General features: G+C 31.4%; 4 protein-coding genes, 2 long non-coding RNA genes and 3 pseudogenes across 6 annotated transcripts; 8 read left to right on the forward strand and 1 right to left on the reverse strand.

Moving 5' to 3' along the window:
- The first annotated feature begins 14,183 nt into the window (after window positions 1-14,183).
- Window positions 14,184-14,721, forward strand: LOC140670677 (uncharacterized). Its single transcript, XM_072901395.1, has 2 exons — window positions 14,184-14,414; window positions 14,545-14,721. The coding sequence occupies exons 1-2, from the start codon at window positions 14,184-14,186 to the stop codon at window positions 14,719-14,721; spliced, it is 408 nt and encodes a 135-aa protein (XP_072757496.1).
- A 20,978-nt stretch (window positions 14,722-35,699) lies between these two features.
- LOC140670251 (uncharacterized) lies at window positions 35,700-99,977 on the reverse strand. Its single transcript, XR_012047515.1, has 3 exons — window positions 99,642-99,977; window positions 99,261-99,307; window positions 35,700-37,902 (listed from the first exon to the last, which is right to left on the reverse strand). It is a non-coding gene; the product is annotated as an uncharacterized lncRNA (long non-coding RNA).
- LOC140670224 (uncharacterized) lies at window positions 77,308-78,216 on the forward strand (annotated as a pseudogene).
- Window positions 80,457-81,470, forward strand: LOC140670295 (uncharacterized). Its single transcript, XM_072900859.1, has one exon. It carries the CDS (start codon window positions 80,466-80,468, stop codon window positions 81,468-81,470), a length of 1,005 nt encoding a protein of 334 aa, XP_072756960.1. The 5' UTR covers window positions 80,457-80,465.
- Window positions 85,541-86,334, forward strand: LOC140670296 (uncharacterized; annotated as a pseudogene).
- On the forward strand, window positions 87,340-88,026 carry LOC140670297 (uncharacterized). The gene is made up of 3 exons (XM_072900860.1): window positions 87,340-87,409; window positions 87,480-87,575; window positions 87,824-88,026. The coding sequence occupies exons 1-3, from the start codon at window positions 87,340-87,342 to the stop codon at window positions 88,024-88,026; spliced, it is 369 nt and encodes a 122-aa protein (XP_072756961.1).
- On the forward strand, window positions 88,241-89,232 carry LOC140670298 (uncharacterized; annotated as a pseudogene).
- LOC140670459 (uncharacterized) lies at window positions 94,257-94,614 on the forward strand. Its single transcript, XR_012047563.1, has 2 exons — window positions 94,257-94,441; window positions 94,532-94,614. It is a non-coding gene; the product is annotated as an uncharacterized lncRNA (long non-coding RNA).
- On the forward strand, window positions 94,735-95,711 carry LOC140670458 (uncharacterized). The gene is made up of 4 exons (XM_072901063.1): window positions 94,735-94,797; window positions 94,955-95,101; window positions 95,246-95,532; window positions 95,628-95,711. Exons 1-3 carry the CDS (start codon window positions 94,773-94,775, stop codon window positions 95,395-95,397), a joined length of 324 nt encoding a protein of 107 aa, XP_072757164.1. The 5' UTR covers window positions 94,735-94,772; the 3' UTR covers window positions 95,398-95,532; window positions 95,628-95,711.
- Window positions 99,978-103,649: the final 3,672 nt, after the last annotated feature.

The raw sequence follows: 103,649 nt of genomic DNA on the forward strand, positions 1-103,649 counted from the left end.
ATACATGTATTGGCAATATATAATAAAACGTATACTAACGTATGCACACAAATATATACTGACCACATATACGTTTGTGTCAGTAACTTAAAATAATGAATGGTGATTTTCTTCACCATCCATGGGATATCACCAATGGCGCGTTAGGTTTTTTTTACAGTGGACCTTCGCCCAGAGCCATATTGTACCACATTTTATATTATATTATATAGATGAAGGAAACTTTATATATGATGTCTGTTCGTTACAGACAAAATATTTTTTACATACTTGTCCTTAACAAGTATAATGTCTGTTTATCACAGACAATACATTCTGTTAGAAAAACAGTTGAATCTTCATTAGCATTCTCACAAAAATTGTGTAATATCATGCAAACTTTTATAATTTTTCTGATATTGTTTAAAGTAATGTCAGGTTTTGATTGAAGAATTCTCCATCTACTTTTCATACGACCAAAATCATTTTCAATAGACATTCTAGCTCTACTTAATCTGTAATTGAAGTTTTCTTGTGATATTGGCATATTATTGATAATTCTATACGGCTTCATTCCAATTTAAAAGAGAAAATGCTATATCAGAGATTGAATGAAAATTTGTTTTCATTTTTGGATCTTCATCATTACTGTCATCAAAATTTTCAAATAATTTACTTCGACGAAAAATAGAAGCATCATTGCCTCTTCCTAGAGCTCTAATAAATGCATATCTGTAAAATAAAAGTTATTATTATTTACTAGTTTTTATTAAATATTTTTCTCAATAATATTTGAAAATATTACGTAAAACGATATTTGTGGTCCACTACTGCTAAAACTTTTATAGAGTAAAATGACTTGTAATTATAATAGTCTTGTGCAGAAGCTCTTGGACACAATATTGGTATGTGAGTATCATCCATAGCCTCAAAACAATTATAAAGTTGCCATCGATTCCAGAATTCTGTAGCAGTTTCTGCCTTTTCCTCTTCTGTTGATGGAAATTTGATGAGATGATTGTAATGCATAATCACTGCATCACAAAACTCATACAATATGTATGGCACGGTGCTTTTGCCTATATGGAAAAGGTCTGCTACAGTCCAAAAATCACTTCGACCTTTTAAAACTGTCAATGCTATAGCAATACGTTTGGGTACAGGTATAACTGTTCTAAATTGTGTGTCCAATTTAAAAAGATAAGGATGTAAATCCTCACACAGCTTATTAAATGAATTCCTTGACATTCGGAATTTATTATAGAAACGTTCATCTGCAGTATATAATAATTATATTTAGAATAAGTTATCAAAATAAAATGTATTAAATTTAATTTCAATTAGCTATATTATATGAATATCACCTGTATAAAGAGGAACTTGCTGTTCCCAATATTTTCCAATAATATCTAATGCGAGTTCAGGTTAAATCCAACATGATCTCCGAAACATTCGTCGTCGCCTATTTCTTAATATTTGTGCTGCAAGTAATTTCCTTGCTCTAATTCTTCTTTCGATTTTCTCTCATTTGATTAAATAAAAGTTGTTTCTTTGTTTCTTTGTTTGCAGCATTTTTTACTACTACTGTTATTGATAATGCTTTTTGTAAATTATTTTGTATAATATCCATAATAATCACCAATATCATAAAAATATCCAAGAACTGTTTGTTTTATATGTTAAGAACTGCAATTATTACCGGATGTATTTAAAGTCAGTAACGGATATTCATAGTCCCTTCTTATATTTAAGATGGTCGTAAATAATATCTTAAGATTCCATTCGACCATCTGATTGGCTGAACGAAGTCTTAAGATAACCTAAACCTAGACTTAAGATAATCTTAAATATGCATATAATTCATAGCTTTATCTCTATCTTGATTCATAAAAGTTATATAATTTTAGTATATATTTTTGTCCGAGTGGATCTAAATGCTCAAAATATGTTTACACCTTCGGACGTTTGCAGTTCAGGTTGAACCGTTGTAACCAACGAATCGGGTGTAGTTTCAAAAATTTTTTCGGCGGATGGTTGCTCGTACGATACTTGATGCGGTTGTATAATTTCTATCTGAGTAGATGTGTCCGGTATTGTTCGCCTTTGATTCAGCGTAGAAATTATCGGCAAATCATTTAATGAGACATTTAATCGTTTTTACTTTGAGCTCAAATCGTTCAATGAGATCCTTGATCGTTTTTTCGCTTTAATAATTTTCTTTTCCACATGATCTTTTCCGAGTATATCAAACGACTCGATTTTCGATACGTCAGATTCTACATCGACGGTATTTTGGTATCAAACTGTTTTAGAGGCTCGATAATTGGCTTAAAATGTTTCTCCAACGTTACATCTTCTTCAATTTTGCCAGTTTTTAACACGCAATATTTTTTGCGAATTGACTCGCTTATTTTTACAATTTCTCGCGCAATCTTTTCGCGATCACTATTATCACTCATGTTTTTTTTTATGTAGACGTTGTTCTATCGACTTTTCGATAGCAACTAACCACTTTACCGCAAATTTATTAAAACCTGTTCTGTAGCGTCCATTGGTCATTGAACTGTCTTTGTCAATTACTAGAAATCCATACTTGTGCTGCCAACATTTTTTACATAACGCGTTAAAATCATCGTAAGACATGTCGGTATTTACATAATCGTTGTACACATATCGTAAGTTTGTACCATCTTGTTTAAATAAAATTAACAGATTAGCATTGTCGCGTATAAAATGCTTGGGTATCTTAGCATACGTTTGACAGAGATAGAAACAATCGACGCTTGAATGTCGACCCATTGAGAAGTACTCTCTTATCTTGCTTGTCGCACGCCACGTCATCAAAGATAAAAATAGAATTCGGAAGCGCCTCTCTTGGCGGAATGACATCGCTGTTATTAGAGAACGTAAAGTAAGCAATTTCATCTATCGATGATAGTAAATTTTTCAAATATTGATATTTTGTTGAAGCGATTTCGAATATATGTATAAATTTCCAAAGCATACACCGTTTGGACATTCTATCAAGCTTATCAACAAGTTAATTTTACCGCAATTCGAAAGGCCGCAAATGAGACTGCGTATTGTATTCGGTAACATTTTGCAATGTTGCGTATTTCTTTTTCAGGCATTAGCCTATTATCAAAATTTGATACTTTAATTACCGTTGGTTGTCGTACGAATCGCATGACTTGTCTAATCAGACTTAACAATACTTTGTGAGGAGAAGAAGGAGGAGGAGAGCCTATTTATAAATGTGCATCAAATCGAAACCGCTCAGTATCAAACATGTTTCTTTTCGTGTCGGATGACAGTGATATTCTCAACCTTACCTCAGAACAGATACGATATATACCAAAGATTATTTTATTGCAACAGTTTCGTCGCTATGTGGAGCGTCTGTGGGACAAACTTCCCGAACATATAAAAGTTGATTCTGAGGTACGACAGTATCATAGGTGTTTGCGACATTATAATTTACGGCAGCAAACGCATATCGACGGTCCGGCGTCATTTATAAAAGATTATTACGAATGTTATATGTTACGAATGTAACGAGAACTGTAAGAGGCAGTGGTCTGTTGAATCGTGCGATAAACGCACTTTCTATCGAATTACATATTCCTGGATATCAGTTTTGCGGACCGGGAACTCGTTTAAAAGAACGATTGGCTAGAGGTGATCGAGGCATCAATCCATTGGACGCCGCGTATCGCGAACATGATTTAGCTTACTCGCAACGACCTCGGTGAACGACACGTAGCGGATCGTATACTAGCTGCGAGGGCGCGAGAACGTATTACCGCGAAAGATTCCAATTTTGGTAAAAGAGCAGCCGCCACAGCTGTTTAGACGGCCATGAAAGCAAAGACGAAAATGGGTATAGGGATGAAAAAGTCGTCGACGAAGAAAAAGATTACGAAAAAACGAATACTTCCGGTAGCGAAGCGTGGTAGCTTTTTACCACTTTTACCATTATTGGGAGTAGTCGGTTCTTTGGCTGGCGGAGCGGCGGGAATCGCAAAGGCTGTAAACGATAGCAAGGCTGCGAAACTGGAAAAAATGTAACGTCATAATCGTGGAAGAAATGCAACGTTACAATTGCGCTATGAAAGGTCGCGGACTTTATCTCGCTCCGTACAAGCGTGGACAAGGGTGATGGTTAATAGAAAAAAAAACGTCGAAAGAAAATAAAAACGCCTGCGGGTGCAACCACTAACATACAATTGCAACAACTGGCTAGACATATGCGCATACTATTCTTTAGAGGCGTTTTCATGCGCGATAATTTACCGATAAACGGCGTACAACGAAACGAGAACGGTATCGTCAATTTGGATAACACTCTGTGACGGCCAAGTAGAAAATATAAAAATTTTTAAATTTAATCATTACCGAGTGAGGAGATTTGCATAAATCTATCTATCAGAGCAAGCTTGAAGCGGTTACGTTATTAATACTGTAGATATAAGTATACATATATATATAAGTCAAAAGAATTTTAATATTAGTAACGAATAATGTAAGGAATAAGCAGATTTTATTTCAAATAATTACGACTCACACCGATCAGCAACCGACTCACTAATAACTTTGTTCATTAAACTCGAAGAGAAGAAAAATCTATCCGACAAAATTGTACTCCGAATACTATATGAAATTATAAGACGCTCTTAAGACGAGCAGGAACGCTCGTCTTATCAACCAACGGCCGAATCTTCTATAAACAAAATTGGAGAGCCCCATACCGGACCATCAGAACAAACGGTATTACACGAGCGAGAGAGAGAGCGACAACATTCCATAGGCCAGAATCCCCACCTCATTAGGCAAAGGAAGAGCAGTCTCATTCCGACAGTCATCTAATTAACACCGACTTACTACTAATTTCGCTGCATTCATTACATTACTCAAGTATTTTGTACTCGTTAGTTTAGCGCGCATTTTTTTTTATAAATATATTCGTGTATCTTTATAATCAATACACGGGCATTTAACATACCATAATAAGGGAGAAGATTTTTACTCCATCAAGATACCTATATCATATATATATATATATATATATATATATATATATATATACGCATATAATTTCTTCGGCCATCTCAAGAGGAAGATTAAAGATATGAAGTTCGTATTTTATTAAAATTTGGGTGAGTAATGAATTATTAGATTTATAGAAATTTATTTATAGAAATTACCACGATAGATCACTAACTCCTGGATCCCAGTAAACCCGGTGACCCTGCGATGACAAAAAACAGGAGAAAATATATATTTATATGTGTTACGCATCAGAGACTCTTTAAGGAGAAATTCTCATTGCTTTTATTATAGAACCTCTTATAATCATTGTTAACATACGAATTTAAATATAATAATCAAACATAAGTATAAATAATAAAATATAAATAATATCTATTAGAAAAGTACTAAGAATATCTAAAATAAGTTTTTTTTTATTTTACATTATCCAATCTTAGACTTATAGAGAATTTTACAGATTTCTGTTCTAAAGTTATCATCAGACGTAACAGCTCATCGGCCCGGAACTCATTGGGTAGCGTATGCAAAGAGGAGAGATTGTGTCGCGTACTTTGACAGTTTTGGAAATCTTCGACCGCCCAAGGAACTAGTGCGATATTTCGGACAGAATGTATTGAAAATTGAATATAATCACACGTCTTATCAAAATTATAATCAGAGTATTTGCGGACAATCGTGTATACGATTTCTTCGGATTTGATCTTCACAATTGATTTAAAGCCTGACAATATACCATCGGCTCAGTATTCGATCGACATGTCACTGACACTAACATTGACTGGTAAGAGAGCATACCTTCTGTAAGCTACTTTCCAGCTATAGATTTGACCGATGACAATTACGAGCTGTGTTGTGTAGAAATGAGCGCTCATATACGAAACATGCGGCACACATACATACATACACGCGCACACATAGTGATGTATCGAAGCCGAGCTGCAGCCAAAAGATTACGGAGAGATTAACGACGCGGCGAATATCGGCGCGTCTTCTGATCATATTACAAAGGGACATGCGACAATTTTATGACTACGCGACTCCTACGACACGAGACAAAGAATATTCGCCTATCAAGATATACGTAGCCACGACTCAGCACAGTCCAGAGCAGCGTCGAACAACTAAACATCGTACGAAAGTAATTTCCCGACTTCGGTATATCGTTGGTCGTGTGCGTGAACAATACAGAGTGATTACACTCCCAAACGTACAGTAAGAAACAGTGTGCATAATACGCGACTCAGGGTGATCACACCCCCAGGCGGTGTCAAAAAACACACAAACTCGTGTGTCGACTCAGGGTATTCATACCCCCAGGCGGTGTCGAACACACACATACCATTCAATTCAAGACCAATAAACTGAATTAAAGAAAACCACGGTGTGAAGATTCATTTATTTACATCGCCCACAAACAAGCTGGGTTTAATGGATTTTGAAACCTATAATACGATAACGTGATTTCATCTAATAATATATTATACTTTGACAAAAATGACAAGGAAATTACAATTCCCGAAGTATCGTATGAATTGAGCGCTATCAATTATCTCACACGATTATCTCACACGTACAATATTACAGCTCAGTTCCCGTAAAGTTAACACAGAGGAAAACGATGAATACCCAATAGTGCTTCGCGTTAATCATAATACGTTGAAAAGTGAAATTAAATGTGCTTACAGAATAAACTTTAGTAAGCTTCACAATATAGGATCGTTACTGGGAATTTCCTCGAGTTGTATTTTAGAACCACAAAAACGGTATGAATCGGATGTGCCGGTAAATATTAACAAGATAAATATTATTCGTATCGAATGTAACGCGACCACTGGTGTGTACAACAATGGTATGCGCGTGCACACGATACATGAATTGTTCACCAAAGTTTCCGCCAGGATATAAAATATCGGAAAAGTCCGCGCAACTCATTTATCTGCCGATCGTCGCACGGAGCATTACTGATTTAACGGTACGCAAAGTCTGTGCATTATGTGTTCGTGTAAATTTGTGCTTTGTCTATGATATTTATTGAATATGGCTGAAAAGGATGATAATATTGTGATTGAGAATGATGGTTTTGGGGTGATATCGGAGATAATGATGATGATAATTTAATGAATGTTTCTGACGAAGAGGGATCGGACATTAAAGTACCACCCTTAGAAGACAGCGATTATAATTAGTAATGACAGTGATTTTACGGAAAGAATCGACCGTGATCTGGACTTAGCCGAAATTAATACGTACGATGAACTAAAACGAATGTGTTGTATATATTTTTATTATAAATCCTTTGCATCAAATATTACCTTGTAATATGTGCCCGGTTTGTATAAAATAAGACTTATGTCTGAAAACAAACTATTATTGTGTAAGTGTAGTGATAGGATGAGGGAGAGAGGACGCTTCGATGCCTTCGGTAGTGCTATGACTTCTGTAGTGCAGTTTTTACGAAATCGTGAAATTGGTTTGCCAAAGATTTATACGAGATCGCTAAAACTGTTTTTCGAGATTCGTGATGATATTGACTTTTTATGTGATGTAATCAATAAAGATATCGAAGTAGAACAATTTGAAGATCCTGTTGTTGCGGAAATAAAGCATCTTCGAAAAGAGAGGCTGTTACAGATGAAAAGAGGAAGAAGGATAGACTTTTTAGAAGAGAGAAGAAAGCGACTAGTCCCTAACTAATTTAATATACACATGTGTTAAAAAATCAAAAAAGATCTTTTGTCTCTTGACCTCGCTGCGTTTATGGAGAGTGGTGTAAACACACTTGACACATACTGTGAACGAGTAAGCTGGAACTGTCATACAGTGTCTGACTGTGGTCCAGTGAGTGTATTTTGTGAAAAGTTTTAAAAAATGTCGAAAATAATATCGTTTCTGGACGCTATCTTTGAAACGGGATACCGTTGCATGAGACTTTCTCGGGAGATCGACAGACGATACCATCGCCTAGGACTTCGTCGGGCAAAGTATTTGGCTCCCGCTCTGTTCCAGGCGTTACTGGATGTACTATTCGGAGATGTAAGTAGTTTTTATTATATTTATACGCTTTTATTTATAATATATTTATATTTATATTGATACGCTCAAAATATATTTATGTTTGTAAATTTTTATAGATTTTTCAAAACAGTAAACCGCCCAATCCCTGCATATATAAATATAGCGCAGATGAAGGGTGTGGGCTTACCGCCAGGAGTGTGAGGAATGGGAGGATTTGTGGGGCGAAAGCGTGAGTGCCCGCGCTGTGGATGAATTGTACCCGCACCGAGATGTTTTTTACCTCCATCAGTTATTCAGAAAGCAGCCCTTTTATTCTAAGTATCTCTATATAATATGTCCAAATTTTTATAAATTATATTTTTAAAATGCTAATAAAGATGTTTTTTTCTGTTTCAGAGCTGCTGCGCGCTCTTCCTCTCTTCTTCCCCCTCATGTTTTAACTTTATTAGATTTTTATTAGATTTGTAGATTTAGTATCTTTTATATTTTGTATTAGATTTTAGATTTATGTTATATTATATTTTATATTTTATATTTCGTATTTTTATATTTTATATTTTGTATTTTTATATTTTATATTATATTTTACATTATATTTTATATTTTTAATTTTAGAACACGCACACATACACACACATTATGTGTATACAAACACATTTTTAAATAAAAATTATATATGTTAAACATGTATATTGCTTTGCACCTTCTTTATCAATCCTATCCTTTTCCCCATATATTATATAATAAATTAATATTTAATATATAAAAAAAATTTAATATACAAAAATTTATTTCTTCATGTGCCTTAGTCTCCATCTTAACGCGCTTCCGCTATCCTTTCCCCTCCTTCATTCTCTCTCAACCCATATCTCCTTTTCCTACCATCATGCTTTCCTTTTCTTATCATCATGCTCTCCTTGTCCTACACATACAGCGCCTTCCTTCTTACACCACATCATACTCTCCTTGTCCTACACCATATAGAACGTCTATCGCGCCGCCTCTCTCTACCGCGTTGCGAACGCTTATCGCGCCGTTACCGTAGGGATATTATAAAAAATTTATATATATATTTATTATAATTAACGTAATTATTTACTGCAAATATAAATTATGGGTAAACAGAGGAGGGATAAATCTACCTATAAAAGTTGACAATTCTCTCTCTCACCACCAGACCTCCGGAATCTGCCGGAGAGGACACTTCTTCCACTACCCTCCACCTGCAAAACCATCTCTACCCCCCTTCCCCCTCCACCCGCGGACACTTCGGTACCTCTCCCCCCTCCACCCGCGGACACATCGGTACCGCGGGCGGTTCCCGTTAACCTCATCCCCCTCAGATCCTGGAGTTAGAACTCTCTGTAGCTATACACAGCATGACACATGCATGTATATATACGACATACACACGTATACACATATGCGTGCGTTTATATATATACGTACACAAATCGAACATAAAAGTCACCGCGGACTATGCGGCGTATAACAAGAGTATCCGTAGTCATTGTGATCCAAAATTGTATAGATCTCTTGTCTCTTATGGCGACTCGTTTAATGTAACGTGCGCCAATAACGGACCAATTTTATGGGCGAATCAGCGAGCAAGGATCACGACTGTACCGGAAGATTTCTCTTCACATGAGCATTCTCGTCCGCGACACAGAACAGTTAACATATTCTTAAGCGAGCGAGTCATACGAGTGATATTAATTAGAAAGAGTGATATTAATTGAATAAAGAAATACTTATTAGACCAAAAACGAAGACGCAGTGTGTGAATTTCCTTCATACGCATACTAGTATTACGGAACGAATGGTATTACAAAATACAAAATTTAACTCTGTTCACAACGTACATTTTGAAATTTGCATTAAGCAATTTCTATACCGACAAGTTATCAATGAACTTGCAAGTTGGCGAGGATATAATACTAAAAACTAACCCTACCAAGCCTAATACGCCGGAAAATGTAACGGTTCAAATTCTAACGCCTACTTTGGCGATAGTCTATTGGATGCCACCCGAGAACATAAACTGCATGGAAGTGAATTACGAAGTACATTGGCTCTCAATCTCTTTTACAAATGGCACACAAAAAGGAATTACTCTAGATAAATACGACATTATCAATAAATTTGAACGTACGGCAGATGGCAAGTTTTTCATGACAAGGCGTCAGCTGATGGCAGAGCAGGAATACTTGGTATATGTACGAGTGTATCCAGTTAATTTTAGTCATTTCTTCAATGACAGTTTGAAGAAAAGTGTTTACATGTATCTGGAACCGAATAATTTGATCTTGAGCGGGTCCAGTATAAATAGTATAAATAACTCGTGGAATCTCAGCGATAATATCACCTATTACACATTAAAGTACAAACAAGTTGGAACACAAGTATGGCAAATCGCAAACAATACCGAGACATATAATTATACAGTAGAATACTATATAGAAAATTTGCTTTCGGGAACGCTATATAAATTTTGTTTGATCCTGAGATATTGCAATTACGAGGAAGAATTTATGTCGTCTCTTGATGGAGAATTTACTTTTGAAACTCATGGCAAAGGAGATGAGTATATTATGATATCATGCATTTACTTTTTAGAAACATTTTAATAAATTTTTTAAATTAAATAATAAAGTTTATAAATAAGTAAAAATATATTTGTAAAACAAAGAACTTTAAATTGTAATTTTGTGTAACAAAGGTGATATTCCAAATGCTCCTGGGATGCCTACTCTAATGAAACTTCAAAATTTCATGTACCAGTTAAATTGGGAACCTGCGCGAGTTCAGGTTTCACACATAAATGTGTATTGATTGGAAGGTTTAATTATCGAAATAATTACAAAAATTAATTACAAAAAAAGCAATCAGACTGATAAAAACAAAAATTGGAGTTTATATTATAATGGAACAAAAAATTACTGATTACAAAAGACATGAATCAGAAATATCAATTTCGCATGCGGGCTGAAAACGCTTATGATTTTGGAGAATGGAGTAAATTAAGTAAAGTCATTGATTTAACAGAATCTATTCAAACATCTATTATGCAATATAATCTGCTAATAATATCGACGATCGTTAGTCTTGTCATTGCTATATTTTATACTTGTTACATGTATTATTGTAAGTATACTTGATAAATTTCAGATTTTAATTGCAAATTATTTTAGATTTATATATGCATAGAGAGTCCTGTAAAATTAGTTTACTTATTGAAAATAATTTTAATTTTTTAATATATAATATTAATAATAAGTATATTATAAATTTAAGAAATTAAACAATAGGCTTATACTACCATAGTATGGATATTCATTGATTTATTATTTTAAATATATGCTTATCTTAGACATTGTCTTATCTTATTGTCAATCTCACATTGTTTCTAGTGGTATTGTAAATACAAATGTATAACATCATCTATAGTTTGTTAACCAATTTTCGAGACAACATGAAATTTAGCAAAAGAATTTGACAAACATCAAATTCAAAAATTCATGCACTCTACGATTGACTTAAAGAAGAAACAAAAACGGTCTACAAAAAACAGCACGACATTGGCGAACGATGTAACATTTTCGACATTACTTTGGGTTTTGTTTTATGTAAGTTTGACTAAGAATTGTAATTTTTAATCTAATTTATTATTAGCTGAAAAGACAAAAGTAATTGTCAAAACGTCCCATTATTTTTTATTATGTACTTGACCAAGTTATTTAAAATAATAAATCAAAAACACTCATATTATACTCGTATAAGCCTATTGTTTAATTACATAAATTTGTTTCAACAAATCGAGTTTATTAATAATTGTTAAATTGGTTATTATTTATAAATATATTATAATGCTATCTAATAGCATACCTAAAATAGAAAGAAAATAACAACAAATCGCCTTCAACAATGACCAATATAGAATTAGCACGTCTATACAAAATGCCTTTCGGAAACGTAGTTAATGCGTTGTACACTCCTAGAATACAATATAATTGGAACTTTGCACTGACTCTAGTTGAAGAACAGCAAATTTTTCTAACAAAGTTTGTAGGCAGCGGTGCGTTTGGAAAGGTAAAGCGTAATTTTTTATTACTTAAATATATCCTTGAGAATATTTGTTAATTTCTTAATCGGATAATTTTGAGATAAAGGCACATTTTTTAAATAAAAATAATACACAAATCCAAATTGTTTATAATTAATTAATAATTTTAACTATAAAAGTTAAATAATTTAAACTTATTTTTAACATGCATTTCATCAATTTGTATTAATTATGAAATATTTCGCAGATATTTGAAGGAACCATCAAAAATTTGGAAGGGTCAGATAAGAAGCCTATCGCCATAAAGATGCTACGAAAAAATGCTTCGTCACAACAGACAACGGAATTTTTTCGAGAAGTCAAACTTATGAGCCACTTTCGCCACACAAATGTTCTAAGATTGTTGGGCATCTGTATAGATGTGGATTCACTATGGCTCATTTTAGAATTAATGGAAACTGACTTACTGAAATATTTGAGAGAGAGCCGGACATTGCTTCTGTTAGACTCGCACGTTTTGCGACTACAAGATTTACTCGCTATTTGCGAAGATGTTGCGCGAAGAGGTTGTTCTTATTTAGAAAAACTGCATTTTGTACATAGAGATCTCGCTTGTCGAAATTGCTTAATATCTTTAAGAAATCGTGAAATTCGTATTGTGAAAATCGGTGATTTCGGCCTAGCCAGAGATATTTACAAGAATCAGTATTACCGCATGGTAAAAATATAATTATTTAATAAATAAAAATAGATAAGATATTATAATTATATTTGTATATAAAATAAAATAAATCTTTGTTTTCTATTTTTACATTGTAATAACATTATACATTTCTAATATAATAAGCGGATTAGAATATAAAAAACCTATTTCTTTTGTATATAGGATTGCATATAAAGAAAGAAAGATATACTACATATAATTCTTGCTTTACAAATATGTAGATAATTTCAGCAGAAGATATATTGCGCTAAAATTCTGTTTTAGAGAGGAGAAGGTTTGCTTCCTATTCGCTGGATGACACCAGAATCTTTGGTGGATGGAATATTTACTTCACAGAGCGATGTTTGGGCATTCGGAGTGCTAATGTGGGAAATTATGTCATTGGATGAACAGTCTTAGCCTGCCAAAAATAATGACCAAGTATTAGCGTATGTGCGTTCGGGAGGCAAGTTGCCACAACCTCTCAACTGTCCACCGACATTGTACGAGTTGATGCAGCATTGCTGGAATGTGGCGAACCTTAGACCGAATTTTGAATTTTGTCTCAACAATATTGTATCTCTGAGAAATAGCACAGACGATGTAAATTAAATCGTAATTCTTTTATATGCATATTATTGCATAGTAATACATTTTTGCAAATCGATAATGTGTGTAATTGATTAAAGATATTGCAAAATAATAAAATTATTGTTTTCTACTATTGTCTTCTACTAATTATTGTTTTCTATGTGGCTTGTAGCAATAGGAAAGTTTTTAACCATAATGTTGTGTAGGAATGAAGCAAAATTATGTAAAGTGCAGTATTTGTTGAAGAAAATATTATTCTGAATGGATAGTTTTCTTTATGGATTTTTCGAAGTCCATAAGCTCTTGGTAACAGCCCGTCGCTGTTGTAAATGTATTTATATTTCTCTGGTGAAATGTATCCTTTTTCTTTCTATTTTTTTAAAAAAGTGATTAGTTCAGTTCTTAATTTTTTAGACGGGTCTTTATTAACAATCGAATATGTTTCTTTATTGCTAAGAATTTCCTCAATTTTGCAACTCGCAACAAAGAATCGAAATCGAAAAGTTTGCATTTTGTAATTTCGTTAATAGTCTTATGATACAAAAAATCTACGTAGGTACTAGATCCTTCGGCTGACTTTTAGGTCTAATTTTTATTATTTTTTCAAGTGTTAAGGATATTATATCGGTATGAATATATATAAAGTATTATTGCATGTATATTATATTGCCATGTTGCTGCAATGTTATTTTGTAATATTTCTACAAACGGACATTTTACTGTTGCTGCAATATCACAGGAACATTACAGCAAGAAAAGGGCCTCCGGCGAAATAAATCGACAATGGACGCAATTTTTATCCTACGACAATTAATCGAAAAATCTATCGAGTTCGATAAACCAATGTATCTGCGCTTCGTCGATTTGAAACAGGATTTCGACAGAGTTCGTCTTAAAGACGTGATAACCATTTCACAAAAACATAATATTAACACCAAAATGTTAGGAATTATTAAGGAACTGAACCGGAACAATTTAACCAAAATCAAGACAGCCTACAGCTTAATGGAGGCAGTAATTAACACAATCGGCAAATAATCAACATAATTGATATCAAACAAGAAGATAGCCTAAGTCCAACGCTTTTTAATATCATAATTGATGAAATCATCAAAAACGTCAAACAAGTGGACGCCGAATACAGGATAGGAAACAGGTGGAACCAAATAAAAATTTACGCTATGCTGACGATGCCATATTGATGGCGGAAAATAAGGACGATTTGCAAGGGCTCTTTCAAAAGTACACAACATCCAGAGAGCTCAATATGGTGATCTCGCAATTCCGGTCTCAATTGTTTTCTAATTCAAATGTTGAGTAATAAATTCAGTACTCTTAATATATCTTAATATATCTTAAGAGCAATAAATTAAGGAAATATTTTGAAACCAAAATCATAACAGCAATTAATTTTGTTAATGTACTTTATTCTTATAAGCAAGCTGGCACACCTCCACTAGTTGAAGTCGAATTTTCTAAGTCAAACGTTGAGCAATAATTTTGGTACTATTTATCTTGAGAAATCATAGCTTGTTTTCTAAAATATATAATAATGAATGCACGAAAATGATAAACGTAAAAAAATTATAACTCATAATAATTAATTATTAGTTAGCACGTGATAATCATAAAATGTTATAGTTTTAATTATAGATATCACAATAAGAAACTTATGGAAAAAAAGAAGAGAAAGAAAAGCCAATAGAAAAAGAATATATAATTACTCTATATTGCTGTAATAAAACGGAATGTAACAGGTAATATAACGTGTATACATATATTACATGTTACATCTGCGTTAGTTGTAATTTCCCACTCAACGGATATTGTAGGTATATGATAAATATAACGTGTAGTACATAAGTTATATAAGTTATATATAAATATAACATATACTAACCTAAAGATTATAACAGTTATATAAATTGTTGAAATGTTAATTGTTATAATTGTAATATAAATTATTTTATTGTTATGTAATTGTTATTAAAATAATTACAGTATAGTTATATAAGAATTATATTTATATATTTTAGCACATATACAATTCGCAGAAATATCAAGTCCTTAAATTAATTTTAAATAAAACTAAAAGAAACTGTACTGTGAAAAGACATTTTGTTTAGTATTATTTAAAATTAATTCAGACTTATTATATTATTTATTAATATTCCTAAAAATTGTATTAAAGCGATAGTGAAAAAATAGTAGTAAAAAATAAGCGCAAATAAGAAAGCAAATAACAATATTCAAGTATACCTATATAATGATGAAAATATACCTCTTTTAATGATATAAAATTATTTACATATGTATATGTATGTACCTATTTGTTTAAGTATATATACATAATATATTATATTAATTCAAATTATATGAATTAAATAATGCAAACCTTAATATATGAACTTAATATTCCAACGTTTTAAATCGAAACATATTTACAAAATGCTAATTGATAAACGATATATTTTAAGATCTCGCAATTAAAGAATAAATATTTTAATATAATTATAGAATTAAAAAAAATAGCACAGATGTAAATTAAATCGTAATTCTTTTATAAGCATATTATTGCATAGTAATACATTTTTGCAAATCGATAATGTGTGTAATCGATTAAAGATATTGCAAAATAATAAAATTATTGTTTTCTACTATTGTCTTCTACTAATTATTGTTTTCTATGTGGCTTGTAGCAATAGGAAAGTTTTTAATCATAATGTTGTGTAGGAATGAAGCAAAATTATGTAAAGTGCTATTTGTTGAAGAAAATATTCAATAGTATATGTATATAGAAAATGTTGACAAGTACAGAAGAGGCTGTGACACTAAGTTCAGTGATCATAAAGTTTTTAAATTTATTAATAATCCATATATATATATATATATATATATATATATATATATATATATATATATGTATATATAAAGTTTATTTTATAAAAACATCGGTGCGGATTTTGCCACTCAAAGATGATAATTACAACACCCACCTATTTGTTTTATAGAAATATCGCCGATGCGGACTTTGTCACTCAAGGGTAATAATTTCAATACTCATCTACTTGTTTTATAAAAACATTGCCGGTGCGAACTTTGTCACTCAAGGGTGATACTCTTAACACCCATCTGCTTGTTTTATAAAAACATCGCCAGTGCAAACTCTGCTATCCAAAGATGACAATCCCAGCACCCACCAGCTTGTTTTATAAAAACATCGGCAGTGCGGACTTTGTCATCTAAGGGAAACAGTCCCAACACTCACCGACTTGTTTCATATAAATTTCTCCGATACGGACTCTGTCACTTAAAGATGACAATCCCAGCACCCACCAGTTTGCTTCATAAAAACATCGCTAGTGCGGACTTTGTCATCTAAGGGAGACAGTCCCAGCAGCCACCGACTTGTTTCATAAAAATTTCTCCGATACGGACTGTGCTATCCAAAAGTGACAATCCCAGCACCCACCAGCTTATTTCATAAAAACATCGTCAGTGCGGACTTTATCATCTAAGGGAGACAGTCCCAGCAGCTACCGACTTGTTTCATAAAAATTTATCCGATACAGACTCTGTCACTTAAAGATGACAGTCCCAGCACTCATCTGCTTGTTTTATAAAAACATCGCCAGTGCGAACTCTGCAATCCAAAGATAACAATCCCAGCACTCACCAGCTTGTTTTATAAAAACATCGCCAGAGCGGACTTTGTCATCTAAGGGAAACAGTCCCAACACTCACCGACTTGTTTCATAAAAATTTCTCCGATATGAACTGTATCACTTAAAGATGACAGTCCCAGCACCCACCAGCTTGTTTCATAAAAACATCGCCGGTGCGGACTCTGCTATCCAAAGGTGACAATCTCAGCACCCACCAGCTTATTTCATAGAAACATCGCCAGTGCGGACTTTATCATCTAAGGGAGACAGCAGCCACCGACTTGTTTCATAAAAATTTATCCGATATGAATTACGAATACAATTTTTAGGAATATTAATAAGTAATATAATAAGTCTTTGAATTAATTTTAAATAAAACTAAACGAAATGTTTTCCTAATACAATTTCGTTTAGTTTTATTTAAAATTAATTTAAGGACTTGATATTCCTGGAATTATATGTGTTAAAATATATAATTATGTAACTATATACTATTTTTCACTATCAATGCTAAATGTTTGCGAGGAGAAATCAAAATCAGTCTTTAGAATCGTGACCGAAACACAAAGTCGCTTTTAAAAGTTAAATTTATAAATTAAAGTGTATAAAATAATTTAAAAATTTTTTAAATTTTTTACAGAGATGCAGCGAACAATTAAGTAATCACTTAAAGATGACAGTCCCAGCACCCACCAGCTTGTTTCATAAAAACATCGCCAGTGCGAACTCTGCAATCCAAAGATAACAATCCCAGCACTCACCAGCTTGTTTTATAAAAACATCGCCAGAGCGGACTTTGTCATCTAAGGGAAACAGTCCCAACACTCACCGACTTGTTTCATAAAAATTTCTCCGATATGAACTGTATCACTTAAAGATGACAGTCCCAGCACCCACCAGCTTGTTTTATAAAAACATCGCCGGTGCGGACTTTGTCACTCAAGAGTGATAATCTCAACACCTATCTAGTTGTTTTATAAAAACATTGCCGGTGCGGACTCTGCTATCCAAAGATGACAATCCCAGCACCCACCGACTTGTTTCATAAAAATTTCTCCGATACGGACTCTGTTACTTAAAGATGACAGTCCCAGCACCCATCTGCTTATTTCATGAAAACATCGCCGATGCGGACTCTGCTATCCAAAGGTGACAATCCCAGCACTCACAAGCTTATTTCATAAAAACGTCGCCAGTGCGGACTTTATCATCTAAGGGAGACAGTCCCAGCAGCCACCGACCTGTTTCATAAAAATTTCTCCGATACGGTCTTTGTCACTTAAAGATGACAATCCCAGCATCTACCAGCTTGCTTCGTAAAAACATCGCCAGTGCGGACTTTGTCATCTAAGGGAGACAATCCCAGCACCCACCAGCTTGTTTCATAAAAACATCGCCAGTGCGGACTTTGTCATCTAAGGGAGACAGTCCCAGCACCTACCGACTTGTTTCATAAAAATTTCTCCGATACGGACTCTATCACTTAAAGATGACAGGCCCAGCACCCACCAACTTGTTTCATAAAAACATCGCCGGTGCGGACTCTGCTATCCAAAGGTGACAATCCCAGCACCCACCAGCTTGCTTCATAAAAACATCGCCAGTGCGGACTTTGTCATCTAAGGGAGACAGTCCCAGCAGCCACCGACCTGTTTCATAAAAATTTCTCCGATACGCTCTTTGTCACTTAAAGATGACAATCCCAGCATCTACCAGCTTGCTTCGTAAAAACATCGCCAGTGCGGACTTTGTCATCTAAGGGAGACAATCCCAGCACCCACCAGCTTGTTTCATAAAAACATCGCCAGTGCGGACTTTGTCATCTAAGGGAGACAGTCCCAGCACCTACCGACTTGTTTCATAAAAATTTTTCCGATACGGACTCTATCACTTAAAGATGACAGGCCCAGCACCCACCAACTTGTTTCATAAAAACATCGCCGGTGCGGACTCTGCTATCCAAAGATGACAATCCCAGCACCCACCAGCTTGCTTCATAAAAACATCGCCAGTGCGGACTTTGTCATCTAAGGGAGACAGTTCCAGCACCCACCGACTTGTTTCATAAAAATTTCTCCGCTACGGACTCTGTCACTTAAAGATGACATATTTCGTGATGAATATGTTTCGATTTAAAACGTTGGAATATTAAGTTCATATATTAATGTTTGCATTATTTAATTCATATAATTTGAATTAATATAATATATTATGTATACATACTTAAACAAATAGGTACATACATATACGTATGTAAATAATTTTATATCATTAAAAGAGGTATATGCGCGATTCTGGCACGGTGAGTTGTGCGTCTGCTCTCTGTGCCTAAGATCCCGAGTTCAAATCCGATCAGAAACATCGAATTTGTTCGATTTTATTTGATCATCACCTCTCGGAAGGCAATGGCAACCCACCGAGAGTATCTTGCCACAAACTTCTTCTATCAAGGCTGTTCGGAACCGGCATTAAAATGTAGGTTCCGGAAATGTTTTCTCAGTACAATTTCGTTTAGTTTTATTTAAAATTAATTTAACAACTTGATATTACTGGAATTATATATGCTAAAATATATAATTATATAACTATATATTATTTTTCACTATCAATGCTAGAGATTTGCGAGGAGAAATCTAAGTCAGTCCGCTTTAGAATCGTGACCGAAACACAAAGTCGCTTTTAAAAGTTAAATTTATAAATTAAAGTGTATAAAATAATTTAAAAATTTTTTTAATTTTTTACAGAGATGCAGCGAACAAATAAGGAAAAGAGAAATTGAAAATAGTACGTTAAAGAAAAATACCTCAAATGAAATATAAACATCAAATGTGGAATAACAAAATATTAAAGAAAAACAAAATAACGGAAAAGAAAATTTAAAGGAGAATCATAATAAAAAATCTGAAGAGAAAAAGCAAATTTATTGTTTATTATAAAAGCTAATTTATTGCTCAAAAGATATATAGTATAGAATTAATTGCTTCACGTTTGATTTAAATAAAGAAATTAGAAAACTGTGCCGGTAAGAACTTTAGGTGTTGAAGTGAATTTGGTTTCAAAATGATGTTATTGTATTAGAAAGTCGAATAGGAATGAGAAAAAGAATTTAAAAACCTTATTGAGAAAACAGGTTTAATATTTTCTTCTCAATTAACTATAATCGAATCACATTCGAGACCAATCAATAGTTATTTAGCTCTGTGAATTCTTTTGAGGCCTAATTTATAATTAATGTTCGATGGAGAAGATTTCTTCGAAGGACCAATTGGAAACGGAAATATAAGATATATAACAAATAACGGAAACAAACGTACATCGGCCGATCTATGTCTGTATATATTTGGTGAAGGTCGATCGAATCATGTTAATCTATGTCGATGATCTGATATAAGCATCGAAGAAAATTGAAAAATTAGAAGCTATAAAATCTAAGCTAAAGTCAACATTTAAAATAGTAGACCTAGGACCAGTACACAGTATTCTTGACATAAGTGTTGAACGACAAGGTTTAACAGGAAGCATGGGTTTCCTGTTTTTCTATTTTAAGCTAATTCTGGACATATAACAATGATACACTCCCAGAAAAAATCCTGATAGAGTGAAATGGATTGGATATCGTGACTATTATTAGTCTTTAATTAGACCACATTCAATCGGTCTGATTTTCATATACAATTTACAATTTTTATATAAATAAATCAATAAAGACACTAATAAAATTGTATTATCCAGGGAACCCTTATTGAAATCTTAAAAAATTATATATATATATGTATATATATATATATATATATATATGTACATATAATTTTAGATTTAAAAGTATTCAATCAAGGATTGCACAACGTTACTTTTGTACATGATAATGAAGGATGAGTTTTAATGTAAATAAAAACTTTTTTGATGTCAAATAGATCAATAGGACGTAAACAAACTTCACTGGTCGTATAAAACCTAAGGAACAGCATTAAATCTATGAAGCTTTAATTAGTTATATCTCCTAAACCAGTGTCGTCCTCCACTTATTTCTTGCAGGAAATTACTCAGACAACCTTTTCCTACAATATATCTAAGTAGAAATAAAAGCGATGATGTGTAACCTTTTATGTATATTTACCAAAATAAGAGCGTACTAAGTGCAATTATGATAGATGAGTTTCGACCGATTTCAATCTCGTTTCGCTCCGAATTGAAACCAGGTTAAGCACACGGTGGAAACCTTATCTCTGTCTATGATATGCAACTTATGTAATTTGTGTGTAATAGCCTAATAAACGGCAACGCACAAGCTTGTGCATGGGACATAAGGTTTTAGCCTCAAAGTTACGACACGGAAAGTAAAAAGTTGCGTGAAAAGTGAACTGTGTGGCGTATAAAGAGTAAAATATTTTGCTGCTAGAATTACATTTAAAGGTAAATATTTTTTAATAAAGCAATTAAATTTACTTTAATAAAAAACAATATAAATATGTTCCATTAAATATGTTCTACTAAATATATATTTACATTGTAATGTAATTAAATATATTTAATTATTTTTTATTTTTAGGTCTGCAACTCTCTCACTCGTAAAAATTTCAGTTATTTGTATAAAATACAGAAAGTAAAAATTGAGAATTGTATTATGTGGCATAAAAGGAACAAAATATATTTAGAGGTAAATATTTTTTTTTATTAAAGCGATCAAACTTACTTCTATCAAAAACGCTATAAATGTGTTTCATTAAATACATATTTAGTAGAACATTTAATGGATATACTATGTTTGTTTCATTCTTATATTTAATTCTGCATGACAAAATAAGTAAGTACCTTAAAGTAATGGTCAACCGTTGTTCTGGACTAAAAGTTCATTGGTTTACTTTTGTCAAAAAAGGCTGTGTCATATTTAATAAAAGGTGGAAAGTTTTTTTTCCAGCTTTCATTCGTATGTATCGAAAAAATATATCAGGTTCATCATATTTAGTTTAATGTTTTCTTACTAATGTGTATCTTAAATGTTTTTTAAAATCTACATTTTCTTAATTTTTTTTCTATTTAATAGTATTAATATTTTTAGATGATTTAAATCGAGCCAACAAAAATTGCAACAAATTGAAAATAATAATAATACCGATGTGCCAACTTTATCCGAAATAGAACGTACTAAAAAATGAAAAAGAAAGCCAAATAAGCGTTATCAAAGTACAGCGACATCGAGTGATGATGAAGATGAGTTTTCTTCTTCAAATTTGATTCGACCGAAAAAATTACCTAAACCTAATGATCTAACAACATCAAACGAAATATCGTCAAGTCCTGCGACATCTCCAAATTTATTAACAAGAAGTACAAGAATGAGAGTTCTTTCTCATTCAAATATTGAAAGAGGTTTGTATGCATATTGTACATTTTAGTCCCTAAAATAAAATGTAATGTATCAATTATGATAAGTCAACATCAAAATTTGTTTATGTTGCAACATCAAAATTTGTCATGTTGCATTGTCATAATTTTTAGATTAAAAAAAAATTTTTTTATAAGTGGTTCTATTGTAAATAAAGAGGCCAACATTCCTACCTTAGGTTTGTATAAATATTTTTTTTTATGAGAGATATTATTTTAATTATTTTAATTATTTTAAATTATTCTGATTTTTTAGGTAAAATTTACTTCGAGATATTTAAACTTCAAAAGCACGTAAAAGAAATTATTGGTCTATTAAAACAGAAAACTTTCAAAACGTTTACTTTTCCTGATGATATTCCGGTAGAATTTCCCTTAAAAAGAACCAATGAACTTCAAATATTAGAAAATTATTTGAACGTTTGTAATAATACAATCCCCTTGGTATGGATTATTATTTGTTAATATTTATATAAATGGAATTAGAAAAATACTTTATACTGTTTATATTGATATATTGTACATTGTTTGTTAGGCTTCTTTTCTATCTACGTTGGGTGGAAATAACACATCACAAACTAACAAAATTTTACTTTATATTTTAACAAATGAACTGACACGCAATTACAATTTCGCCGGTCAGAGGCAAAATGATAAAAAAGCTTTTTCTAATCTTATTTTAATGTTACGTCCTGTCGGCTCCACGTTTTTCCTCCCACGAAATGAACACTAATCGTCCGATCGGTCACAAAAAACGGGTCGCGCAATAGAAAAGAACCGTTATTATCAAATAATGTTTAGACCTACTAAAAACGATATCTAAACAAATACCGGAAGGGATCAATAACGAAATCCTCTAAACAACGAAACAGACAAACACAGCTGCATAATCTTAAGAAAGAAACAAATAATGCCGCTACGCACTGTCGGCTCCACGTTTTTCCTCCCACGAAAATGAAGCAATAATCACCCAACTAATCATAAAAAGGATCGCGCGACAAAAAATATTTTAAAACATTGAAAACGATGTCAAAAGAAACGACCGGAAAGGATCGATAGTGAGATCCTCTAAATGAATAAATCGACAAACACAGCTGCATAATCTTAAGAAAGAAACAAATAACGCCGCTACGCACTGTCGGTTCCACGTCTTTACCTCCTATAAAGATAAAGCAATAATTACCCGACCAGTCATAAGAGGGCCGCGGAACGAAAAAATGTTTTAAACATTGAAATCGATGTTCAAAGAAATGACCGAAAAGGATCGATAGCGAGATCCCCTAAACAAATAAATGGATAAAAACAGCTGCATAATCCTAGGAGATAACCAAATGAAGAATCTCCAAATTTCCTAAGAGGCCGTACAGAGCCCACCAATCAGCAACAATCAAAAATAAGGAGGAGAAGGATCTCACCGAACGACAGCTTTTTACACGTCAAAATCTCAAAAATACTCCCGCCCAAATTGTTAACACGTCCTCAAGATTTAATATAAAAAGGGAAGATTCGCGCATTACCGACACCAAAAAATTCAAATCAGTCGATAGTACAACGTTAGATTCATTCGGCACAGTTACTCCCGCTCATTCCTATTTTCGGTCGTTCGCTGACAAGGAATTTGTTTCACATATCGGGAGTTCTGATTAAGTTTTGAAAACTATTAGAGTCTGTGCCCAACAACGACCACCTGCTGAGCAAGAGCCACAACTGGGCCACGACCTGACCAGCAGCTAAAAACGCAACAACTCTGCCTAAATAGTAAGTCCATTTTCCTTCTCTTTCACCACCGTTCTTTCCCCTTTATTCAACCCTGTTCTTTATTTAAAGTGCCTAAAATCGCGCCGACCCACCGATTCTCGCGTGCAAATCGAGACCATAGATCGGACGATACGACCGTGAGCGAAACCAACAGTTTAGATTCTCCCCTTTCTTCACCGCAGTACCCGCACTGTTCCACCCCGTTGAAGACGCTTTTCCCATTTACCCATAGTTACCCTGAAATAGATTTTCCTTCCCCATCATATTCCCCCGTAACCCTTTCACCTTCGGTCATCGATATAGCCGATGATTCACCGCCGTCGTCTCCCCCAACCTTTTCCGATTCCTCGTCCGTAATCCTCTCGGATAATTCGTCGAACCACACGATAGAATTACCCGACTTCTCTTTGGAGTACTCTCCAACAGATCCTGACACCTTCGCGCTCCTCTCTTTAGAATCGAAGCTTGCATCCATGTCCGATTCCGCTCTCCTCAACCTTATAGATAGCGTCTTCGAAGACGTCGACATCGCGCCGTAACATACATAACACTTTTCGCAAATCTTTATTATTATTATTTTTTTTTCTTATTATAAACTATTGTAACAAATATCAACCAGAATAAAATCTTTAGAATCGCACTCGTTCCCCTTCTTTTCTGGTTGATGACCTCCGTACTTATGTAACACCCGTGACCCACACACACAAACACACACACACACTCATACAAATAATTTGAAGGCCGATATCAATAAGATTATATGTATAACGTTAGGAATTAATTGAATAAATGTTAAATTAAATATTAAATGATCGGTAAATTTATTTAACTCCCTCACTCTCTCCACGCGAAAGATCACACTTGGTCCCGTCCCGTGTAAAAGAGATTCGATTCTTTTACCAAAAAGGGACCACCGAGAAAGCGTTCGCATAATAGAGTAACAACAACACCCGTCGTTTACTTGTTGCCAACCTGCAGCTCGCTCGACCGAGTCACTCGTCGATAAGACTTTTGACATCGGAACAGTTCCTGTTACGCCCTTCCTCTGACCTATCCTTTCTACGGGCCTGGACGTAACATTAAAGTCTGTGATAATTCGTAAGTTATTTAAAGGACAATTATTTACAAATTATATATGACTATATATATATTAGTTTAATATTTTATAAGTGCAGTATAAATAAGATTAACGACCGCTATGGAAACTGATATAGAGAACGCAATAAAAGTGTGGTTCAAGCATGCAAAGCAACGCTTGGAACATGAAAGAAGAAGACGCATTCGCCAAAACAAGTTTTTAAAATTTTTAATATTATTTTTACTATTAAAAAATAAAGATTAAAATCGCTAATATTTAATAATAAATAACAGGTTAATTAGAACGACCAAACTAGCCAAAATCATTTATTAAGTTAGTAACACAACGTTTCGACCATCTAGTTGTGGTCCTTTTCAAGTGTCACTAGAATAACAAAATATAATACAAAGGATCAAAAAATTAATAAAAATTAATAACCAATTTTACGCAAAACCAAAAAATGTAAAACAATCGAAAAAGATAAATCTACTCACACGTAAATCAGGAACAAAAAATACAATAAGACGTTTATAAAGGTGGAGCAAATTAAACATTTCACTTGTTAAAATCAGCAAATAATAAGACAAAATTAACACAAAAAGAGACACGTCATGTCAGGATGAGTTTTCAAACAAAACTATGAATTTTTAAAAACATATCAAACGACCTTTATAATCTTGTCGTAAATATTGTTTAGATTTTCAGTGTCTCTCTGTAGGTTAATTGTGGAATTAAATTTCTTGATGAAAAACATTTCAGCTATTTCCCTCTTCTTAATAAATTTTTCGTTATGTAAAATAGACGGTTTATTTTACTCTAAATTTATGTCCTAATTCAGTTCTATGTTTGCTAATCACCGAGTGACTAGTTGGATGCAATTTTATATTGTTAAAATTTTCCCTAATACGTGTGCGTAAATGTCATTTTGTTTGACCTATATAACAAGCATTGCAATCCTTACATTGTAATTTATAAACAACATTGGTAAACGGAGAATTTTTTCTTTCGGTTTAAGGATGAAAAACAATTTAATTAAAAAGATTGAAAAATTAAAACTGAAATATTGTTTCAAAGATGATCCGTTCTCAAATATTGATAAATCAAAATGATTCTTAAACATTAGTGATAAGACCGTTCCTGAGTCTGTTTCTACGCTTTTAAGTTTAGGTGACAATTTTGCGCTACCTATAAATTCGTCACTTAGTAAAGATCGCGCTAATTATATACTAGACGTAGTTAAGAATTTTGAGACTTGTTCTGATAAGATTTCCACGGATCTTTTAGAGACAACTAGGATTTCAGTGGCTAACACACTGCATAGGGTCGAGGGGGCGCGTGAGTTATGTTGACAGACATATTCTACGGCCTTCTCGGCTTCAAAAAAGTTTTTATCTGACAATAAGGATATTTTAGTCACCAAAGCTGACAAGGGGCAGTCCACAGTCGTAATAAACAAGAATGATTATTTGTTAAAAATGGAATCATTATTAAGTGATGAGTCTACTTATAAGAAAATTAATAAAGATTCGATTAAACCACTCACTAACAAAATTAATTCATTGTTAAAATCTTGGCTTACTAACGAACTGATAGATGAAAGAACTTATAAACATCTTAGGTGTACTAATGGTAATTTGCCTCGTTGCTATGGGTTGCCTAAGATCCATAAGGATTTCCATTAAGAATTATTGTTTCGACTGTCGGCAGCCGTTTGTATAATGTCTCTACTTACATACAGGATATTTTGCAAAGGTCAATTGTAAAACCAGTCTCGCATATTAGTGACGGATGGTTTTTTTCAAAAATGATCAGGGATAGTATTATCGGGAGCAGTGAAGTGATGATATCATTAGATGTAAGCTTGTTATTTACTAATGTCCCTAAAGAATTAGTTTTGAACGCCATTAAAAAACGTTGGAATAACATTACTTCCGTTACTAGTTTGAGTCTCTCTCAATTTATATATGTAGTCGAATTGATTTTGGATTCGACTAATTTCGGCTTTAACGGCCACTTTTACGAGCAAATCTTTGGTAGCCCCATGGGCTCACCTTTATCTCTGATACTTGCGGACATTGTCATGGATGATTTGGAGTCGTATTGTTTAAATTTAGTTGTTAATTAAATTAAGTTGTTAAGTTTTAAGGTCCCAGTTTATTATAGATATGTGGACGACATTTTTGCAATAGTACCACGCACAGGCATTGATGAGATGCTAGAGACCTTTAATAATTTCCACCCTCGCTTAAAATTTACGTTTAAATTGGAACTGAATGATTCCATTAGTTTTCTTAACACCACTGTTTTGCGGGTTTACAATAGACTTGTAACTAATTGGTTTAGAAAACCTACATGGTCGGGTAGATATATCAACTTTCACTCTAACCATCTCATGAAATATAAAATTATTACTACATACAATCTCGTCGATCATGCTTTACTGCTCTCTGATAGTAGATTCCACAATGAGAATTTAAATATCGTTTATGAAACGCTGCGTAATAATTGTTTTCCTGAACAACTTATCGGACGACACATCCAAAAACGGATTAATATTCTAAAAAACTGTAAGAATTTGGACCGTGAACCCACGAAAAAATTAAATCTAAAAACTTTTTTATTTCATTGTCTTACGTCAAAGATTTTAGTTATTGTTTGTGTCGTCTGATGCGTGATATGGGTTTAAACGTTGCTATGACTGTAACTAATAAGCTTAATACATTGATTAAGCGTGGCAAGGATATACTACATAATGACAATAGAACCAATGTTGTTTATAAATTACAATGTAAGGATTGCAATGCTCGTTATATAGGTCAAATAAAACGACATTTACGCACACGTATTAGGGAAAATTTTAACAATATAAAATTGCATCCAACTAGTCACTCGGTGATTAGCAAACATAGAACTGAATTAGGATATGAATTTGAGTGGGATAAATTGTCTATTTTACATAACGAAAAATTTATTAAGAAGAGGGAAATAGCTGAAATGTTTTTCATCAAGAAATTTAATTTCACAATTAACCTACAGAGAGACACTGAAAATCTAAACAATATTTACGACAAGATTATAAAGGTCGTTTGATGTTTTTAAAAATTGACAGTTTTGTTTGAAAACTCATCCTGACATGACGTGTCTCTTTTTGTTACTTTTGTCTTATTATTTGCTGACTTTAACAAGTGAAATGTTTAATTTGCTCCACCTTTTTATACACGTCTTATTGTATTTTTTGTTCCTGATTTACGTGTGAGTAGATTTGTCTTTTTCAATTGTTTTACATTTTTTGGTTTTGCGTAAAATTCGTTATTAATTTTTTGATCCTTTATATTATTTTTTGTTTTTCTAGTGACACTTGAAAAAGACTACAACCAGATGGTCGAAACGTTGTATTACTAACTTAATAAATGATTTTGGCTAGTTTGGTCGTTCTAATTAACCTGTTATTTATTATTTTCACTTTTATAACTTTAACAATATGTCAAAGTTTTGTAAAAGAATTTGTTGGTCGTCGGCAACAGTATAGAAGAATTAAACATACATTTGCTAAAAAAATATTTACACAGTTTGAATGTAATCCTTTAAAAGTATGTAATAGTAATAATGACAATAATGTTTCTATTTTGGAAATGTAGGTTTGCAGTCATCTTTCTTTAAAAGAAGTTTAGACGACGAAAACATTCATGAATCATGGAGAAATGAGTACGATTTAAGACACAATAATAATGACAATAGAAATGATAGTAATGATAATAATATTAATAGCGATAACAATAATATTAATGATAATATTAATAGTGATAATAGCAATAATGATGATTATCTGAAATCAAAATTAATATTGGACTACTGTTAAACATAATATAAGTCGATCAGCTTTTACAGATTTGCTTCATATATTAAAACCGTATCAACTTCCATTTGATAGTCGCATATTATTACATACTCCATCTTTTACTAAAATAATTTCTTTAAATCCAGGCGATCTTTACTACCTAGGCTTAGAAAATGCATTACAAAATGTCTTAATACATATGAACTGCCAATTATTTGAAAAATTGGAAATTTGCTTTAATGTAGACGGAATTCTATTATTCAAAAGCTCTAACATACAATTGTGGCCTATTTTAGGTCAAATTATAAACTTTAGATGTAGACCTTTTGTTGTAGCTCTATTTTGTGGAAAATCAAAGCCAAAACCAATTAATCAATATTTAAATAGTTTTGTAACTGAATTAAATAACTTATTACAAAATGGATTCGTTTTCAATGGAAAAGTTTTTGAAATTAAATTACATAGTTTTGTCTATGATGCACCGGCATGTGCGTTTTTAAAATGTATAAAATCACATACAGAATATTCGTGTTGTGATAAATGTATTGAAGTTGGTCAATATTATAAAAACAAAATAATTTTATGTAACATCAAAAGCACACTGATGAATCGTTTCGTAAACAAGACAACGATAAACATCATTTAGGTGAAACACTTTTATTAAAATTACCTATTGATTTAATTAAATGTTTCCCTATTGACACATGCATAACATTTGTTTAGGTATTATTAGAAAACTACTAAATACATGGCTTCGAGGTCCTTTACACGTTAGATTATCACAACGTGTTGTAGATATTATTTCTGATCGAATGATTAATTTAAAAATTAATATCCCTGTTGAGTTCAATCGTAAACCACGTTCATTACACGAACTAACAAATTGGAAAGCTATGGAATTTACGACATTTTTGCTTTATATTGAACCTTATGTATTACAAAATACACTTGATATTGTTGTTTATGAAAATTTTTTGTTACTTCACTTTTTCGTTTCTATATTAGTATCAGATAAGCATATAAAATATTTCGGAACTTATTTTGCACAAAATATTATAAACATTTTTATTGAACACTGTAAAAATTTATATGGTTTAAAATTTTTCGTTTATAATGTGCATATGTAATATCTCATTTATGTGACGATGTTAATATGTTTGGTCCTTTAGATAATTTTTCAGCATTTGTTTTTGAGTCACATTTAGGTTATCTGAAACAACTTGTAAAATTTCCGAATAACGTTCTTGAACAAATTCATCGTCGTCTTGCTGAACAGATTCTTTTATTACAAATTTAATACAAATTAATATAGAAAAATTAGAGTATGAACACACATTTGGTCCTTTGATAAACACAAATGTTTATAATTGGAAAAAACAATTTTAAAAAATTTACTTTAATAATATAATTTTAACAATTTACTCATATAATAATGCAGATTGTTATTGTAGCTTTGCAAATGGAGATATAGTCATTCAAATACATAATATAGTTGTTACAACAACAGGTCAAATTTATATCATTGCAAAGCAATTTCTTGAATATTTAGACTTGTACTCCTATCCATATAAATCATCCGAATTAAAAATTTTTATCATTAAAAACTTATCTTAAAAGTTTGGCCAATTAATAATTTTTTTAGCAAATGTATTGTTTATCCTTATAACGATATATCTTCGTTTCGTTGCCAATTATTCATAATTTAACAAATAATATTTGAGAAGATACATTACCCAAATCTGAATTTAACATCTTATATGTTTCAGTACTTATTATTTTCGAATTTTTTAATTAACATATAAGATTATCAATTTTTATTTGCTTTTGGTTTGTTTGTCTACTTAATAATTTAATTATTTTCTTTTCTTTTCTTTCAATATAAGCTTTTCTTTCGAAATAACTTTTTCTTTTTTTATTAAAGTTTTGAACATGTCTGCTTGATTGTTTAATTGTTTTTCATAACTTTGTGTTAAAGTACTGACTATTTCTTTCAGTTTTGCATTTTCTTCTTTCCATTTATGACACTTTATGTTTGTTTTTTATAATGTATCTATAGATTTACATTATTTTAGAAGATTCTGTTAGGTCTAAAATAAAAAAAGACATAATACTACATTTCTTTGACCAAAGTTGATTTTTCAACAATGATATTACATTCATTTACATCTCTATGAATACATAATTATTAAACAACTCTCTGAATTTTATATAATAAATTTTTTATTATTTTTTTTTATCTAGTTGTATTATATGGTGCATCGTATCAGTATTAGTGACTTTCATAGTGATTTTCATATAATGCAAAGGTGTGTGTATATATATATATATTTATTTATTTATAATTCATGTACTTACATGTATCTTTATTCATGTATTTAAAACTTTTTATTTATCAAAACTTTAACTATGTAAATTTACACTAGGTATAATATCTGTTTTTAATCCTTTTATTTTTGAAGAGTTAGAAAAATCTGTATTATTAAAATGAAATTGACAAATGCAACTTGATGAAGTTGGTCTAATTTTTTTATTAACTGCTGCTATCCATTGCTCCAGTAAGATAGGTATAGTCGTAGGAAATTTAAATTATTTATTTAAATTTTCTACGACTATACTATATCATACATATTCTTATTCAAAATTTTATCAAGAAGAAATTTTAAAACCCTGTTCGAAAACGTCATGAACTAACCAAACAAATTTTATTTTTAAGAGAATAACAATGACAAAAAGTTTATATAATATAATCCTAAATTAATAAAATTTCTTTATTTTATAATAATTTTATAAAAATGTGGAAAACTCGGAGATAAAGGTCAGATATATATCAAGATTAAAAATAGCACCTGGAATTCATTTAGGAGATATTATCTGGACCGACAAAAAGATCAAGTCGTGCACGACATGCGAACATACATACATACATACGCACATACATACGCGTGCACATACACATACGTACGAAACGGACAATGCGAGTCTAAATCTAGCGGTATATACAAAGGGCCACATGCGATACTAATGCGTAAACAACGGCCTCGAAACCGCGTTATCAATTGGCGACGCTTAAGATCTGAGCCAAGCCAATACGCTATCTTCCCAAACCGATTGACCAAGGAAGTCGTCGTTAGACAATCTTAGTACGAACGGCATAACTGTAAGAGTTAAAGGTTATAAACTATAGAATCCAAGTTCCTGTATACAGTACCGGCCAAAAATATATCACCTTTAGTATTTTTGAGTATAATTTTATTCAAAGTGCATGGATATTTATAATATCATAAAATATATTTTGATAATAAATACAACTTACTAAATAAAATATTTTTCATAAAATAATATAAAAACTTAATTTTAATAATATAAAAAATTAATTTTGTAAGTAAATTAAATTAAATTTATGCTCAAAAATCCTAAAGGTGATATATTTTTGACCGGTACTGTACAATTCGTGAAATATAACAGAGTTTACCACAAGTGCACACAGTGTTCTTTAATCACATCATACGAAGACGTCGAGCCCACGAGCCGGCACATCAGATACAATAAACACTATCGTTGAAAACATCGATGGAAAGGCTTACTTAAACATCATAAGCACACTGGACAAAGAAATGGAAGTTCAAGTTCCTATATTGCGCTTAAAATCATTAAACGATTTATTCGACGATCAAGACCAAAAGCAATTTTAAGCAATCAAGTAGAGGATGAAAAATTCACAAATGATGAAACGAAAATCGAAGATAATAATAAAAATGAAAATCAATAGGGACTTATAATCGAAAACAAAGAAGAAAAAATTAATCAAAAAGAAATTGAAAATAATAATGAAAGTAATAAAAACAAAATTGAGAGGGAAATTTAAAATATTGATAACTCAAAAATTTCCGGAGAAAGAAGTTACCAAATCTCTCCTAAAAATTTCAACTATCCAACCATTCCTAGAGGGGGAAGTTACCAAATCTCTCCTGAAGAATTAATTAACTCAAAAATCTCCGGAAGAGATTACCAGACCTCCCAAGAAGGAGATGATTTTAAGGTTTCGGAAGGAAGTTTTCAAACCTCGAGAAGACTAGAAAACTCTAGCTCCGTCGATTATGAGGAGGGAAGTTACCAAACCTCACTACGTAATTCGACAAAATTTTATTCAAATAAGGAAGGGAATCTCTTATCCCTTCTCGACCTCAAATTTCCTCAAGTTGAATTATCTATAAATAAAAATGATAACACATCAAAAAACTCTCACGTTACTATTAAAGAACTCTTAAAAAAGGCTCAAAGATATAACGTAAATAATGTTAAAAGTCCTTCAAATATTAAATGCAAAATAAACCGTCTTCGAAAGCTTCTTCTTTCTTATTGAATCAATCTAAAAAAATTATAGAAAACTCAAAGCCAAGCGCAAACCAAAACAAAGAGAAACTCAACTAACCGGAGTTGAAAAATGTTTAATAATCTCTGAAGAAAAGAGAGGAGATCGACTCACTGAAATTATAGAATCACTAAGATTAGAACATTTGACCAAAACCGAAAAGGCCAGCGTAACAAAATTAATAACGGACAGTCAGAATCAATTTCATATTCCGGGAGAAAAATTAACTGCAACTCACGTGTTACAGCATAAAATACCAACCAAAGACAATCAACCTATAAATACTCGACAATACCGCTTTCCTCAGACGCATAAAGAAGAAATAAATAAGCAGGTAGAGGAACTCGTTGAAGGAGGAATTGTAAAACACTCTCCATACAATACTCCCATATGGATAGTATCAAAGAAAGAAGATTCTAAGGGAAATAAGCGATGGAGAATGGTCCTAGATTTCCGTGCCTTAAACGACAAAACCATTGGAGATCCGCTACCAAATATTGTCGACATAATAGATCAACTAGGAAGAGCACGATTTTTTTAGTATGCGATTTAGCATCCGGATTTCATCAAATTAAATCCTAAGGATTGCCATAAAACAGTCTTTACGACTCTTTTCGGACATTACGAATTTGACCGGATGCCTTTTGGCTTAAAAAAGGCCTGCTACTTTCCAACGCTTAATGGATCTAGTACTAACTGGATTACAAGGCCAAGAATTATCGTTTACATGGATAATATCGTTATTTACGCTACCTCCTGAGAAAAACATGAAAGAAAATATAGTGCTCTAATAGAATGAGTTCGTAAAGCTAATCTAAAATTGCAGCCAGATAAATGTGAATTCTTGAAAACAGAAGTAACGTATTTAGGACACGTAATTAGCAAAGATGGAGTAAAACCAGATCCTAAAAAATTAGAAGCAGTACAACAATTTCCAAGACCCAAGACACAGGAGAACATTAAACAATTCTTAGGACTTGCGGGATATTATAGACGTTTTATACCAAATTTTTCCAAATTTGCCAAACCATTAATAATATTATTGAAAAACGATACTCACTTTGAATGGACACCTGTACAAGAAGAATCTTTCCAATTTTTAAAACAAAAATTATGTGAAGAGCCAGTATTGCAATATCCAGATTTCTCTAGACCATTTATTTTAACCACTGACGCTTCTGGAATAGGTGTAGGCGGAATACTATCACAAGAAGAAATAAACAAAGACAGACTAATAGCATGTATGCCTCACGAACTTTAACGGACAACGAGTTAAAATATGACACTTTTGAGAAGGAAGCACTATCTATCGTTTACTGCGTTAAACACTTTCGACCTTATTTATATGGAAGGAAATTTACTCTAGTTACAGACCATAAACCATTAATGTGATTTAAGAACGCGCAAGATGCAAACATGTGAATACTGCGCTGGAGACTAAAATTAGCAGAATATGATTATGACGTTATATACAAAGCAGGAAAAACTAACGTAAACGCCGCGCCGACGCTCCATTGAAAAACCCAATAGATTTCAGGGAAGAAGATTGTAAAATCATGAAAAATAATGCAGTGTTAATAACCTAAAAGACACAGAAATAATTTCTAGAATGTTAGAGGAATCAGATAACAAAGAAAAAGAAGGCGACGATTTTCAATTACATTTCTCGGATACCGAGGAAGATTATGAAACTAGTAGTCTATACGACACCCCACCACATACTCCTGACCCACAGTACAAGTAATAGCAAACCGAATAATAGAAGAAGACACAATAAGTAACCCTCCTCAACCAAATAGGGTTGAAGAAGAAATATATCTAATAATTATTGCATAATTTTATATGTGTAATAAATAATAATTAATAAATGTAATAATATTAAATATAATTAAATAAAGACATATACATATGTAAGGCAAAATATAAATTATATGCATGTAGATATATATGTACGTATATGCATTAAACTAGCCAACTGATTAGAGCCAACTTATTAGAATGTAATAAAACTTATGAAAATTATTTGCTATTTTCCGCTATTTTTAGTTTAAAAATGAACTTTTTTGCTCGAACCATTAAAAAGTTACAAGAAGCTAAATACCTTTACATTAAGCTTTACTTAGAAAACAAATTTTGATACAAAAACAAAGCGAAAACTGCAGTACAAACATTAATTTTTAAAACAAGAAACAGTAAAAAATTATGTACTAATTTTTGTTCTTATTCTAAAAATTAATGTTTGTATGCATAGTAATAAGTTGTGACCTTATATCCAGACAAATAATTTATATATAAGTTTTATTGTGTTCTGATAAGTTGGCTTAGATAGCTTAATATACCTTATACATAAGTTTTGCTCCGTAAATATTATATATGTGAGAATGTTAAATTTATTTATTTTTTTATTTATTTATATTTTATAATTTCATTTGTCATTAATATAATAAGTAAACATATTTTTATTATTAATAAGATATAATAACTATGGATATGTATTAATGTACTGTACAAACATTTAGTTAAATGTTTTTAATTGTATTATTTATAAACAGATTCATATGAGAGTGGAATAGCAAAAGTAAAACTGGCTGAGCAATTTTTAGACATCAATTCGTCTGATGTTGACAATATTTCCAAAAAAAGTCGTCGTATTAAGGCAAGAAAATTTTCCGTTTCCGAAGACAACAATGATTGCCAAAGTACATTACCTCTTCCACCAAAAAACCAGTTTTAAAAACGTTATTTATAATAAATCCACAGAATAACAAAATTAAGCAAATGGAAACTTCATCATCTTTGCAAAATAAAATCCTTCGGAACCGCAATATCACTGCTAATACTGTACAGTCTGTGCAAGATAGTCCGGAAAAACATTCCACCAAAGCAAGCGTATCAAAAGACGGTAATAGTGCAATTATTTTAGTAGATATTGGTATCTAAAATGTATTTGTCTATATGAATTTGATTTTTTCATACTTCATCACATTATACAACTTTAATTTTATTAATAGTATATTTTTTATTAATATTTTAGAATTCAAAAAAGAATTATTACGAAGATGTAATAAAATAGACGCGAAGTTAGATCGTGTTGATGGGAGGCTAAAAAGTCTTGAAGGAAAACTAGAAAATGGACTCAAAGATTAAACAAAAGAGTACTTCGACATTGAAAATTATGTATCTTTTCCTTTAAAAACCAAGGAGGCTCTAGTCAAATTGGACCTAGATCTTTAAGATGCTGATTTTTTAAAAGATATAGTAAAATATAGTATATTTATTATTGCAACATTTACCTTAGATAATACTGAATAAAAAATCTGTCATTTATTATCATAAATAAAATGTGTTTTTATTATTTTATATTTATACATCTTTTTAGATACATTTTATGAAACATTTAGGTGGCAAAACTTATGACAAAATAACAGTTATTATTCTGAAATTTAGTAATTTTCTTTCTACTCTCTACTGCTGGAATGAAAAAAATGAAAAAAAGAAGCATTCAAAGATTTATTATCAGCTAAATGCATAAAAAGTAAGTTAAATTATATAAGGATAAATTTTTTTGTGAAATTGCATGATTATTTATAAAAAACTATGAATTTCTATAAAGTCCATTTTATATACACGGTGATTCAGAACAACCCAGGTGTTCTTGCAAAGTATTCCTGCGTTAATTCTGAGACGATTTTTCGTTTACGAAAATTTTGTCCGAAACTTACTTTTTAAATAAATAAATAAATAAATAACTACCGCTCGTATTCTAATCTATAAATAAATTACTGTCTATTCGGCCAATGAACGAGCAAATTAAATTGGACAGTATAACGTGAAGTTTGTTGGAGGTGAGATGTCTCTTTTTTAACAAGGAAACGTTTACATAATGCATTTGACACACAAAATTTACAATTTTACGCAACCAAATAGACTTAGACTGTGGTTGAAGAATGAATTTAATTTTTTGCCCTCAACCAACGAGGGAATGGCCATTCACTAATAACTTGCGATGTCTGTAGAAAGATTATAGTTCTTGCGTAGGAATTGCGGGGTTTTAGACAATTGACGTTTAGATCTATAGTTTTATAAATTCTTTTTGAAATTGATTCCCGTCACACGGAATATCAGCATTTGGTATTATGTTTATAATATTATTGAAAAAGACTGCGTACAGTCGAAATGTTTACTCGGATGTAATTTATTACAATAAAATTTTACTATTTTTTTGACGAACATCTAATTTAATTTGCTCGTTCATTGGCCGAATAGACAGTAACTTACTTTTTAAATTATAAAAGAAAATAGTTACCGAATCACGAGACGAGTACGGAAGGTAGGGGCGGCGCAATTCACCATCCGACATGTGTGTATGAGAGAGAAGAAGAGAGAAAGAAAAAGTTGTGTGTGATCTACAACAAATGCAATAAAATTATTTTTAAATAAATTATTTTAAGTTTGTTTTAATGGTTTTGTAATATTCCTGCAATATTCCATAATAATTTCAGAAATATTTTAATAACTTTTCTGTAATATTTCTGGCATATTCCAAAAAAGTTTTAAATTTATTTCAGTAACTTTTTAGAGTACATTCAGAAAGGTTTCAAGTGCAAGAACCACGGACATTTTGCTATTCCAGAGCTATCTCAGAGCTATTGCAGAAACATTTTGCAATGTTTATAAAATGTTTCAATTTTCAGATTAAACATTTCTTAGATATCTTTGAAAGATTTTTGTGCTGTATGGGTATCCGCGAATGCCGGTTTCTCGCAAGCCGTAATTTATTTGCCCGAGCTAAAAGTTTAGAGACTCCCGCTGCCTATTGCACGCTGCTGGGAATACCAACCGGTGTATTCTATGTATTTGTGTCCTCTCGTATTCTCATCTATCAATTCGACAACGCGTGAGTGTCGCCGATCCGCGGTGATTTGCACGTTTCGCCGCCGGAGAAACAATTCCCTACACTGTAAAAAAAGTATGTAAAGTTACACAAATAATAAGTGTAACAATTACTCTATTAATAATGGAAATGTACAAATTCATGTACTTTTACAAAAAATAGTACTTTTACTTCTTGTTATGTAAATAACTCTTTATATTTAACGAAAAATTACAAGATTAAAAGTATAATTTCTAGATTTTATGTAAATATATACTTTTTTGTAACATTTATATAGCATATAATATTACATGTAATATTACATAACAAATGAAAATTTTACACATTGTAGCTTGTATTTTTATGTAAATATATGATAATAATTTACAGCATATTGTAATTTTTCGTCAAATATAAAGAATTATTTACATAACAAAAAATAAAAGTACTAATTTTTGTAAAAGTATGAATTTTTACATTTCCATTATTATAGTAGAATAATTGTTACACTCATTATTTGTGTAACTTTATATATCTTTTTATAGTGTATATATGGTTTTTTTCTTATAATACAAATAATTATACAACAAGAAGTAAAAAAAACTAATTCTTTTAAGTGCATAAATTTATACATTTCCAAAAAGTAAAAGTATTAACTAATTTTTGTAAATATACATGAATTTGGACATTAATTTTACATACATTTATACGTTTATCCATTATTTAATAGTGAAAGACCCAATGTGCAGTATTAAGAATAAGAATAAATATTAAATAAGAGAGAAGGGAAAATTTTCTCTTTCTTTTGTTCTTTTAATTTTAAAATTTAATTCTTATTCTAATATCTTTATTGTATATTAGACCTAATTGTTATATTTATTATTTGTGTAGCTTTATATATGCTGTGCAGCATATGTACGCGTCGCCCCTTTGTCGTACGTTACTAAGTATGACATTGACGCCATCACTGGATCATTGCTTTGTAATGCGTGCGATAAGCCTGTACGGACAGGTTCAGTTGTTAGGCTTGTGCTACGTGCTATATGTGCTACAGTGATCAATGTGCTTTCTTTCACTTAGTAAATACGGAATTATTAACTTTTTTAACTAGATATAAAGATATTACGGAAAAGATTAAGAGAATTCGAGAGAAAGAAAGATAAAGAGAAGAAATTTCAAAGAAGAAAGACGCAGTAACTCGTCTGCCCGTCTTATGCAAAGAAAATAAAAAAGGATGGTTTAGTTATAAGTTTTTAAATTCTCGATTGCAAAAAATTAAATTTAAAGATGAAAATGAATATAACAGTATTCCATTCATAAAAGATTCGTGCAAAATTGCAGGTACTGCAGTCAAATTGGAAGATTATTATTAATACTTCCTTTAGCTATCTTTGATTCAATTAAGAATATTAAAAATGATGCTTGGCTATTAATACTACATCTTCGAGAAATCTGTTCTTTAATTTTTGCTTGTGCATTATCCTTTGGCCAGGTTGCACTATTGTAAGAAAAAATCAATGAATACTTATTGCTAAGATCAGAATGTTTTCCAGACATAAAATTAAGATTAAAACATCATTATATTTGTCATTATTTTTCTCTAATTGTATCGTTTGGACCGCTTAAACATTTATGGACTTTACGATTTGAAAGCAAGCATAGATATTTCAAAAATATTATTAAATACTCGCAAAATTACAAAAACGTAACGTAAAATCACGTAAGGCAGTAACCAAATATAAAGTACTTTCACTTTTTAACAAATTAAAAGACATTGAAGACATAAATGCTGACAAGGAAAATTAAAACTCATCAAAAACTTAAATATGCCAACTGTTACGCCCTGTAGACTTCACAATTCTTCCTTTTCGAAAGGAATGCATAAACATTTAGAGATAGTGATTCAGAGAACGCTCTACGGCGAAATATCAAACCGTGAGAGTTGTCACTTTAGTCACACTCCACGAATCTTACGTGTACAATAAAATTTTAACAAACCTCCGTAAGGCGAGACCAACTCTAAATAAGATAATTAAAGAAATCTTAGAAATTGAATTGAGCATAAACACTAGAACGGCTCTCTAAACACTAAAGGAATTTTAAATAAAACAAAGTCACCGTAACTCGAAGCAGTTGCTTAGAACTGCAATCGTAAATTTGAAACGACGACGAAAATTTAAGAAGCATTTGATAAGAGAGCTCGCCTGACGGACTACTTAAAGTGACAACTGTTTATAATAAATTTCTAAATAGCAATAAGCGACTCTGACCAAACTCCTCATTGGCCAAACGGAAAAATCTCTTGAATCAATAGAGAAAAACTTTTTGAGACTCGATGTCGAAAGAAACACCCCTCTAAGCATATGGAGGCATTAATTAAAATTCTAATTCGTCCAATTATCCAATGGAGAGGAGATACGAATTCTAGTTAATTAAAATTATTATTAAAATTAACATCATAATTTATTATAAAAATTTTAAGGAAATAAAGAAGAATAAACATACAGAATTTAACATTACTAGAACACCACAAGCGCGCGCTATTCATTGACATATGCGCTATAAATTTGAATATATATACCTCTTTCTCTTCCTCTCTCTCTCTCTTTTTCTGCCTCCCCCCCCCCCCTCTCTCTCTCTCTCTCTCTCTCTCTCTCTCTCTCTCTCTCTCTCTCTCTCTCTCTCCCTCCCCTTTCTCTCTCTCTCTCTCTCTCTCTCTCTCCCCCTCACATACACACAGACAACATATAAACACACACACATGAGATTCTAAAGTAAGGATACACAATAGTATATATATCAATAAAAATAAATAATTAAAAAATATATGTATTCAGAAATGAAAAAAGGATTAAAAAAAGTTTGAAAGAAGAGGAAAAAACTTTTGAGAAAAAACATGAAGAAGAAAGAGATAAAGAATTACAAGAATTAGAAGAAAACGCCGCAAATTTGTTAACTCCAAATGAAATTATAGGTAATATACAAGTTTACGATCAACCGTGTAAGTAAATAATAAATTCATTTTTATTAAAAAACTTAATAAATATTTAAAATTTTTAATAAAATATTAAGTATTTTTTAATTTTAATATTAATATGTGACGTTTTTATAAATAATAAAATATATTTACATACTGTGTGTGTGCGTGTGTGCGTGCGTGCGTGCGTGCGTGCGTGCGTGCGTGCGGGCGTGCGTGCGGGCGTGCGGGCGGGCGTGCGGGCGGGCGTGCGGGCGGGCGGGCGGGCGTGCGGGCGTGCGTGCGTGCGTGCGTGCGTGCGTGCGTGCGTGCGTGCGTGCGTGCGTGCGTGTGTGTGTGTGTGTATTCGTAAAAGCAAAAATAATTCATTATTATATTAAAGAATATGTTATTCTAAAACAAAAAATACATAACGTTTTATTATTATTAAATATAATGTGTTTTTTAATTTGTTTTATCATTAATTTCTTTTTATTATTTAAACGTTTTATAATTATATTATTTTTATACTTTTGCTTATTATTTATCTTCTTTAACTATAAATGAAATATTTATATATTTATATATATTAATTATATATATTATTTATATAATTATATGTATATAATATATGTATATAATTAACATATAAATTTAACAATATAATTGTATGTAATATTAAAAACATTAAGATTAAATATTATTAATAAGATTAAATATCATTAATTTCATTTTAAATAATATTTTAATTATTACTTTATTAACTAATTAATTAATTAATATTGTATCTTTCTATCTTCTCTGACTCCTTTTCTATCTATTCTTTGTTTTCTTTTTTTTCCTTTTTTGTTATTGTATTATTCGTAATATATATATCATAACACGCACGCACGCACGCACGCACGCACACACACAAATATAATTAACTTTATTAACTCTAACGTTAAATATAATAGTCAGCATTCATATTATTTTTAAAACGCAAAGAGTATATAGTGTACAAAGATAAATATAATATCACAAACTATAACTTTCTTATTATTTTATTTCTTATTATTTCTTAGTAAAAAAATATTTCTTTTCTAATTTTCTAATGATAAGAATGACATAACTTTCATAATTTTTATAAGTTTTATATGTATACATGCAGAGATCTGTAATTTACTTTAAGTTAATGAAATATTGAGTTCACAATATTTTTATATATTTTTATTTCTCTTTCTCAAAACAAATTTTGTTTGTGATATTACTATTATTACGTTACGAAAAAAAATTGGTTTTCTTCTGTAATTTAGAATATTTAAATATTATTAAATATTAATTTTAAAAAATGTAAGATTAGTATATGATATACTATAAAATACGTAAGATTACTTATATTATTAACATTGTACAAATTATTAATACATATATAGTAGTAATACAAAATATAGAAACGTATATTCTTTAAAATTAATAAATTATTAATCAAGAAACTAAACTATTTATTATTTATTGTTTTTTTATATACATGATCTTATATCAATAAGGTTTAGTGTATTTCAATATAATGTTATCAAAATTTTTAATCTTACACATATTAAAAATATTTTATATTTACAGAACATTTTCTAATAATTGCATTATCGCATTATAGCACTATTACTCCTGCAGACTTAAACAAAAAAGTCTAATAATAAAATGTAAAACTTACTTTTTGAATAAAAGAATTATGTATTATATTTATTTTATTTTGTTTGATTTAAGTTTGCAAAAGTGCTAGTGTTAAACTCTGATAATACAATAGTTATCAAAAGATGTTCGGCAAATGTAAAATATTTTTAATATCTGTATGATTAATTTTAATAAGTATATTATTATATACTACGATATTATTATATAGTGAGTAATATTGGAACTATTTATTTTAAAAGTGTATATTTACATACATTAGTAAATTTATAGCGTTTATATTATAGATAAAATTACAATACAATTTATGTAAATTTAAAAATACAAAGTGTATTTTTAATAATATAAAACGTAATTTTGAAAATATGCATAAATACTATTACAAAACTATTTTGTAGATTTACGTTATAATTGTGAATTCCATATTTTATTTTGTATTGTTACAAGTTATAATTGTAAATTCCACATTTTACTTTGTATTGTTACAAGTATATAAATTATTATTACACAAGGGTTTCTATACATTTACAAACTATTGTAAATTTTATACATAAAGTTGCACAAATATATATTCAAAATGTATTATTAGAAAACAATCCTAGAAATTTACTTTAATATGTATTTATGCAAGTTGTTTATTTACCATATAAGATAATAATTTTACTTATGAGTTATAAATTTACTAATGTATGTAAATATACACCTTTAATAGTTGGTCCCAATATTACCCACTATAATAGTTGTAATTTTACATGAAAATTTTTTAGTGTACGATTTTGTCGTGAGGATACTCGAGAGACAGTTCGTCACCAGAAACATAAAACTGACTTTAAAAATTCTTGCAAAATTTTCGAAAATTTTATAGAGAAGGAGAAAACTTTCTTTGAAGGTTCTTTGATGTGATAACCGCGCGGCGACAAACAAAAGTACCTTGAAAGAAGATCACTCGGTTGAAAGTGTCGCGGGATCTTTCGCGCGTTGTTGCGCGTTAAAGGAGGCATTATCCTCGCAGGTGTATCCTCCGTTGTAGTGTATTCTCGAGAAGCGGAACATATATAGAGTGCGTTCGGGGAGACACTGCCTAGCGTTATTTAATGCTATCACTGTTCAGGGAGTTAGCTAGTAGCACTACCAATACTACCGTGACGTCACTGATGATAGTATTTTATGTCATCATTTTGCGCAACCAACGCTATTCCTTCCAAGGTAGTGTGTCAATAGCGTTTGCGTTGGTAGTGCGATAGCGAATTCCCCGAATTCACTAGTAGTGTTCAGCATAACTAATTATTATAACTGACCAGCATAATGCGTAATAAAGAAAAATTCAGCGATATACATACATCAATATTTAGATAAATAAGACAATATTGACAATATTTATAAAATATTTACAAGATATTTATAACAATTATTTAAATATTTTATAAATATTTATATCAAAATATAACTTTTTTTCTTCCAAAAAGAAACATCATTAATATTAGTAAATCATACCTAAAATGTGAAATAGTATTTGATTAGATTTGAAATTGGTAATATGCTACGCTATTGCTGTTCATAGAACTTGCTACCGCTATCACGCTATTGGCTCCGCGAACATTTTTGGTAGCGTTTGCGTTGGTAGTGTAATAGCGAGTTCCCCGAACGCACCCATAGTAGACTGTAAGAAAGAAATCCCGGATAATCTCCGAATTCGGGATTCGCGTGCCAGAATCCCTCCTTACAACGGATACCAATCACGGCCGACACAAAGCATACAAGTAGAGGCTCTTATTTAGCCGCAGGATGATTTCGGCACAATTTAACAAACAATCATATTGAACGGGGCCCTTTTGTAGGTGCAAATTCGCATGTAAGTAGATGGCGGGAGGAATCCTGTCCCGTTCCTGAAACGCTTTTAAAGAGCTTACCGCTAGCATTAGCCGGACATTAGCTCTTCTCTCTCTCTCTATCATTTTCTGACTCCTGTTCAGTTTTATTCCATCGTCTAGTTCTAGTACACGGTAAAAAATTTTGTGTTAAATTTAACACATTTCTCGTGTCCCAATTTATCCACTCTAATTTCAATGTTAATTTAACAGAAGGCAAATATGTAAACAAATAACACAAATAATATGTAAAAATTTAACACAAAAATGTGAATTAGTGTAAGATTTACTTGTTAATTATGTTGTTTTAACTCTTAGAAACGATGAATATTAACTCAATGAAAAGTTAAAATAACATAACGACAGTATGTTATATTAACATAAGAATATGTTAAAAATTTAACACAAAAATTTCTACACAAGAAAATTTCAACAAAAATACAAAATGTTTTTTACCGTGTAGGACATGCAAAGTGGTGATTATTTTTTTGTCAGAGTAATTTTGATTATCCGATTGAAGTAAAAGTAATGCGCTAAAATTTACAATAATATTTTCTTACTTTACTCTATTCGTAATACTTTATTCTATTCGTGGTGCAACATTCATTTTTAACATTGCATTTAACAGCGGCTTTTTTATTAAAGTTCTGGATAGTAGAAGCTCTGGATACTGTAAAAATTAATATTGTAAAGTGTAAAGCATATCAAGTTTTCATATGATACTTTGCAAAAACCTAATACATATATTATATACATTTCTTTCACCGGCCGATCATTTAAATGTGAAAAAATTAATTATAGCTACTAATGAATAAACTCTTTAGGTATATCGAAAAATACGATAAAATTTAAAAAAATAAAAAAGTGTAACAATTATAATAAACCTCCGTTACAAATTTTTCGTACACCTAAAATATTGTATTCTCTTAACTTTATACTTCAATAAGTCTTATAATAGATTTTTTTTTAATAAATGAGAATATTTTCCTTTTTACGTGATATTTTTTAAATACCTTATTTATAAAATAAGTAAATATTGTATTTTAACCTGTCAAAGTTTTAATAAATAGCAAATGTTTGTAAAATTGCTTTTTGTTATCAGTGGGATTAATAATCTCAAATATTAAATAATAAAATAATCCCATTCAGTATATATTCTTACATATTAAAAATATCTGAAAGTACTCTAGAGAATTTTAAACTAATTGTAAGAGGATTCTTTTGAAATGCTTATTTTAGGAAAAGATATTATAAAGGTGATAAAGTAAAATATTTTTAATTTATGGTACACTTATATATCTTTCTTTTTTTTCACTGGCGGAGGAGGTGGAAAAGTATATCGATTTTTCGTATGACATTTTGAAAATTGGACATTATCTGTACCGGACGATCATAGACATTCTCGGAAATAATCCGGAATAGATTCCAGGAAAGTCTCAATCAAATGAGCCTGTAAAGGCGGAGGGGGTTTTAGTGGGTATTCCCTACAAACAGGGCGAATCCCACATAACCCACTGTTTTTGGCACATGGAGCGGCGGGTATGCGTAAATGCATTTTCCCCTCGTTAAAAAAAAATTATACATGAACAATAACGTTTCTAATAAATAAAACTATTTTGAAATCGGAAAAATGCAGTCAATACTATGAGAATAATATAGAAATTAAAATAAACTTACGTTCCGGAATCAATATAGTATTGATATGACTTTTTATATGTATATTAATATATAAAAGTCTTGAAACATAGACTCATTGATAAGATTTGGATATTACATCGAAAGATATAAAATATATATAATATTTTAGTAATAAGATCAATATATTGCAAAAATATCGTGATTTTTCGTATGATATCTTGAAAATCATACATATCTTTCATCAAGTAAACATAAATATGAAATAATTATTGCTGCTAATGAATAAAACTCTTTTCAACTCTTATAACTTGATTCCTTTCAATATAAAAGAAATGCAACTCACGAGCAATAATGTATCTTTTAATATGCTTCGTTTTTTATTAAGAGAATATATTTGGCAAAAAAATATGTTATGGTATTTATTATCACATCAAATAATAATTATCTTCAAATATTTTAGAAAATCGAACTTTCGGTGATATTAAAAGACACATATTACTAATCACGCACGAGTATGTCAACTGCAAAATCGGCATTAATTAACAGCAATTAATAAAGTTTCTTTTCCCGAAATTAATATATCAAATATTCGGCTATTAAAATGGTAAATTCAAAGATACAAATAAATGAATTAAGTCACAAACTGATGAATAGAATTATAATAATTAAATAAAATTAAATTAAATTATAAATATGTATTTATATATATATTTATATATAAAGTTATAAGATTCTCCGTTGCAACAACGATCTCGATTAATTAATTCTGATGAGTAATTTCCTATTTCTTTTCAAATCATGATTAGAAAGTGTAGCAACTTTTTTATTAATAATAAGGAATATTATTAATAAAAAGGAATTTTTAAGATGATATTTCATACGGCGATTATCTCGTTTTTATAAATTGTAAAATTTTCTTGTGTTACTGCATTTTGATACCTACTTCAATGTAAAATTAACGTATCACTGATATGTTATTATTTTTATAACATTTTTATGTGTAACATTTATGTCAACTTCATAATTTAACACTTCGTGTATGTCTCTTAAAAATGGAATATTATTTTGAGTACTTTTAACTCAATCATTTCAAATAATCAACATGTTTCAAAGTCAGTTTAACATTTTAAGAAAAGTTAAAGTAAATATCCAAATAATCAAGAATTTGACATACAAAATAATCAAATTTACTAAAAATAAATATTACTATTACAAATAATTTAAGTTAAAATAATTACTATTGTATGTTAATATAACATAAGTATAAATTAGAACGACCAAACTAGCCAAAATTCCTTTATTTAGTAACACAACGTTTCGACCATCTGGTTGTGGTCCTTTTCAAGTGTCACTAGAATTTAAAGGTTACAAAAGAATCAAAAATTAATAACGAAATCAGCGCAAACAATAAAATGTAATAAAATCAATATAGGAACAAACAAACTCATACATACATTAAAAAAAATAAAGGATGCAATAAAACATGTATAAAAGTGAAATAATTACACATTTCGCTCGTTAAAGTGAGATAGTAATAAAGAATTTTGGCTAGTTTGGTCGTTCTAATTAATCTGCTGTCTTTCATCAAATACTAGCGATTTCAACCTTTAACCTTGAATAAGTATAAATGTTTTTTTAAAGTATTCATATATTGATATAACTCAGAATAAAATGTATTAATTTACACTTCAAAATAGTTACATTAAATGTATTAACATAAAAAGTCGTAATGTTAACAAGTGAAATATTCAATGCAACATTTTATTTATTCAATGCATTGGGTTCATTGACCTAACAGAAGGTGGCAGTTATATCTGCCTGTATCAGTTCTCCTTTGTCTTCCTGCGTCCTGCGTGTTAGATCTTGCGCAGGTAGAATACGTGCATACAACGTAAAATCTACAACGCAGCAGTGTTTCCGAACTATTGTAAGAGTACGCAATTTATTTGCGATTATATATTCGTGCAAAGTGAACTGAGATGTCATATGAGTATTGTGAATTGAAGTATATTGTGTGTACGATTTCTTGTACAAAAATGAATTTTTTTATACGTGATTTCGCTATTCATCATTTTATATTCGTGTTAAGAATTTGTGGATATAAAATTCACTTGTTTTCCGTGTGTTTTATTAGAATATCTAAGTCATACAAATTGGTTCGATTCTTTATAAAATAAGTGTACCAATTTTATTTTCTTTATATAAATGTAAAACTGAGATTCTTCAGTGATGTGTTTTTGTACGACAAAAATTTTATGTATATACATATATTGATTAGGCTACCAGATAAAATTATCTGTAAAATTTTATTTAATAACCAATCGAATTTTGTCGTACGAAGAAAACGCATTAATGAAATCTTAATCTAAGAATAAAGTAAGTAAATATAACTATTTTTTTATTTTTATTATAATGTTCGTCGACCTTTATGCCTTAAAAAGTTATTTATATATTTCAACCTACTACTACTATTATAGTTTGTATTATAGAGAAATACTTATTAAATAATGATATCCACACGTATAAATAAGCAAAAAAAAATTTAATTTTTTTAATATTTTTTCTATTATAATTTTCTATTTATTATTAGAATAGCAGATAATAACGATATCTTTAATCAATTTCCTGAATCTGTTCCTTTTACGCAAAGCACTTATTATGATTTTAAAAAACAAAATGGAATGAGTTTTATTTTCGAGTATAAAAATGAAAGACATTAGGTAAAAGTTCTTTACCCATATAAGGCGATTTTTGGCGTGACTCTGGTATAACAATCAAAGTATACCAAACTGTACACTGAAAAAAAAAATTTGCTGCACGAACTAAATTCGTTTAGTTGCCAAAAAATTTGATGAATTTAACAGTTGTTTAGTTCCTTGTGATAAGCAACAGTTAATTAAATCAAGTGATATCGATTTTTGCATGAAAAGTACCCAACTAAATTATTTTGTTCGAAATACTATAACTATTTATATATATATTTTAAAATATTTAGTTGTAATTTCAATATATTTATTTGATTTCCAAATATCGAGAGGACTAAACAATTTCGTGTTAATTAAAAAATATTGCGTATTTTTAAATAAATAATTTAGTAGGATCAAAAAAATTTTTGTTTATTCAAAGAACAGAGTTTATCAAATTTATTCTTTTAAAGTAACAAAAAGTTTCGCATTTGTTCAAAATCATTTTGATAGACGGACTAAGTGTGATCGAAAAGAAACTAAATTTATTGTTGATAGACGTTTTTAAATTCATCAAATACTTAGTTGTTTGATGCATGATTTAGCTAAATATACATGTTATTTAGCTCTATCGACAACTAAAGTATGTTATTGAAAATTACTTAATCATCGTGTTAAGTCAACTACTTTACGCGAATAGTAATTCAACTAAATCAAAACGACAAAGTACAAGTTTCATTTAGTCGAAGTAAACACAATAAATGTATAAATCGATCAGTAAGTTTTGATCATCAATTTTGTTCATTCTACGATATCATAATGGTTGATCGATATTTTTGTTGGTTCCATTGTGCAATATTTAGTTCCGTTCAATTAATTCCGTTCAACCGATTTGAAACAATAATCATAAGTTTTATTCTATCAGATGAACAAAATCATTAACCAAAACTCGACGGATTTATAAATTTTATCTGTTTCTTTTGACTAAACAAAAGTTTGATTTAACGATTAAAATTTAATTGAATTTCGCTTGTGTTGTAATACCGCTAAGCGAGATGCCGCTAGTTTAATCGCACAGGATATCATTTTCAACATTGCCTGTTGCCATGTAGAAGGGGTATAAGGAAGAAGCCGAATCGCCGAGCCGTACACATACACGGCCCTTTCTTTGTGTGCGCTCATATGTTGCGTATCTTCTCACTGATAAAGTTATCCGTTGTAGAAGAAATGTGCGTTTTTTATATGTACACTGAAAAAAAATTTATTTACTCTAAAAAAATATTTAGTTCAATACGTTCAAATAAGTATTTATTTAAATTAAGCAAAAACATATTTGAATCAATAAAATATATTGCTGAATAGTAAAATAGACAATATATTTTACTAATTCAAAAATATTCTTGCTTAATTTAAATAAATGCTTGTTTGAACGTATTGAACTACATATTTTTTTAGATTAAGTAAATTTTTTTTCAGTGTACGAAATTCGGGGGCTTAATCAACGCGCACATCGCGGTGCGCAGGCGGCACAGCGAGGACCTCGCGTAGGGGCCCTCATGAAGGGGAGAAGACGAGAACAGACTAGTCCTGACGGATACGAGTGTTTTACAAAAGTTTTCGTGAAATACGTAATTATCTTACAATACTGTTTTTGTGTAGTTTCATGGTTAATTATTACAAGTTAATCGTCAATTGTGAAACGTATGAAGAACAAACATTATGGCCAATATTATTCGCAGTTGGGGCCTGAAAGATTCGATTGAATCAAACATAATAAAAGTATTAGAAGGTATGTATTATTTTAAAAAATTATTTATTATCGTTATTTGCAAGGTTCATTCTATAAGTCACACCGTTTTGTTTCGAAAATATCTACTGTATGTTTTTAATTGTGTAATTTAAGTTGTTAACGCATTTTTTACACATTTTCTTATGCAACAATTGATTATATCAAAATAATTTATCAGCAAAACCGTAAGATTTCATCATAATTTATTATGATTCCAATAATGTTTGGATTGCTATTTCTTTATTTTCATAAAATATTTTCCGTGATATACGGGTAAAAAGTGTTCGTAAAAAAATGTACACAAAGGTTTGGTATGCGTATGCGTATATAGTACACAGTGTCTATCTATAAGCATACCATCAAATATCCATGTAGTAATGAAAGTACATTGAAGAAAAATATTTTCGATTTTACAATTTTATCCTCACAGTGTTCTTAGACAAAAATTTAGTTCGTAAAATGAAATATTTAGTTGAATGAAAGATTCTTTTGCTCAAGAAACAAAATTTTTTAAATGTTTGCAAAATGTTTTGTTAACGTTTTATGCTCATTTTGTCAAAGCAAACTTTTTGTCATCTTTTAGAATATAATCGAGTTTTTATAGTCTCTTAAAAAATTCGATTATATTCTAAAAGATGACAAAAAGTTTGCTTCGACAAAATGAGCATAAAATGTTAACAAAACATTTTGCAAATATTTAAAAAATTTTGTTTCTTGAGCAAAAGAATCTTTCATTCAACTAAATATTTCATTTTACGAACTAAATTTTGGTTTGGTTTCGCATTTTATTCTAAATTAAGTTGCTATTCAAGATAATAATCATTGAATATTTATGCAATTTTTCTTAAGAAAATCAGATTAGTGACGATAATCTGTCCGATCTTACCCCGGAACTTATAAAGGAAATGATTCCACTTATCGGATTACGACTCGAATTTTTAAAAAAATGGACGCTGGCGTACGCGCAAAAGAAAATACCTGTTAGTAGGCATAATGAAAAAATATGGAGAATCTTTTTAATTTTGAATAAATTCATTTATTTAGCAACATTTATCGTTTATTGTATTAAACAGATCGAGAGTACGGATTCTGAGGAGACATCAGAGAATGCGACTTCTGTACAAAGTTCTTGCTCTTCTGTACAAGATTCATCAAACGATTACGTTTTAAAAAGACAAAACGCTTTTTCCGGAAAATTATCATACGCTTTAAGAACAAAAACTATATCAATCAAAGCAATTTTTAATACAAATATACAAGGAGAAGCAATACTAAAATCTTATAAAACATCAAAATCTTTGACCCGCAAATCACGGAATATCATCGTTATGATCATTTTGACAGAATTAATGAATGAAACATGCCAGTAATTTATTTCACTTTTTTATATACGTTAAAATTTATATTTTCCAATATACATCTGTATCTATACTATAATAATATTTTATTAATTAATTTTAATACTTATTAATATTTGTTATTTTTATTTAATATTAATTTTTATTATATTTTATTAGTCTAAGAAATGAAGATTTTGAACATCTAGCAGAGGCGATAGTAAAAGATTTTCCCACCGAATCCGTTTCCACGTATTATATTCCTGCGATTCCTAAAAAGTTATCTCGCGTTGGAAAATCAGTAATTTCCCGCGGAAAATTTGTTGACAAATATCGTAACAAATTACGTCAACTAAAACGCATTCGCGTGGGTAATCCATTGGCAGAAATTACAAACTTTCAACAAACCGAATCTTCTGATTTATCCTCCGATAAAGGTACCAGGCAGTTTTTTCAAATTTACTTATATTTAAAATTAAAATATATACTATATAGTTAAAATTTTATTTTTATATGTCTCAAATGGATTAAATTTAAATTTTTTCATAATCTATAGAAACTATTTGTGAAGCTGAAGGATGGCTCAAAAGTCATTCCACACCGTGGGAAATCGTCGTCAATAAATGAAAACTTACTGCTAAATATCGACACAAAATTATAAAATTAAACCGGAATTTGAAATTGTGCCAAATTTTTGAACGATGGTCTATTTTAAAACATCCGAATGCATACACATTAATTGAGGAGGATTATGCATTTCTGAATCTACCAGCGTTAAAACTGACTCTAGAAAATTGGAAAACTTTCTTTGCAAAGATATTGGTAATTCGCCCACCAAAAAAAGATGACGACAACGCGCGATCTTTATTAGAATTGATTCAACAAGAAGAATTGACGGACAGTAAGCATCTTTTTCTGTAAGCATCTTGTGTATACTACTTTCACTTCAATTCATTTTATTTGATTGCACAGATAACAGAATCGTTCTGCAGTTAAGACTGCTACCTCATTTACTTCCACCGAAAGGTCGCATACATCTAAAAAAGAAACAATGGAAACCCTCAATAACAGAGTGCAAGGATAGCCTGGTAATTCAAACAACAGTAAGTATGATAATTAAAATTCGATATGATTTTTGACACTGTTTTCTAATATGTATAATTTTGCATAATTTTATATAATTTTCCGCAGTTAATAGCTGACATCACAAAAATCCAAGAAAATCGAAGAATAGTAGCGGCGAATCTTGGTATAACCTTGCAGCCATATATTATCTCTGTCGGCCCAACAATTTCTGAAGTAAGTGATTTGTTTATAGCAGTTGATACCACCGAATATAAGGTATCCTCAGCCTTAGAAGCAATCGATTTATGCTTCAAAATTTTTCATATGCTTGATGTCGAATATCCACTCGAAAGTGCCCATCTATGGTTATTGTTTCAACGAGTACTGTACGATTACATATGCGATGCAGATAAAATGACGCCGTATGTAACCGAAACTATTTCTGACATTAGAACAGTTGAAATATCCACGCGTAGTTAATTATATATGACAAAATTTTTTAAATTTTATTTTGAGATCTTATTTTGTTGTTTGAAGAAAACGACATTTTTTCTTTTACTTTATTTTGCCCTTTTTGGTAGAATTACCAAGATCTTTGCAAAAAAATTCATTTCTTTCATTAAAAAGGAAACTGAAAACTAAAATTATTTTAAAAAATTTTGTTTTAATTTTACGAAAATAAAAGAAGCAGAAAATGATTGTGTGCCCTTTCTGTTATAAAAGATTTGATTCTAAAATTTATTTCATTTTTCACGTCAAAATGCAGCATAAAGTAATGATGTTATCAGTTTGCAAATGTTATCAAAATGGGTGTTCGAGAATTTTTAATAATTTTTATACTTATAAAAGACATTTATTCTTAAAGCATTGTATATCATTTAACCGAACAAAAATTCAAAATAAAAATTCTAATATTGCTAATTGTAATGTTTCGAAATTAGAAAGTTTAACTGCTTTTAGTCTTGCCTCTATCAATTCATTTGATGAATTTTCACAAGCTATATGTTCTTTTAACGAGTCATCAGTTTCAAATATTGAAGATTTCGAGTTCATAGTAAAAAAAAGAAATCTCATCCTTCGTTTCTCAACTCTGTGTCAATTCTTCCACGATCATTCATTTTTAGTTTAATTAATAACTTGAATAATTTGTATAATCAGATCTTAATACCGATTTTACAGCAAAAATGTAATTCTACAGATCCCAAACAATCACTATCGGATCTTATCAAAATGTTAACTATAATGCAAAATGGGTTTAATTATTTCAAAACTGATCATCAAAGCTTAAAATATTTTGAAAGTTCGGGTGCACTTATTAAATCGATTAACATTTTTGCATCATTAAGTTCTCGTTTAACTGGAAGAAAACGCGAAGCTATCATATCAAATACAGAGATTCAAGTTATAAGTATAAAAATGGTCTTGAAAAAATTTATGGAACTACCAAATATTTTATCTACAATTTTAGTACACATTCAAGAATGTAAATGTAGTGAAGCAATAGTTTCAAATCTTCAAAGTGAATTGTGGAAAAATATTGAGTTGAAATTTGAGGGAAAATTCGTATTTCCGTTGTTATATTTTGACGATGTTGAGATCAACAATCCTCTTGGTTCTCATGCTAACATACATAAACTCGGTGCCGTCTATTTCTCATTAGCATGTATTCCATATGAATATAGCAGTATACTGGAAAATATTTTTTTTACGCAACTCCATAACTCAAGTGATCACAAATTTGTTGGTAATATAAAAGTATTTCGCAATATCGTTGACCAAATCACCGATCTTTCAAAAAATGGATTGATAGTAAGTGTAGATGGACAGGAAAGAACGATATATTTCTCATTACTAGCAGTTGTTGGTGATAATCTAGCTATAAATGATATTTTCGGTTTTGTGACCAGCTTCAACTCAAAAAATTGGTGCAGAATATGTACAGCGGACAAAATCGAAACACAAAGTCAAGTTAAAGAAAACCCTCACATGTTACGAACTGTTGAAAATTATAGACAGCACTGCAAAAATTTTTCTACTGGCATTAAAGCTGAGTGCATTTTTAACGAAATTCCAAACTTTCATATTATAGAAAACGGAACTGCTGATATCATGCATGATGTTTTTGAAGGATATGTAGATATGAGATTGCAAAAATTTTAAATATTTTTATTACTAAAGAACATTTTTTTTCTTTCGAAATTTTAAATGAGCGCTTGCATCATATTGATTGTGGTCGAAACTTTTCAAAAAATGTACCAGTTTCAATTTCAAACAATGCTCTTAAAACGCAATATTTGATAATCTCAGCATCGGAAATGGTTTTTCTAATCCAACATTTCGGTATTCTCATCGGTGATCTCGTCCCTGTAAATCATACAGTTTGGGAAGTTTTCTTGACTTTGCGTGAAATTATTAGTATCGTAATGAGTTCAGCGTTTACATCTGCAACAACCGAACTATTCGAAACATTGATATCCGAACACCATTCCGTGTATTTGGAAGTTTTTGCTGAGTCACTTAAACCTAAACACCATCTTTTACTACATTATCCACGACTTTTAAAACAATTCGGGCCACTCAAACATTTATCGAGCTTGCGTTTCGAAGCAAAACATAAAACATTCAAAGACAATGCTAAAGTAATAATGTCACGTAAAAATTGTCCTTATACTTTGGCATTGAAACACCAACTCGCTTTATGTCATAGATTTCTTTCTGGAAAAGGATTCTCTAATAGATTAAGTTGGGGGCCTACATTAAACCAAAGAATAAATGATCTTGAAGATTACTGTAACTTTAAACATGTTCTTCCATTAGACATCCAATGCAAACATATACTTGATACTTGGGTTAAAAACAATGGTATTATTTATCGTAAAGATGTAGCTATAGCTACACATTTAGATAATAATAATATCGTGTTTGGTAAAATTCGTTATATAATTATTGATAATATGGACCAGATATTATTTATATATGTAGAGTTGCATACTAAAGGTAGTGACAGACATTATTGCGCATATGTAGTAACAGAAACATGTGTCTGGAAACTTACTAGATTAAAAGATTTATTCATATATGATCCTCAAAATGTGATTACAATGACCAATGGTAATTTATATATTTTATTTGACTAAGTGTAATTATTATCTATACTACATGTAATATAAAATGTTTTTTATATGTTTCATGTTTCTTTTTTAGATGTAATTTAGACTGTAATTAATAAACAAATATATTTTATGATATTCTCTGTATCTTTTTATTCGTAATTTTCATTCCAGAAACACAGTTAATATTTTTGCAAACTAAACTATCTTATTATCCTACGAAATTTCAAATTCTATCAACCGACTATAAGGCTCCATTCACGAAGAAAATTTTATAGTAAAAATTACTATAGTGTGTAGTAGTTGCGGACCATCAGAATTATTTTGAAGTAAATTACTATGTAAAACTGTAAAAATTACGTAAATTTACGTAATTTTTATAGTTTTACATAGTAATTTACTTCAAAATCATTCTGATTAATCCTTCCCAATGATGTTTTATTAGAACTAAATATTTCTTTCAACACGGAGAAAATTTTATAGTAAAAATTACTATGGTGTGTAGTAGTTGCGGACCATCAGAATTATTTTGAAGTAAATTACTATGTAAAACTGTAAAAATTACGTAAATTTACGTAATTTTTATAGTTTTACATAGTAATTTACTTCAAAATCATTCTGATGGTCCGCAACTACTACACACCATAGTAATTTTTACTATAAAATTTTCTCCGTGTTGAAAGAAATATTTAGTTCTAATAAAACATCATTGGGAAGGATTAATTAAATGACTTTACGAAAAGAACAAAACTATTATGTTAGCTTAACATACTATTTAGTTTCTTGAATTATATGATTTATATTATTCAACTTCTATATTGCAATTTTTCAACAAATTCTTTGGTTTGGCAAACTGAGCCTTTATTAATTTAACAAAAGTTTTATTTAAAACCGCAAGTGCATCAGTACATAAATTACAATTTTTTTTTCGTTCATGTAAATCTATACTTATATCAACAAAATTCTGTTGTCTGTCAACAAAATATTCATATAAATGATGTGTTCTTATAGATACATGAATCATATCTTTCATTCATGTGACAAAATATTTATTTATACCAAAGAAGTATTCAGTTGCTTTCACTTTATATTTTGCTATACGCTTCATATATTTCATTCCTCTAAATAAACTGGAAATCTTTTTAGTTAATATTTTGTGGTCTTAACAAATTTTTTATTTAAATAAAAAGAATTTGTGTTGTCTTGATAAAAGTTTTAACTAAAATAGCAAAACATTCGAATGTACTAATCATCGACATTGTTCCTTTAACTGAGTTAATAAATATATAAACAGTATATTTAATCCATTCAACAAGATATTCACTTCTGTTTAATTGATATTTTCTTATTTCGATTATATATTTATATACAGAGATCAAAAGTTTAGTGTAAATAACATAATTTTAGATGCTTTATAATTCCATAAATATGAATTTTAATTAAATTTGAATCAATATAACTAAATTCTTGTTCCATTACATTGCATATTTTGTTGTTTGGAACAATCCTTCGGTTAAAAATAAATCGGCTTTGTTAATTCAAATCACGATCTATCCAAGACAACAGAATCTATCTACAATTTAAACAAACGTGTTCGTACATCAAAAAAATATTTTGTTGTAATAACTGTACATCATTATACTGAACTTTCTGTTTTGATGGTTTGAATAATACTTTCTTTACAACATCAACAAATTATTTCGTAATATTTTAGTATTATTTATTTGAACGTATCGGACTAAATTATTTAGTTGGGCTAAACAGATTTTATCTATTTCAACCAAATTTTTTTTCAGTGTACCAGAACGTTTTCGTGTGTTTGGTAATTTGTGGTAGAGGCGTGGCTAACTGTTTTGGAATCTAGGTAGTTGATACCACATTATACCGAGCAATAAAGCAAGATACTTTTTGTAAATTTTAGGTAAGTTGCAAATAGGCGCCAAATATGAATACATAAATAATTAATTTTATATATTTATTGTGTTGGATTTATTTTATTTTGTTAAACTTGATATTTTAATCAATTATCCTACAAGCATAAATTTAAACTATCAATTTTGGATGCTTATAAATTTACAACCTTCTATATTTATGGATTATTACTTCTACTAGTAAATAAAGTTAAATTCTATCTAGTTAAGCACTGATTGAAATATTGAGTTTTGTGTATGAAATAAAATTTTTTTATTAATTTAAAAAAATTTTATTTTTATTTATTACTTACTTATTAATTATATACATTATGGATAAAAGTACAATTATTTAATATGCACTGATAATCATGGCCAACCAATATTGGATGAAAATCGAAAATTAATATATTATTATATAAAATGTATGTAAAAATTATGATATATGTATATTAATTTCATCTTAAAAATAAGAAAAAAATCATATTCGGTGTATAAATCCACACGAATTTCAGAATATTATCTAGGATGATTATGACTTTTTTTTCCTTTATTTTCATCAAAGTTTTAATTTTCCTCTTCTCTGCATTCTTTGTATAAAAGAAATGTTTATAAATTTTTACTAATGGTACCTCATTATGTTTGTCAAATACTTCATTCATTAAAATAGACAAATTTCTTTTAAAATTCATATTTATTCTGTATATCTCTTTTATTCGCATTAGAATAAGAAAATATTTAATTATTTTTAACTAGTTTTGAATTCGCGCGTACAGAAAAGAACCAGTATGTTTTAGCGTGTTGGTATGGTACATATTACCAAAATAAGTTCCGCCTCTACCAATAGCAACCTCGGTATATGTACCAAACGATCGCCAAAAATCGACTATAGTTATGAAATGTTTGAGGTAAAAGGTATATTATATAATTTAAATAATATAACATACTTTACATTATTTGAATTGATAACATTTTTTTCTTTTGTTCACAATATTTTTCTATATTTTTTTAGCAAAAGAAATATTTTCTGATTTAAATGATAAACAATTCAAATTCTGTGATAAAAATTAAGCTGTACTAACAAGAGAAGTTTTAATTGAACATATTCAGTTTTCCGAAAGAGGTGCTATTATTATAATTGAACTTGATGGGCTAGCATATTAATATCTATATATAACAAACTTACAATTTTATATTCACATCTCCTCGCTCCTATTGCCTCTTTATTATTTACTTTTTTTATATATTTCCAAAATCTTAGATACATTTGAATTGGTAAGTTATTAATATAAGCAATTTTTTTACAAGAATATAAAGAAATAAAATATAAATAAAATAAATAAAAAATAAAATATATGTAAAAAATAAAATAAGTATATAATAATATATTAATTATATATTCATATTTTCAATATAATATGTATATATGTATAAATAAAATATATAAAATTCTTTATTATTATGTAATTATTTTTTATCTAATTGGCTTTTGTAGATTGAAAAAGAATATAAACTGTTATTTCCCAAATATAATGATTTCTTCTTAAAAGAATTTATCAAATATTGTGAAATTATTCTAAGAGTTTTTTCCAAGACTGATTATGAAATACATTCTCCAGTAGATAAATTGGAAGAAGGTAATAAATATAATATTTAATACAGTTAATACAATTTCATTTAATAATATATAAAAATGCAACATTTATCAGTATTTGAAAAATTTTTTATTCACATTTTTAAATTCACTCATACACGTTACCTCTGTATCAGTTATTTAGTATAAGTGTAATTAAATAAACATATATTTGTGAAATTATATTGTGTGTTAATAATTGAAACGCACCTAACGCCAGTCCGCATCTTCTACGTTCGGTGTCGTATTTAATGCTAATCTGATTCTTCAACAAAACCTGGTTTCGACCATCGACAAAGATCAGCGACACAGCGGTACGGACGATTGCACGCTCATTACGACTCCTACCCTGCTGGCATCGTGCTTATATTCTGCACATGCGGCACTCCTATTTCCAGACTGTAACTTGCACTTACTCCCGCTAGCATCGTGCTAATACTCTGCACATGCCGCATTCCTATTCCAATACCAATAGTCGAACCCAGTAGTTATGCGAAATTAATTCAATCTTTTCCGTAGATGCCAAAGGTAAGAAGAGGTAGGCACAAGTATCACGCGCGGCGCCTATATTATGAGTTCAAATACTCTCCCATTACCGAAGCGGATAGCGAGTTCCTTGGGACAGAGCGCATTTATTTCGATCTAGAGTACGAAGCGTATTTCTACCTAACCCGGCCTTTTGAGTGAAGGAAACCAGACCTCTAAGGAAAGACACCCGCGTTAAATCTATAGGATATTTTCGGTGACCGTGCAAGCTGACGCCAGTAGACACACAGCGACTGTACCCCCCCTGCCGTTCTTGAATTACGTGCCAGGAGACCCAAGGAAGACGCGTTACCTTCAAATATGTGACAAAATCCTATATTTGAATTACGGGAGTTCTACCCCCAAACACTGGGGTTCCGCAGAACGGCCGATAATATTGGACTAATTTTACGCGGAATAAATGTAACGAATATTCTGAAATAAAACCACTTAAAACACAAAAACCTGGAAACGCGCAGATTTTCTCTTGTCATCGAGGTTCACTTTTACGACCGACCCTTTTTTTCCCTTCCTGGGTTTCACTCTGACCAGTTCACTCTTAACCGAATCTTTCAAAATCATATTTCCCTTCTCGTTGTTGAGTTCATTTTTACGACCGACCCTTTTTTTATTACTTCCCGGGTTTTACTTTGACCAGTTTCACTCTCAACCAGATCTTTTCGAAGGAATATTTGTCTTCGAAATAATATTCTCCGCAAATAATATGCAACGCGCGCTTTATTTTATCCGACAAATTATAAACAATCGAACTTAAATCTAAATAAATACAAGAAATCCTTCTACCGTTATTCAATTATTTGTAGACCTGGTTATCCTTATTCTCCCGGCAGCAAATAGCAATAACATTTCGTATGAATAATAATAAACAATTAAGAACACATCTACATGTGCTACGCACGTTTGCACCCTGTTCAGGAGGGCCACCTCTCCCCTCCAGCCGTTGAAGCGCGCTACTGACTAGAGAACGTTCGTTGCGCTTATATCTCCGAGTTCGTTCATAGATCGGAACTGATTCCGTATTGCGCCTTTTGTTTCGTGAACTCGGATAATATCGATAAGAACTTTTATGCGTACTTCAACGCTCACCTTGCCATCGACAGCGCACGTTATACCGGTGTACATTGCACTGCATGTTCTCGTAATTTAGTGGAGTTTTTCCCGTTTGACTGCGAAAGATGGTGCCTACGCCGACTTCCTCCAAGATCTAAGAAATAGGAATATTTTCTACTATTCGTTAGTGGAACCATCCCCGAGAGATTTATACTACGGGACTTCCCTTAATCAGTAATTGCGTTTTCGCCGTTGCCATATCATCACACACACTGCAGCTGGTAACATCAATGCAGATAATAAAGAAAAAACGCGTCATGCTATCACATCACCTAATACATTGCCTTTGAGAGAGAATATTCATCGTCCGGATAGCCCTAGTTGCGGGAAATCCCCACAAGCTCAGCTTCTGAAATAAGCGACCGGTCAGGTGGAAGGTCCGAGTACTCTCAGGAGCCGCGACCTCGCTTAGACGTAACAGGATTTAAAATTGTTCGACCGTTATAACTAGACGCTGATTAGTTAAATTTAACATTTTATAAAAATGAACAGAAAGCTTAAATCAAATTCGGTTGTCAAACAGCAGACATTTTGAGAGAGACCTCTGACAGCTTTTAAGCTGAACGGTTGCGTCTTATATTTGATACGTGATACTGATATTGTATACGTCTGTGTTTGTATTAATCATTAAAGTTATTCTTTTTAGTTTAATAGTATAATTTTATTTACGAGTGCGGTCCGTGAGTGTCACTTGCGTCGCGTCGTGTTCGATTAATATCGTTCCCGCGAACGTAACAATATATATATATATATTTAAGCTCATAAGTCAATACATTTTATACTAATACTGAATTAAAAATAATGTTAAATTAAAATATTTAGTTTATAACAAATTCAATTATATTCTCTTTTTATTTTTACCAGTAACATTGTAGAAACGTTGCAACATTGCAAGTTGCAATGTAATATTGCAAAGATATTATAAAAACATACAATTGCAATATTACACCGAAATGATCCTGCAATGTTGCAGAAATATAAAATATATAAAAATTCTATACAGCACATAAAATCATATTCTAATTATCGAATATTCTATATACTCATACTATGAATATACGTCTCATATATATATATATATATATATATATATATATATATATATAACTTATATATATTTAATATATATTTAATATATATATTATGTATATATTATATATACAGGATGTCCCAGAACAACCTTCCGTAAAATGACCTATTTCTGACACAATTCTAAGACAATTTTTCCTTTACCAAAATTTGATTTGAAGCGTAGTTTTTGTGTTATAAGCAAAAATAGTTAGCAAATCACGCGTCGAGTATAGAAGGCAGGCAGGAGCGGCGCGGCGCACCGCGAGCGCGGGCGCAACTGACCGTCCGACGGGTGATTACCGCCGCATGAGTCGCTAACTATTTTATCATATAGCATAAAATTATGCTTTGAATAAAATTTTGGTAAAGAAGAAAATGTCTTATAATTACGTCAAGAATACGTGTTCCTTAAAATAACATTACTTTAATGACCAAAAGTTGTTCCGGATCGCCGGCCGTCGGACGCTGCGATCAGCTGATTGCTACATGCGATGTGTGTATGTCTGAGTGTGTGCGTAAAAGGAAGGGACAGAATGAGTGAAAGAAAGAGAGAGAGAGAAATAACCGCCTCCGCGACGGCTTCCTTCGATTGTCATCGATATTGTCGTCAACGACTTCAGACTGATCGATATATTGATTTTCCGGCTCAGCTGAGACACATCGCGTGTAGCAATCAGCTGATCGCAGCGTCCAACGTTATTTTAAGGAACACTTATTCCTGACGTAATTATAAGACATTTTCTTCTTTACCAAAATTTTATTTAAAGCATAATTTTATGTTATAAGATAAAATAGTTAGCGACTCATGCGGCGGTAATCACTCGTCGAACAGTCAGCTGCGCCCGCGCTCGCGGTGTGCCGCGCCGTTCCTATCTGCCTTCTGTACTCGACGTGTGACTTGCTAACTATTTTTGCTTATAACTCAAAAACTAAACTTCAAATCAAATTTTGGTAAAGGAAAAACTGTCTTAAAATTGTGTCAGAAATACGTCATTTTACGGACGGAAGGTTGTTCTGGGACACCCTGTATATATATATATATATATATATATATATATATATGTATATATATTATATTTACAATATATTCAGATATTATATTTAAGATCATCTTAAGATCTCATTCAACTAATGAAATGATATATGCTATGCGACCATTTCATTGGTTGATTGATCGAAATTGGCCAGTTTTAGAATTACGGATGTTATTATACCCAATTTATAAGGATGACGTAGTCTATGAATACTATCCAAAGGTTAAGTTCGAGGAGACGCTATTTAGCTCTATCAGCGTGATCTATCCTTCTTAAACTTTCAATGAGCAACAAAGATAGAATGACGCTTGTAACGCTAATAGCGTCGCCCCGAACCCAACCAAAATATGACTGGTATGGCTTCAGTCAAGTGATTGGTGAACTGGTGAGATACAACATTTACGCATGAAAAGTTTCGTATTTCCTTTAAAATCAAGAGAGTAAATTTATCATAAAAGATATAAAAGATTTATCATAAGATATAAAAGATTTATCATAACTTTCTAAATTTTTTAGAGTGAATTTTTACTCTAATCATGGAGTCACTGTCCAGTTCACTCCATGTGGAGTAAACATTCACTTCAATAGAAATGAATTTATTCACTCTAAGACAAAAAGTGAAAAATTTCACTTTTATTTTTAAAGAGAAGTCCACTGCTGAAGTTAACACTCGAAACTTCACTTTAATTTAAAGTGAAATCGCCTGCGTAGTTCTTTCCGTGTGTCACTTTTAAGTTAGAATAGCGCAGCATAGGCGACAAAAACAGTGAAATGTCACTCTTTTTAGGGTGAAGGATAAATCCAATAAAGAGCAAATAATTTCACTTTTTCGAAAAATTGAAATTTCACTCTATTTCGACTGGCAGTATTTTCATTATTGCTTGAAGTGAGATTCCACTCTAAAAAATTTAGAGAGAAAGATATAAAAGATCAGGTATAAGTACACAATTATTTTTCTAATATAACGTTTTATTTCAAGGTTATAAAAAAATATATTATTATCCATGGAATAGACGTGCTATTATTATGATTTGATAAATAATTATACTTTGTCTAGTTGTAAAATGCAAACAATGATTATCGAAAATAAAATATTAATCATTCACATATAAAACTTGGCTTTTGTAAGTATAATAATGATGATCGTAATCTGTAATTGATTTTAGAGGTTAATTCATATTAATTTTACTGCTGATTTTATTTTGTTATTTTTATGTGTTCTTGTATATATGTAATATTCACACATCAAAAGTAATAAATATAAAACCAGTATTAAAAATCAATAATGAATGTTATGAAGATTCATAACATGACAAAGTAAGTCTAAATACATGTTACGTTACTGTAATGATACATATGTATGTATAGTTACAAATATAAACACACAAATTTTCTATGTAATTTATTAGCCAATTTTAATTATTTAATTCAAAAAGTAATATAAAATTTAGACTTTTTCTTATTAGAAATATTTGGTTTTAATTTGCTTCCAAAATATGGTATTAAAATATTGTACAATGGTACGAGACTCATGTACTCAATGTACTTAGACTCATATCTATCATATTACAATTATAAAAACAAAAAAATTATAAAACCGAAAAATCAACTGTTATTATTTATATATAAAGTATTATTGACCATATAATGGCAAATATAAAAAGAAGTGATTAATATATGTCAATTATACTATATCAATTAATATGTCAATGCATGTTTACTTGAGTAGTAATGGGGCAGGTATGGCCCGTCAAAACAAACCCCCACCACCGCGCCCTCGGGCAACGCGGGGGGTGTCTGGTGTTTTCCCCCACCACCACCGGGACTGACAGAAAAAAAAAGTGGTGGTTAGAGGGGGAACGGTTCGTGCTCAGGTATGAAAAATTTATTTTTTGGAAAAATTTTCTGATTTTTTCGGGACTTGAACCTGGGTCCTTCGTATTGCTGATCCTGGTCCTGGTGTGTTGAGCTAAATAAGAACTTACTAGAGTAAAGGTTAGATAAGGCATTTATGTTACGTAGTAGGGCAGGTATGGTTCTTGGTCCGATATCGGTTACGGTGCTGGTGAAGGGAGTAAAAAGCTCTTTGACGTTCTGCAAGCGGGGCAGATATGGCTCTTAGGGCGATATCGGTTACGGAGACGGTGGTGGGACGGAAAAGCGCGTTCTGCACGTGGAGCAGGTATGGCCCGTCAAAACAAATGACGTCGCATGGTAGTTGACCATGTATAATGTCATGCCTGTGAAAATGAAAAAAAAGATAATAACACAGAAACGTGCAGGTTCTGTCAAACGCGATGGTATGACACAACGAAAGAAATAGTATTATCGATGTCTTATATTACGATGAATGCCTATTGTTGAAAGAAGTTGCGGAACATTCTCTTTCAACAATAAAAGTAATGGAACTACTTATATGTAAAATGGGAAAGAGGAGAAAGAAATCGACAATAAATTTAAATGTACAAATATGTAACGTTTATATTTAAAATTTTTTACAAAATCAAAATTATTCAAGAAGTTTTTACAAAATGAATAATTGAAGAAAATATTCCTGGGATAATGATTATAAATTTCGTGTTGTTACTATCATATGTACAATTTGATTGAGGTAAAGCGAGATTATTTCTAAAAATGTTATTTCAAAGTATATATCGAGAAATGATAAATCTTTTAGCTGAATGCGAACGTTACTATTTCCTTGCTATTACTATTGATCAGAAGTTTTATAATACTGCTATTAATGTTACTATTGATAGGAAGATTTATCTCTATTTCGTTCATTAGATATCGCGCACATTCGTTGACACTGTTGGAAATTAAATTTAGTTGATTCAAACGAGCGTTTACACATCCAACTATATTTTCCAGTCCCAGAAAGGTTGCTCTCTGCATTACTATCGCAACGCTGTAAGTTTTCCGTTTTTTCGATGTAGGCCCGTTTGCGTTCGTATCCTCGATGTTTTCGGAAGAAAGATCTTCTTGCACGTTTTCGCGATACGCTACTAGCACAGCTCTAGCACCATATGCGGTAGTAAAATTTATAATTATTTTGTCGATGATAATCGTACTCTGTTTAATTTTATCACCGTTTAAGTACAAAGACATCTGTTCCATGTTTTCTTGAAATTTCTGCCACGATTCCATATTGAAGCAAATTCCTTCAGCGCTATGAGATGATAATTTAACAATCGGTAGAAAATCCAGTTCCTCTCCATCCGACGCCATAAGGCTCACATGAATTTTCTTCGTATAGGATGAATTCAGGCCATATGTTGTAGATAACAACATACGTTGCAGTTCGATTTTTCCCACGAAATTACATTCTGACTTAGAAGCGCTGACTGAATACAAGGATTTCTTGAAATTTGAAATTTCCTTACGATTGTCCATGATAGCTGCTTCTGCGTAGAAAATCGAAGTTCGAATAATCACGCACAGAATACAAACGAAAACAACGAACTTTTACAGTTGAACTTGCTAGTTCGGATGGCAGGAAACGACTGAACTTAATTTTCCCGAATACTTAAATTAGAAAGATGAAATAGAAATGCGATGGGGAAAATGCGCGCGCAGAATAATAAAAAATTATATGTGTATGGAATTTTAAATCAATTTAAAAAATAGATTATAAAAATGTACGTTACTCTCCATAGCTTGCCTGTGTCGCGTCTAAAGTTCAGAGAATAATATTTTTATAACGTAGTTTTACAAAAATCGTGAAAAATATAATAAAAGAAAATTTTTCATATATATATATATATATATATATATATAAATAAAATTGTATTCAATATATATAAATTTAGAGAAAGAAATTCTAAAGAGTGCCAAGAAAAAAACAAAACCTTGCGTCACATATAAAAGTTATAAAAAAAAAAAAAGATATTTATTTATTGCTTGTTGGTTTTTCCAAAATTTTTTCACGACATATTTCTTATAGCTAGCCGCCGGGAAAATAAAGAAAATAATAAAGATTACTTAACGTAACAAAAAAAAAAAAAAAAAAAAAAAGGAATAAGCGTTTATTGGTTGTTGGTTTTTGTGAAATTTTTTTCACGATATATTTATTATAAATAGTCGGCGAGAAAATAAAGAAAATAATAAAGATTACCGAAATTTTTTCACGACATATTTCTTATAACGAGGCGCCGCGGAAATAAAGAAAATAATAAAGAAAATAATAAAGATTACTTCACGTAACAAAAAAGGAATATTCGTTTATTATCGTACGTAACAAAAAAAGAAATGTAAACGTGGGAAATAGATTATTTCCAAAACTTTCTTTGAATTTACCGTTAATTCATCATAAAAGAAGAAAATATAATAATAAAACATTCTTTCAAAAGTTTTGCATTGTATTGTCCTATCGCATTTTGTTTAAAAATCCGATCAATACAAAATCAAAGAATTTTCCCCTCTTCCTAAAGAGCCGTTTTCTTTAAAATGTATAAATATGGTTCTCCGTATTGGAAAAAGTACATTTTAAGTTCCGAATTTGAATTTTATCCATCACGCGAGTTACAGTGCAAATAATTAATTATCATGTCGAATCTTAAAAACGTTGTAGAAATTTGCCTTTCACTGGCACAGAGTTTATGCGGCCAAAAATTTGACAAATTGTTATCGGGATTAACAAGCGACGACGAAAAAAATTATAATGTCTTCGGAAAGTTCGCTGGTGAGTGTCGTAGCGTGGTACTCGCGGTATTATTCCGCCTAGGACATTTTTGCAATTTTCGCGAACTTTTGAATATCGCCGGAGAAGTTATCGAATCGCGAATCTGTTTTGGTGAGGAAGAGAGCGATGCTGGTGGGCACATAGAATTTCTTCGGCTGCATTTTCATCGATTTCTCCAGAATTTGAATGGTAAGTTTTTATTTTTACTTTTATGAGGTTTAAAATTATAAAATATGTTATTTAAATCAAACAATTTTTAGACTCAACGCGTCCGATCGCGATCGCGAGAGTCGAAGGAAATCGTCTCCCTCGAATAAACGAAGATTGAACCGGAAGATTAAGTTTACGTAGGAGACGACAAGCAGACACGTCGCCAGAGGCGGGACCTTCACGTAAGTTTTAACACATATTTTATAGCGTTGATGAAAAATAAAATATTATTTTTCAAATTTTAAAATACCGTACATTTCAGGACGGGCACGCATAGTGTTAACTCCAGAACCTCCTGTTATCGATTTAACGGAGGGGGATACAGAGAATGACACAGAGGAACCGCTTTCCGGAGAAGTTAGCTCGATTGACGAAGTGGTCATATTCTTCCAGATTGCAAGTAAGTAAAAAATATTATATCGAATAAAAAAAATAGCGCGAAAGATTTTTTAAACAAGAGAAATAATACAATATTTTTTAGATTACATCGCAGCAAACGAAGAAGTACGGAATGAAGACCTGATGGAGGGAAATGAAGAGGCAGAAATAGAATCGGGCGAAATGACTGAGGAAGAAGAAGAAGAAGAAGAAGAAATGAGAGAAGAGGAAGAAGGAATGAGAGAAGTGGAAGAAGAAGCGGAAGACGAGGAGGAAGAAGAAGAAGAAGAAAATGATATAAATGACGTGTCGATGATAGAAGAAGGTAATAATAACTTAACACATTCTTTAGTTCTTCTCTTACGTTTAAATTTTATTTTAATTGAAAAAATTTTACTAGGAAACTTTTACTCAACAACTATCGTCTCCGACATTTCATACACGCCCGTGTACGATCCCTAAAGATATACCGGCGTAACAGAAGGTTGAAGGGAGAAGATTAAAACGAGTAAGTTAGCTTAACATAAATAATAACGTAACAATTTTACATTATTAACAAAATTTAAACGTAAGAGAGAAATATTTTACGAAATATTTCATCAAAATAATTTAATTATTCTTATTTTTCACAGTACAGATCGGGAAGCGGCGAAATACAACCTCAACAAGATCAACAAGTACGCGTAGGAGAAAAAGAAAATCACTCGCATGCAGATGAGGAAACACTTGACGCTGTGGAAAACGAGCCCGATAGAAGAGAAGAGGAGGGTGTATATACTGGCGATCAGGTAGAAAATAATTTTAGAAGTATTGTATTATTATCGGAAAACGTGCGCCAATTTAGAAATTTCGGTATAGAGGGACGCGAAATTAGTTTTCGTATCCGACCCGTACCCGAGGGGGCTAATGTATATAACTGGCTAGAGAACGCGTTTCGGCTAGAGAACTTCACACGTACGTAACGCGTTCGTGCGTACCGGGTGATTACGTCGGGATGACTTTTGATTCTGGAAATTTTACGCGTGGACCCGCAGGTATATCGTTCCGACCATTTCGCGACTTGACTTACGAGAATATTTGGAATCTTGTAAGTTCGTTAGCGCAAAGTTGCGATGGTCATGATATAGCTCTAGCATTTAATATCCGCGTTTTTAAAGTTACTCCTCCTCAGGAAAGCGGACGTAACGCACTTACACGGGATATTATTGTTAAGCGTTCGATTTTAACGATTTCCAATTCGGACAATTTATGTTTCCCTCATGCGCTTGTATCCGCTCAAATTTTTAACGAGCGTGGAAAGTTACACGGGAGAGTTACATGAAAAATGGAACGCAGTGAGACGACAAAACTCTGTTACAACGCGACTTAGCGGAATGCGGGTGTCACGATTCCTGAGGAAGGAAGCGGAATTCCCGAAATCGAATGCTTTCAACAATATCTCGCCGGGGATAATATTGCTATAGTGATATATAATATCGTTACTTTTGGTCGAGGCGGTAAACCGTTGTACAACGGGGTTGAATTCTTAGCCTCTCTACAGCGAGAGACAAGAACGTGCTTAAATATATTATTTCATCCGGACATAAAGCATTTCGACGTAATTTTATATTTAAGGGCCGCCGCGGGTGAGCGAGGATACTGCGTTCCGTGTAATTTAAGTTATCGCTCCGATAAGGGGGAGCATCGATGCTCTATCAAATGTCCGCGATGTAACGCGATGCCGCCGTGCGAGCAAACAGATACGCCATATATTAGGTGCGATAATTGTGGACGGGGATTTTTTAATCGTGAGTGCTTGGAGCGTCACCGCGCGCGAAAATCATACGATGGAAAATCGCAAAAAAGCGTTTGCGAAATTGTACGATTTTGTAACGATTGTGGCCGGTTAATTCAAAGAAATAAACAACAGGAATGTGACATGGCTTATTGTACCGTGTGTCATTCTTTACAATCGCTGAGCCATTTTTGTTATATGTTACCTATTCGGTGCGGCGATAATTCCAATCCTTATTGTGCGGAATTTATCGAAGAGAATGGGGAGCAACAATAACGGAGGAACGGCGGCGAAAATAATTGTATACCTGCACGTAAAAAAAGCCGCGTAGCATTCGTGTTTTACGACTTTGAGACGAGGCAAGACGAAACGCTGCAAGGTACCACGAATGTAAAAATTCACGTGCCTACGCTCTGCGTCGCTCATCAAATTTATGAGTCATGCGCGGAAATAAATGAAACCTCGGTGCGATGTCGTTGGTGCGGGATTCGGGAATATATATTTCATCGTAATCCCGTACAGGAATTTGTAGATTTTGTAACGCGTCCGACAAAATATTTTAAACAAATAATTTGTATCGCACATAACGCTAAATCGTTTGATGCTCAATTTATTTTACATCATATCGTGGAAAACTCGTATCTCGTTAGAGCCGCAAGTAATTTTAAATGGAACGAAAATAGTTGTATTAACGGTGGGACGTACAAAATTTATCGATAGTGTGGTTAGTATGGAAGGAGCGTGAGCTCGGTCATCGCATTTTCCACGCAGGGCGAAGCAGGGAATATCGTTTACCCGATGGCACGCTTGTCGATGGGTACTACGAGTCTGCGGAAAACGGGGTAACGCAATATTACGTGTTACAATTTCACGGATGTTTCTTGCATGGTTGTCCGAGATTTTTTTGAGTCAATCGCGATAAACCGCTTTCGTCAGATCATACAGATACAATCGATTTACGTTATGAGCATACCGTCGCAACGACATCGCGTCTTCGAACACGGGGATACAGGGTGATAGAGAAATGGGAGTGCGACTTTGATCGCGATATAAATAAAAATGTTGAAATGCGTGAATATTTACAACGTCATCAAATGTTAGACAACAAACCGCTCGATCCTCGACACTCCTTCTATGGAGGGCGCACGGAAAATATTGTGACGCGCTACGAGATTACGGGAACGGAGAAGATACGTTACGTTGATGTATGTTCACTGTACCCGTATGTGTTGAAAACCGGTGCTTTTCCGATCGGGCATCCAACGGTATACGTAGGCGAGGAATGCGCGGATTTAATCGGAATATCGCCGGGATATAATTTCGACTCGGTCGAAGGAATCGTTCGTTGCAGAGTACTCCCTCCCTGCAATCTTTTTCACCCTGTATTACCCTATCGCGTGCAGGGTAAATTATTATTCGCATTGTGTCGTGCGAAACATTTTCTCAATCCGTGTGCGCTCATGAACCTTTCGAACGCGAATTCGAAGGTACATGGATATCGTGCGAATTAAAGAAAGCTATTGAGAAAGGTTATTTTGTGACAGAGGTTAGTGAGATTTGGCAGTATAATGTCACTCGTTATAATCACACCACGCGCCAGGGAGGTCTATTCGCCGGATATATAAACACATTTTTACAATTAAAGCAGGAGGCTAATGGTTGACCGAGCGAATGCACAGATGACGATGCTAAAGAGCGATATCTTCGTGAGTACGAGGAAACAGAAGGTATTGCTCTTGAGAAAAATAACATCTTACACAACCCCGGTTTACGTTCGGTCGCGAAACTAGCGTTAAATTCTTTTTGAGGAAAATTTGGTCAACACGAAAACTTGCCACATACTGACATCGTTAAAACGCAGCAAAAATTAATGAGCCTACTCACTAGCCCGCAACACGAAATAACCGATATATTGCCCGTAAACGACGAGGTAATATATGTTTCGTCACGAATGCGACAAGAAGCAATCGTACCTTCGCCCCTTACTAATGTAGTAATAACAGCTTACACAACGGCACAAGCAAGATTAAAATTATACGGATATTTAGAAAAATTAGAAAACCGCGTTTTATATTATGATACCGATTCATGTATATATGTGAGTACCGGCGATCCTCAGGAATACGAACCGCGTAGGGGTAATTTTTTAGGCGATATGACGGATGAACTCGCAAACTACGGCGAGGGTAGCTACATAGAGTCGTTCGTATCCGGTGGACCGAAATTTTACGCGTATGTGGTTCGTACACCCGATGGACTCACTCGCGAAGTTTGTAAAGTAAAGGGTATAACTCTGAATTTTGAAAACTCGCGCTTAGTTAATTTTATTAGCATTAGAGAATTATTATTACAAAGAGAAAGAGAGGAACAGGCAGAGGAACAAGTAGAAGAAACAACCCCTGAATCGAGAATAAATCTTCGGTTTAAAGCCATTCGACGCACAGTGTTTCATGATATAATTACGCGTGATGAAACAAAAAGATGTACGCCTGTGCTATTAAAACGAAGATTTATAAAAACAAAACGATATTCTCTACCGTACGGGTATTTATCAGAAACTTGATAGATATTAGCATACTTTCCTGTTCACTCCTCTAACTTTGTGTGTAAAAATATACAATTGCGCACGTTTTCCGCCCACCCTGCGTAAAATATAAATATTGTCCAAATGTAAAGTTTTGTAAAATAAAATTTTAGTTTTAAATATAGCTGTAATTTTTTTTATAATAAAATGTAAATCTTAGTTTAGTTGGAAAATGTAAATATAGCTAATAAGAAAAATACTATGTAAATGCATATATAAAAATAAAAAATTTATTTTTAATAAAAATACTGCTCCTATTTCCTCCCAACTTTTTATATTTTTTAGTTTTATTAATTTAGTTTTTAAGTGGTATATTTTTTATTTAGTAAAACAATAATTTTTTAAAAATAGCGCGTACGCTCAATCCCTTGTTATCGCGAGCATATATATGCTGGTGAGAGCATTTTTACTAAAGTTACAGCTTATCACCGCGCCATTACGCTCAGCGAGATATTCGCTAGCGCGAGCACGCGACCGCCGCGGGTGGAGGGCCCCGAAGCGCGGATAAGCTTATTCCTCTGCATTCCAACGTTTAACATTAAAAATTTATCGCGCATGCGCATTTTTAACAAGCTTATTATTATTATTATTATTTGTAAGGGTGACGATGAACTTATTTCATTTATAAATTTGTGTATAAATGCGCAATCGCTCATTTTGCAAAATGGATGTACGCTGGAAACATCCTTGGACGTCGATCGTCTGCGAACCTACGGGATGCGGAAAAACGATTTTCGTGGAAACTTTCCTTCGAAGTTGATCAATCATGTACGATTCGAGAGAATTTTATTTTATTACGCCGAGTGGCAAGATGCGCATCAACGCTTACAACACGCTGTGAGTGAAAGAGAAGTAGAAGAGAAAAGCGCGCGAAGAAGCGGTAATAATACTTTGAGAAACGCGAAAAAAAAATAATCGAATTTCGAGAGGGATTGCCGCGCCCGGAAGAATATTCCACGATCCGCTTTCTCTGAAATTGGTAATAATCGACGATCTTATGGGAGAATCATCATCGTGCGACGCTATCGTGGATCTGTTTACGAAAGGAAGCCATCATAAGAATCTCAGTGTTATTCTTATCTCGCAAAATCTGTTCCATCAGGGGCATGGACAGCGTGACATATCTCTCAACGCGAATTATATAGTTGTTTTCAAAAATCCGCGTGATCGTGCCCAAATTCGTCATTTAGAACGTCAAGTATATCCCGACGACCCAAAGTTTATGGAAGAAGCATACTACGACGCAACCTCGAGACCGCATGGATATTTATTGCTTGATTTATTGCTTGAAACAATCCACTCCAGACGAATATCGATTTCGGGCGTGTATCTTTTCCGACGATTCGCTGCATTACGTCTACGTACCTCGAAGATCGAGCAATAGAGGAGGGAGTACATAAAAGGAGGGTGATTACATACGATTCTTGCCAGTCGCGCTATTACATCGTAATGGTAAAAGAGAATAAATATCCTTCGTCACCGGCGTCACGGAATTCGTCGGACGGAGCAATAAAAACTGCTAGACGATCAATCGGCGAGCGAAACGCATGTCTTTTGAAAACTTTGTGCTATCTGAAAAAAAAACAAAGAGTGTCTTTCTTACGCACTGCAGATAATAAACTAATAAAGTGCATACAAGAGTGCGCTTATAATACGCTCAAAGGAAACGTACCGCTTGGAAGTAACGAAAAAAGACGATTAGCCAAGCATAAAACCATCCTACGACGCGTTGCGACAAAACGAGGTAATTGGAGAGGCAGAAGAAAGCTACTGGTACAACGGGGAGGATTCTTACCCTCTTTATCTTATTGCTCCTTTACTCGAGGTTATATTATCACGGATTATCGGGAAATGAAAAATTATACAACTTTTTATATCAGCTTTTTTTTCAGAATAAAAAGTAAAGCATTAACGATTCCGATATTTGAATAATGGAAAGAGCTAAAAAAATGGTTTTAATTTCTACGGAAAATCTCGAGAGAATGCAGCGCATGCAACATCAACAACATCCGGAAATAGCACCCAGCGCATCATCGTCGGATAATTCGATAAAACAAAATCTGGAAAATGTTAACGAAAATAATAATACGGTGCAGACTGGAACTACTTTATCGCGACTCCCCGCGACGAGAGGGAAAGATGGAAAATGTATAAAGAAGTACTTCAACGTTATCTTCACTTTGTTCGAGCTGCGAGAAAACGTTTACGCAAAGATAATGGCGAGGTAGATGAAGAGCAGAACGAAGACATGAAAGATTTGTATGATGACGATAACAATGAACTTTTGGAAACGCAAACTTTAATTAGCAGTGACGGTAACATTAGCGGTAGTAATACTAGTAGCAGTTTCGGAAAAAAACGCGCTCAATCGGTGGAAATGATAAAACAAATAGTCGTCTCCGAAATCTTATCGCGACAAAGCACGCGCTCTATTGAAATATTTGGTAGACACCCCGGAGTCTAAGATTAGCTGGGATAGACGCGGAGTTGTGACTATAGACGGTATAGTCGTAACGGGATCGAATATCTCGGATCTCATAAACGACGCGATACGGGAAAGAAAAACCGTAAAAGCAACCGGAAGAATTCAGTTTGCTCGATTACTGCATGATATAAACACGCCTTCCAATCTCATAGGTAATCGCGATTTGTTACGAGTTCATCGTATTAAAAATCCGTTACCTCGCGGGAGCTCCACTCTGAAGAAAACTCTGCGCTTAAAATCATACACTCGTAAATTAAACGAGTCCGACGCAGACACGATATTTGTATCCGCCGGCGAAGACAGCGCCGATGAAACATTAACACACGATAACGAAGATTCTCCGTCAAAAGGGAAAAAACGTTTACTCGATTGGATGAGACTCTAATGTCGGAATTCGAAAAACTGTATTACGACCCCTCGCACTACGCAGGGTATTCCGCGGTGGACATTTTAACGCGAGCCGTTAAACCGAATTTTAGTCCCAACAATGTTCTCGACTGGCTTAAATCGCAAGACGTGTACACGCTGCATCGACCAGTACGACGAAAATTTCCGCGTTTACATTATAACGTGACAAATATCGACGATTTGTGGGAAGCTGATTTGATTGATCTCCGTAATCTCAAGAGCTATAATGACGGTTAGTACGGTGTAATACGAGCTTTTGAGCTTTTGAGCGTATATTCTCGAGAAGCAATGGTCGTCTACCGGTTTGCCTACAGACCGACAAAGGTAAAGAATTTATAGCGCGTCCTGTACAAAAATTCTTAAAAGAAAAAGACATTCGCTTTCGCGTAACTCGCAATCCTGATATTAAAGCAGCTATAGTGGAGCGTTTTAATAGAACACTCAAGGAACATATGTGGCGTTATTTTACGCATAACAATACACGACGTTACATAAATGTTTTGCAGGATATCGTTCACGCTTTTAATCACACGCGTCATTCCAGTATCAAAATGCAACCTGCGGTCGTTACGCGGGAAAATGCCCGCATTGCGCGCGAAAATATAACTCTTCGTTGGAAAAACGAGAAATGCGAAAAACAAAAGGCTAAATATCGCGTTGGTGAACTCGTGCGGATCAGTAGAGCAAAAGTCACCTTCGAGAAAGGATACGAGGCAAAGTGGAGCGAGGAGATATTTCGAATTCATCGGGTTCTTGATTGGCGAAAACCGCGAGTGTACGAACTAAGTGACTTAGCCGGCGAGGTCATAGACGGTATTTTTTACGAGCAAGAATTAGCCCTAGTTGAGAAAAATTTACAGGAGGAAGAATTTATCGTCGATCGCGTGATAAAGAGCAGAGGACGTGGTGATAATAAACAGCTGTTAGTTAGCTGGCGTGGTTATCCTAGCAAGTTCGATAGTTGGATTCCCGCTTCAAGTTTAACAAATCTTTGAGATGAGGGAGGACCAATTTCTACTGGTTCTTCCGAGCAATAGTAGTATGCATTATTTTCCGGACAATACTACCTCATCATTTATTACGGAATTGCCTCAATCGATAGTTATACGGCGAATGGGAAGTCGCGCTCAGCGAAATTCAATTTCCCAATACTTTTTTTCATATACAACGTGGTGAGAATATACTCACATTCGCCGATGTTGACATTCAAAATAACGAGGAAAAAGATTCTGTGATAATTTCGAGGGAAGACAAAATACGGGCTGGCATTTATAAAAATATGGACGAACTTTTCGACGCGATTAATACGACGTGTAAAGGAGTCGGTTCGCATTTTCGTCTGGATCGACGGGGGTTATCCGCCGGTAGTATAGAGTTTTACCTTGAGTGTGATAAAAATAAATGTAAACTAAATCATTATGTAAACTTTTCCGATAAACTTCTACGAATACTCGGTTTAGGGGATGCACTTTATAATGCTCCTAAGCGGGAAGGACGATGCTATACTATGCTTACGACGTATAATCCTGATTCAAAAAAAAATCTACATCAATTTTTGTTAAACTCGGTTTTGAAAAGGGACGCTTTGGATTCTTTAGTTACGAACCCTGTAGTTTGGCTCGCGGTATTCCCGATAAACTATTCGTTTATTGTGATATTTGCGAACCTTACATAACAGGCGATGTGCAGTCTCCTCTTCTCCGAATAGTGTCGGTCGAGAGGCATGGTCGCGATTACGAGTACGGAACGAATCAAGTGAAACATTTCTCTTCTCTGCATTATACCCCGTTACGACGAACAAATTTCAGTAGGATTGAAATCGATATAAGAGATCAGTTCGGAAAAAAAATAGCATTCGAATCCGGAACATCGACTGTGACGTTACACTTTAGGCGAACCCGTTAGTATTGCGAACGTCGGCGTCATAGGAAAAAAGATAAAAATTAAGTTCTCAAATGCAACATGACAGACTACTACGAGTATTACAATTTACAAAGCGGCAGAGGTGGTGGAATTCCGAGAGTTTTCGTCGGCGCACCTTATCAACGCGGTCATGGAATCGGAAGTTTTCTAGGAGGATTATTTAGACGTATACTACCTTATCTAAGTAGAGAAGCGCGTGCAGTAGGGAAAGAAGCTTTACAAGCAGGTGTTAATATAATCGGTGATATTGAAAATAATATACCGTTAAAAATGTCGGCCGAAAACCGTTTTAAAGAATCGCGCGAAAATCTCAAGAGAAAAGCTAAAGAAAAAATAAGTAGTCTGATGAAAGGCTCGGGATATAAGATAGATGCGAAAATGCACGCAGCTCAGTTTCCTTTCGCCGGGCTTAACACGCGTATCGTTAAATCCGCGATAACGTCGTCACGTAAACGTCGGCGATCAAATAAGAAAAGATTACCGAAAAAAACCAAAGCGCGGAATAAAACATTAAAAAGCAAGGTGAGAAAGAAAAATCGCAAGTCAAAGAAAAGACATAACTTCTCTGCGAAACGTCGTAAAACTTCTAGAAAGCGCACCGTATCCGACATATTTTCTTAAACGATATTACGCTAAACACAGTAGACAACGAAAATATCGGTAAAAGATATTGATAAAAATTTACGGTAAATAATCATGTCTTTTCTTCATACGCATTCGAGCGAGTGTTTAAAAAGTAAACTCGATCTTTTTTCTTTACCACTCACGCAGACTAGCATCGAAAGTTCACAATGGATCTATTACAAACCCGTCAGCTCGCTCTCGGACGACTCACCGATAGAATTCGTCATCCCAGGCCATGGAGAAGAATATTTAGATCTCACACATACCATGCTGAGTCTTCGAGTGCGCGTGGAAACCAACGACGACCTCGCGCCGCGAACGGGAGATACCGCCGCCGCCACAGAGGTCAAAGTAGGTTTCGTAAATCATTTACTCCACTCCATCTTCAATCAGATCGACGTGTATTTCAATCAAAAGCTCGTGTCGCCTCCGAACAACGCTTACGCGTACCGCGTGTACATCGAGGCGTTGTTAAATTACTCTTCACCCGCAAAAACTACCCATCTAACCTCGAGTCTGTGGGACGCGGATACACCCGGATACATGGACGATCTATTGGAATCAAAAGGCAACGCCGCGCTCGTGAGACGAGCTCGATACATTCACGGAGAACGAGCGCTAGATCTTATAGGACATCTTCATTGCGACGTTTTCAATCAAGACAAATTTTTAATTAACGGCGTAGAAGTACGCTTACGACTCGTACGCTCGAAAGATTCATTTTGTCTCATGGAAAGTAACAGTTTATCGAAAATTCATATATTGGATGCCAGCTTACTTGTGAGAAGAGCGAAAATAAGCGTCGGGGTGTTACTTGTACACGCTAGAATGTTGAGTAAAGTTACTGCCACTTACGAGAGTCGAGGTTAAAACTTTTACGATTCATAGCGGGGTAATGGCGGAATCAATAGATAATGCAATATTAGGTCAACTACCGAAACGAATAATAGTCGGTTTCATCAATAATAAAGCATTTAATGGTGATAGAAAATTAAATCCGTTTAATTTTAAAAATTGGGGTATAAATTTCTTCTCGATGTATGTCGATGGTATGCAAATTCCCAGTAGGCCGTTATAGCCGGTTTTCTCGGTTGAAGAACCACTTTATGTTGAAGCTTATCAAACGCTTTTTTCGGGAACAGATATCCATTTTTTGAATGAAGGAAATTCTATAAGCAGAAAGGATTATTTCAAGGGATATACATTATTTGCTTTTGACCTTACACCCGATTTGTCCGCTAATTGTGCCGGCCATTGGAATCTTGTGAAACATGGAAGTTTGCGATTAGAAGTGCGATTCGAGAGAGCTCTCGCCGAGACCATTAACTGTATTGTTTACGCAGAGTTTGATAATGTGATAGAAATCGACGCGTCGCGTCAAGTCATCGTCGATTTTTCCGGCTAGTTTATCTATGCACGATTTATGCCTCGTAGTGTAATACTCGGTTAAAAATTCCCCCTCCAATTTCAAATAAAATATCGATATCGCCGTGTTTTCCAAAAACGTGTATTGTAACAAAAGAAAATTTAGTTTCATTCGAGACGTGAACGCGACGTTTCGTGAAGAGGTTATACTTTGTCATTGCAAGCACATAAATTTTCACAATATGGACATAGTCATCGACATACAAGGCTTCCGTGATGTCAACGATAAATTTATCCCAAAGGAAGTCGCTATTGTCTCGATTGACGTCCCAATCGTCGGTCATTGGATTATGATGCCTCCACATCCATTTGGAGAATTATCCGCAAAAGCAAGACGAGAAAACAATTGGCTCTCGCAAAATTATCACGGTATCGAGTGGTTCGACGGTGAAACTAATCTGAAATATTTTATTTCACATTTGCGCGAAATTACAAGACGTGTGCGTTACATTTACGTTAGAGGCAACGAAAAGGCAAGCTACTTGCGGAATATACTTTCCAGAGATATAAATAATTTGGAAGATATCTCTCCGCCATTTAAAAACCTATCGTCAAAAGAAGAAGACGGACGATATTGCTCTCACCACGGATTTTGGAATTTTGGAATCTTCCGTTGCGCATTACACAATGCTTATAAACTAAAATACTGGTTAGTCACACAAAATAATCGTGATATCGACGTTACGTTTAGTACTCAAGTTAGTTGTAGTACTGAAAAAGATTGTGAAATATACTCCGAGAACACGGACGACGAAATCGCCGAGGAAATCGAAAACAAAGATTATGTTTTTTGTGACATGAATGAAAATATTAAATCGAGTAATGAAATAGAGAAACAAAACCTGCAAAAAATCGAACATCTAATTGAAAAAGAAGAAGAAGAAGGATTCGTGAAATTGACGAAATCAAAGACGTTGCTGGATGAAAACAAGTTCAAAATTACTAACATTACTACGCAAACCGACATTGAAAACCTGAAAGCCGATATTGATAAAATCGCATTATCAAAAGAGGTAAAAACCGACGTTATTCAAATAATACCGCACGTTCGTTCGCCTTTGTTGGAAAAAAATGAACTCTCGCGAAATTTTGCAAGCACTCCATCATCTCGATGCCAGACATGTGGGAGTGTATTCTGCCGACAGAGTTCCGAGGGTGTGGACGAGGTCGATGACCATCGTTGTTAACACCGACAACCATACTCGACCTGGAGAACATTGGATCGCTTTCTTTCTCGATAAATACGGTACAGGCACTTACTTCGATAGTTACGGATTACTCCCTTTGTATTCCGGATTTTTACTCCGACTGCGGCGAAATTCCACCATCCACCATTGGAACACCCAGCAATTACAAGGAATTTTTTCTCAAACTTGCGGGCAATACTGCTGCGTATTTTTATATTATATGTGTAGCGATTACGATCTTAATCAGTTTCTTACTCTTTTTACCGAAGATTGCGAACGTAACGATCGCTTGATTGTACGATTATTTAATAAAATTTTCTTTCACGAAAAACGTATTAAACATTCCGACATGTAATGCTTAAACATGTAAACCTTTGTGTAATAAAATATAAAAAAATACATTGTACTATTACTTAATAAAAATTAATTATTACCTTAATTATATGTAATAAGAATCTTGATTTTTGTAGTAAAAATCTGCATCAATAAATGTGAGCAATTTTATTTTTAATCATCTATTTCTTTCACCCGCTCCTCTTTCCCATTTTACATATAAGTAGTTCCGTTACTTTTATTGTTGAAAGAGGATGTTCCGCAACCTCTTTTAACAATAGACGCTCATCGTAATATAAGACACCGATAATACTATTTCTTTCGTTGCGTCATACCATCGCGTTTGACAGAACCTGCACGTTCCTGTGTTATTATCTTTTTTTTCATTTTCACAGACATGACGTTATACATGGTCAACTACCATGTGACGTCATTTGTTTTGACGGGCCATACCTGCCCCACGTGCAGAACGCACTTTTCCGTCTCACCATCGTCTCCGTAACCGTTATCGCCCCAAGAGCCATATCTGCCCCGCTTGCAGAACGTCAAAGCGCTTTTTACTCCCTTCACCAGCACCGTAACCGATATCGGACCAAGAACCATACCTGCCCCACTACGTAACATAAATGCCTTATCTAACCTTTACTCTAGTAAGTTCTTATTTAGCTCAACACACCAGGACCAGGATCAGCAATACGAAGGACCCAGGTTCAAGTCCCGAGAAAACCAGAAAATTTTTCTTACCTGAGCACGAACCCTTCCCCCTCCAACCACCACTTTTTTTCTGTCAGTCCCGGTGGTGATGGGGGAAAACACCAGACACCCCCGCGGTGCCCGTGGGCGCGGTGGTGGAGGTTTGTTTTAACGGGCCATACCTGCCCCATTACTACTTACTTGTTTTATAGATAAATATATTATTTATAGATAATATATTATAGATAATATATAATATATAATATATAATTTACACTATTTATAAAAATTTAGACTATCATAATTTTTTTACAATGTATAAATTTACATAAAATTTATACCTTTTTATGGTAATACTTGTGTTAGTTATATATTAAAAATTATTGTAATTATGTTTAATGTACAAAAACAAAACCCATTTGTTTCTAAACGTCATATGAGAATTGTTGAAAATGAAACTAATATAGATATTGCAGGCTCCTCTAAACAATCATTTATTACTAACAATTCTTTTAAAGATTATCATTTAGATTTATAGATTTATATTTTAGATTATATAGAAATTATAATAAAAATATCCATACATATCAAAAATGCTACTGATAGAATCAGTATTGAAAATACATCTTTTGGAAATGAAAACAGACAATGTTTAAATAATAACAATGACAGAAGACAGAATGATGATAATAAAGAAAATAAAGAGAGTGATGATCATGACTTTTACACACACAATCTTTCTACAGAAAATATAGATAAGGCTTACAATGATGCTGATAATGGCAACTAATTTAAAAATGCTATAGCTGAATGGGCTGTATGTTATAATATAAATGTATGTAACGCATTGCTAAAAATTTTGCAGCAACATACGTTATGCAACTTCTCAAAAGACATACAAACATTATTAGAAACACCACAAGTCATTACTGTAAATGCATGTGGAGAATATTTTTATTCGGGTTTGGGTAATATTATTAAAAAAATGTTATTAAAATCTCCTAAAATAAAATATATTAATTTATTAATAAACATTGATGGTCTTCCATTCGCAAAGTCATCACATGCTTCATTGTGGCCTACTCTATATTCAAATACAATTAATAAAAAAGTATATCTTGTTGGTGCATTTTTTGGAAATAAAAAATCAGAAAATTGCAATACTTTTTTACAACCTTTAGTAAATGATTTAATTAATTTAAGTAATGGTTATATTTATAATAATAATATAATGAAAATTAAATTATTAGGTTTAATATGTGATGCACCAGCAAAGTCTTTCGTTTTGAATGTAAAAGGTCATATTGGATTTTACAGTTGCACAAAATGCACAATCAAAGGAAAGTACTTGCATGGTAGAATATGTTTTCCAAATACATCTTATTCTTTAAGAACTGACGAATCATTTGCTGCAAACGCTTACAAAAATTTTCAAACTGGCTTTTCTGTTTTAAATAATGTCCCAGAATTTTCACCTATAAGTAATATTCCGCTTGACTATATGCATCTCATATGTTTAGGTGTAGTTAAAAAATTATTACTTTTGTGGACAGAAGGACCGCTTTCTATACGTTTGAGCAGAAAATCAATTAATAAAATATCACATTTGTTAATTTTGCTTAGATGTACTATTCCAAATGATTTTGTCAGAAAGTCAAGATCCTTAAAAGATGTTAGACAATGGAAAGCTGTCGAATTCAGGAATTTCCTTTTATATACAGGACCTGTTGTATTAAAATACATATTAAAGAAAGACATGTATCATCATTTTCTTTCACTTCATGTAGCCATCACAATTCTTGTTCGTCCAGATTTATGCACAAAACATTATGTAGATTATGCTGAAGCTTTATTAAAAAATTTTGTTCAATCTTTTGAAATACTCTATGGTAAACAATATATATCACATAATGTGTTACATTTGTGTTCTGATGTGAGAACATTTGGCTCATTAGATAACTTCAGTGCATTCCACTTTGAAAACTATATGATGACTATTAAGAAACAATTAAAAAAGCAACAATTAATTAAGAGATATAGTAAAAATGAAAATCTCAGTTTTCTATTACCAAAACCTATTTACAATAATCAAAATTTATGTTCGCTAAAATATTTGCATAATAATGGACCAATATCTCATAATTGTGGTAATGTACAATCTCAATATTTACAATTATTAACTGAGAAATTTAATATAAACTGTAAAAATAACAGTAATTCTAATAGTTGTTGTCTTCTAAAAAACGGACACTACATTGTTATTGTAAACATTGTAAAAATAAATGAAGAAATTTTTATCCTCGAAAAAAATGTACATATGTAAAAAATCTATATAAATTACCTTGTAAATCTAGCGAATTTGGCATAAAAGTTATGACAGTCAATAGTGAAGAACTTTTGTCCTATCCCATTACAGATATTATTTGTAAAGCATGGAGAATTCCTTATACGAATCAAACAAATATATTTGCAGTATTTCCCTTAAACCATTTTACATAATATATTTATTAGACATATTATGCTTAAACCATTTTACATAATATATTTATTAGACATATTATAATGCTTTACAATATATATTTTCAACTACATTTTAATATACAGGGTGTCCCAAAATGACCGGTAAATATTCTAATGGCAGGTTCTTTAGAACATTTTAAAACGAAAAGTTTAATACAAAAATGTCAAGGCTATAATAGTTTTCAAATTAGAAAGATTTAAAGATCACAAATGACAGGACTAGAATTTCGCGTGCTCAGGTACGGCAAAATAACAAGTGATAAAAGTGCTTCTATGAATTTATCTAATTCCTTTATCACTTGTTATTTTGCCGTACCTAAGCGCGCGAAATTCTAGTCCTGTCATTTGTGATCTTTAAATCTTTCTAATTTGAGAACTATTGTAGCCTCGACATTTTTGTATTAAATTTTTCGCCTTAAAATGTTCTAAAGAACCTGCCATTAAAATATTTACCGGCATTTTCGGGACACCCTGTATATACACACAAGTATTTTGCATTTGCGGATTTTTGATCTTACAGAAAAATGAGTGCTAAAACATTTATAATAGCGGAATTCAGTGATGGCCTACAGTTGATACCTACATCATAGTATAATGCAGATAAAAGATCGACCATTTGGCCTAGTCACTTTAAAAGTAAATTTATAGAATTAATAAAGCCATAATAACAAAAGAAATGCCTAAAAATAATATAGAATGGGATGAATTACCAATTAAAAGAACTTTTGGCAAAGCAGGTAAAATATAGTTGTATTTGAAATTTATAAACAGTAGAAAAGAAGTGTTTGCACATTAAAATGCTAAAAAGTATTGGTTTATTATTTTTATATAATTTTATCTGGAAACATATTGTTGCATGTCTAATAATGCTTTATTCAATATATTAATATATGTATACAAATAAAAAGAATATTTTAGTAAGATACTTAACAATAATATTTTTTTGCTTTGTTTAACGTTATTTCAATGAGATGGAATGTGCAAATACTTTTTTTAATCTGTATTTGTATATGATTGCTACAAGTTATTATTTGTTAATTATAATTTATTTTTTAACGTTTTTTAAATAATTAAGATACTTATGAGGGATGAAAAAATTAGTGCTTGCGGAAGATACATCAAATATTGAGATGTCATCTGATGGATTACGTGAACAACAGAAGGAACTAAGACGCAAAAAGCGGAGAGAAAAATTTCATTATCATCATCTTCAGATGAAGAACTTTCTTTAAATGAAAATCGCTATAAAAAGTTAAATAAAACTTTGCCTGCTTATCCACAAATTTCAAATTTTGTAGCATCTAATAAGGTTATATAACATGACAGATTGATACATAATAATTTCATATTGAACACTGACGGTAAGCAGTTATAATTTATAAGAATTATATATATTAATGTAGAAAAAAATAATAACTCTAAGAAAAATAATTAACTTTTATTCCTTAGAGAGAACTATTGAGGAAACTCATGTTTCTACAAATAATATAAAAAAAGCTTTTACGAGAAAACCTCATGAAGATAGTGACGTCGAAAATATTTACACGAGTGGTATATTTTAAAAATATTGCTTTTAAGTAATGTTTCAAAAATGTTTAAATATTGTAGGAATATTCTGTTTTTTTTTAACAAACTGCCCAAGTATTATATGATATATTTCTGTTAAATCGATGCGTGATTGATAAATGTATGATTCTGTGTGACGCATCACTTTTGCGCGCGCTACACATGCGAGAGGAGATCGAGGAGGAGACGCACTTCTTCTATTTGTGACACCATGTAAGGAGAACGACTCATAACGCTAATTAACTTCTGTTCAGTATATATATATATATATATATATATATATATATATATATATATACATATATCTATCCTTCACTTGACAACATCCAACAAATCTTTTATTAATAACGCATACATATGTATATACATATGTATTTACTAAAAAAATAAAAATAGCTAGACGTATAATTTTTTAATGGTAGATATAGTAACTTTTTAAAATAATTAATAAATTAAAATATATAATTTTCAGAATATAAGAAATTAGTTATAGGAAAAGTGAATAAAGTCCTATACAAACTTAAGGACGTTCATCGCTTATAATAGTAGCCAAAAGTTTTGCGAGCGTTTTGCTTTTTTTCTGTATGGCGCGATCCTCTCTTAACGCTAGAACGTTTAACATAGATTATACGCTCTAACACAAGTAACGCAGCTCTGCGTCTTATATGTATACTACACACACACTAGTATTTGGGAGAAGCGAAGATCCGGCAACGCTGCTTTTGTGTTGACAGTAAGAGAGTGCGCATAATCAATCATGTTTAACCAATTTCGCAGACCAAATGGCAGATTTGCCAAAAAAAAAGTTGTAGCCAAAGAAATAAAATGTATTATAGCTATGACAAAAGCAAAACAAAAATGTACAAAAAAACACGATTGAAAATAGTATTTGTAAAGGGTTACGTATCGTCGATTTATTAAAATTAGCAAAAAATCTGAAGTGTTGCAGCTGCGAGAAGGTTCTCAGTTTAGAAAATATAGTAGCTGAGAAACGTTGAGGCCTTCATTCTATTTTAAATATTATTTGTAAAAAATGTAATATAAAAAATATAGTTCATACAGGCAAAATTCAAAAGTTTAATGGTCAAAGTTATGCAGAAAGCAATTTAACATTAGCACTAGGTAAATTTCATACGTAAATATTTTAATAAATATTCCATTTTCATAAAAATATAAATATCTTTTTTCTCAAATGTCAATTTTTTTCTGCCTTTATAGTTTCTTACATGCTTTTATTACAGGCTACATATATAGTAGTATTGGTTTACAAAAAATATTTGCCTGCATGAATATTCCTAATATATCAACTCATATGTATAAACGATACGAACAAGTAGTAAATCCACTTGTGGAGCAAGCTGCAAAAGATAGTTGCAAACAAAGTGCTCAAGAAGAAAGACATCAAGTGTTAGAGAATATAGAAAAGATATTTCAACAATTGTAAGCACTTATATCAATATACAGTCGACGTGATTTTGATTCGTTAAACTTATATTAAAAGCATATTAATTTACATCCTTTATAATTAAATCCTGTATTATTTTGCCTTTTATTCTTTCTTGCTTTGTAGACCCTCTGATGTTATAGAAGATATTTTTCCTCACCTAAACAGACTTCGGTCTTGTCATGATCCTGTCCCATCACATTCACAACACATTTATAAAAATTCTTTGAATCCAACGTTTGATGTCGCGTTAGGAAATATTGTTAACATTATTATATCCTATGATATGGGTTGGAACAAACGCGGTCATGGGAAAAGCTATGACAGCTTGAACGGTTATGCCACCATTATTGGATTTCTATCTAACAAGATCTTAGACTTTACTACCCGTAATCGCAAATGCGATGCAGGTTACAATAAGGACAATCATGATTACCGCCTCAACTTCCAAGGTAGTGCGAAAGTTATGGAGGCTGACACCTGCGTAGAATTGGTAAAAAAAAGCAAAATTTTGAAAGAAACAGGTTTAAATATTAAAGTTATAATAAGAGATGAAGATAGCTCGGCGATAGCGGCAGTGCGTAAAGAAAGCGGTGTATTTATTCATAAATTAACGGATAAAAATCATTTAGTTAAACATTTAACTAATGAATTATATGAACTCGACAAAAAGTTTAAAGAATTAAATAAAAAAGGCATGATAAATCATATTATGTTAAATATAAATGCTTTACATATGCAATTGCACAAAATAAAGGGCAGAGCACGCAATTGGCAAATATATTACGTAATATACCAGAGCATTTATACGGGCAACACGAAAATTGTGCAGAGTGGTGCCATTGAGAAGAAGATTCATCAAAACAAACCATTAAAATTATAGATAAAGCATTATATAATGAATTAAAAGCAGTATTTCTTAAATATGCAAATAACTCGCAAAAATTTTCGGTAGCAGCATCTAGCCAAGGTAATGAAAGTGTTAATAATATCATTGCTCATAAAGCACCAAAAAATATTTGCCTTAGTAAAAGTGCTGCTTGCGATTTTCGTGTGGCTAGTGCTGTATGCGCAAAAAATGACGGTGAGCCTAGTATAATCAATATAAGAAAAAAATTAAATATTTTGTCTGGTTTTCATAATAATATGCCAATGGAGTCGAGAAAAAACGAGATCTTAGAAAACGTCTCGAATCTAGTAAAATAAAATAATTACGACGACTCCAATTAAAAATAAATAGAGAAGCATTGCGTAAAAATAAAGAGAAGGTGGAAGGAATACAGTATCTTTCAAACTGTGGAATCAATGAAGCCATTCAATCTTATAAAAAAAACGAATCTATCAACGTTCTGCTGGATAAGTGCATAATAGTATATTTTGACTTAGAGACTGCAGGTCTCAGTAAAACAGCAGATATTTTGCAAATCACTGCAATATCGGGAAAAACCGTTTTTAATGTTTACATTAATTCTTCGCAACAGATACCTGCTAGTGTTACTAAAATAACAGGCTTGCATATCTTAGAAGGTAAATTGTATTTGCACAATAAGCAGCTGAATACATGCATCCAGAAAGCAGCATTACTAGCTTTTCATCAATTTTTAACCAATTTAGGGACACATTATCTTTTAGTTGCACATCTTTTGATAGACCACGACTTCTTACATTAATTTTAAAACACGATATGATTGATCAATTTCACATTATAGCTGGCTTTACCGATACCTTGACCGTTTTTAAAAAAATCTTACCCGATCGAAAAGGTCCAGGCATGTTCAAGCTAACAACATTATATAATAATTTTATAAAAAATGAAAGTGAGGGAGATAACTTATTGTCTTTTCATGATGCTGAATTTGATGTCACAGTACTACAAAAACTTGCACTTTATTTTAAAATTGAAAACCAGCTTTTTTTTAAATTTAAAAACGCTTCAAAAAAGCTTAATAGAGTTAAATGATAATTATAAAATTAATGTCGGTCTACATGAATTACAGGTTTTTAAAAATATAGTTTCAAGGGATATTTTAAGAAAAATGGCTAAGATTGGAATCTCGAGCGATTCTCTAATAAATTTATATAAAAATGTAGGGAAATTGAAAATAGTTGAATTATCTTCTAATAAAATTGACGAAAAACCACGAGTCAGCAGAAACAAGACGGTTTTAGAAAAGATTATTAAACATTTAGTTTTAATAACTAAATAATTAAATTTTTCTAGTTTTAATAATTACTTACAATAAATTTGTTTTAGTATAAGTCTATAGAATTACAAGTTGCAAATTTTTAGTTAGTAATTTTGTTTATGTGCTTATTTTATTGTAAGAAGCTACATATAATCTTGATGTAATAACCCAGGTAGAAATTTGCCTCGATTTCCCAAGATTAAATACAGGGCCTAAGTAGAAAAATCCAGTTTGAAATATCCATTTAGGTTCAGAATAGATTCTAGAAATTGACCTTGATTTTACCGAAAAAAAATAATCAGAATAATAGTTAGAAAAATCTACATAGGTCCTATATTGACACTGCCAAATTATTCTCAAATTAGATATAAAGCTATGGGGCCTGGATTGAATAATTTAGCTTGAAATACCCTGATAGCCCCAAAATATAAACCATAATCCTTTCTCAAGATAAAATTAACCTACAAAATACATTAAATAAGTTGTCAGTTCACAGAATTGTATACATTTGTAACAATTTTGTCGTTTTTTTTTGTTTTATATAATAAGTGGTCATATAATTTTGAGATACTTGAAATTAGTGACATCGAAAACATATGGACATCCTCACGATTAAAGAAACGAAAATACTATGCAAGAAAAAAAAAAAAGAATGTTTTTAAATATCAATAGTGATGAGATTAATAATGACGTGCAAGACGATAAAAGTGAAAAAGAAAATTTCGAAGTCGGTAAAAATACACTACACGAAGAAGTTGTTGAGACTGATGGAAGTACAAACAATGATATAATTGAAGCCGAAGAAAATAGTTCAAATGACAATGAAATTAATGAAACAACAGATGAAGAAATTGGAGACAGTGAAAATGAACCCGAAGATGAGATGGTAAAATTACGCGATTGGATTGTTAAATGCCAAGTTCCACACGCACACGCAGATATGTTACGCGATATTTTAAGACCAAGATTAATGCCAAATTTGCCGAAATGTACGAAAGCATTCATTGGAACGACGTCAGCTAAATACAAAATCGAAAAAATGGATGCCGATGATGGATCAGTAGGAGAATTTGTTTACTTGGGAATAAAAAAAAATCTGATAAATATCCTTAATATAAAATTACACATCAATAACAATGAAATAATTAATTTACAAATTAATATTGACGAAGTACCACTTTTTAAATCAGCTGCGAAACAATTTTGGTCAATTTTATGTCGAGTCGATTACAATCCAATGATATATAAACCGTTTCCAATTGTAATATACGCCGGCAATTTAAAACCTAAATTGTTGACGGATTTTTTACAAAAATTTATAACGGAGATCAACGAACTTCAAACGAATGGTTTTGAAATTGACAATAAAAATTACAAAATTAAAATTAAATGTTTCATCTGTGACACACCTCCAAGGTTCTTTATAAAATCTACTGTAAATCACACAGGATTTTATTCTTGCGAGCGATGTACTGCAATTGGTGTAAAAGTTAACAGTCATTTCAAGTATCGATTCTCCAGAACGAACTGATGAAACATTTCGAAGCTTTTTAGATCCAAATCATCACAAAAATTCGACACCTTTATTATTTATCAATCCACCAATAAATATGGTCCATTGTTTTGTTTTAGATTTTATACATTTATGTTGCCTTGGTGTGATGAAAAAATTACTAGAATATTGGATAAGCAATACAAAATTTAAAATCAGTTCAGCGTACAAGTTGGAATTATCTCGAAGATTGCAAATTATACGTTCATTTATACCAAACGATTTTCAAAAAAAGCTGAGAGACGTCGATACTTTGCACAAATGGAAAGCGACAGAGCTATTTCTATTATGTATTGGTCTAATTGTTTTAAAAGACCTTTTAAGAAAAACAGAATATAATCATTTTTTATTATTACACATGGCCTGCTGATTACTTTGCACTGAAAGTAAAGCAATAATGTCTGTAGAAAATGCAAAGAAATATCTTAGAGTTTTCTGCGCATCGTCTCAAGAAATTTATGGCGAAGAGTTTGCTGTCATCAACGTACACAACTTAATTCATTTGGCTGATGATGTAAGAAACATTTGAGAACTATTTAGGAATGATTAAGAAAGCACTTCGCTCACCAAATCGTCCATTGGCTCAATTATGTCGTCGACTTCATTAAAATAACTTAATGTAAAATACTCTGAAGCCTACAATACCAAGTATAGTTAGTATAAAATATCGTAAAAAATGTGAAACAATTTCATAGATAACATATAAAGATGTATTATTAAAAACAAAATCACCAAATGATATGGTCCTGTTACGGGATGACACAACTGTTTTGAAAATAATAAAATTTGTTAGAATAGAACACAACGATAAAGTGAACATTGTAGGCAATGTGGTTCCATTGAAACGAAGCATTTATTCATATCCATCGAATTCAAGTGTAACAGACATGTGGGAAATTCAAACCGAAAATCAACAATTTGAAATAAGTGTACCAGTTAAACAAATTAAGTGTAAACTTATGCACTTAGTTCTTAACTTTGAATCACAATTACAAAATTGCAGATTTAGGTTATTTACACCAAATGTAAATACTATTTCTCAGAAATGTAAATATGTATATATTAACATCGATAAAGAGATTATGGTAGGTTTACATATTAACTAAATAATGCATTTTATAATAAATAAAATAACATTTTATTACTAACTTTATGAATAATATTTAATTTTGTTTCAGTTTTTAATAATGACTGAAGAAAAACAGCACAACAGAATTTTTTCGATTAAAGATTGCTTCCTTTTAGAACACAAGGGCGACACAAATACAATGTACTCACATCGTTCATTGTTAAATGTCGTTTGTATTTTCTAAGCAATCTAACAAATTTCGCGATCTCCTTATGCCGGTAATGTCGCGATTTTATTTTGTTCGTGAGCACGTATGAGCACGTGCTGTGCTATTATATTGGAAAGCATTGAGGAATTTAAGAAGATATATACGAAAGAAAAGTTTGCTGCAAGAAAACTAAGGTAAAAAAATTCTACATTATATTTTTGTTCGTCATTTTTTGTACAAATTATCAAAAAATTGGAAATATTTAATATGAGACAAATAAACCCGTTAATATCATGTTTCGGTAATTTGAGGTTATAAATTCATCGAAATATTCCTTTGGTATAAACTTCACGACATTCATCTACATTTGTTTGAATCAATTTTTGAAAAAACACGATTTTTTCGCATTTACAAATGAGAAAACTCTCTTATACTTATTGTTCCTGACATCTGTGTGATAAAGAGAGTTGCCTGAAACTAAAATATATATCTGTATAATTAAAAATATTTTACTTAAAAAAAAATTCTATTCAATTTTCGTGTACAATGATTTTAATATTGACATAAAGATTTAGAAAGCTTACAAAGATTTTTTTGTATTCAGATGAGTAGATGAGTAGATCATCAAGCGATGGTTTTGACGCCTATTCGCACGGTGTCATTGAATTTGTCAAGCGAGGAAGACCTTCGTCAAGAACAATTAATATAATCTCATTGAAGTGGCTCAGTTTTAATGAAATAAAGAAATGTATAGAAGCTAAATTCAAACCACCTCCGTACAACGAAGAATCTTTCAAAGAATTAGAAAACGTAGTCGAAAACAATGCTGATGCACCAGCAGAGTGGCCTTTGTATCGTGTGAGAGTTATTGCTCGAGGAAGTAAATATATATATGATATACTAATACTTTAATATAAAAAGCAATAAAAATTATACTTTTTTTTAAATACATATATACTGGAATATAAAATTTATTTAATTAAAATCTTATTAATTTTTTATCATTATATATAATTATATATCATTATATATATAATTAAATGAAAAAATTTAATATGTCATATATTTAATATTTAGCATATATAAATATATGCTAAATATTATTTTATCAGCTGTATAATGTATTTTTACATATGTTAAAAATTAATATATATATATATATATATATATATATATATATATATATATATATATATATAATATCAACAGGAAATTACACTGAACACTTAAGAAATTAAGATTAGCAGAGAATCAACGTTACGCATTCACAACAGAAACTGATGTCGAACCAGAAGAAAAAGCTACTGCATTTGAAAGAGAATTTAAAAAGAAAACTCTACTTGCAAGTGTCTCAGAAATAAAATCATTGATGAATGTTAAGTCTATTGAACCCAGCAAAGGTTTGTAAAGAGTAACGTATGAAATGCAAAATATTGTTGTCCAATTTTACTTAATCAATTTTCTTATCGTTGTTTTTAACGCTGTTACAGTATATAAAAGTGCAAAAAAGCGTAATATCACGTCCAGTTCTTTGATTCAGCCGAATCCAAAATACTATAAAAATAAGTCAAATGATGATGAAATGAATAATTTAGGCAAGTATTTTTTCATTCTAATAATGCTCGAAGATATCAATTAAAAGTTTCACAAAATAAAATTTTCATATTTTTAATGCGCATAATATTTTTGTTTGTAGACGATGAAGAGAATTAGAATGACCAATAACCAAAAATGATGCACCGATCAAATAAATCAGGTAAATTTTTTATAGAGATAATAATAATCATTTCCATAATTTAAAGAAAAAATGTTATTTACAAACAGAATGTGTATGACGTCTTTTAAAAATGATACAAATAATCAATACTTTCCTTAAAAAAATATTTAATAAAAAATTCCATTGGCAATTTTAGATGTGCCAAATGATGAACCATCTACATCGAATATTATCATCGATGTGATAGCTCCTGTGATAAATGAAAACTCTATAAATCAAATGGACGACTCAAATATATTTGCAGATTCAGAATTCATGGATATTTCATTTCTAAAAGATGATGGTAATTTTCCAAAAAATTAAAATATTGCAAATGTACAAGTGTACAAATACGATAATCGTTTTATGATAATAATCGTTGTACGATAATATTTACGATAATTAATTGTTATAATTAATCATTTTCTGTAAATCTATATCTTTACAGATGAAATACTGAAAACACAAAACCCAAAACAAAAAGACAAAAAAACTAAGATTTCATCCGAACATATTGAAGTAATGAAGGCCATCGAAGAAATAAACTCGACGCTAAAACAAGTTTTAAGAAATCAAAATAAATTCATAAATTTGTGGTAAGCGTCAGGTATTTTGAAAAGTATCCCTCAAGCCTTTCATGAAAAGTATGAATTAAATATACCTTTTAAAACAACAGAAGAATTTATAAAATTCAATGAATTACTGCAAAGTAATAATGATTGCCAGCGTGATTTTGTAAGTATTGTGTAATATTTTGTAAATATATTATTAATTAAATAGTTCTATTTTTATTGTTAATATGTATTAATATATCATTTACATTATATCAGGTTCGGTCGTTATACATCTTGATTGATCGACGTAGAAATCATATTAAAACAATTACGAACGATATTAAAAAAATACATGGCCCGAGATGTCGCTTTAAGATATACAGCACAAAAACAATGCAATGATAAATTAGTACTCAAGGAATTGCCTTTTTGTAAATCAATAATAGGTATTCTAGCAAATCAATAATAAAATATTTCAATATATTTGTTATTAGTATATATATAAATATTTTTAAACATTTTTAGAATTAGCAGTGCACAAACTCGTTAATGAAAATAATCAGCCATTAACGGAAAAGGAAATTCTCAATGGTATTGGTTATTGCTTAACAAACGCAAAGGACTGGTATGGACATCGCGCAAAGAGAAACAAAGTACAAAATAACCCAGAGTAAAATTTGTAGGCTATATATTTCTTTATATACTATATTATAATAAGTTTCTTTATATATGTCAAATGTTTTGATATAATTGTTTTGTTATTTGCTTACAATTAAATAAGTATATTTTTGTTTTATAACATTATAAATTTTATTACATGTGTGCAAATAAAGCATTTAAACTACATTTATAAAACGAGTAAAATTATTATTAAAATATTTTTCAAAAATCCTTGAAATAAAATATTGACTCAAGTAGGATTCCAGGAAATATTTTAGAGAAAAATTTTGGATTTAAACCTGGATCAAGATGGATTATGAAAATAATTATGGTGTAAATAAAAAAAAATATCTAAGCCCCAGCTAAAATCTAGAGTATGTTTTTGAACAAATTCCGGGCGAAAACTTGAGCCGCTCTAGATTCAGCAATAGGGCCTGTTTGGTTTAGGCGTCCCAAACTTCACACAGATCCTAGCTAGATTTTCCATCTAGACCCTATAAATAAATATATGAAGCCCTGCTTGTTCCTAGATAAAATTTCTACCTGGGAATTTTTATAATTTTATAATTTATTAATTATTTTATAATTATATGATGCAAACATTTTGCGAATAAGTCAATTTCATGTGATAATATTTCATGTGATATTAACATTGTATATTTATTATAAGTATAAAGAATAATGTTTAAATATAATTGTCTTCTTAAATTTGTTTCCTCATTTTTATTTTATGTATATCAGTCATAAATAGAAAATATTTATTGATATTTTAAAGTAATGAACATGTTTTAAGATTAATAATTACGAATTATTTCTTGTCAGTTTTTTCTTAAAATAATTTTTAAAAAGCATTATAATTAAAAAACAATTATGAAAATACAAAAATATAAATTTTTAAAAATCTATATAACACTTTTGTTAATAAATTTTAATATTCTTAATAATTTCTAAGAGATTTTGTAAAGTATTATGAAAATTTTATGATTCAAAATTATAAGCATACAATAAACAGAAAAAATCACGTCCAACATTAATATATATCGCACGCACTAACAGACTTTTCTCTTCCCTCCGCCAATCTTGTTTCCGCTGCGTTACAGTGTTGCCACTTCTCAATGGTGACTCTTTTTACATGACGACACGCTTCGAAATATCGCCAACGTGCAACTTCGGATTACAATTACACATAAACGGTACGGCTACGTATCCCTATCTGGTAATATGTTATTTCTAATATCATCATATATTAGTTTTTTAGCAAAATACATAAACAATTATTGCCGCTATCAATTAAATTATCCCCCTAGAACATGCTTTGCCTCTACTTTACGTGTTAAAATTCGTAACTTTGACATTGAATATCTCAGCTTTGGTACCGGTACGCTTATTACAATTGAGGAAGTGTATAGATAATACTATTAATAATATGTGGTTTAAATTTCAAGCAAACATATAGAAAATTGATTAACCGGTGAACGTCCTTAATACAATCAAAAACATACTCAATAACATGTATTCCTGACGTAATTCTAAGACATTTTCTTCTTTACCAAAATTTTATTTAAAGCATAATTTTATGTTATAAGATAAAATAGTTAGTGACTCATGCAGTGGTAATCACCCGTCGGACGGTCAGCTGCGCCCGTGCTCGCAGCGCGCCGCGCCGCTCCTGCTTGCCTTCTTTACTCGACGCGTGATTAGTAGCTACGCTTCAAATCAAATTTTGGTAAAGAAAAAATTGTCTTAGAATTCACTCAGGAATATTTCATCATTTTAAGGTTATTTTGAATCATCCTGTATATCTTTTCTACTTAAATGACATATACTGTCTCATTACTTTATAAAAATAAAGAATTTAAGGGGATCCAACACTGAATCTCCGACGAGATAGCGCCTTCATCTAATTGTAAGAGGAACTAAAATTGCCGATAATACTACAATTTTCGTATTATGTCATCTTGCTATTGAAAAGAAAATTTTTTATTGCACAATTTATCGATTTGAAAGTAATTAATGAGATTTTTATGATTAAAATGATACCAAACACGACATAAATCAGATAATATTTAATTAGAAAGATAATCGCAATTATGATTATTGATTAATTAAAAATCTTTATCTTTCTAATTAAAAATAATCCAATTTATGTCGTGTTTGGTGTCATTTTAATTACAAAAATCTCATTAATACATTAAAATTATTTTCAAACTGATATAATGCGAAATAAAAGTTTCAATTTTTATTTTATAAAATGTTTATATTATGATAAAATAAGAAATCCGCGAGTTGTCCAAACTGATAGAGAACGAGTAAGGAGTAAGCGAGATAAACGACATCAAAGCGTTCCGAAGACTCGTTTGCGAGGATTCCTTCATCCATTGTTTTCATATCATATATCATCTCACTATAGAAAATAAAACTTTTTTATTTTGCATTTTATCGATTTGAAAATAATTTTAATAGATTAATGAGATTTTTGTGTTTAAAATGACACCAAACACAACATAAATCAGATAATATTTAATTAAAAAAATTATCATAATTATGATTATTGATTAGTTAAAAATCATCCGATTTATGTCATATTTGATGTCGTTTTAATCATAAAAATCTCATTAATCTATTAAAATTATTTTCAAACCGATAAAATGCGAAATAAAAAAGTTTTATTTTCTATAGTGAGATGATATATAAACAATAAATAAAGAAATCCTCGCGAGCAAGACTTCGGACTCTTTCATGTTAGCTATCTCGCTTGCTCCTTATACGTTCTCGCTCTATGTTTGTTCGGCGACTGTCCTTGTTACACAAACAGATAGCAGCTGTATCTATCTCGAAATCGGTCAACTAAAAATTGTTTTGTATTATCTCGCGTCTTGATTTTACACATCATATATGTAGGAAAACAGTTTCTAAAAAGTTAGATTAAAAAACTTTTTTACTAGGCTTTTAAAATCATTTTCAAAAATTTACTTATTCTATCACGTTATTCCAAGCATGGGGCACATCTTTCGTTTGAATAAACTATAAAGAACTTTTATATTAAATAAATATTAATTTAATGAGTCGATAACAAAAGTGAAATTTTATATATAAATTATAGCGTCCAGAACTCGTTATTTAAAAGTACTTTAACTGTGTAAAAGTAAATTTATTGATCTGTGCAGCTAAAAAAAGATTTTTAATTGAACTGATTTTGTTGGTAAAATGAGCCGTGTTAGATCTCCTTAAAATCTTTTTATCACTCACCGACACTGATGCGCAATAACGGAATCGACACTGAAGCTATACGTTGTCTGTAACAAACAAATATAAAATACAAATTATAGCAGCGTTTAAACTAAGTAATATTCAAGAATTTATTATTATACTCATCAAATTTTATATTCGATGCATACAATAATAGGCAAATATATGATTATGGAATAATTTTGTAAATTAAAAAAAAGAACTACTTTTTTAAATAAAAACTTTTATAAGATTTATGTAAAAATTTTATCTCTGAGTTTCTCTTGATTAAATCATTCAAATAAATGAATCGAATTAATTCGTATAAAGGATTTTATATTATATATTATATATTAAATTATATATTATATATTAAATAATTAATATACAAATAATATTTACCCCAGAGTTGCTGCACCGATGCAGGATGCCTCTCCTAGGCCTCCTCCTTCTCTCAGATTGTCAGGGACGTCAGGATCTATTGTTTTATACGCGCGATAGACTTTTTTTAATTTGTTTAAATGTTTAAACGTCTTCTTTGCTTCCTTTTCGAGACATTTTTATTTGTGTGTCAAAACTTATTTCAGTTCAAACTTGTGCACGAGCCAAAGTCCGAAACACGACTAACAAGCAATATACACCGTTTTAACTGCCGCCGCAATAAGACACATTGCTATACTGACCCAGTGTTCGGAGTTAGTTGCCCTTTTCGGGCCGATTTCCGAGGCGCCATCTCCTATTCCCCCACTAGCACTCGAGGCTCGACGGCCGAGCCGCCGAACGTTATACTTGCGTGTCACTATAAGAAATATATTGAAGTCCGTATGTTACGCCACAAATCGTCATTAAAATTTTTCTTGCTAAATAATTTTTATTTTTATAAATAATTATAAATAAAATTATGTTAATAAATAATAAATACAATATAATAGTAAATAATATATATAATAAAAAATATATAATAATAAATTATAAGTATAATTATAAGCGCACATACATATTGTGAACATATATTTTAATGTTTAAGTCATAATTGTTAATTTTTATCATTTGTATCATTTTATATATATGTGTTTGATTTTTAATATTTTTGTCCTATATCTATGAAACACGAATATACATTTTATTTTTATTATTTTTAATTTTGTAATTTTTATTTTTATTTTCAACTTTAATTGCTATTTCTTATTATCCTTTATTTTTTATACATAATAACTGTTATTCAGCTCTTGATGCCTATTGTTTCCCAAGTAAGTAAATAACTTATCGATTAGACGTTTCACGAATTAATTATTGATACCATTATAGAATTCAACCGGTATTGACTTGAAGTCATCAATAAACGACACATTTAATACTTCTTCGTGGCTTATCAACCATGCTTGATTGTACAGATTGACAATTATACATTTTGACAACCATATTTTTAAGCGCCGTTCTCTGACCGCAACATCAAGTTACTGTGTTCCGAATAGATTAGTTAAGCTAAAATGAATACTATTGTTTGTCCTTTTATTATGACTATTGTATTGCGCTGAAGAAGGCTCAAATTGGAGCCCGAAACGTTCACGAATTTCAAAATTTTTATAATTTTTATTATGTTTTTGCACTAATTATCTTTATATTTATATCTTATGGTTTTGAATTATACGATTTGTTGTTCAATTTTTCTATTTTAATTTATTTTGTTTCGTGCCTTTACTCTCTACAGCAGTTATTGTATCATTTATTATTATTTACGAGAGAGCGATTTTTAACGGTTTTTTAATATATAAGGTATCCCATTTAAAAAATTAAACATGACGTTCATGTGGCCTTCAAATGACTCTTTAAGGTCAGACCAATGGTATCATCTTATGGCCCCCTCGAAATCCTAAAACTTTTGTTTGAAACATTTTCTCAGAAAATGCTTTCCTGATGAAATATTACAGTGGCTAAGGTAAAATCATTCTGTATATATATATATGTATTAATAATAACATTAATTTTTTTATTAATAAAGTTATTAGAAAGAGACAAAGAATAAGCAAAACAAAAGAGACAAAGGAAAAGAGAAAGAAGGAGAGAGAGGGAAGAAAAAAAAGAAAAAGAAAATAATAAAAATTCTTTAAAAGTTTAGAGGAATACCTAAATTATTTTAAGCAAACTTTTACAAGAAAAAAGTTGATATACGTTCATCAAATACATTTTATTCGTACCAATTACGCATAATATAATCATTGATGCTACTTCTAATAATGACACAATGAAAGCCGATTTAGAACGAATAAATATAAAAATAAATTGTTTTGAATTAAATATTCGAGATAATGAAGCAAAAAAATATTTACTAATATTCCGTTTTATACACACACATACATATACATGCACATACATACATATATAAATAAATACCTCCCCCCCTCTCTCTCTCTCTCTCTCTCTCTCTCTCTCTCATATCGCTCTCTCTGAATCCCCTTCAATCGAAATACACACAAATATATTTGAATACATACCTATTCCGTTTTATCTCTATTCCTTATTTCTTCCTCTTTTGCCTTCCTATTCTTCGTCTCCTTTATTATCACACAAACTATTATATAACTATTAAAATTCGCATAACATAATTTGATAGCTGCAAACGACCCGAATGACGCGAGCACATAGAGCACACGAACGAAATATCTAATCAGCATCGCGGAAAAAAGGCTTCAACATTTCGATATATTCGAGTTCGAGGTTTTACGCACTTTTTAAGAAGGGAGAAGAAAATTCAACGGACAATGTTTTGTTGATCGAAAGATTCCTGTCACTACTTACCATCCTAAGTTTTGTCACACAAATGACAGCACGGCGGACTTGCGTACACAATTGAATAACAAAACATCAAGACTCATAAATATATAAATATCAAGACTATACAGGTATGCTAGTCGATTTGTTATCACTTCGAAACATATTTTTCTGTACCAAATATATGTAAAGTTTTATAAAATAATTTTATGTTCTCCTTAATTGATTTTTTATTTGATTATTATAATTTATTGTAATTTTTAATTATTAATGAACGAGTTGGTCCATCATGGCTTTTTATTATCTAAATTAATCTATTTATGTATTTATTTTAGATTTTATATACCAATGAATTTCCATTTCTTGAATTTTAATTTGATCCGTCGATTTATATTTTATTTTGTTTTCTCAAATTAGAAATAATAATAATAAATTACATACTGATATGAAATATTTAAAATATAATGTAAGATGTAAGATATATTTGATATATTTTAATAAATATCATTAAAGAAATAATTATCTCCCATGATAAATAAAAGAATTTCCCTATCAATTTTTTCTTCAAATGAATAATAGTCATGTAATGTACATGTATTTTCTTGGATAAATAATTATCCATTTGATACTTATGAATCGTTAATTACAAAAGTTATGCGGCTTTAGTTCTGAAGATATTTTAATTAAAAATACGCTTAACATAGGAAATAAACAAATTATTTGATATTTAACATGAAAATGAATGAGTTATTTAATATTCTCAACGATATATTAGATATTTGATATTTGAGGTAACAAAAGATTTTTTCTGTACTCTTTAATTCTTAAATATGGGAAAAGTATCGAAAAATATATAAATAGCTTTGTCATATAAGATTAATATTATAACGGCTAAAAGTCGTAAGAAAGTCTTAGATTTCTCATCCAAGATTCCAAGAATATAAATTTCTATTATTTAGTGTAATGAGTTATTCAATTAACAAAGAGTTGTAACAATAATTAAAGAATCTCATTTTCGGAAACTAAATTTTCCAACTATTTTACTTGTCTTGATAAATGATGACTTAATATGTAGATATTTTTCATCTCTAGATAGATAGTTTTGTAGCTTTCTGTAGAAGAGGAAAAAAGTAGAGAAAAAGAGAAAGAAAGATAGAGAGAAAAAGAAAGGAAGGAAAAAGAATATTATTATATATGTATTTAAGAAATTCTGTTAGAAATTTTTTTTTAGATATGCGTGATAATCTTTTTGTTGTAATCTTCTTTCTTTAAGGAATTAACATGTTCCAATCAAACTCATTGATTCAAATCATCTTCTGTCCGTCTATCTCTCTCTTTTATCTTCTCTCCCATCTTTAAAGCTGAAATATTTAGACAAATATTTTTTCTACGCTTATCTGATTTTTTTCTGAATATATTCAATAGAATATTTGAATAGATTTACAAAGGTTGACACCATTTCAATTGACTCCCCATTTTTCAAATTTATTGAAAGGGATTGAAGTCAACCGGACTAATCACATTCGATTCTCAACTCTCCTTTTCAATTCTGATTGGTCAATTTCTTGTCTTACCTTTCCAAATTTTATTTTAAGATGAAAGCTTAAACATGGACTATGGATGTAATACTATACGTAA

The sequence above is a fragment of the Anoplolepis gracilipes genome, chromosome 10, assembly GCF_047496725.1.
Source record: "Anoplolepis gracilipes chromosome 10, ASM4749672v1, whole genome shotgun sequence".
In the NCBI taxonomy this organism is placed as follows: Eukaryota; Metazoa; Arthropoda; class Insecta; order Hymenoptera; family Formicidae; genus Anoplolepis; species Anoplolepis gracilipes.

Coding starts and splice junctions, on each gene's coding strand:
- LOC140670677 (XM_072901395.1), top strand. CDS start 14,184: ATGGACGCAATTTTTATCCTACGACAATTAATCGAAAAATCTATCGAG. Junction 14,415..14,544: donor CCTACAGCTTAATGGAGGCA/GTAATTAACACA, acceptor CGCCGAATACAG/GATAGGAAACAGGTGGAACC.
- LOC140670295 (XM_072900859.1), top strand. CDS start 80,466: ATGGACATAGTCATCGACATACAAGGCTTCCGTGATGTCAACGATAAA.
- LOC140670297 (XM_072900860.1), top strand. CDS start 87,340: ATGTTTAACCAATTTCGCAGACCAAATGGCAGATTTGCCAAAAAAAAA. Junction 87,410..87,479: donor TGTAGCCAAAGAAATAAAAT/GTATTATAGCTA, acceptor GTATTTGTAAAG/GGTTACGTATCGTCGATTTA. Junction 87,576..87,823: donor AAATATAGTAGCTGAGAAAC/GTTGAGGCCTTC, acceptor CTTTTATTACAG/GCTACATATATAGTAGTATT.
- LOC140670458 (XM_072901063.1), top strand. CDS start 94,773: ATGATGCACCGATCAAATAAATCAG. Junction 94,798..94,954: donor GCACCGATCAAATAAATCAG/GTAAATTTTTTA, acceptor TGGCAATTTTAG/ATGTGCCAAATGATGAACCA. Junction 95,102..95,245: donor TTCATTTCTAAAAGATGATG/GTAATTTTCCAA, acceptor ATATCTTTACAG/ATGAAATACTGAAAACACAA.